General features: G+C 39.5%; 3 protein-coding genes and 2 pseudogenes across 4 annotated transcripts; 4 read left to right on the top strand and 1 right to left on the bottom strand.

Annotated features, from left to right (window-relative positions):
- Positions 1–17,722: 17,722 nt before the first annotated feature.
- On the bottom strand, positions 17,723–18,792 carry LOC148854955 (adenylate isopentenyltransferase 5, chloroplastic-like; annotated as a pseudogene).
- Positions 18,793–26,551: 7,759 nt separating this feature from the next.
- Positions 26,552–86,449, top strand: LOC148854954 (2-oxoglutarate and iron-dependent oxygenase domain-containing protein CP2-like). The gene is made up of 10 exons (XM_088982290.1): positions 26,552–26,709; positions 26,831–27,323; positions 33,242–33,289; positions 41,331–41,507; positions 41,607–41,757; positions 41,883–41,969; positions 46,717–46,841; positions 72,272–72,390; positions 85,820–85,931; positions 86,016–86,449. The coding sequence occupies exons 2-10, from the start codon at positions 27,021–27,023 to the stop codon at positions 86,049–86,051; spliced, it is 1,158 nt and encodes a 385-aa protein (XP_088838416.1). The 5' UTR covers positions 26,552–26,709; positions 26,831–27,020; the 3' UTR covers positions 86,052–86,449.
- Positions 86,450–97,306: 10,857 nt separating this feature from the next.
- LOC148854953 (E3 ubiquitin-protein ligase RHA2A pseudogene) lies at positions 97,307–99,464 on the top strand (annotated as a pseudogene). Its single transcript, XR_016112288.1, has one exon. The product of XR_016112288.1 is annotated as an E3 ubiquitin-protein ligase RHA2A pseudogene (transcript).
- An 18,546-nt stretch (positions 99,465–118,010) lies between these two features.
- Positions 118,011–119,528, top strand: LOC148854952 (uncharacterized). The gene is made up of 2 exons (XM_088982726.1): positions 118,011–118,273; positions 118,844–119,528. Exons 1-2 carry the CDS (start codon positions 118,112–118,114, stop codon positions 119,396–119,398), a joined length of 717 nt encoding a protein of 238 aa, XP_088838852.1. The 5' UTR covers positions 118,011–118,111; the 3' UTR covers positions 119,399–119,528.
- Positions 119,529–126,486: 6,958 nt separating this feature from the next.
- Positions 126,487–127,697, top strand: LOC148854951 (uncharacterized). Its single transcript, XM_088941494.1, has 2 exons — positions 126,487–126,899; positions 127,018–127,697. Exons 1-2 carry the CDS (start codon positions 126,738–126,740, stop codon positions 127,591–127,593), a joined length of 738 nt encoding a protein of 245 aa, XP_088797620.1. The 5' UTR covers positions 126,487–126,737; the 3' UTR covers positions 127,594–127,697.
- The last annotated feature ends 3,671 nt before the right edge of the window (positions 127,698–131,368 follow it).

Genomic DNA, 131,368 nt, shown 5'->3' with positions numbered 1-131,368 from the left:
TTACTTCAAGCTAAGACCACCTCGGTACCAGATTGCGACAAGCACAACATGATGCCAAGTCACCCCACTATTTAATCCAGCTCGAGACTTATAGATATCAGCTCGGGGATTTCAGCTCGGGAATATCGATCTGCCTTCACGAAATAATCCTGAGAATCACTCCAATGGTCCCCAAACTTCACGGGATCACGCCTTGTAACAGCTAGATTATCTCCCCGCCTGATTCGGTCGGAAGTGCAGTCCGAATTAGAAACTAATTATTCTGAGGACAAGAAGTATATATGTAGTTCCTATGATCTTTAGCAATCTTGACACCAACTTTTATATACCCGCATGCGTAGGAGATGCATATAAATTTCTGACTAATAAATTCAAAGTTAGAAATTGCTCTATAGAATTAATCTAATTATAATCTATAGATCTTAATATCCTATTATCCCTGATGAATTTGCTCTTCTTCAATTTATCTTTTGATGTCGATCTTCATTCATATTTTATGATCACAATTCTTTTCTCCCAATTATATCCACAATTCCCTCATGTATTTTGTTTTACTTGGATTATCGATGTATATCGCTTTTTTCGATGTAAAAATCCATCGAACTAAAGAAGGTGTAAACCAACGGCTCTTCGTCTCCTCTCATCGTCTCTCTCTCACCGTCGTTCGAAGTAAACAAGGGCACTACGCTTCATCTTCGTCTACTAGTCCTTCTCTAACCGTCGCTTCGTCTCCTCTCATCGTCTTCGTCTTCGTCTTTCAAAGTAAACAAGGGCACTTCGCAAGCCCTTGTTTTCTCACCGCCGTTCTGCTGGTCCTCTTCCACTCCCTCTCTTTCTCTCGCTCTTTCTCTTCTTTTCTCACTGTTTTCTTTCTATTTCTCACAGGTTCGAACGCCCTCATCTCAGAACACAGACACGTTCATCATCCCCACCAACTCGCAACGAACAGAAGGTACCAGATCTAGAGTTTGTCATTCAGATCTGAGTGAATGTTGTAATTCAGAAATTTACAATTAATTATAGTAAAGACAGTTATTATGATTAATAATTTTCTAATAATTATTTTCAACCTCTTAATTTCTGTTATTTAATAAAACTTTCCTTGACGAAATAGGTATTAGTTTGCCATTAATTAATAGCCATGAATAATTACTGTTTTTAATGTGTCCAAGCGAATCAAAGTGTCATTAATTAATCTTCTATTTGATACGTAATAATTAATTATTGGGAAATTGTTAAAACTTATCGTGAGTTTTTGCATTTCTCTTAAATTCACCATAACTTTTTAAAATTCTAAAACTCACCATATCAGTAAATTTTTATTTTTCAAAACTCATTTTCTGTTAGTGAACTGTTAATTAGGGGTGAGCAAAAAGAACCAAAACCGAATCGACCGAAACTAAACTGAAAAAATGGTTAACCGAATCAATCAGTTCGGTTTCGGTTTGTTATTATTAAAAAACCGATAGTTTCGGTTCAGTTTCAGTTAACCTTTTAAAAAAACCGGTAGTTAATCGAACTTACCAGTATATACTAATAATACATATATTATATATATAATACATTATATAATGTTTAATTTATATATATTATATTTTTAAAATTGAATAAAGGATTCGATTTTAACCTAATCGGCCTTTCCACTTTCCCTCTTTGAGCTCTCTCAGTTCTCTTCTCTCATCTCTTTTCTTCCCCAACGGATCGACGGCCTCCGCCCTTTGACCAAATCACCGATGTCCGACTACCTCCAGGCTCTGAGCCTTCGACCGACATGCCAATTGTCTTAGTGCCTCTCATTCTCAGTTCTCTCTCTTAGACTCTCATATCTTCTTCTTCCCCAACGGGCCAGACCGACCAACGGGTAGATCCATGGAGGGAAAAGGAATTACTTGCACTCTACTAAGTTTTACCCATTCAAAATGAAGAGCAAGAAGAAGAGAGGAGATTATTCGAAGTATAGAGCTCCCAGGACTCAAATCCAGTTCCGAACTAGTAGATCCATGGAGGGAAGAGGAAATACTTGCACTCTTGAGAGCCAGGTGTAAAATGGAAATTGGGTTTTCTGACTTCATTTGGGAATAAACATGTTTCCAAGTATGTAACTTATTATTCCCATGATTCCTTCTTGTTTAAGTTGTTATGACTTCATTTCGGAACTGTTATGACTTCATTTAGGTTTTTTATTTTTTATTTTTCTGTTTTTCTTTTCTCTTCAGAGCTGAATGATGAAAAATTTAGGAAATGCTTGAAAAACCAAGGTTTTTAGGAAATGCTTAACATTTGGGAACTCTTAACAGAAATGCTTAACACTTGCTTAATGAAAAATTTGGGAAATGCTTCAAGGTTTTTCCCCTTTTTTTTAATTTCGAGTGCATAAAAAAACTGAAAAACCAAATTGCAATTAACCGATCCACCGGTTAACCGGTTGCATTGGTTTGGATAGTTAAAAAACCGAACAGATTGGTTCGGTTCAAAAAAAACCACATGGTTCGCCGTGAGAACCCCTACTGTTAATGCCTCTTAATAGAGGTGTCCATGTCAGCATAAATAACAATTTTCATGACCAAATTACCCTTGAATGGCGAGTTAGAGGAAAAAGGGTATTTTTCGGTTTTTATTTTTTATTTTTTTTACATTTTTAGTGTTTTGTTATAATTTCCAATATTTTTTTATATTTTCTATTTTCTACAATCTATAAATTTTCATGTATTTTTTTTATTTGCAATTTCTATGTTTTTCTGAAAATTTTGGTGTTTTTTCTATAATTTTTATTTTCTGATTTTGTATTTCAATTTCTATAGTTTCTATAATTTGAAAATATTTTTTACTTGTTTTCAATTTCTATTATTTTTTATATTTTTTGTAATTTTTGTGTTTTTATGTATTTTATATTTGAAAATATTTTTTGAACTTTTTTCCTTTCTTCATGTTTAAATATTAATATATATGTATATTTTTCTATGAAGATTAAAATGATAATATATTAACACAGTTAATCTGTTTAACGTGAAGTTAATGACATGGTGAGTTTTAAACACTTTCCTTTAATTATTTATTTTATTGTTAATAATTATTAAACAATACTTAATTAGTAAAGCGAACAGCTTAAATCACTTCATCCATATAATTAGTGAAGTGATCGGACTAATGAAATTTATAAAAGCGGAAAAGTGACCCGACCCACAATTAGTGAAGCGGACAGGTGTAAATCACTTTAGCCAAATATCTTCTTCTTGACCCAATACATCGCTATTCGCTACAGTGATCGCTCGCAAGGAGTCCCGATAATCTTTTTCCGATGTGAGCCGATCAAATGAAAGAAAAAACGACCAAAATTTTAATTTGGACGTCTGGTTTGTGATAAGAAACAAACAAATTTTTTATGTGTTTGGTTTATGTGAAAAAATCCGTTTGACGATAGTTTTAAAAAATAACTTTCACAAACAGTTGAATAAACGGATTCACAAACAGTTGAATTCATTTGACGATAGTTGCATAGCATGCGGAAGTCATGTTTATTTTGCGCCATAGATATCAGGCCAAAATCCCTGATTTAGGTGGCATTCGTTGCGTTTGAAAACACACTACAGTTCATTTGCATCGTTCGGTTCAGTATGGTGTGGACCGAATCACAATATCTCGTGAAACAATTTTCACACTATATCACAAAATCTCGACAACGGGTGAAAATCGTGGGTTGCTCCATGCAACGGTGAAAAACTCTAAGAGCCATTGATTCCGTGCTTCCCATTATTATTCCATTTTAAGAAATATTATTGTTGTAGCTCTTTTTTTGAGGAAACCATTTTAGCTAGCCCTTGCTCTCCCATTCTGTTTTGCCGCTAGAAGAAGGTGGCCAACACCAGTCAAAGTTACCCCAGTTCATTATTCATCAACTATTTGAATAGATGTTCATTTGGATTTTTTTTTTTTATCACAAATGTTTATTTGAGATTGAACCACTGTTATCTTGTGTCAATACATCCAACGGTCGGCCCGTTCTGATAGAAAAAATAAAAAAATAAAAAGCGGTCAAAACCATTGAATATTTCAAATCGTTCAACTACATGGTTCATCAGTTTGCTGACCAAATCAACAATTTTTTGCCAAAATTCGATTTTGGCAAAAAACGGATGATCGGTTCTCGGTTTTTTCTATCCGACCATTCGAACCGAACGGTTGACTCATTTTGACAAAAAAATAAAAATAATAAAATAATAAAAAATGGTCAAAACCGTTGAACGGTTCGAGCAAGGTTCAACGTTTTTTAATTGGATAAATGTATATTTTATTATTTATTATTTTACATAAATAAATAGTAGTAATGTCAAATTATCAATAACTTCATAAAACAATATTAGTAATATTATTAATAATATTTTTATTAATTAATAAGTTTTGAATGTTATTATTATTAATATTATTAATCATTGTTAATTATTAGTAATTAGTAACAAAATTAATAATTATTATCAAATATTATAAATATTATTATTATTATTTTTAATTATTGTTAACATTATGTTATTAATCATGAATTTTTAATATTATTTTTATCAATATTAATAATTATTTTTTAATTATTATTACCAATTTTAGTTAATATTAATATCATTATTTGTTATTAAATATTATTAATATTATTTTTATTAATTATTAAATTTTTTATAATTTATTAATTTTTTTCTATTATATAATTTACTAAAAAATAAAATATTGTGTTTTAATGATTAATGACATAGATAATCTCACATGTTGTAGTTGAGATGCATAGAATCAAAGACAAGATGTGGACAAAAATGTGCCACTTTGTAGAACACCCATTAAGGTTTGGTATGGGTGCAAAACAACTATCCTATCGAGGTGTAATATGTTTTCATCCACACTACACCTGTGGTGTTGATGAAAATACACCGCCCAATTTTTCATTTACATTACAGAATACTCCCTTAACTTTTATTTGTTTTGGTGACTTTATGAGACATGCTATCCCCATCTTATATAGCATTTTTTATTTCTATAAAAAAAAAAAAACAAAAAGATATCAGGCCAAAACCGAACCTTGTGATGCAAATAACCTAAAAAGCAAATGATAATAGAATGATACACAAGAACTGTTTAAACCTTAAATGGAGTATGCATGGGCCTTTCGATCACTTTATTTTAAGATCATATTGTGGCTTTGTGGTATGATTGATGCCTTAGAGTGCATGAACCCGAGAATTATATATATATATATATATTTGTTGTATGTAGTATATTATTGACATGGAACTTCTTTAATTAATGACTTCATTTTTGTCTTTGTTTCTTTCCTGCTTGCTGACATGACAATTGGTTGGACATTTGGCACGTTGGCCAGGTCATTCCAGCCCCACATCATGTATTTAAAAGTATGTAATGTTGTTTTAGGCATCAAGGAGAACAGTCAACCCCAGATCAACTCCGCCAGCAGCTAGCATGCATCCGCCCACAGGTTGCTTAAGGTGGTTTCTCAGCCAGCAGCTCGCTCATTGGGTAGTGAACTAGTGATAGCCATTGCCCAAAGCAAGATATGCAATTTTAACTTATTCTCCATCACCCATTAATTAATTAGTTCCTTTTATATATATAACCCTTTGTCTAAATCTTGTCAAACCATGGGCATTGCTAATAAGGTATATTAGTGTCATCTGGTACTAATATGGTATAATTAATTCTTTAAGAACTTTATTAATTCAAAGAAATCGGCATCATGCATCTCTTGAATGGGTAACTTGACAATGGCGGATATATAGGTAGGCTGCATCATTTTTGAATGGTCAGAAAGCTTCGGCACCACCAGCCAGAAAAGGTACTATTCGTTTGATGGCATGGCTAGACGCTCTCTAATCAAGCTGGATATTTCTCAGATAGCCTAGCTATATACTTCTATAAATTGAAAGATATATAGTATCACATCACAGCTGCAGCTTTTTAGTTGATTTAATTTGTTAGAAGACTAATCAGATATAACTGCAAGGAATTAAATGGAGGTAGCAGAAGTAATAGGGGAATTAGGAGAATAGTTATTCTTCATTTTTCTCAAGTTAGCTGGGAGGATTAAACCAAGTCAAATTAAGAACACTTCAGCAACCCGCTCGCAAGTCACAACCAATGAAATAATCCCATAATGCAGACTTAATAGTCCGAAAAGGCAACTTGAACTGTGTGATTTGGAATGTAGAAAGAAGATTCATCACTCCTCACATAAGTGTCCAAGGAAGGAGATCGATCGAGTCTGCTGGTAGGTTGTTTGTCCAAACTTATATGGTGCAAACGACAGGCATGAGAGGATGATGTGGGCCATTAACTTCAGAGATTCTGCTAAAAGGATCCGAGGCTTCTCATGCATGTATAAATCCAAGTCCAGAAATTTACTTATTTTTTACTGCGAAGTGTCACAAAATGCCGCCATTAATGTTAGTTCAATGCTATGAACGTTTGTATCAAAGCTGCCGTCTCGATCTTTGTTTTATTTTCTTTGGAATATATTTTACGTAAGGCTATGTTTGATTTGAAGGAAAAAGGTAGGGAAAGGCAAGGAAACTTATACAAGATTTTTAAAAGTTTTCTTACATTTTCCTTCCTTTCCCTACTTTTTCTTTCAAACCAAACACAGCCTAAAGGTGAAACAGCGGTCTGAACCCTAAGACTAAAATCCTCTTGGATTGGCCAATTCTTACCTCGCTGTACGTATCATCTCCATGCCCAGTTAATTTGTTGGACTCTTCTTCCTAATGACATTACTTATTGAAATTTCAATTTTTTTTTTTGTTAAATAATACGTTAGCTTACAGTCTATACTGTATAGCTGCATTTGGCTACGTGTAAAAACGAAGCAAAAAGAATGATTTCCAGAGAAATACTGCACAATGGTGTTTGGTTAAGGTAGAACGGCCATCGACATGATCATGTGTGTAGTTATTGATGAGCTAAATGAAAATTCCTTATCAGTATCCTGAACTTTAAGGGTTGTTTCAAGTCAGTTTCTAACTTTCAGAATAACTTTCAGAATGTATCAGATGATGCACGATCTTGGTTAAGGTAGAATGGCCATCGACATGATCACGTGTGTAGTTATTGATGGGCTACAATCATAAGCTTTCATAAGCCATTTTCCAAACAAAAGGTTAGTGCTTTCGTTCAAATCTCGCTATATCCATACATTGAAAATTTATTTTAAGGAAAATTCCTTATCAGTATCCTGAACTTTAGGGGTTGTCCCAAGTCAGTTTCTAACTTTCAGAATGTATCTGATGATGCACGATCTGGTCTGTCCTACCTGTCAGTTACCTCGCTTCTGACAAGATCGGAGGTGCCTGAAACAAGGAAGAAAATGGAGATTTCTGGGGAGGAACCCGGTTGGGACACTCCGACGCTCAAGTTAGTGTTCTTTAGAAGGCAAGGGAAATGAGGAATTCTAAGACTAGAAAACGCAAGAATCACATACCCTCTTCATTGTGAGATGGGGGCCCTTTATAATCACCATGTACACTCACATCCATGCCTTTGCCAGTTCGGGCATCATTACCTCTACTAGACCGAGTCACTTCCTCTGCCAGTTCAGGTGTCATCTCTTCTGCCAATTGTCAACTCGGGTGTCATAGCCTCCACTGCCAGTTGTCAGTTCGGGTGTCATAACCTCCACTGCTAGTTGCCAGGGCTGCCTCTGTCCATCTGGGATGACGGTGGCAGGTGGTCGTTGGATGGCAGTTGTCATGTGTTAGTCCCCTAATCAGTCAGGTGCGCCATCTCCGTGTATGGTCTTCTGGGCGTCAAGTATGGTTGTTCCGTCAGGCGGCTTGGAGCCGAAGTGGTGTGCGAGGCAAAATTTTGAGTTCGGACATGGCCTGAACTGCCCCTGGGTGGGCAGTTTGGGTCTTTTGCCTTTTGTGCTCCTGGCAAGGCTCAGGATCTCGAAGGGAGAGCTCGGGTTCCTCCTTGGGGAGCTCAGGACTCTTTACCTCAGAGCTCGGGTCGTAGGTTCCTCGAGGGAGCTCGACTCTTTAGTACGGAGCTTGGGTCGTAGGTTCCTCGAGGGAGCTCGGTTCTTTAGTTTGGAGCTTAGGTCGTAGGTTCCTCGAGGGAGCTCGGGACTTTTTAGTTCGAGGCTCGGGTTTGTGGGCCTGCTGCCGTGCCGAGCTGGCACTTCTTCTAGGTCACTCTCGGTTGCTTCCACGTGTCGTGTGGCCAAGGGGTCGGATCAAATCTTCCTCCATCAATTGCCCCCCACTCCCTATGCTCGGGGTCTTGGCCCGATGTAGGGAGCTCATGAAATGACAAGTGGATTTGCCTCGAGACACTTTGCCCTTGATTAGGAACTTTTCTGGTCCGGTCTGCTTGTGTTCTCGGCTCAACCGAGGTTGGCTTGGCTCGACCAGGGGTCAGTCCCGGGCTGCACGTGGCTCTCGCGCGCAAACGATTTTCAAATTTTCAAATGTGCATGCTGAACAATTTCAAACTTTCGAACGTGCACACCAAACAATTTCAAATTTTCGAACATACGCGCAAAAGTTTCATTTCTTTGGGGAGTGTGCGGCTAACTTTGTAGGGAGCCGTTGGATGGTTTTGATCTTGGTCGTCGATGCGCAGGTACAGTGGCTTTAAATAGTGGGGGGACCCTCAGTCGCTTTCCTCTGTTATCCTTCAGTGTTTGTTCCTTGAGCTCGCATCACTCGTTCGTCGTTCGGTAGCTTTTCGTGGTGAGTCCTCAGCCCTCTTAGTTTCAATGTCTAGCTCGGGTAGTTTAGGTAGTCTCCTAGGGGGGTCTGATGCTGGTTCTACGAACCGAGCTGCTACCCCCGACAGTCTTAGTGAGTGCGAGGCGGGGCCCAAGGTAGAGCTCGAGTTCGAGCCCGTAGGCTGAATCACCTTGAGTAGCTTGGCATCCACCTCCCGCCGAGGTTAGGTGCCAGACAAGTTCGGACCCTCTACTATGACATCTGAAAGTCTTTGGTCCCTTATCATCCAGTACAACCTGCTCGGGGAGTATACTTACTTTTTACCCTCGGGCGACTTTCCTTGGGAGCACGGTCCAGATGAGATCGTGATATTATGGGAGCAACTTATTGCTGGGATGAGCCTTCCCTTCCATCCCCTAATCATCGAGGTTATGAACCACTTCGGCATCACTATAGGTCAGCTTCACCCGAACTCTATCCGCAACCTTGTCGGGACCATCTCCCTTTGCTGTGAGCACTACCTTCCTTTGGATTTGGAGATTTTTTTCCGTTATTCTCATGCTTATGAAACAGGCGGTCCCCTGCTCGGGCGTAGGAGGGCATACTACTTGTCACCTAGCCCGAGCTTCAAGCTCTTACACGATCTCCCAAACAAGGTCCCGATGTGGAAGCGGGACTACTTCGTGGTTCAAAGTGCTACGGGGTGGCCGTTTCCCACTGAGTGGGGTTTGGCCGCTCCTAACCCCGGTGTTGTTTTAGATGAAGATACATTGAAGGGCCTCCTAGACTAGGCCCGGCTTGGGCTAAAATGCAAAGCCTATCTGACGGAGGAAAAACTCATTCAGGTCAGTCTGAGTTCGGGTAGGTTTCTTGCTCAGATAAAGGTACTTTTGTTTCTGTTTTAATTCTTGTTTTCTGACGCCGAGCTTCTTTTCGCAGGTGTTATGGAGGCAGACAAGACTCGAGGTGCGAACTTGTTTGCTAGCATGAAGCGGAAGAAGCGAGCTGCTAAGCAAGTTCACGCTGATCCTTCCCGGGTGGTGAAGCCCGAGGTACCGAGGACGGAGCCTCCTGGGGAGCCAGAGGTGCCCCCTTTAGTTTAGGAGGCGATAGGGGCTCCCTATGCTAACTTTGCCTATACCCGGGCTGCGCCTTTGGGCTCGGGGAGCCAAGGTGGGATTGGGAGCGTGCTGACACCAGGCTATGCTCTCCGAAAAGCAAGGCCGCCACTTTTCCTGAGGAGGTCGCGCAGTGGGCCGATCTCCCTACCAATCACATAGGTGCTCGAGTTGCAACTCACACCATGCTGGTGAGTCGGAGTGGTTTTTTTTTTTTTTTGCCGAGCTGATTTGTCCTCACTCTGGTAGGTGAACTCCTCTATCCACGCCTTGGCACTCTAGGTGGAGAGACGCTTGAGACGGGCAGAAGCTGCCGAGGTGGCTTCTCGTGCTGCGCAGGTTGAGCTATCAAGGTCTCAGAGGGACAAAGAGGCCTTAGGAATGGTGGTGAGACATATGGCCGACCTGAAGTTGGACCTGGAGCACCAGGTCGAGTACCTTTAGAAAGACATTAGGGAGAAGACGCAGATCTTTTCTCAGGCCATTGAGGAGGCGAAGGCGAAAGCCGTTGAGGATTATGTCGCCTCGCCACACTTTGACGACATGATGGTGGGCTCGTACAGACAGGGTTTCAAGTTGAGCCGATGGATGATAAGGAACACGTACCCCGACCTTGATATCAATGCCATAACCACCTCGCGCATCACTGAGGAGATGCCTGTCGCAGCTGATGACGATGCGAATTCCGAAGATGAAGCGGGTCCTTTGGGTGTTTTCGAAGTCTCTTCTGACGGCGAGGAAGATTGACCTCTGGGCTTGTGAGCTTGTTTGTGTTTTTTGTTTGTTTTTTGGTTTTCTTTTCTAAACACTGTAAAGCAAACATTTAGCAATGAAGTAATTTTTTTGTTCAAATGGGTTGTGCAAATATTCTCCATTTGCCGAAGTGACTATACCCGTGCTGCTAGACTTGTGCCCCGAGGTGAGTTAACATAGTAAGGCTATGTGCCCGATCTGTTCTCCGCCTCCGGATCCATACTTGTGCAGATTGCTTTTGTCAATGGGGTGCCGAGGTCATCTTTAGCTTGGTATTCTGCCCCTTTTGGTGTTGAGGTCCTTGTTAGCTCGGTATTCTGGGCCTTAGGGTGCTGAGGTTTTTGCTAGCTCGATAGTGGCTCATGGCCTGCTTAGTTTGATAACTTATAAGTAAAACCGTCTTAAGTTGATGATGTTCTATGCCTGGGGTATCTACTTACCTTCCAGGGTCTCGAGCTCGTACGCTCCCCCGAGTACTCTCTTCATTCGGTAGGGTCCTTCCCAGTTCGGCCCGAGTTTGCCAACGCCGGGCTCAGGTACCATGATTTTGCGGAGGACTAGGTCATCGACGCGAAAGTCTCGTTTCTTAACTCTGGCGTTGTAGTACCGAGCTACCCTTTGCTGGTATGCTACGGTTCTAATATATGCGAGGTCCCTCGCCTCGTCAAGTAGGTCGAGGTTGATACGTAGCTCATCGTTATTAGTATTGTCGTTGTATGCTTCCAAGCGAAGTGAGGGGATCTCGATTTCGGCTGGGATGACTACCTCCGTGCCGTAGGTGAGGTTGAAGGGAGTTTCTCCGGTGGCGGTCCTCTCTGTAGTTCGGTAGGCCCATAGGACACTGGGTAGCTCATCTGCCCATAGTCCTTTAGCTCGGTCTAGCCTGGCTTTTAGTCCACGGAGAATAGCTCTGTTCGTGACTTCTGCCTGACAGTTTGCTTGTGGGTGCGCAACCGACGTGAAGTTTTGTCGGATCCCCATGCCTTGGCACCACTCTTAGAATTTGATGTCTTCAAACTGCTTACCATTGTCGAAGATCAGCACCCGAGGTAGCTCAAAGCGACACACTATGTTCTTCCAGAAGAAGTTTTGGACAATTCGAGTTGTGATGGTCACGAGAGTTTCAGCTTCAACCCACTTGGTGAAGTAGTCTACTGCCACTACTAGGAACTTCCTCCCTCCTGTTGCTGGCAGGAATGGCCCGAGCAGGTCGATACCCCATTGCACGAAGAGCCATGGGCTAGTGAGGTACTTGAGGTCGGCGGTGGGCTGAAGGTGAATATTGGCATGCTTTTGGCACTTCTCGTATTTCTTGATTAGCTCGATGGCGTCTGCTTTCATTGTTGGCCAATAGTACCCCTGTCGTAGTGCCTTCTGAGCGACGGCCCTGCCCCTTAAGTGTCCGCCACATAGGCCTTCGTGAATGTCGCGGAGTACGAGCTCAGCTTTGGGAGGTTGCAAGCAGCGCAGGTAAGGGAAAGTGTAGGATCTTCAGTACAGCCGTCCGTCTATCATGACATACTTGGTTGCCTAACGCTCTACCCTCCTGGCGGCATTGTGTTCTTCAGGGAGAGTTCCATGTAGCAGGAAGCTCGCGAGTGGATCAATCCAACTCGGTTCTGCTTGGGCAACAGGAGTGACCTCCTCTGCTCCCCGGAGAATGCTGGGCCGAGGTAACTCCTCTATGTACACAATTCTCATGGTGTTGTCACTAGTGCTGGCTAGCCGGGACAGGGCATTGGCCTCAGTGTTCTCTGACATCGAGACTTTCTTGATGAAGTGTGGCCAGTGCCTCTCTTACCTTTGCTAGGTAGGCGATCATAGCTGGCTCGCGGGCTTCGTATTCCCCTGTAACTTGGTTGAACACGAGCTGGGAATCGCTACAGATAACTATGTGTTTTGCCTTTACTTCTTGCGCCAGGGCTAGTCCGGCTATCAACGCCTTGTATTCTGTCTCATTGTTGGATGCCACGAACTCAAAGCGTAGTGCGTACTCCAGTTTTGTGCCACTCAGACCGCGGAGAACTACACCGGCTCTGTTGCCTTACTGGTTTGAGGAGCCATTTACGTGAAGGATCTAGGGCTCTTCATCCCAGTTTGCGCTTGGCCTAACCAGGAAAGATACAGAACTGGGTGCGACCTCACGGAGCTCAGACTCAGTTGGCCTGGGAGCATCGAGCTCACCCAAACTAGGAGCCCTGTGCTCAACCGGGCCAAGGTCCTCGGAGCTGAACGTGCATTCTGCAACGAAATCCGCTAAGGCTTTAGCTTTGATAGCGGTTCGGGGCTTGTATTGGAGATCGTACTCACTAAGTTCGTTGGCCCACTTCGTCAACCGTCCAGAGACATCGGACCTGAGTAATACTTGCCTCAAGGGTTTGTCGGTGAGGATGATGATGGTATGAGCTTGGAAATACGGGCAAAGTTTGCGGGCTACGATGACCAGCGCATAGGCTAGCTTTTCTATCTTCGGGTATCTTGTTTCTACTCCCTGCAATATTTTACTAACATAGTAGATGGGTCATTGGACCCGATCTGCTTCTTTTACCAGTACCGAACTGACCACTTCGTCGCTTGTCGAGAGGTACAGTTCTAAAACATCGCCCTCTTTGGGCTGGGTCAACACTGAGATGCTGGCGAGGTATTTCTTGAGCTCGTCAAATGCGAGCTGCCAGTTCAGGTTCCACTCGAACCCTTTGTCTTTTATGCCTTGAAGAAGGGCAGGCAGCGGTTTGCTGATTTAGACATGAAACGACTTAGAGCGGTTGTCCTGTCGTTTAGCCTTTGAACATATTTTACTTTTCAGGGTGGTCTCATATGTAGGATGGCCTTTATTTTGTTCGGGTTGGCCTCAATACCGCGCCGGTTGACGATGTGCCCTAGGAACTTACCCGAGGTGACACCGAAGACACACTTGTTTGGGTTTAGTTTCATGCTAAATTGACGTAGAATTTGGAAGACAGAATGTAAGTCTTGTATTAATTCATGCAAAAGTTGTGTCTTGACGAGAAATGGGAATAGTTTCCTCTATTGGTGCAGCTCGCTCCTCCTTCTGTTCTGTAAGTCGCTCCAATTCGAGGTTGCTGGTTATCTTGGTCTTTCTCTTGAGGGCGGCAATGCAGCACTTGCGAAACTCGAGCTGGTCGCCCCGCACTACCCCGATGCCGAAGTCCGTTGGGAACTTCATGGCCAAATAGTAAGTGGACACCACAGCTTTTAAAGCGTGGGTGATCGGCCAACCTACTATGGCATTGTAGGGGGAGGGGGTCGCAACCACCAAGAAATCGTGACTGAGTCTTACCGTGCTAGGCCACGTGCCGACTTCCATAGGTACTGTGACCTTTCCCAGGGGTCTGACCTCTTCTCCTCTGAAGCCGACCAGCGGGGTGTTCGCGGGCTTCAAGTCACTCACTCGGAACTGGAGCTTGTCAAAGGCCGCTTTAAAGAGGATGTCTGCCAAACTGCCATAGTCAATGAGTACTCGTCAGACTTCGAAGTCGTTGATCTTCATCTTTATGACAATTGCATCATCGTTGGGGTAGTAGACCCCGCATGCATCGTCTTCAGTGAAGAATATAAGGTCTTCCATCCTAGGCCACTTCGGGGGATTTCGTTCTTCTCTGGCAGCTTCCCGGGTTGACGCGCGAGCTATTGCCGAGGTGCACCTTACCATGATCGATCCTCCAACGATCACGTGGATTGTACCCCGAATTGGTCTTTCCTCCAGGGGCTGCTTCTATGGTTCCGTTGGCTGGCTACTGGACTCGGGAACGTCTTTGCTGTGCTCTCCCTGCTGACCTGGCTTATTACTATTATTCTTATTATTGTGTTGTACAAAATTTCGTAGATATCCACAATGGATAAGTTTCTCTATTTCGTCGTAGATATTATTACAATGTTCAGTGCTATGACCGTGATCCCTATGGAAACTGCAGTACAAGTTTTTATTCCTCTCGTTCAGGTTTCCCTTCAGACGAGGTGGCCACTTCACACATGGGGCGTCTTTGATCGTCATTAAGATCTCGGCCCGCTTCGCATTTAAGGGTGTGTAGTCCGTCCGAGCTGCTAAGAGAGCTTGGAACGGCTAGCTTGGCTTCGTCTCCCGAGCTGGGTCTTTCCTTCTTCTATCATCTGGGTTGGAGGGCTCGCCTTCCCTCTTCCTTTTCTTGATCCCACTTTCAGTCCTTTGGTTGATCTCCTCCTCTGTTCTCATGAATTTGTCTGCGAGCTTGAGGAATTTAGGCACAGCCGTGGGCTGGTTAACTATTATGTGCCACTTGAACTCCTTGTGTGTCACTCCTCTCTTGGCTGCCGCGAGCTGCACCATGGGGTCCAGTCGCAGTATCTGCAAGCATGCATCATTGAACCGCTTGGTGTAGCCCCGGATGGACTCTCCTTCTCTCTGGACTACTTCAAAGATGCTCTCCTCGGTTCTGGGGCACCGTTTGCTGGTAACGAAATGTGCGGTGAAGACCTGCACAAACTGGGTCTAGCTTCTTATTGACCCGGGGGCCAGGTTCCTATACCTGGTGTGGGCCACCCCCTGAAGGTGGTAGTGAAGACCACGCACATACAGGATTCACTGGCCCTTGCCAGGTGCATTTGGGACTAGAAAGCATCGACGTGGTCGTTGGGGTCGAAGGACCCATCATACTTGTTTAGAGATGGGAGTTTGAAATCTCTGGGCCTGGGGACTGCAAGGAGTTCTGATGAGAGGGGGAAGGGGCTGAGAGAATAGGGGCAGCTTTTACCTCGTCTAAGCTTTTCCCTTCTTTACCTTGGAGCTCGGGCAGGATGCGGGTGAAAGTTTGGCGACTTCACCGGCGTCTCGTTGCTGCTTAGAGGGCCTAGTATTGACGCTGCTAGCTTCGGCAGTGTTGAGCTCGATGGGCCCGGACTGTTGTTAGTCTGCCGACTTGAGCGGTAGCTCAAGCTTGGTGTGCCGAGGTGCTGACTTGGCTGATAAGGAGGTTCCCGATCCGCCGGTGAGCTGCGAGGCGGGGGTGATTGGTCTTTCCCTCCTGCCCGAGGATGAGGCTTGGCTCTTGGAGGGGTTCTGAAGTTGGGAGGCTTCTCCTCGGTAGAGGCATCCACCCTGAGGGGAGGGATTGACTGGCTTCGGAGCGGGGTGCCGGGGTGGAATCTGTGATTAGTTTAGGCAGTTGGGGGAACTGCTGTTGATGGTGATACTGAGAGATGTAGTGCAGTGCTTGATGCTGATGGAGCTGATGCTGCTGGAACTGCTGCATTTGGGCTTGCATTGCCCGCATGCACTGCATCAAGCTATCAAACTGGTTTTGGCTAGTCGCCAGGGGGACAGTAGTTGGTTCGGCAAAGGTTGTCTCGATAGGGAGAGGAAGGGGAACATTCATAGGTGCCACCATGTTTAGTACGTTGGGGCTGAGGATTCCGTCCGTCGATAGGGGAACGGTGAACTGTCCTATGCACACAGTGGCGGGCTAGGGGTGTTCCCCTACAGCATTCGAGTCAACGTTGTGCCTGTTGTTGCGGGGAGAAGCCATGGAAGCTAAGGTTTCTTTGAGAGATAGAGAGAGAGAGTTAAAGGTTAGGGGAGGCCTTTTGAAGTCTTTCCCACAGACGACGCCAAATGATGATGCGCGACCTGGTTTGTCCTAACTGCCGGTTACCTCGCTTCTAACGAGATTGGAGGTGTCTGAAACAAGGAAGAAAATGGAGATTTCCGGGGAAGCACCCGGTTGGGACACTCCGAAGCTCAAGTTAGTGTTCTTTAGAAGGCAAGGGAAATTAGGAATTCTAAGACTAGAAAACGCAAGAATCACATACCCTCTTCTTTGTGAGATGGGGGCCCTTTATAATCACCCTGTACACTCACTTCCACACCTTTGCCAGTTCGAGCATCATTACCTCTGCCAGATCAAGTCACTTCCTCTGCCAGTTCAGGTGTCATCTCTTCTTCCAATTGTCAGCTCGGGTGTCATAGCCTCCACTGCCAGTTGTCAGTTCGGGTGTCATAACCTCCACTGCTAGTTTCCAGGGCTGCCTTTGTCCGTCTAGGATGACGGTGGCAGGTGGCCGTTGGATGGCGGCTGTCATGTGTCATTCCCCTAATTAGTCAGGTGTACCATCTCCGTGTACGGTCTCCTGGGCGTCAGGTACGGTTGTTCAGCCAGGCGGCTTGGAGCCGAAGTGGTGTGCGAGGCGAAGTCTTGAGTTTGGACAGAAGTATGGCCTGAACTGCCCCTGGGTGGGCAGTTTGGGTCTTTTTCCTTTTGTGCTCCTTGCAAGGCTCAGGACCTCAAAGGGAGAGCTCGGGTTCCTCCTTGGGGAGCTCGGGACTCTTTACCTTGGAGCTCGGGTCGTAGGTTCCTCAAGGGAGCTCAGCTCTTTAGTTCGGAGCTTGGGTCATAGGTTCCTCAAGGGAGCTCGGCACTTTAGTTCGGAGCTCGGGTCGTAGGTTCCTTGAGGGATCTCGGGACTTTTTAGTTCGGGGCTCGGGTATGTGGGCATGCTACGTGTCGAGCTGGCGCTTCTTCCAAGTCACTCTCGGTTGCTTCCACGTGTCGCGTAGCCAAGGGGTCGGGTCAAATCTTCCTCCATCAGTACTAATAGGTTCCTGCAGTTAACAGTCCCTCGGTTGCTTAGATCACACGATAACATGTGCCACTTAAAAGTTTTAAAAATACCAAAATCATCCTTCAAAAGAAGATATTATTCATTGTCTTCTACCTTAAAAGAAGACATTGTTCATTATCTTCTACCTTGAAAGAAGACACTATTCATTGTCTTCTACCTTGAGACTAAAATGGTTGTTGATACGATGATGGTGATGATGTTGCACCACTGCACAAATCCAAACCAATGATGATGGCTGACATAATAGATGCACTAGATCCAAACCCGATGATCTTGAGGAGCACCAAGGCATAATAAATACATCGCGCTCTCTCTCTCTCTCTCTCCTTTTCTCTTCCTCCTTTGAGAATAGAGAGGCGACGACAGTAGTGGTTAACCGTCGGTGATAGTAGTGGTTGTCGGGGCAAGAACCGATCTGCCGGGGCAAGGTTAACCACTGACGAGAACAGAGAACAGAGAGGCGGCGACAGCAATGGTTATCTATTCATCATCTTCCTCCAACGAGAACAGAGAGGCGGTGACAGCAGTGGTTATCTATTCATCATCTTCCTCCAACGAGAACAGAGAGGCGGTAACGAGAACAGCAGTGGTTGCCTTCCCCATGACCGCCGCTTTGATGGTTGCCACAGCGGCGGAGGCGGTGGGAGCGTGGTCTTCGGATTTGTAGAAGAAATGCCTGGCGATGTTGGTGCCTGGCCCTACCACCAACTTCTCCCAAGCCTCCTCCACTTCCTTATCGTGCTTCAAGAACACTTCAGTGACGTCAAGGCAATGCATTTTCCCTCACAGTAGCTCCTTCAACCGATAAATTTTCTTCAACTAGCAACGGGCTAACGTGCAAGTGTTCACCTTGATCTCCTCGATGAGTATCGCCAGGGTTTCTTCGTCTGCCGATGCTGCAGCTTCTGCTCAGAGGAACCTGTCCATCTCCGGCACCCCGATGGCCCGCCTGATTCCCCGAGAATAGTCGGCTTCCGGTTCAAAGAACCTCCGCACCTCGTCCACCAACCTGGCCTCAACCATGCGGTCGACTCGCTTGGACAAAGACGAGTGGAGCACAGGCAAGCACACGTCCACCCAGAGGAAGCAGCAGTCCTACCTCGACCGGAACTCAAGATTGTCCACTGGTGCGATTGCAAGCTCCCATTATATTCTTGGATGGAACTTCAACAGAAGCGGCTAAACGCAAGAACTGGGTTTGATACATCGCTCACCGCCACTCGTGGTGCTATATTTCATGGCCAACTGGCAAGGACTGCAATATCTCGGTTGCAATGGACTTTCACCTCATTGATTTACCAAACAAGAAGAGTGTTAAATGGGACAAACATCCGGTTCCCATTTTACACTCTCATGAACCCATCGATGTAATAATCCTCGGTGTAAATTTAGATTTACACCGCGACCAAACGTAGCCTAAAGTTTCTCCATGGGTGTTTAACTCCTTTTGATGCTTCGCTAGCAGCTACCAAATTGGCAAACTCCTCATTCACATCATCTGTGCCACAAATGAGGCGGAGTTTCATTTTGGCCTCCTCTAGCTTATTCCTATCGATAAGTTGGAAACCGATATTCAGTAAACCGCAATACTTATAAGGAGCCATCTCATATAGATAAAGCAAAGGTTCACCTCTAGCTTACCATGGTTTAGGGGGTAGATGGCCTTAAACTGACCCTTCTGAATTAAATTGAAAAAAAAAAATTAAAAGAAAAAGAAGAATGAGCCAGGCGGATACGCCCCTATCGTTGTATTGATATTTTGAACCTTTAGATAAAGCGACATAGACTGCAACAAGTAACCAAATCAAACAATTTAATTAATTTATGAATCCAAACCAACGGTTTCAAACATGTTATCAAAAAGAAAACTTAAAGATGGGTTGAATTAATGGAGGAAAAATAAAATCAGATTATAAAAGGAGAGGATTGTTGTTGAATAGAGGAGTTAACCTGATTTACCAAACCCACACTAATACCAAGCAAAAGACAACTGATGATAATTAAGCAAGGCAACATTTTTGAGGTGCTGCGTTGTAATCCTTGAGGAAAGAATCCATCGATGTCAGTCCACCTACTGTAACTAATGAATGAAAACTCGATAAACCATCCAAAGTTCCAAAGACAATGATGAGAAACCGTGAGCTTGTTGAATAGCACAATTTCAATATTCTGGTGCCTATATATAGAGCGTGGACCTGTTTAAGTGTTTTTAGGTCTTTACATGAATGTAAAACAGAAGAGAAGACAGTTTTACTGAGGTTACGATGATGGTGATGATCGTCTGTCAGGTTATGGCTGCCGCAGAAGAAAAAATCTAACGTTGGAAGAAAGAGGAAAGAAACAAATTAATTATCGGAGGAAGGCAGGAAAAACAATGATGTGAATATCTATAACATTTCCCGTCCTCGGTCGAAGACAACGAAATTAGTTTTATATATAAAACAAATTAAGGTTGGCTCACTTCAACCACTATCCAAGTTACTTCCCTTTTCCCTTTTGGGAGTAGTTAATTTAATTTCCTATTCTATTTCTATTTTTATCTCCATTAATAAAATTAGTTTTATATATAATTTCTTTTAACCATGATTAATTTTCCAGTGTAGTGCATTTCAACCAAAAGCATATAACATTGAAATAAACATGCATTGCATAAATAATAATTTCGAACTAAATTGGAAAAAACCATGCACTATATTCAATTATGATCTATTTATCTATCTATCTATATATATAAATATAGAAAAACGGTCCACACCACCTGTCTCTCCTTGCTCCATTACCCCAACCTTGCATTCTCCTTAAATCTCGCTCATCTTCTCGTTCCACCACTCCCATTAAGCCATATCACTATTTCCAACCCAACTACCTAAAAATATTCACGCAATCTCTCTCGTGAGATATCTCCTCTAAGCCATTTGTAAATACCATGTTACCACACTCCCCAATCAATTCCTAAAATCTCTCCCCCTAATCTATATCCACTATCTCCCATTTAAAATATTCATATTATTAATAAATATTTAAATACGGTCAATATTTAATCCAACCCATATTCAATGAATTTTAATACTGTTATTACCAAAAGTTAATAAGTGCGGTTAGTAAATTACCAGCAATTAAATATTCTTATTAGTATGGTAAATTACCAAAAATTAAAAATATTGTTATTAATTAACTCATCCTGACATTTTAAAGTATTTTGGGTAAACATTGTTATATTCATGTTAATTAACAACATTTTATAGAAATTGAAAACTCTTAAACTAATTTCTATAAATTTGAAAAGTGAGAATTATATTTAACAATTACACAAATGTAATAAATTTTTCAAAAATAATCATAAAACTACATTTTCCTAAAATAACATTTTGGAAACGAAAAGATATAATATTGTACTTTTGGAAAACTTTTGAAAGTTTATTTAAAATGTATTAAATAATTATTAAAATTTATTGGAATATTTTGGAAATTTTAGGAAAATTTATTACATTTGATAGATTCTGGAAAACTATTGAAAAGTTATGTAATTCATTATAAAGTATTGAAAATTATTAAAGATAAATGAGTATGGGAAAGGGAAAATTGTAATTTGAACCAATAACTACACAAGTTATTAAGATAAATTAGTATAATATTGGAAAAAGGAAATTATTGATTAGTTTATATTAGAAAATATAAGATAATTTAATGTAATTTTGTAAGTAAACCATTTAAAAAATAAATTATTTAATAATAATTTAAAAATAAATTTGAATAAATTTTCAAAATTACACAAATGTAATAAGTTTTCCAAAGTTTTTCATAAAATTACATTTTTGAACATTAAAGACAATTTAGTATACTTTTAGAAATTTACCATATGGCTAATACTCAGTATATCCTTTCGGTCATTTTCGTCACCAAATTGAATATTAGGTTGACGGGGAGTGGGTGCCTTGCCCTAAACTCACCCAACATTGAGAACAAGGTGGGGAAATTCGAGGGTTCCCCGTCCCTAACGGGGAGTGGGTGCCTTGTTGCCCTGAACCCGCCTGACACTAGGGACGAGGACCCCATCCCTACCCCTGCCCCATTGCCATTCCTATATAATTGTTAATCATTAATGAAATTAATAAAAATGTTAGGTTTTGTAATTATTTTTATTTATTTAAAGTCAATCAAAATTTCATTTAAAAATAATGAAAATAATAACACTTATTAAAATTACTACAAATGATTAAAAATTTAAATTTATTAAAAATTATTTGTTCATATTAAATTAACAATAATTATTTTCTTTAAATCAACATTAAATAAAAATACAATTATTACAATTTTAAATATTAATAATAAAGTTGAATATTTTTAGTTAATTAACACCAAATTTTGATTATTAACTTATCAATCAATTAATAGTAAATAAAATTATTCAACCTTTTAGATTTTTCTCGTGCATTTCCCGTGCATCATACGGGTCCTCACTAGTAATTACTATATTGTAAATAAACTTTATTAATTAAACTAACTAAACTATATTGTAAATTAAATTAACAAAACTACTAGGTAGGTTTATGTTTATACCAAAAGAAACTATTAATATTATCTAAGTTGACATAATTAGTATTATTTATTCATTAAATTAATATAATATCTAAATTAGTGTACTTATACTAATTTCTAGGTCTGGGTTGGGCCTTATTATTTGATTAGATTGGGTTTTTATGAACCATTTGAAGTCTTATTTTTCACCTGTATGTTCCAAACTGGTGAAAGTTGTATATAGTATGTTCTAAAGCCATTTTAGACTGTGTATACATATCGTTTAGGAAATCCAAATTTCAATATCACTTGCCAGTCACTCATACTACGCTAGCAATTAAACAAACTTAAAAAATAAAGTTGGAGTTATTGATGACAATTTTGAGAAGGTGGATCAATGAATGCCTATGCAATGAGAAGAATGACCAACGAGGTGGAATGCTAGTGATTCATATAACCTCTATTATTGAAAATTCAAAAGGGAGGTATTGCATGTTTAGAAAAGTGCAAAGTTAATGGATGAAAATCTTCCAATAACATGACAGAAGTAGCATGAAACTTGAGAGAGAGAGAGAGAGAGAGAGAGAGAGAGAGAGAGAGAGATTGGCTCTATATGTCCACTCTCCAAAATTTTGAAAAAAACAGGTTCTACATGTCCAGAGACATGTGTTCTATTTTCTCTTACAATTAAATAATTAAAAGAAATTAAAATTTAGGAGAGATATTTTAGGAGTGGGAGATATTTTAGAAAAATTTAAAAAATGAATGATTTTAGAGAGAGGATTGAATTTTAGGAAGAGAGAGGCTCCATAACAGTTGTGCTTCCTAAAAATAAGGACTTGTGCGTTACCAAAGAGAAAGACTCCAATTGATCAGAATAAAAACAAAGAACAAAAATAGGAAGTTAGTAACAAGATTTTAGAAAAAGGATTGGGATTTAGAGAGAGAGAGAGAGTCCAAGTCCACAACTAGACCTGGCAAAAAGTTGACCCAACCCATGAACTTAACCCAATCCAACCTGAAAAAACAGGATTAGGGTCTCATATTTAACTACCTGAATGGGAGAATGACCTGGCCCAACCCAACCTGGAAAAAGTTGGGTTGGGTCATAGGTCAACTTACTGACCCCATTGCCAAGTCTAATTGGGACTATTTATGCATTGATACAAGTTTCCACTCTTTATTTTTTTCCATTTAGTCTTTAGTTTTTATTGTTTATTCTTTGAATTGTTAAATGTTCAAGTTTTTTTTATTTTATATTTGGAATTTTAAGATTAATTCCTTTAATTTTGGCATTTTTCATGTATTTTTTCTTTATGTTTTTAAATTTCAATTATTTTTTGGGATGACTTGAATTGATCCATTGGTCAACCCTAACCCAAACATTTAAGGTTAGGGTCTAGCATTTGGCAACCCAACCCGAAATCAACCCAAAGTGTCTTGACTCAACCTGAACCCGACCCACCCAGCCCAATTGTCAGGTCCATCCATAACGATTATGTCACCTAGAAATGAGGAATTATGGATCACTAAAGAGAGAGACTCCAATCATAGGATAGATAGGGAATGGGTTGCTGATGTGGCTTAATGACAAAAGGGAAAAAGAAGAAAGGAGAGAGAGTTTAAGGAGGAAATAGGGAAGGGGGTTTGAAGAAAGGAGAGGCATGTTTTGCTAAATGTTATTGTATGTAGTATATTATTGACATAAAACTTGTTGAATGAATGATTTCGTCTTTGCCTTGTTTTTTTTTTTTTTTCTCTCTGTTCCGATTAGGTTGCCGACTTGACAAGTGGTTGGGGGAATTGGGCATGTTGGCTAGGTCATTCAGCCATATACCTTGGTTTTTGTTGATTGAGACTTTGGGAGAAATACCCGTCAAGGACAACAACAATTGCAAACTCCAGTTAAAGGATTCTTTAGCCTCTTCAAGTGGCTCAGATTCGTCCTACATACCAAGTACCAACAATCTCGTGCTCATTGGGTAGTTAACTAGTGATAGCCATTGCCCAAAGCAAGATACACAATTTTATGTATTAGTCTTCATCACCCATTAGTTCTCTCATCTACATCTTCTTTAGACTATGAGCATTGCTAAGTATTAGAATTCTAAGTTTAAGGAGGTCCAGAAGTCATCTCAATCAAAAGTTCGAAGATCATCAAGAATAAACAAAGGTTATCATCCTCATTATTTTGTGATTTTGATTTGTATTTTTTTTTGGTTTTTTCTCTCATTGGTTTATAGGACTATTGTTCCTTGTATAATTATTAGGGTTAGGTCTTATGCCTCTTGATGTTATCCAATCCGATGTGTTCTGAATTGAGGACACAATCAGATAGTCATGTCAATTGGATGAGGACGAAGTGGAAGAACAAAGCTGTGCATCGAGACCTGCAACCAAGAGAAAGGTTAGAGATCCGACGAATTGTTCCCCGAGTAGGTATTCCGACACTCAAGTCAGTAGGATCGAGAAGGATGTGGCCAAACTGGGCATGTTGAAATAGCTCTGGTCCAGGCCAAAAAAGATAGTGCAAAGAAATATTCAAAGAGTGCAATTAAAAAAAATGTCCCTTACCTCGAATGGGGAATACCTACTTATAGTTGGGTGTCTGTGTCCCAAATGGATAGGGCTTTGGGAGGTTTCCTCTTCCTTGATGGAGCCCACTTCCTTGTCCGTACACGACACTCTTTCTTAGTTGTGCTCTTCCATTATGCACAACAACGACATGGCCTAAAAAGGGAGGCGGTTGTGGAAATTGCCACACGTAGTCTCTATGAATCCTTGTGATTTAAGAAAGGAATTGTAAGAAAATGGAATTATTTGACCTCTTTACTAGCTAGGAGGAGATGAATAATAATCTAACATTAATCTATATATTGACATTAAGTTTGAAACAAGGAAGGATAGGTTGGCATGGCAAATTGCCATTTGTCATCTTGTGCAAAACGGTGCAGATTAAAGGATGTGAGTTCCTATGTCCTATTGTCATATATATCATTTGCTACAAAATTATTTATTAATTCAAATAAGTTAAATATCATGTCTTATAGAATTTTATTAATTCAAATAAGTCAATATCATTTGCTACCAGCTTATCAAATTACCGATAGGTTGGATAATTTTTTGTTGGATTTGTGTTTTGGAGGGAAGGTTCAAAATATATAAATATTTAATTATCCCCTTTTTTTGGAAAAAGTTTGGTTTTATTGTTTTGTTCTTCCCCTTGTTCTCGCCTCTTGAAGCATTGCCCCATATTGTTTGAGAAAAGAGGTTGAGTTTAGCTTATAAGATAATTTGCTATCCTTATGGATAAGGACCCATTAGAGGAAAAATACACTGTATATATTAGACCATAAAAATGGCCTCTTAAGATCAATTAATTAATCCACTTTAACACAAAAAAGACTAACTTGAAACACCTAAATAATTCAAATATGCATGAATTGTATTTGGATATATACAAAGATGATTCTTTGTATATGACACTAATTAAATAGAATGGAATGACAAAACGTAATGTATAATTTGGGTAAAACTAGATACTGATCCACCATCCAAGCAATTTCTTCTGGTATGAATTAAGACTTTGGACTTAGGAGTTAGCACAATAAAACAAAAGTTATAAGATGGGGGACTTAGATTTATTTCTTTTTTAGTCTAATATGAATTGATTCATTATCCTATCATAACCCTTGAAGCATTTATCTTAGATACATGCATCACAGTTGTGGTCCATTTATTATGTATAAGGAGTAAGAGTAATGATGTGATCAATTCCATGTCTCATGTCCAATGTTTCATGTGTATGGAGCCCTCATCATTTTTATTACAACTTTCCAACTTATCAAACAAGACAATTGCACTGCAGTCCCTCTCTCTCTCTCTCTCTCTTTGTATTAATCAACACCTCACCCCCCGGGCCATTAGTGTTTCTCTCTTTTTATTCTTGTAGGCTATATCCATTTAGGTTTTATTTGACATTCCTTATTTTAAGGATTTATCTCATTTTTGTAGTTAAAAATTTAATGTTTATAGGGCATTTCCCTAAAAAGGAAATAAATCCTTAAAACAAGAAATGCCAAATGTAACCTTAGTCTTATGGAATTAAGGGTTTGTTTGATTTACAATTAAAATTGAAATTGAAATTAGAATCAAAATCAACTAGACTGGATTTTTATTCCCAAGGAGGGGAAGAATGACCATTCCCTCCAATGAGAGAATGTCATTTGACCAATAATGGAAATAGAATTCTAATCCCCCCTAACAAAATGGTTGGACACTTGGACCATTCTAATTCCCATTACAAACCCAATTCCATGAAAGCAACAGGATATAAAAATCATTTTATTAATATCTAAAGCGCATGTCATTGATGGTAAGTAATAAAAAAGGAAGCAAGTAACTTTGTTCCAATTAGAAAGCTATAAACTTCAAACTCAAAGTGATTAGAGCACGTGGCTAAAATAAAAAGTAAAAATTTTAAACGATTATTTGGGACCACCCTCTATAATCCATCATTTAGGCTGCGTTTGGTTGATTTTACAGTGCAAAATTATGGTAATGCAAATAGTTTGCGGGTAAATTTTAATTTATTTTTATTTTAAATTTTATCTTATTTTGTTTGATTACAGTAAAAATAAAGTAAAATAAGATTTAAAACAAAATAAAATAAAACTCAAAACAAAAATAACAAAATTAAACCAGTATTTATATTCTTCTCATTTGCACCCTCACCGCAATCAAACACATCCTTGTAGATTATAATGAGGTAAGTTTTGACCATTTAAATGGAATCTTTTTTTCATTATCTAACTGATGATAAAGAGGTGATAATCTATTATCCCTAGAACTGGAGTACGAAATTAATAGGCTGAGATGCAGACAAACTGTTCCCAACTCCCCCATACTCGTGTCTCAGTCTCAAACCCTAAAAATCCTATTATCTGATTCTGAATCTATTCTATATCCATTTCGTTGTTTGTCATAAACAAAGCCTGATTCTGGTAATTTTGTTCAAAATTCATGGGCATTCCGTTAAGCCAGTCTCGTATCAGAGTTACGTAAGAATAATTTTTTTTTTTTTTTTTTTTATCTTTTATATTTTTCGTGTTTTTTCACGCACAGAGCTTCAAGGTTCGCGAAACCCTAACTGCAACGGATTCCTCTGACGTCCACTTTCACTGCCTCTTTCTCCGAGCTGAGCTGAATTCTTGAAACTTTTCTTCAGAATTCTCCATGAGATGCGCTCGGTATCCGCCATTGCTGTTGATTAGGTAATACTGGTTCTATCTCTCTGCAAATTCACTCTGTAAATATGTCCTGCGATGGTTCTGTGGGTCGGAGAGAAGAATCTCAGACTGGTAATGGCAATGGAAATGGCAACGGCGTCGTCGCTTCGAGCCGTCCGCTGTACGCAAGTCATAGGCTTCGGTTGAATCCCAACACTGATCACAAGCCAGAGAACTACGATGACTTGCAATTGGAGTTTAGCCCCTCGGTTTTCAGCTCGCTGGAGCGATACCTTCCTCCGAGTATGTTGAACGTCTCGAGAGACGCGAAGGTTCAGTACATGAAGGAGATTTTGTCGCGGTATTTGCCCGAAGGAGAACGGACCAGAGTAGGTCTCAGAGATCTCTTCTGCTTGAAATATCTGTAGCTTCTTTTGATTTTTTTTTTAAATATCTTTTTCCTTTCTCACTATTGAGCGAATTGCTGTAAGTTTTATCTTTATGGTTGTTCTTTAATTTTATTAATTGAGAAAGGGTGTTTATTGGAAAACTAAGTTCAACTGATGACAAAGCTGTTTATTTTCTTCTGCTAAATATCGTATTATGCGACATAAGTGTTTTTAATAAGTAACGGTGGGGAATATCTTAATAGATGTTAAAATATGCCAGAATTCAACCCCCTCCTCACTTATCGGGATGGTAACTATTACTTATATTGATGGTGAAAATTTGGCACAATTTTGATTTTTGATTGGGTAATAATTAATAAATTTGTGAAACCGTGAATTCTCCCCTACGGCACCATTTTTCCGGTAGATTAATTCCATAATTTTTAAAAATTTCCCCAAAATACTTGGCTTTTTATTAGTTTCTTTTTTCACTTACAACACATGTAAGTATGAAAATATACGGATATATAAATGCATGCATACGTTTTTACACACATACACATGCATATTTACTTATATTTTGTTTAAAATCTATTTAAATTTGGATTTTTTTTTTCTCATGAGATTGCGTTGCTTTGGTGCTATGGTTAAACCTTGGGCTGCCATGCCTGAGAACATGGATTTGAGTCTGAGATTGACCACTTTGTGCAAGAAAATACTGAAGGTTAGGTTCTTATAAGTGTTAATGCTAGATTACATATAGAAGTATCCATGCAGTATCTGGTTACTGGTATGCTAGGCATGTATAGGTATTTGGGTATCATGGCACCAGATAAACCTGGATTGCCCAAGATTTATGAGAAAAGTTGAAGTTACCAAGGTTTGGACTTTCTTCGTCTTTTTTGTGTGAATTTCTAGTTTGAATTGAATCAAAGGTTTAATTATAAAAAAAATCAAAGGTTAAATTTTTGGAGGTATTTTTACCAGTACATATGTTCAGTTAATTTATGCTTTTGTAAAAACTTTTACCAGATTTGGGTGTTTTTGGCATGAATTTTCAGCTTGTGTGAAGTAAAAAAGAAACTCAAAAATAAAAACTAATGGATAAATTGAAAAAAATTTACAAAAGGTTGATTTTTTTTTTTCAATATTACAATTCAAAAACTGGAACTGCTGATTTCTGTTGTGTGGACCTTCCATTATGAACATAATTTCTTTCTTTCTCCCTTATAAATATGTCAGCTGCATGTTAGTTTGCAGCTCCATGGAATATTCTGATCAATTTTATTTTTGATGGATTGTTGTTTACTTGTAATTGGAAAATGTAAAAGAGGTTATTGGCTTATTGCTTGGTGCAATGGTAAAATCTTGGGCTGACAAGCTTGCAGATGTGGCTTAGAGTCTGAGAATGGTTACCTTGTGCAAAAAATTGCCAAAGGTTAGGTATCGCAACCAAAAAGTTATAGAATATAAAAAAAAGAAAAATCTGACAACTGAGCACAAAGTTATGGGCCTTATGGCTTCTGGAAGTTTGCATATATAATATATATTTTTGTTTTGATGTTTAATTTTTTCAATAACAACACCTATATGCAGAAAATAGTACATTCATGAATACATAATTTTGTGGTTGTCCTGACGTACATAGATATAGATGCTATAAAAACAATTTGAACATAGATATTGATGCTTGACCTGCTCATTGGGTCAAGCAGGTTGTCTGTTCAACTTCCCAGCTCAGGGGGTTGCTGACCAAGTCAACAGTTTTTAAGTAACGTTGGGTTTAGGGTTAACCTGGACTGGACTCATGACCGGGTGGTGGGTTGAATGGTCCAACTGGAAGGGTCAATGATAGGTTGAAAACACTGGCTGGGATGGGTCAATCATGACCAGGTGATGGGTTGAATCCAACTGGATGGGTTGAAAACACTGGCTGGGTTCAACATTATGCAATGGTTCTGTAATTCGAAAATGAAACTTTGCTATGTGAAATGTTTAAAATGATACCTCTTTTTCCAAATTTCCTATCTTTGTGTCCTTTTGTACTTTAATGTATTTTAATGTTTATGGTCAATTTTTAGTGGGAAAGCTTCCTCAATTTTTACATGTTATCATTGTAAGAAATTTGAAGTTGTTTTACATATAGTCAGTTTCATATGTAACATCTTTTATTTTGTATAAATGTATTATGTAGCATTTTTAGCTTCTCTCCTCTCTTTCTCTCTTTTGAAATGTGTAAGTCTACTTGAAAATTCAGTTGAATTTTGGTGGTATCTTAAATGGGAATACAGTGGTCTTTTCTTCTCTCTTTTTGTTGTGCATTTACTAATTTAGTAATTAGTATATCTAAATAACTATGGAGTTTCAAATCAAATGTGGAGTATCCAGAATCTTAATTATTTAGACTTACAAATCTGATTCAGGTAATTGCCATCTTAACTATAAAATGGATTTTGTGTGGTTACTAAATTCTTTTTGAAAGGTTATTCCATTGCCCAGGTCTAGATGTCTTTAACAAGCCATGAATGTTTACTTCCTGACCTAGGAAAAGAAGGGTTATGAGCATGTGACATGGGGAAATCTGCAAGGCACAAAGAACGGACTGGTAGTGGGAGATTGGAGGTTGTAGTCCCTTTAAGGAGATAAATATTCATAATTCATGTTGGAACTCCCATGGTATTCTACACAAGATGCTGGAGTTTTATTAAGGATGATTTAGTGACATCTTTGAAGGAGTTCTACGAGGAATATGGCCTGTCTGATGGTGCTAGATCCACTTTTATCTCACTCGATCTCAAACTGCAAGGGGCGGCTGATCTCAAAGACTACCGACCTATTAGCCTAATTGGAAGTTTTAATAAAGTTGGATAAATTAGTCTTACCTTATCAGGAAGCTTTTGTGGACGGGCAGATTCTAGACAGTCCCTTGAATCCTTGATTTCTAATGAGTGCATTGACTCTAGGGTGTGGCAAGGAATTCCAAGGTGTCATGTGCAAGTTTGATCTGGAGAGAGTGTATGATCATGTTTCCTGGAGCTATGTGGACTATACTTTGAGGAAGATGGGCTTTGGTTTGTTATGGAGATGATGGATTCATAGTTGTATTTCAGCACCTATGTATTAGGTCATGGTGAACGGTGCTCCAGTTGATTATTTTCCAGGGGAGAGGGCTCTTAGACAGGGGGACTCTTTGTCCCCACTGCTATTCTCTCTTGTAGTTGACCCATTGAGCAGAATGATGAAAAAGGCTGAGGAAGATAGCTACTTAGAAGGTTTTTCTGTAAGTGATATTGGTCTAAGGGTGCCATTACTGCAATTTTCAGATGATACCCTCATTTTTGCAAGGGAAAAGCAGGATGATATGTTATTCCTTCGATGTTTGTTCATCTGTTTTGAATCGGTTTCTGCTTTGAAAGTCATTCTACAGAAGAGTCAGCTAATCCCAGTTGGGGATGTTCCTCACATCAATGATCTTGCTTCAACCCTTGGCTGTCAGGTGGCCTAACTTGCCTACAAAATATCTTGGGCTTCCATTGGGTGCCGATTATACCTCTACAATAATATGGGATCTTGTTATTGAGCATTTTTCTGGAAGCTCTTTGGTTGAAAAAGGAGATTGCTATTGAAATGGGAAAAAAATTGTTCTCATTCAAAGCATACTCTCTTAACCTCCCCACTCATTACATGTCTTTATTTACTATTCCAGCTACGGTTGTTTCTGTTCTGGAGAAGCTGCACAGAGATTTCTTGTGGGAGGACCTTGATTAGGTCCAAAAACTGCATCTGGTTGCTTGGGACAAGATCTATGAATCCAAAGAGAAAGGTGACATTGGTATTAAACAGCTGAATTTGATGAACAAAGCACTACTGTCAAAGTGGCTTTGGTTAGGGGAAGAGAAATCTCTCTTGTGGAGGCAGGTGATAGAAGGTAAATACAAGTCCTGTTCTTTTGGGCTGGGAGTCACTGGGACTTGTGATAGAGTCTTCTTTTAGACAGATGTTTGGTGCAGTGACCGGGCACCGTGTGATGTATTTCCTATTCTGTACCAAATAGCTGAAGATTGATACACCTCTGTCAAGGATTCTGTTGACTGCGCCAGCCCACAATTGGTGTGGGTGCCAAAGTTTAGGTGCAATTTGAATGATTAGGAGGTAGAGATGGTGGATAAGTTGCTGAGAAGTTGGAGGATGTCCAGTTAAATATCCATTTGAGGGAACACAAGAGTTTGGACCTGGGTGCAATCATGGTCCTTTTCCTACTAAGTCCTGTTATAAGGCATTAGTTGGTTATTTCACCAAGGTTGATTGTTGCTGGATCTTGCAAGCAAAGGTTCCTTCCAAAGTCATTTTCATGGTACGGTCTGCTGTGTGGGATTGAATTCAGACTATGGATTTGCTAAACAGAGAAGGGATGAATCTGGACAATACATGCTACCCTGTGTGGCCGGGCCTCTGAATCTGCAAGTCATCTTTTTATCCGTTGCCTGTTTACATTATTGATTTGGTACCATTTCGTAAAGCTGTTCCATAGGCAATGGGTGTTTCCCCAGTCATGGGTTGATCTGTTATCATCTTGGAGAGTTAATGGGTTTTCGGTTAATGGGAGAATCCTTTGGGACCAGCTGTCTTTTGCACTCTGCTGGAGGGTCTGGAAAGAGAGGAACTGCAGGGTTTTCCAAGGGAAAGCTTCCTGATGTGAAGATCAGAGATCTAATGAGTAGGATAGAGTGGGTGTTAGCCAGATGGGCTAGAGTGCTGCATCAATTCTCAGCTGTTTCAGTAGCAGATTTTACAAATGACTGGAACTCAATTATTTGTGATTACTCTTTGTATATCACTGTACATGATATAGTGATACTTTTTGAGAGGTTTCTGATTTCTGATATAGAGATACTTGTATAGAGGAGGGTACCTTGCCCTCCCATTTCAAATTTATGTCATAATACAACACTTTTTACCATTTATCGAAAAAAGAAATATTCATCAAAGAGGTCATTATGTTAATTTTTTTTTGTCCTATAAGCAAGGACCTGGTAAAAATATATCCTTTGGTTATGATTCCAGCTGTATCAGATTCAGCTGTGCGGTTGCAGGATTTTACTGTAGTTTGAATTTACAAGTATGAGAGAGAACATCTCTTTTTCCTGTTGATAAGTGGTAAACGTTGAGTTTATAAAACTAATGAGAAAGGAACTTATCAAAAAAAAAAAAAAAAACTAATGAGACAGGGTCTCTTTTGGTAATTGAAAATTCAATATGAAAAAAATTCAAAAGAGATAGTGTTGTTGATTAATAGTTCCATTGAGATGGGGCATATGAAGTATTAGTTTAAAATTTTTTCAGTAAGCATCAAGAAATAACCTGTTGTCCTTCTGAGAACCTGGCTGTTTGTATTGGAAATTATTAGACTTTACTTCCCTTGTTTATGCATTAGAGGCAATTAATTTGATTCTTTGAAGCTGTCTTAGCTTAATATTTGGAAATACTTGAAAATTTTTATATCCTAGCTTGTTTTATCTTGAAAGTTATTATTGCTGATATATTGTATACTCAATTCAACTCTCTCAACCTTAACCCCAACAATCAGGGTTTGGCTACATGAATCTTTTTCTTCCATTGGCTGACCCATTGCATATTTTAGTAATATTCTTACATTTTAATCCCAGTTGTTCTGATTTTAACTCAACCTAGCCTTAACTCCAACTATTAGGAGTTGGTTAATTGAATCTTCTCCTTCCATTTGCTGAGCTATTGCATATTTTAGTAATACTCTTACTTTGTAATGCTAGTTGTTCTCCAGATCTCCCCCCAAAAAAATGAAAAAAAGAGAAAAAAGCAGATCCATATTTCCTTTTGCAATGGACACAATTTTATCCTCACCAAATAAATTATGATATTCCTTTTTTTTCATGTTTCAGGTTCAGAGGCATAGAGAGTACAGGCAGAAGATAATATCAAATTATCAGGTACACTTCACTGTATACTTTTTGTTTGGTTATCTTGGGTGCTGTTTGGATAGGCATTTTTTGAAGTACTTTCATACTAAGCACGACTTTGCATTTGTTTCATGTGCTTTATACTTTCACTTTCATACTTTGGAAAAGTACAAAAAATTCCACAACCACGAAGTTGGCTGATATTTCAGGCTTTTGAACCCCTAAAATACTTTACATGTGGTATTAAAATCCCACCACATGGCTGCGTATATGGATGCCACATGGCACTTGAACGCTTCAATGACATGTCTGCCATGTGGTGGCATATATGGATGCCACATAGCATCAGTAACATGTGTGTGCCATATGACAACCTATATGGATGCCACATGGCATCAATGACACACATGTACCATGTGGTGGCATATATGGATGCCATGTGGCACCTAAATGTATTCAATGATACATGTTTGTCATACAACAACATATATGGATGCCACATGGCACTTCAAGGTATTCAGAGGCATTTATGTCTCAATTATCATGTGGTGGTATATATGGATGCCATGTGGCCCTTGAATGTATTCAATGGTATGTGTGTGTCACATGGCAGCATGAGTGGATTCCACATGACACTTAAATGTATTCAATGACATGTATGTGCCATGTGGCAGCATATAATGCCATGTGGCACTTGAATGTATTCAATGGCACATTTATGGCATGTGGTAGTAGGGGAGCTCACGGTTTAGTTAACCAAACCGTGGGCCTATTTTCCAAACCATACCGGTACTACTGTTTTTTGGAAAACTGGTAACCGAAACTGAACTGAAGCCAACTGGTTAACCGCCAGTTCAGTTGGTCAGTTTTTCGGTTTTTTGATATTTATAGTATATATTATAAATATATAATAAAATACTAGAAATACATAAAATATTATAAATAATAAATAATATATTATATATTATATATTTATATATAATGCATATATTCATTTATAACATATAGATAATCTATACTACTTATAAAAGTGCCAATGGGGTCTCTTTTCCTGGAATTTTTATTGGACATAAATTGCCCCTCATCTATAGATTTCAAAGGGTTAATTTTGTATTTTAACATTTTAATAAAGAAGTGGTAATTAAAACAATTGGAGTTGTATTAATCATCATATTACAAATCATGTAACTGACACTTACATTAAAATCATCAACCAATCTAAGCCATTAAAGACATACTCTCTCCACATACACCATTAAAAACCTACTTTCCTCTGACATTAACACTTCTATCTTGCAAGCTTTTTCTCCTATTACCTCTTTCCTATCAAAGGCAACCTCACTACCTCAGCTATGATCTAACCACACAACCCCTAATTGGTTGCATCCGGTATTCCCTCCCGCTTATCTCAATACCATTACTAAAATTATCATTTTTTTAAATTATTACTGAAATGATCACATGCAACGCACGTTCGCATTTACTAGTATAAAGTATATATGAAAATACCGGATGTGCACGTGCACATTTACTAGATAGATGTGCAACGCACATGCATATCTATCTATCTATCTATATATAGATAATACCAAACCGAAACCAAACTGATCAGTTCAGTTAGCCAGAATTTTTGGTTTTTGATGATCACCCCTATGTGGTGGCATATATGAATGCCACATCGCATTGGATACACTATGTGGCAGCATATATCAATGTTATGTTGAATTCACACGTGCAGCATTTTGTTGTATCCAAACACCATGTGTTACTTTTATTTTGAAAAAGTATGGTTTTGAAAAATTTTCATCAAAATGCATTTTACATTTAAAAGTATGGAAGAAGTATAATTTGTACTTAATACTTTCGTACTCGCAAGTTTATAAAGCACGAGTCTATCCAAACAACACTTTAATTTCTGACCTAGGAATAATTTCATTGCCTTGGAGAATGGGGGCAGGAAAAAGAAAACCGACTCTTAGATGCCATGATAAATATGGTAACCAGAGCATTGTGTGATCATTTTTTAAATGGTAATGCAATTTAATATAATGAGATGAATTACTTTTTTTAGCTTTCCAGAGCATATACCACAGTTATATTTCTATGTTTCTGATCAGTGGTCATATATATATAAGTTATTAAAAATACAAAACGGAATAGGTGTGGAAGGATGTGGAGGAAATCTTTGAGCCTCCCTACTCATAAAAAAAAAATCTTTGGGTCTCCCTAGGAGAAAGGTCACATGTTTTAGAAACAACAAAGTTTCTATTATGAACTCTTTGAAATGTGTTGGATGATTATTTAATTTCGACTTTGCCTGTCTGAGAATGCTTTAGGCAATGATCAAATGGCAATCGTTCTCTCATTTTCTCCTTCCACATCCTCCAACAGGAGGTAAACTCCATAGGATTCTACATCTCACTTGACTTAACTCCTTGGCAAGATCTACATACAGAAGATATGCACATATTGTCCTAGGTCAAGAAGAATTCCAGCACTTTACTTAAAGATTATATATCATTATAAATTGAAGTTCCTAGGTCGATTCATACACCATGGGGATTGTACAGAACATGGACCTATTGCTCCTTTTGTGGGCTCAATAAAATTGAATTTGGATGGATACTGCTTTGGAAACCATGGAACTCAGGTATAAAGGAAGTGATTAGAGTTTACAATGGAAATACAATTCTAGCTCTTCTGCCAGGATTTGGATTGTGCATGGAACTGCAGCCGAGAAGCTTGGAAGTGGAACGAACTACTACCTTGGTGATTGGGTGGATGATAGGAAGGGCAGAGAAGTCCTTGGGCTTAGAAGTTCACAGAGGGAGGCTAGATTTCTAGGCAATAATCTGAACATCTCATGTAGATGGGTTAGAAGATCAGCCAGTGCTGTAGCTGATTATGCTGATTGACTAGCTAGACAAGGGGTGAATTGGGGATCCTAGATCAAGAGGCAAATTTGTATCTGATTAACTAAGACAAGGGGTGAATCGGGGATCCTAGATCAAGAGGCAAATTTGTATCTGATTAACTAAGACAAGGGGTGAATCGGGGATCCTAGGTCAAGAGGCAAATTCTACAAATTTGCCTATTAATGGAAGTGCTTGATCTATTAATGATAAAAAAAAGTCCTAGGTCTAGTGGCAAATTCTCCTATTTTCTGCTCCAGGCTTTGTATACGAGAATATATACAAAGAAAAGAAGCCAACCACAGGGATTACAATGGTAGGTTTCTATTACTATACAAAGCTTCCTTGTATGTTCTGGATTTGGGTAGACTTTCTGCTAAGAATTCAACTCTCTAGGAATCTAGTTGAGCTTTACAACCAAGGAGTCCACTAGGTCTCTTGCCTCAGCCAGGTAGTGAGCCAACCTTCAAGGGCCTCCATCCTTCTCCCCAAGCCATTTTATTGTATTAACAGAATCACCTTTGACATTTAGAGAAGTCAAACGAAGCTCTCTTGCAATATGGAGCCCAGTTAGCAAAGCTAAGAGTTCAGCCTTGGTAGAATCAGCACCCTTATTTTCTCTACTGGAAGCCTGCCATCAACTTCCATTCCTCCTCTTGAAGACACTACCTTTCTTTGCTGTTCCAGGATTCCCAAAGCACTACCATCGAAATTTAGGGTCACCTCCTCTTCCCATGAAGGAAGGAATCTGGTAATTCTTAAAGGAGCAAGAGAGGATAATAAAAGCTCCACCACATTCCGCTGGACTGCTGGAGGTCATTCAAAGAAACTCCTTTGAACTCCTCCGAAGGTAGTTTATATGAGAGAGCAAGTCTCTAAGGGATCTAGCTTTGTTATCAAGAACTCAATTTTTTCTTTCTTCCCACACACTCCACATTGCTGCTTGAGCTACTGTACACCAGTATAATTTCCCCCTTTGCCTAGTCCTCCTTCATACCATTGCCAAAGAAAATCCTCAATTTGTTCAGGAAAGACCCAATTGTAACCAACCAGATTGAGGAAGTGGCACCAAATCTTTGTTTCTGGACAATGCAGCAAAAGATGTTCAACTGATTCACCATTACTGAAGCGAAGGGCGCACACGGGGGGGGGGGGGGGACACAATCTACCTTTGCTCTTTTTCGATCAAGTTACAGGTATTTATTCTCTTCAAAAAAGCCTCCCACCAAAAAAAGGACCCTTGGAGGGATATGGGAGCACCAAATCTTCTTGAAGGGGAACCTAGAAATGTTGCCTTCTGATACCAAGACCCTGAAGAAAGACTTCATTGTGACTGTACCAATAGGGTGAGGCTTCCAAACTCATTGGCCTGGATTTGAAGAGGAAATATAGATCTCTTTTGAGGAATGTATCAAATCTGCAACTTCAACAATCTTTACATCCCTAAAGGCAGTGTTTTCAAACCGCCATTGACCCGGACGGTCAGACTGTTCGGCCCAGGAACCATCAAGGCAACCAATACCATTTCACCCTTAACCCGGCCCTTGTTCAAAAACCGTTGATTTGGTCAGCAACCCACTGACCCGGGTAGTCGAACTGTTGACCTGTTCAAATTGTTCAACGGTTTTTAGCCATTTTTTTATTTTAATTATATTTTTAATTTTTTAGTTTTTTAACTTGGAATGGGCTGTTTGTTTGAATTGGATGGTCAAATGTCGACCTGGAAACCGGTGGCCAGAACGGTTCCGGTTCCGGGTCAGTTTTTAAAACCTTGCCTAAAGGTCTTCTCAAATTTAAGTTCTAGTTGGTTTCAAGGGGAGAAACAGGGAGACAAGAGGTGACAATGGCAGCTTGGTTTAGGGAAAGGTTGAACAAGCGGGGATAGGAAATAGCCAAGGTGTTTTCTCCCCACCAGATATCAGTCCAAAACTTGATTTTATCCCCATTTCCCACTTTGTATCTAATAAAAGAAATGAAGTTATTTGTGGGTAGAGGAGATACCTTTCCAAGGGTTGCTGGCTTTCACGTGATTTGAGTGAACCTGGCTATCCCAACTGTTGGCATTCTTCCCATATTTGTTGGTAATGACATAAGTCCAAGGAGCACCAGTTTCAATAGGATATCACCACAGCCATTTTCCATGAAGCATTCCTCTCCTTAATTCAACCTAAGCCGAGACCTCCAACTTCTTTAGGGTGCAGACTTTATTCCAACAGACTGAATGGTTCTTCTTCTCTTAACCCCTATCCCATAAAAATCCCGCTGGAGTTTCAAGTCTGGGCTTAAGAAAGAAAATAAGTTGGCAGATTAGCTGGAGAGGCCTTGATTAAGGTGAGCCTCCCCCTTTTGAGAGGTAACTTTTCTTCCATGTAGCCAACCTTTTTTCACACTTCACCACTGGGTCCCAAAAACCTTGACTTCTCAGATTCCCTCAAAGGGGCATCCCCAAGTAGGAAATGGGGAACTTCTCCACTTTGCAACCTAACACCTTCTTGAACTTCAACACAACGTTATCTCTTATGCTCACTCCCATAATGTTGCTCTTAGAGAAGTTTACCTAAAGACCTGATACCATCTTGAAATAGGTGATTACCCTTTTCAAGTTGTTGGTAATTTCTAGATCAGCCTCCAAGAATAAGATGATGTTGTTAGCAAATAATGAATGGGTCAGATGAGTGGTTTCCCTTCCAACTTCAAAGCCTTTCAACAGGTCCAGACCCTTTGCTTTCTCAATAAAATGGCTTAGGATATCAGCTACCGTAGTGAATAGGAAGGGGAGAGAGGGCAACCTTGCTTGAGATCCCTGCTAGCCTGAAAGAAGCCTTTAGGCTCTCCATTTAATAACACCAAGAACTAAGCAGATCTGATATAACCTTTTATCCATCGCACTGATTTGCTTCCAAAGTTTTTTTTTTTTTTTTTTTTTTTATTTCCAAAATATTTAGAATGCAATCCCAATCAACTTTTTCATACGCTTTTTCCAAGTCAAGTTTAACTACTACACCTGATTTACCTCTTTGTTTTCAATCTTCTAGGCATTTATTGGCCATTAGAGTACTATCAGTAATCTGCCTATCCTTCACAAACGCAAATTGGTTGCTAAAAATTAAGTCTATCATCACTTCTCTTAGCCTTCTTGCCAAAACCTTGGCCAATATTTTATAAATACTTCCAACCAAACTGATCGGCCTAAAGTCCTTAACTTCCAATAAGCCTTCCTTTTTTGGAATTAAGGTAATAAAAGTTGAGTTGCTTCCTTTATTTAAAATGGCTGAGTTAAAGAGCTCTTTGAACACTTCCAATAAGTTAGGCTATATTGTTTCCCAACAAACTTGGTAGAATAACATGGGCAAAACCATCCGGCCCAGGGGCCCTGTCTTCATCCATACTGAATACAGCTTCCTTGACTTCCTGCACATCAAAGTTTTCTCCGGCCAAGCCTTCTTTACCTCTGACAAAATAAGGCCATCCCAAGCGTTCTCTTTAAAGAAACTCCTACTGCTGTCCTTTGTATATACAGCTCCTTAAAAAACTTATAATGGTCTCTGCAATCTCCTCTTGAGCCTCCACTTCTCTTTGACCCACCTTCAGATTAGGGATGTAATTTTTTCTCTGCCTTCCTGAAGCGTAGCTGTGAAAAAATCTTGTATTATTATCTCTTTCCATCAACCATCTTACTATGGATCTCTGCCTCTAATACACTTCCTTCCCTCCTGATAATCTTTTCCCAACCTTCCTCAGGGCCTCCCTCTTTCTTCTACCTTATCCATCCAATATCCCATTCTGCTCCTTGAAATCTAGCTCTTCCAGCTCTCGAATTAAAGTGTTGTTTTTCTTCCACAAAGGGTTTAAATTCTTCCCTGCCCCAAGTCTTTAATTTCGCATTCAAATACTTCAGCTTCTGCAAGAAGCAAAAACTAGCTCATCCTTCTATCTTACACTCCCACCACTGAGCCACTTTTGACTGAAAGTCCTTGTGAAAGGTCCAAACCTTGTCCAACCTAAAAGGGGAAATCTCCCTTCTTATAATTGCTGTTTGCAAAGTGACTGGCCATTGGTCCAAAGTGCACCAAGGTCTAATCTCCTGAAACAAGTTAGGAAAATTCTCTTCCCAATTTGTCGTCATCAAAAATCTGTCAAGCATAGTTTTCAAGGTGTCAAGGCGGCGAGGCTGGGCGTTGGGGGGCGCTTTGTCGCCTAGGCGATGGACTTTTTTATTTAGAAAATATAGATCCTAGGGTAGTTCCCTAGGTACCATAGCCATATTTCCTTAATAATTATTCATAATTTTGATAAGAAAAGTATAGAGTTCATGTTAAAGTATAGAAAATCAACATATTCATGAGAAGAAAAAAAAAGAAGGAAAAGAAAATAAAAAAAATATAGGGTCTGGATCCTTATTTTTGTTATAGGAAAAGAAGAAAAGAAAAAGTAGTAATAGTAGTAGTAGTAGTAGTCTTCAGAATTTAGCAATGTTTGTATTGATTAAATCCTAACAAATAAGAAAATAATTAAAACAAATTAGTATGTAAACACACAAAATGAGTATTTTAGTTTAATAGTGCCTATTTTATAATGTAAAAAAAATAAAGAATAAAGAAGTATTTTACAATACATAGTACAAAACTGCTAGGCGATTAGGTGAGGTGAGCCTCAAAGGGCACCTTGTTGCCTAGGCGTCACCTTGACAACTATGCTGTCGAGCCTACAACTTACCACATATTCCTGCATATTTGACCAGGTAAATTTCCCTTTGCTGTATGCTGTTCTTTCCACTACAAATTTCATAGTTAATAGTAAAACTTTGCAAAATGTAATAATATCAGGTCTTTGTTCTTAAACTAGTACATCTTTCACTTTGATCCTTTTATCTATTTAAATTTATTCACTGTATATATATATATATATACATATATCATTCCATTGCCTTTGAAAAAGGGCATATTAGTGCTTTCAAATTCTTTGAGGATTATTGCAACTTTTTCTTTCTATGCTTGTTTGAGTGCCAATGTTTTGGCATGGAAAAAACATTTGTGCATCCCATGGAGGTTATATGATATTCTTGACTTCTTCATCTGCAGATGTAATGCATTAGGCATTAAATCCTTTAGTTTTCTTACTTTATTGTCTATTTGTCATTTTCTTGTCCTCCTTTGCAGCCTTTGCATAGAGAACTCTATACAATACACCCTACGACCTTCTTTGTTCCGTCATTTATCAAAGCAATCAGTGAGAACACAGAGGAGAGTTTAAGAAGTATAATATCAGAACCCTCTCCAGGTGTATATACATTTGAAATGCTCCAGCCACGTTTCTGTGAGCTGTTACTTTCTGAGGTGTGTATGTCCTTTTTGTTAGTTACTGAGATAGATTATAATTTACTTTTTATCATTTAGAATATTAGGTTCCTTATGGTAGGTTTTCTGATTCTCTAGGTGGAAAATTTTGAAAAGTGGGTTCGAGAAGCCAAGTTCAGAATCATGCGTCCAAATACAATGAATAAGTTTGGTGCTGTTCTTGATGATTTTGGCCTCGAAACAATGCTTGACAAGCTAATGGATGACTTCATACGCCCTATATCCAAAGGTGATATTTTTTCCTTAAAACAAAGTTGTGAAATTATTAATACTGTAATTCTAAAACAAAATGGGCTAGGAAATGCTTAGACTTTTTTTAATGTTTGTTAGTATAAATTTTTGTTTGTTGTGCAGTATTTTTTGCTGAAGTTGGTGGATCTACATTGGATTCTCATCACGGTTTTGTTGTTGAATATGGAAAAGATAGGGATGTTGACTTGGGTATGTGCTTGTCTTGATTTTCTGTTTTTCCTTGAATGCCTTACTACAATTATGTTCTTTATTTTTTTTACTGGCAAACAGGTTATTGGGGGAGGATGGAGATGGGTTTTAATCCCACATCACTGGAAACCATGTCAATTGACTTTGTTAGATGATCCAACTGACACCTTTTATTTATGTTATTTTCTTTTGATTGAAAACATAAAGTATTGCTTTTTGAGAAGAGTGAATACTATAAACTACAGAGCACCATGACTCAAGACAAGATGATAAATCTGAGACTGCGTAGTACTGCGGAGATGAGTTTCATTAGTAGATGTACAAAAAAGATAATCTCTGTAGTAAGAACTTTAAAAATAGTTAACTCCTCGATAAAAATTATGTTGTTCATGTTGTTCAACACTTAGTGAAGTGGTTGCATTTAGGGCTGTCATAGAGGTGTAAATTGGGCCGTGCTGCCTGCGACCAACCACGACGGCACACAGGCCGTGCTAGGCCCGGCACGATGGTTCGGGTTGTGCTGGGCTTGGGGTTCCAGGTCCACGGGCTGACACGACACAAGATGACTGTGTGCCATGCGGCCATGCCGCCTGCGGCCCGCGACACGACCCATCATGGAACAGCCTGTGGGCCGTTGCTATATAGGGTTTTTTTTATAGAAATACCCCCAACAGCTATAAACAGCTATATAGGGGGGTACTTATATATTTTGGTTTTGGGGGTGGAGAAACTATTTTGGGAGGGGGGAATTTTGGGTAAAGTGATAAATAACTTTACAGTGACCAAAATTTCACACCCAACAACTAAAACGAACTAGTTTTTAGGGTCTTTTGGGCAATTGAATTATTTTCAAGTCCTATAAATAGCCCTATCCTCCACCATTTTCAATTCCTACAATGATCAAAGTCAAGAATAATAGGAGAAAATGATGAAGTCAAATATTTTTTGTATACTCAATACTTGTATAGCATTTTTTCAAATTGTTGTAAATTTTGTTTTAATTTTATTTAATTTATTTGATATTTTTTAATAATGTAATTTTTTATTTTCAATTTGTAACTATATTGTATTTTTATATTTTATTAATTTATTACATTTTCCAATTTTCATATTTCATTCATTCAACCATTGTATGCTTTGTATCATTCAAAATTAAATGAAATAAAATTCCTATTTTTCTTCCAATTTGTTATTCACTTTGAGTCTTTGTCTCTTTGACTTCTTATTTGGTTAAGTATTTTTTTTTTCATTTCTTTGTTAGATTTCTTATTTTTTCAAATAGTTCCCCAAGGAAAGTTAATTATTTTAGTTTTACTTAGCAAAGAAATAAAAAAATAAAATTGTTTGAGCACGATTCTGTTTTGTGAAGGTGGTAATGTGAGCTTTATTAGGAATTTGAAGTCGGTGATACAACTGTTTGAGCAAATATCCAACTTGAAGGTTAACCTTGGGAAAAGCTGTGTTGTGGGGGTGAATTTGGAGGAGGGAGAGATCAGGGAGTGTGCTGAAGTGCTGGGGTGTGAAGTCTCAGGGTGGCCTTTGAACTACTTAGGGTTGCCTTTAGGTGATAATCCTACGAGAAAGAGCTTTTGGAACCCGATGGTGGAAAGGCTTGAAAAAAGACTGGTGTCACGGAAAAAGAACTACCTCTCTCTTGGTGGGAGAATTACTCTTATTAAGGCCACACTTGCTAATTTACCTATCTTTTTCCTATCGGTGTTTAAAATTCCGGTGAAGGTTGCTAATAGATTGGAGAAGTTAATGAGAGATTTCCTGTGGGAACTGGGAGAGGAAAAGAGGAATCATAGAGTTAGTTGGGAGATAGTTTGTAAGAGTAAGACATGTGGTGGTTTGGGGCTTGGGAATCTTAGGAGAAGGAATATGACTGTTGGGAAGTGGTTGTGGAGATTCCCCTTGGTGAAGGAGAAGTTATGGGCTAGAATAGTGGCAAGTATTCATGGGCTAGAGCATAATGGATGGGATGTTGGAATTAGAGCTAGGACCACAAGCAATTTTCCTTGGAAAGCCATTCATGACCTGCTACCGGTTTTCTCCCCTAATATCAGGTATGATTTGAATTCCAGTAACTATAAAAATCTGGGAGCAAACCTGGGTGGGGAGTGCCCCTCTAAAGGATCAGTTTCCTTCTTTGTATGCTCTTTCTGAACTGAAAAATGAGCCAATATCGTCTTTTACCATCCCGTCCTCTTCCACTTATGGGATTGGGTGGAACTTGGGTCTAAGAAGGGATTTGAGGGACTCAGACTTTGACAATATTTTGAGCCTTATTGCAATTCTTGATAACGTTGTCTTAGACCCCACTAGGGCGGATAATCAGAATTTGGACACCTTCTCCCAACGACATATTTTCTTGTGCTTCTTTCTTCAAAGTCTTAAGTTAGTCCACTAGTCCTACCTTACCTCCTTTTCCTGTTGATGAGGTTTGGTGCAGAGCAATACCTCTTAGGGTTGGTAGTTTTTGTTGGGAAGCCTATTTGGAAAGAATCAACACTGGTGATCTACTACAAAAGAAGAGACCCAATACTTGTTTGACGCCTCAGTGGTGTGTTATTTGTAAAGCGGATGGAGAGACTGGTTTTCACCTACTGGTGTCTTGCCATTTTGCGAGGTCAATTTGGGAATGGGCTTTGTCCCTATTTGGATGTAGTTGGAATACTCCATCAGACTTGTAAGGCCTTTTTTCCTCTTCTCATTTCAGGTGGCAGATAAAAAGGGGAAGGACAATGTGGAGAGGACTAAGGGCTGCAGTATGTTGGACACTTTGGGAAGAAAGAAACTCCAGGATATTCTCAGAAGCTCAGAGAGGAACAACAGATCTGAGGGCTATCATTCATATTAGGGCGGTATAGTGGCTGAAATCTTTGGAGCTTTTCACAGATTACACTGTGGATGACATGTTGAGGAAGTGGGGTGAAATTGCAAATTGCACATAGACTAAGTAATGAGTGTGGCTTGGACCCCTCCACCTAGTGGATTCGTGAAACTAAACTTTGATGGGTGTAGCAGGGGAAATCCGGGACAATCAGGGATTGGGGGTGTTTTTAGGGATGAAAATGGGGTCATTTCTGCCATGTTCTCAGGCCCAATTGGAGTGGGTGACTCCCTTAGAGCTGAGATCTTTGCAATTATGGAAGGAGTCCAAAAAGCTAAGAAGTTGAACATCAGGAAACTCTTAATTGAAGGGGATTCAGAGGTGGTGATAGGGTGGCTGATTAAAGACCACAATTGCTTATGGAAGTACAATAATGAGGGGAGGAAATTCAAGTGGTTGGTGCGGGAGATGGAAATTAAGATACGTTGGGTTAAAAGATCGGCTAATTCCCTAGCTGACGGTTTAGCTAAATAAGGGGCAGAAAGGGATTCACTTTTTTGGGCTAAACTGTAACTATAGTGTGTTTTCTTTCTTTTTTTCCTTTTCTTGAGGTTCTTTGTTGCTCTTGGAAGATAAGCATGTTTGTCTTGCTATTGTAAATCTTCTATTGATGAGTTAATGAAAGTGTTATTGATCAAAAAAAAAAAAAAGAAAAAAAAAAGTGTCAAAAAAAAAAAAAAAGAAACCAGTCTGGCCTGGTTCGGCCCACGCTCAAGGCCTGGCCTGTGGCCCAGCTTGAAACTGCCTGCAGCCCGCCCGGCCCAAGCCTGTGGCACAGCACGGCATGGGCCCGCATGGGCTTGGGCTAAGGGCCGTGCTGGGCTGACCCCCCAAATTATCCCTGGGGAGGGCAGCATGGCCCAGGACGGCCCGTTTTACTCCCCTAGGCTGTCAATGGATCAAGTGTGGGCCAAGTCATTGTAGTCCGGACTGATAAGAAAATACCCAGATCCAGACCTGACCTCAGAGCTGACCCTATTATCAATTGGGCTTATTGGGTTTTACCTGATAAGACCTGGTTGTGATTAACAGGCCTTTACCCTTGTAATTATTTTTATTTTTTTATTGGAAACAGTAACTTTCATTGATGAATTTAAATAAAGAATACAGATATCACCACCCAGAGGATGGTTGGAGAATCCCAAAATAAAAAAGCCTTACAAACAAATCCAAAACAAAGCCTTCCTGTTAACTCCTTGCTTAGCTACCCGAATGGCCTTTCAGGGGTAAGCCTTGGGCCTGCCTATCCCCTGAAAGGACGTTCGGGTAGCCACAGACCTCAAACCCCCCTATTTCTCATATCAGGGGCTTGCAGATAAAGTATGATAGTTACAAAATTGGGAGGTAGCTTTGTCATGTGCTAATACATATATGTATTTACATGATTGATTTAGATCTTAATTGGGCCTAAATGAGTAAACCCAATTCTGACCCTACTGTAACTGGGACTCAAATGCAGACCCAGAACTGATCCTATTAATAATCAGGACTCAAATACAGACCTAGGTCCTGTGTAATAAGGTTGGATTGGTTTAGGTCTGTCAGGTTGATCTGGACTGTTGACAACTCTAGTTGTGTTAAGATTGGTAGCAACAATTACATGTTCTGGAAACTTTGATTAATCAATATATCCAGTGATATCATCCATCAGTGGTTGTTTCTTGTTCTTTTTAATGCACATCATTTTTTTAAGTGTATCTAGACTCTAGAAGCAATATTTTTCCTCTTCTGTCCATTGACCCAAAAATATGATACGGAATTTATAACCTATTAATCATTTTTTTGAATCTGCCCAAATAGTTGGAGCAAAGTCTTAGGATGAATTCTAACAATTTTGTCCTTTTGCATTTGTAGGTTTTCATGTGGATGACTCAGAAGTCACTTTGAATGTGTGCTTGGGCAAACAGTTTTCTGGTGGTGAATTGTTCTTTCGAGGCATCCGATGTGATAAACATGTAAATACAGAAACTCAACCTGAGGTATGTATGAAGTCTGAACTTGATTGCTCTCTGAGTTTTTATTTTATTTTGTTTATTATAAACAATCACTCTATTAGCTTATTTGTTTAATATTTATCTTTTTCTTTTTGATAAATGATTGATAATTTATTCATAATAATTAGAATGAAATTACAAAACAGCCTGCCCAAGGAGAGGCACAAGCTGGTACCTCTCCTCAACAACAACAAAGTACTACATCAGACTAGGAGATGAGAGTTTACAGAGCTGCCCAGAATAAATGTTCCCTTGATACCCCTTGCTTAGCTAACCCATCCGCTATGGTATTAGCTGTTCTACCCACCCACTGATAATTAACAGTCATGTTCCTTGAAAACCAATTAGCTTTCCTCATTTTTTTTTTGGAAAAGGTAAAGTAATATATATTGAGAATGAAATACACACTGGAGGCTGAGATCAGTCCCAAAACAGGCTGACTGATCTAAACAGCGATTACACAAGCCATCAAGACAAGGAAAAAATACATCTGATACATTACAGTTTCTAAAATCTGCCGTCACAGGCAACCAAGAAATCAATTTGCCCACTAACTTCTGGGTTAGGTCCTCCAGACTTAGAAACTTGTTGCCGAACACCCTTCTATTCCTCTTGGTCCAGATACACCACATTACAGCACTTGGAATCATTTTCCATAAATTCTTCTTTTTCTTCCTCCTGCCCACAATATGCCAGCAGCATAACAGCTCTTTTACCGACCTCGGCACCACCCAACAAACCTTCAAGGACTTGAGGAGGTGGTTCCACAACTGAGCCGAGAACAGGCAGTGTAAACACAGATGATCAGTAGATTCAACACTGCACCCACATAAGCTGCAAGACTGGTCCAAAATCTGAATTCCCCTGCTTACAAGGTTCTCCTTGGAAAGGCATTTGTTAAGAGCCATAGTTCAAACAAGGAAACTGGCTTTAGTCGGACTGATAGGATTCCACACTTGCTGAACTGGGAAATCAGGAACACCCCTCCTACCAATCCTAGCCGCCAAAGATTTAGCAGAGAATATCACATCAGGATTCCACTTCCAATGCCATTTATCCTCCGTACTAAAGTCCATCTCTTGATGCTGTAGACAGGTCAAAAGATTCACTGCCTCATCCACCTCCCAATCAAAGAGATTTCTATGGAAAGAGGGAGTCCAAAGAACAGAATCACCAGATATACTATAGTACTCAGCAACTGAGGCCTCTTGGTCTGAAGCACACTAGAAGATGAGGGGGAAGGATTCAGCAAGAGGAACATTTGAGCACCAAGGGGGTCTTTCGAGAATTTGATCCTATTACCATTACCAGCCCTGACTGAGATCCCCCTGGCCAACTCTGGAAAATGCTTCATTATCCCCTTCCACAGAGAGTTACCCCAGTTAGGAGGGGGGTCTCTAGATCTCCAATTTCCCCAGCTCACACCATATTTTCTAGCTATGAGAGATCTCCACCAAGCATCAGATTCTACAGCAAATCTCCAAATCCATTTACATAGGAGAGCAGAGTTAAAATATTTCAGTTTCCTTATACCTAACCCCCCTTCAAATTTGGGAAGACAGACTTGTTCCCAACTCACCAAGTGCACTTTTTTCTCCTCCTCCCAGCCTCTCCAAAGGAAATTCCATTGAAGCTTTTCAATCTGATTTGCCACATTCTTAGGAATAGAGAAAAGAGATAGGAAGTAGGTAGGCAAATTGGAGAGAGTACTCTTAATCAGAGTCACCCTCCCCCCAAAGGAAAGGTATTTAGCCTTCCAATAAGCCAGTTTCCTTTCCAATCTCTCAATAACTGGGTTCCAAATAGCAGAGGAACCACCACTCACCCCAAGTGGGAGTCCCAAATATTTGACCAGGAGAGATTCAATTTGACAAACCAGAATACCAACACACTCAGCTAAATTGGAAACAAGTCCAACTGGGATAATTTGGCTCTTATTCCAATTAACTTTCAAGCCTGTAATCACTTCAAACCAAGAGAGAATCCCAAGAATTAGCTCCACCTGAGAGGGGGAAGCATCCACAAAACATACTGTATCATCTGCAAATTGAAGAATGTTCGCCTTCTCTCCCCCAGACACCATTGCAAAACCTTCCCAATCCCCTGACTTAGCAGCCTTCTTGCAAAAAAGAGTGAGGATCTCCATTACACAGAAATAACAGAGGAGATAGAGGTCTCCCTGCCTAAGACCCCTGGAACTATCAAAGAAACCTGCAGACTGTCTATTTACCAAGATTGAGAACTTTGGGGAAGTGATACATACTTTCATCCAATTCCTCCATTTCTGCCCAAAATTCATTTGAAGAAGCACAAGGTCTACACATCTCCAGTTAACATGATCGTAGGCCTTCTCAGTATCAAGTTTACAAATCAAACCCAGAGAGTTCTTTTTTCCTGGAATGAATGAGCTCATTGGCAATAAGAATTGAATCTAGCATCTGTCTACCTAGAATAAAAGCACTTTGGTTATTTGAGATAACCCTACCAAGAACTGCTTTCAATCTTTCTACAAGGACTTTAGATAGGATTTTGTAGAAGCTATGCAATAGACTAATTGGCCTAAAATCCTTAATATTCACAGCACCTTCAATCTTTGGAATGAGGGTTATAAAGGTAGAGTTCAAACTTCTTTGCAATAAACCCCTCTCAAAAAAGTCATGGAAAACATTCAATATATCCTGTCTCACCACGTCCCATCATTTAATGTAAAAAAGATTTGTAAGACCATCAGGCCCTAGAGACTTTTCATCAGCCAACAACTTGATAGCTTCTTTAATTTCCTCTCAGAAAAAGGTCTATCATTCAGCTGGTTAAAAGAAAGAGATCTTGGAAAAGGTCTGAATGCTCAAGATTCCTTGTACAACTTCTTGTAAAAGCTAGTTGCCACTAGCTTCATATCAGACTCAGTGATACCTACCCTGCCCTCTCCCTCCAGCTTGGTAATTACAGAAGCTCTAGCTTTGGCATTTGCCATTTTGTGAAAATAATGTGTATTCCTATTCCCCTCTTTTAGCCATGCCAATTTGGCTCTTTGTCTCCATTTAAATTCTTCTGCCACTGTGAACTTGCCAAACTTCATCTTAGCCTGAAATCTTTTTAATTTCAGCTCCTCAATAATAGGACCTAATTCTTCAGCTGTGTCAATCTCCTTTGTGGTGCTTAGTAGAGCCTTCTTCTCATTATCTAGATTCAAACTTTTCTCTACTTTCCAAATCTTTAGCTTTGCTTTAATGGCTCCCAATTTCTTTGCTAAAATTAATGAACTGGTACCTCCCACCTGCATATCCTCCCAAACAGACTTCAACAATGGAACTAGAGAGTCATCCTCAAACCAAGCATTCTCTAATTTGAACGGAACTTTTGTTCTCTCTCTAACACCACAAACCAGTCGAATGGGAATATGGTCTGACACTGGCCTTGGAAGGGCAATCTGCTTAAACTCTGGAAGGTCTTGATTGTTGGTCCAAGTATACCTATTCCATGAAGGGGTAAATCTTGAAGCTCAAATCTGTTGATAAAATCAGCAAATTGCACCATTTCCCTTGATCTTCTTCCCCTCGAGCTTCTGTCCTCCCCAGAAAGAGTGACATTAAAGTCCCCACCAATAACCCACGGGCAATCCAGACTTCCCCTAGCCACTGCCAGCTCCTCCCGAAACTCCTCCCTCTGACTTCGGTCATTAGGACCATACACATTAGTAATCTGACACACATTGCCATCTGCAAGTTTCAAAACAAGAGATTGAAAAAAGCCCAATCTGATGAGAGATCAAGCTGCAAACAGTCGGGTCCCACATACTCAGTAACCTCCCTGCACTACCAGCTGCCGACTTCGACTTCCACCTAACCTCCCCCTCCCCCCAGATACTCCTAACCACTCCGACCTCCACAGATTCCAATTTAGTTTCTTGAGTCAATACCACTTTTGAACCTGAACTTTTCAGAGAGTCACAAACTACCAGCCTCCTCCCCGGCCCCAGCCCCCTAAAATTCCAAGATAATATCTTAAGCTCCATAACAAACTAGGAACAACAGAACACTTGGCACTTAAGCCTTTCTCCCCCTCCCTTCACTCCTACCAACTTTATCATTAAGGTTCCAAGTCAAGCGTAGCAATTCTCTACTTTTCTTAGATTTATTGCCCCCCTTCTTTACTACAGCTTTCCCCCTGGCCATACTCATTCTTTTCTCTACCCCCTCCAAGTACTTAATTGTTTCCTCTTCCAAGCCTTCTAGCGAGATCCCCAGAAACTTTCCCAATCCCATCAACTTAGAAGAAACCCATGACGAATCAGAAACATTTTCAAACTGCTCCCCTACCTGGTTCGACTGATCCATTAACAGATTGTTATTCTTCTGAGACTGCCTAACTGTGACAGCAAACCTATCCGTAACACAGAGTTTGCTACCTCCGACCTGTGGCTCAGCACCCTCAAGAATACCTTCACCACCTGCAATTTGAGAATCTGCAGCCACCATCACTATCGGATCCACCTCCATCAACTCCTCTTCCTCTCTTAGCACCGCTAGTTGGTTGGACTTTAGCTGAGTCTCGCTTGCCAGAGCAGACGCTTGGGAAGGCCAAAATTTCTCAATCCCAGCGCCGGGATCTGAAACTCCCTCTCCGCCCTTCTTCTCCCTACCAGCAGCAGTCCCCCTTCGTTCCTGAGAATCCCGAGCCTCCCCAGAACCCACACCCTGAAGACCACCGCCAACCTGAGGACTGAAATCTGGCGTCAGTTCGAACAGAAGATGGACTAGACTCAATATAACCATTGAGCCCAGGCCCAGCTTCCAGAATAAAAGGTTGAAGAGTCAGTTGGGCTGAATAAAGAAATCCAGGCCCATTAATTTCGTCCGAAGTCCCATGGGCCCACTGAGACTCGAGTGGGGGAGGCTGACAGCCCTTCTGACAATTCTCTGGCGCACTAACTTCCCTAGGGGCCGGCTGGAGCTCTGCAAGGCATTCTCTGATTAAGGCTTTAATGGCCTCAGTACCCCAAGCTGATTAAGGCTTTAATTAGCTTTCCTCATAATATCCCTGTAGCACCAAATAACTGAAGCTGAATTTCTTAACCAACCCACAACGACTTTGGAGTCTCCTTCAATAGGCAAATTTGTTTAATGTTTATCTTGGCAAAACTTTTTTTGATCTATGGAATTTATAACCTATTTATCATTAGTTTAGTGTTTCTTTGTTTTCAATTATGTTGATGATTTGATACCATTGTGCCAAACGGTCATAATTAATTGAAAAGTTATCTGAGAAAACATTTTATTTTATCAACAACACAGAAAGAATCAGTACTACATTTGAGCCCAAAACATATGTGATCTATGTACTGCTTGCTTGACTAAGCTATCTGCCAAGCTATTAGCAGTCGTCCCCAATTTCACTTGGATTAACATGTCCTGTGACAGCCATTTGAATTTTTTGAATTCATTCCTCAAATGCCATGCTACCCCCTCCCCTTTAACCAGCCACTTAACCACAGTTTTAGAATCTCCCTCAATAATCAGCCTACTAATACCCAGTTCTTTTGCCTTCTGAACCCCAAAAATTCTGATCTTGCCACATCACCCTGCTCCACAGGGCCGGAGTATAAAGCAATTATGCTCCCCTCTTCATCCCTAATGACTCCCCCAATACCTGAGGGGCCTGGGTTACCCAAACAGCTTCCATCAAAATTCAGTTTCTTCCAACCATTTATTGGGGGAGACCAAACCTCAATAGATCTTTGTTTTGTAGTTGAGGATGCAGCAATGATACCCCAAGCTCTGAAATCTTCAATCTTGAAATCCGAAAACAGCTTCAAACTTTTTGCCCAAAATCTGAGAAAACAAATTTTGTGCCATAGAAATCATGCCCATAGTGCAGAATTATCCTTGATTGCACTTTTATGTTGTCATAATCTGTCAGTAGAATTTGAGCCTGACTTCCAAAACACTTCATATGAAATATATCCTATTTAATGCAAAGTGCTATAACACCTTGGGGAAAGACATAGGAGTTTCCGATTTGCAAATGGGACTTCATAAGTACCAAGAAAACAGTATGCGATGTATGTTTAGCAATAATAGTAATGAAAGACACAATTAAGATTGAGATGAGGAGATATTTCAGTGTAACCTATTCTGGTACATTGTTTCAATAATTCAGAGCGAGGGAAAGATCAAGGATGTATCACACAGTGTTAAGGCCGGGTAGAGAAGATGTATCCAATGTGTTAGGTGGACAGAGAATGCCAATTAGACTAAAAGGGTCATTTTATAAAATGACTATAAGGCGTATAATTTATATGGATCAAAGACATATTGGTCAAAAACCAATATTTATATAACCAGACCAGACCAACCGGTTGGGCTGGTTAAACCATGACCCGGGGCCCTGGCTGGTTTGGTCACACCCCAAGAACTGGAATTCCTACAAAACCAGTCAAAATTGGATGACGGGCCAGTTTAGCCAAACCAGTGAACTGGTCCTGGTTTCATGAAACCGCCCAGGTCTCTAAATAATTGAAATTTCAAAATCCTTGTGACAAGACTTGAACCCATGACCTCTTATTTACATGTATCACTTAATTACCATTAATCCATTTCTTATTTATGTTAATTTATGATTCTTTATTGTATATATTACTTTATTACACATGTATTTTAAAGAAAATGTGAATCAAAAAGCTTGAGCCCTGGTTATTTGCTTTAAAAGTTAAGAAACTTGCCATCCATCTACCATATTTAAGTATGATAAAAGTTGTAAAATATATTATATATATTATTTTTATGACCCACAGTATATGCATATATGCCATGTCATCAGTCATCACAGTTCCACCTTCAGTTTAACCCTGGTTTAACCTCTAACCTGTTAACCTCTCCCTTTGCCAGTTCTATGCCTAGTTCGGTTCTCTGAATATTGGTCTAAACATTGAAAGAAAAATATCTCCCTTATTGAGAATATACGAATGCAAGGGTAGCTTGTAGAGGAGCTGATAAAAAAAGGGTAACTGGTAGAGGATCATGGGGAAGGCTTTTTAGTGGGTTTAGTGGGTATAGTAATCTTAAAAAGGAAATTTTTGGGCTGTTAATAATGATCAGAATGTATACACATTTGCAATGAATGACCCCTAGATTCTTGCTGTTTAAGGTTTTAGAATCATAGGCCTGCAACTTAGATCCTTTGGCCTATTTAAAATTGTGGACCTTATGGTTAGAGACATGAGACAATGGAGGAGGGACATTATTGCAAATGTTTTATTCCTGAAGTTGAAAATGTAATTTTGAAGGTAAAGGGTTTAAAAAGGTTTGGGCAGCATCTGCTACCCAGGCCAATTCATACTTATTACAATCCTAGAGATTCAAGTCCCAAGTAGTGATCCACTAAAAAAGTTGATTTCTATTGACCCTTTGTTTGGCTAGAGCATCCGCCATGCTATCAGCTGACCTTGGTCTCCATACTACTTGAGTCTTCACTTCTGTTATTAAATGCTTTGTCTCCCTTATTACATATCTGAATGACCATCTGGGTCAACAGGTCAACCTGTGATGTCATCATTATAAAAAAAATAAAGGAATGAAATATAATACAGAAAGCCAGTAGCCCATTGAATGGGTCAGATGGGTCAATTGTTCTACTGCCTGAGTCAATGGGTTGTTGATTGAGTCATGGTTTTTTGTAGTATTGATTGTTAGAGTGAGAAGTGTATTGAACCTATGGTTTAAAACTTTCCTGTTTGATCTGTTAATGGTTTGGTTAACACTGGTTCAATTCTAGGGCAAAATAAAAGAGAGAAAAAAAAAGAGGAAGGAAAAGAAGATGAAGAGAAATGGCTAAAGAGAATTCAAGCTGTCTCTCAACCAATCAGTTCTGTATTTATAGGTTTTGTGATCAAAGTACAAAGGCACTTATTTCCCTAATTAAGTATGGGACACATAACTTAAAGCTGGGACAAAACACACAAAGAAACTATTAATAAAATAGAATGAGTAGTATTCCTAGGGTTCTTGCTGGATAGGTCTTGTCTTAATCTCATTGGACCACCTATTGATCCAAAAAGGAGCTATTTCTTAAGGAGAGGATATTGTTATTCCTTAGCGAGTTAGTGGTTAATGCAAATTAATATAATGAAGGGTCAAACTCTGAACAAATCCTATTTGCTTGTTATGTAATGAAGAACTAGAGACAATTTTGGTGGCACTATGCAAGTGTTCTAGTTGTTGTTGTTGTTGTTATTGTTATTTTTGATAAGTCACCATGCAAGTGCTATTTGGCAAGATGTGTTTAGTTAGTAAGCTCTTTGGGAATATAATTTCAAGATTAAGAATATGTTGGGTTTGATGTATGGGTTAAATGGTGGTTAGAGAAGAATTATCAAAAGAAAGATGAGAAATTGTTTAAAACTCTCTCTAATGGTGCAATTGGTGTGGCACATTTAGAAGCTAGCAATGGTTGCATTTTTAATAATGTAATTCCTAACCTATGTAAGATTATTGGTTAAGCATAGAGGTGGCTGCAGACTGATAATAGTATAAAGATAAATGTCAATGGGGGCTGCAGAGGGCAAAAGAAGGTTGCTTTTAGTGTGATGGCTTGACCAAGTGCAGGCCAATTTCTAGCTGCAACATTGAGATGTTGCATAACATCATTTCTTCAATTTGCTGAAGTATTTATGTCCAAGTAAGGTGCATTTGTAACAAATAACTTGAACAGTAAGTTTATTTTGAAAATGATTCTAGTAAACCCACATTCAGACTGGACAAGAGAGTTGAGTTAATTGACACTAGTATTTTGAATTTATTTTGGTTCTCAAAGGCACTTTCACATCTCTTCAACATATTTGGTGTATTCAATGGATGGGATGCTGTTATTCACTTTGGTACTTATGGTTGTGGGGTGTGGAAAGGAATTTGTAAGGCTTACAGGCAGTTCAGCAGATGCAACAAATTTAAAGTGGGAGATGGAATTAAAACCAGGTTCTGGTTAGACCAGTGGGCTGGTGACAGCACTCTAAAAGAGTTGTTCCCGGCCTTGTACAATGTGGCTGTAGATAAAGGAGGCCTTAGTGGCTGATTCTCTGTTGATCCAGGAAGGCAGGCTATGCTGGGTTCCTCCCTTTAGGAGAAGTTTTAATGACTGGGAGATTCAGCAGATGGCAGACTTTCCTAATCTGTTACAAGACCAGCAACTAAATTTCAGATGCAAGATTCAACAGTTTGGAAGTGGTCAAAATCTGGAGATTTCACAGTCAAATCCTTCTACAATTTTCTTGTGGGAAGGTCTGAAGTCCCTTTTCCCAGTCAGGCCATTTGGGGGAATTTGGCTTCTCCAAAAGTCAAGTTTTTTTGTATGGGTGGCAGCTCTAGAGTGGTTTTTGTCCAAAGAAATGCTGCTGAAAAAAGGACTTAATCTGTCAGATTGGAGGTGCTGTTTTTGCAATATGCAATTAGAATCATCTGGGCATCTCTTCCTTAATTGCAAGTTTAGTTCTGCAGTTTGGTCACACTTCTTCAAATCCCTGATTCTAGGCTGGTGCATGCCAGCCTCAGTTAGAGCTCTGTTAGAGGAGTGGCATATCCAGGGGCTGTCTAAGAAAGGAACAGATGCAAGATTCAACAGTTTGGAAGTGGTCAAAATCAGGAGATTTCACAGTTAAATCCTTCTACAATTTTCTTGTGGGAAGGTCTGAAGTCCCTTTTCCCAGTCAGGCCATTTGGGGGAATTTGGCTTCTTCAAAAGTCAAGTTTTTTTGTATGGGTGGCAGCTCTAGAGTGGTTTTTGTCCAAAGAAATGCTGCTGAAAAAAGTTCTTAATCTGTCAGATTGGAGGTGCTGTTTTTGCAATATGCAAGTAGAATCATCTGGGCATATCTTCCTTAATTGCAAGTTTAGTTCTGCAGTTTGGTCACACTTCTTCAAATCCCTGATTCTAGGCTGGTGCATGCCAGCCTCAGTTAGAGCTCTGTTAGAGGAGTGGCATATCCAGGGGCTGTCTAAGAAAGGAAAATTATGCTGGACTTCCATACCTCCGGCAGTTCTGTGGGCTGTGTGGTCAGAAAGGAAGAATAGGATTTTTGAGAAAAAATCTGCTACTGAAGCCAAGGTCATTAACTTGGCAATAGAGGTTTTGAGAAGCTGGATGTCTATGCGTACTGTTTTTAGAGATGGTATTTCTGATTATACTTTTTTGAGGATGGCCTTCTTTTGAGGTCCTTCATTTTGTACAGCTTCTCATTGTACACAGGACCTTTTATTAATACAATCATACTTTACCCTTTTTCAAAAAAAAAAAAAGAAATTATTGGTGTTTTCATTTTGTTTCTGTAGCCAGTTTTGACAGTGAGGCAGCATATTTAGTGGCTATAATGAGATTTGATCTTCAAGACGAATGGTTTCATTATACACATGGATGGTTAAGGGAGTTTTGAGTTGAGATGCTAAATGTGGAGTCAAGGATGCAGCTGGTTTGAGTAGTGGTAATCTGGATGGTATTCTTTGGTTAGGTGTGTAGGTTGTTGTTTGTTGGTTTTGGTTTCCGTGGTTTATTTTGCATTGGGTGCTTGTTCTTGATTGAAGATTTTAATTATCAAGTACCATAAGAAGAAGAATTTAGCATATTCATGGTAATCTAGGAGTAGTTTCAGTAGTGATAAAATATGGGAAAGTATGCTAAGATGATTGAGCATATGGATAGAAGGCCACCCAATTCACCTGTAACAAGAAATATTGTGTTGCAAGTGAAGTGGTCTAGATGAGCTAGAGGTAGGGTAAAAAAACTTGGTTGGTGGTAGTAAGAAATGTTTTGAGTTCTCATAGTTTAATGTTGAGTTGTGCCTTGAAATCTTGTTTATGGCCTGCTCCATAACCCAACCTGCATTTGTGGAGAAAAGCCCAAAGTCAAAAGTCTACTCCACAGTACTTAACCCATTTTCAGCTTTAATGGTTCCAACGCGAGAGGCTGTAGAACCATGTAAATTTGTGTGCTCTGTTTTCTCTCTTTTCTTGCTTCTCATATCTCTGTTTTACTTTTCTAAGTTTTGCACAACATTTAGCAATGGTATATCCCTTGATAGAGTTGGATGATGTAACATGATTAATATAACCGACTCCATAAAGTTGGGATGAGTGTTTTTTCCCCGGAAAATTTGATGAGCGTTTTTTGAGACATTTGAGGCATCTGGGAGCAATGCATCCATGTAATGTTCCAAGGTGCATGAGTGAAGTGTGGTTTTCCTCTAAATGCATATGCTTCATGGGTTGAAGTGTAGATGCATCATACATATGCTTCATACATTTCAATTTGAAGAGTACACATCACATCTTGCAAAAAAGTTCATTTTGTCCTTGGAGAGAGAGAGAGAGAGTATATGAAGTATAAAAAAATAACATATATTTTATTTAGAACAAAGTTTTTGAATATTACTTTATGAACTTAAATACAGATGCAATTATAGAAATTGCATTCGTAGCAAAAATAAATTATAGAAATTATATAAAAGGAAGGTATAAAAGGGGGCATTAGTCTTTTTATGAATTATACAACAAATGAACTAAGGCTATTTTTATTTTTTGTTTAATGCATTGTTTATTAAAATAGAAATGCTTGTTCAGAGGCTTATGCCTCCTGCCTTGGGCAAGTGGAATGCCTTGCATTATGCCTCAGTGTCTGTAAACACTGGTTAGAATAAGGCTTTGTTGACTTGAGGTGAGCTTATTCTTTCAAATTCCCATGTCGAAAATTTTGAAATGACTGGTCTTTCACCATTATGGTTCGCTCAGTTGCAAATATTTAAATGACCAAAACTCGCTCAATTTTTCTCATTAAATTCCTAACTTCTTTGGTAGTGAGTTCCTATCCTTCTATGACTACTCCCTCTTAACTTCCTTTTTCTGCTTTGCTTTTTTGGTTCATTTAGACTTTATGATTTACAACAGTTTGAAGGAAAGAGTACACCCAATTCTCTAACAGAATTTGGGCTAAAAGGGAAAGAAAAGTATTGGCAAAGGGGCTGGCAAGCAGAAATTTAGACTTTTTATATATATAATACTTTATGATAGGTGTGTGAGGTCTGCTATTTGCTGGACTCTATGGTAGGAAAGGAACTCCAGAACTTTTTCTGAAAAAGAAAGAAGTAAAGAAAGTATTATTGAAGTAATAACAGTTAGGGTAGTGCACTGGGTAAAATCCTTGGACCTGTTTGACGGTGTTTCTACGGATATGTTGCTAAATAGCTTGCTGGAGGTGGCTAATTCTGCTCCTGCTCATTCTTCCGTTTGTCCTGTGTGGTCACCACTAGGCTGTGGCGTTATAAATTTAAATTTTGGTGGTAGTAGTGAAGGCAATTCAGGTCCTTCAAGTGTAGGAGGTGTCTTCAGAGATGAGGATGGGAAGGTGTTTGCAATGTATTTAGGTCCCATTGGGGTTGGGGGCTCTCTTAAAGCTGAGGTCTATGCTGTACTGGAGGGTATAAGAAAGACTTAAGGAACTGAATATACAAAAGTTAGTCATTGAAGGGGACTCAATGCTGGTGTTAATCTGGTTACAGAAGGAAGGTGGACTTTGGAAATTTGCTAATGAGAGGTGTTATGCAGGAGAGAAGAATGGAAGAAGAGAGAAAAGAGAGAGAGAAGAAGAGAGAAGAGAGAACTGAGAGCAAAAGATGCTGCTGGCGGCGCAGCTTTTTTAATATATATATTAGGGCTACAACAACTAAAATAAAAAAGAGTAAAAGTACAATAGTACCCCTGTGGTACTATACATAGGAAAAATAACAACTGTTAACACTCCCCCTCAAGTTGGGACATAGATGTCAATCATGCCCAATTTGGTCACATAAATCATGATTTCGTGAGTGGTGTAGTCCTTTTGTAAAGATGTCTGCAAGTTGATCCTTAGAGCTGACATAGGGAGTACACACTTCCCCTGTGATAACCTTCTCTTTGATAAAATGCTTGTCGACTTCGATGTGTTTAGTTCTATCATGTAGCACAGGGTTAGCAACAATGTTTATGGCTGCTTTGTTATCACAGAATAGGGTCATAGGTCTGTCCACTGGAAAACCCAACTCACTCAACAGATTCTTTATCCACATAATTTCAGCTACTCCATGACCCATTGCTCGATATTCAGCTTCAGCACTGGATCTAGCTACCACACTTTGCTTTTTGCTTCTCCAGGTAACTAGATTTCCTCTGAAGGTACAGTAGCCACTAGTTGACTTTCTTCCATTTAGGGATTTTGTCCAATCTGCATCAGTATACACTTCAACTTTCAAATGTTCGTGCCTTTAAAACAACAAGCCAGCACGTAGAAACCTTTTAAGGTATCAGAGGATTCTTTCTGCTGCTTTAAGATGAGTGGTCATAGGGGCATGCATGAACTGGCTAAGGACACCAACTGCATGAGCAATGCCTGGGTGGGTCATAGAAAGATATAACAATCTCCCTGTAAGTCTCTGAAACTGCTTCACATCCTTGATAGGTTCACCTTGGCTGTCACCTAATTTATGGTTAGGATCAATAGGGGAATCAACTGGCTTCACTCCCATTTTTCCTGTATCCTAGAGTAAATCTAAGACATACCTCATTTGGGAAATGAAGATACCCTTTTTTGAGCGGGCAACTTCAATTCCTAGCAAGTATCTTAGAGGACCTAGATCCTTTACTTCAAACTGTGTGGCAAGAAAACTCTTCAACTTTTGGATTTTATCCTTCCAATCGCCAGTGATAATTATATCATCAACATATACTATTAAAGCAGCAATTTTGCCTTCTCCTCTTTTCACAAACAATGTGTGATTAGATTCACACTGCTTGTGTCCTTTCTGCTGAACCGCTGCATGGAATTTGCTAAACCAGGCTCTCGGTGATTGTTTCAGCCCGTATAAAGATTTCTTCAACCTGCACACCTTTTCTTCATTGCCTTGAGCCTGAAAACCAGAGAGTTGTATCATGTAAACTTCCTCTTCAAGGTCACCATTCAAGAATGCATTCTTGATATCAAGCTGATGTAGATTCTAGTCAAGATTAGTAGCAAGAGAGAATAGAACTCTAATGGAGTTCATCTTGGCAACGGGTGCAAAAGTCTCTGCATAATTAACTCTGTACACTTGTGTAAACCCCTTTGCCACTAAACGAGCTTTATACCTCTCCATCGTGCCATCAACCTTATGTTTGACTGTGAACACCCATTTACATCCAAGTGGCAAGTTCCCACGTGCCATTTTTATGAAGGGCATTAATTTCTTCCTTCATAGCATCTGTCCATTCAGGTACTGAAAGAGATTTTGCCACATTCTTAGGGATAGGGACACTGTCAATGGATGTGAGAAAGGCTCGAAAAGAGGGTGAAATGTTTTCATAGGAAACAAAGTTGGAAATGGGGTATTTAGTGGTGCACGATCTAACACCTTTCCTGTGAGCAATAGGAAGGTGAAGGTCATTAGCAACAGAGGTATCAATTGCAATGGGGTCAGGGACATCAATGGGAACTGAGATACTTGAGTGAGTATGATCCACCCCTGAAGAGTTTAATGGCATTGGAGTTACAACTTCTGGATTCTCCACAGCTCTTGAATTTGGTTGGCCTTTGTGACGATGGAAGAAGACACGAAAAGGAGGAGGATCAGGAAGAGGAGGGAGCTGAACCAATTTCTCCTCATTCCTACTCACCCCTTGAGGAGAAATAGGGAAAAAAGGCTCACTCTCAAAGAAAGAGACATCCATGGAAACATAGAATTTTCGAGAAACAGGATCAAAACAACGATATCCCTTTTGAGTGAAGGAGTACCCCAGGAATATGCAAGGAATAGCACGAGGATCCAATTTTTCACGAGTGGGTGATAGATTTTGGACAAAGCAATGACAACCAAACACACGAGGAGGAATGAGAAGAAGGGGGGCCTTAGGAAAGAGAAGTTGATGTGGGGCTTTGCACTCTAACCAATGAGAGGGCATACAGTTGATGAGGTAGGTAGCACAAAGGACAACCTCAAGCCAAAAGCGTTTTGGGACATTCATATGGAGTAGTAAACCCTGGGCCACTTCAAGGAGGTGTCGGTTCTTTCTTTCAGCAACACCATTTTGTTGTGGTGTTCGGGCACAAGAGCTACGGTGAAGTGAACCACGTTAAGCAAAAAATTTCGTGAGATCACTATGAAAATACTTTTTGGCATTATATGACTGAAAAATTTGGATTTCAATTTGAAATTGAGTGAAGACCATCCACTGAAAATCTTAGATAATTTTTGGTACTTCATCCCTGGTCCGCATGGGATATACCCATGTATATGTAGAATAATCATCGATAATGGTAATAAAATACTTGTAGCCACTCTCAGATGGTAACGTAACAGGGCCCCACACATCAGAATGAATAATGTGAAAAGGAAATTCAGATTTATTATTTTTTGAAAGAAAATGAGTTCTACACTACTTACTCAATTGACAGGTTTGACAAGAGAAATCTAAAACGGAGATTGACTTAAACAATTCTGGAAACACCACTTTCAAAGACTCAAAAGATAAATGACCAAGATGACAATGCCATAATTAAACTTGACTCTTACAGGACTGACTCTTAGACTATGTGACTTGAAGACAGCTTGTAAAGTCCATCAACCATACATCCTCTACCAATCGTCCTCCCTGAGGCCAGGTCCTGGATCACACAGTAAGAAGAGAAAAAGGTCACTGAGCAGTTTAAGGAATTAGTAATACTACTAACAGAGAACAAATTAATGGGAAATTTCGGAACATGTAAAACATTAGAGAGGGTAAGGCCGAGAGGGAGAGAAATAGTTCCTTGACCAGCTATGGTAGTGTATGATCCATCAGCTACTCTCATCTTGTCTCTTCCAGAAAAAAGGTGATAGGTTTGAAGGTAAGAGGACGTACCAGTCATGTGTTTTGACACTCCAGAATCAATGATCCAGGGAGTGTTAGGGTTATGAGAAGCAACATGGAAAGCTGTGGCAGAGTTACCTGATGTAGACGCAAATGAAGTTGAGGGAGGAGCATCCATCTGACGAATTGCTCTACCATAGATCTCTAAATGGTCATGGAAGGAATTTATAATATCCTCCCTTGGGTTAGATCCAGATGAATGTGTCTGAGTCACAGTATGAATGGGGGGCTGATTCTCCTAAGTAGCCATGTTTGCCATAGTGTGCTTTCTTGTACCTTGCTGTTTTGACTTTTTATTCATATCTGAACCTTGCTTCTTATTCAGATCTTGAGTCCATTTCGGCTTCCCATGAAGATCCCAGCATGTGTCTCGGGTGTGTCAGGGTTTCTGGCAATGAGTACACCACAATTTGTCCTTGTCATCCATCTTTTTCTGAAGATCCCCCTTCTTAGAAGTACTTCCCCCACCGGTAGTAACACTCCCTTTCGCTGCCAACACAACTACATCTCCACCAGAACTGTTCATCAAATTCCTTCTGCTTTCTTCTGATTGTACAAGAGCATAAACTTCCTGAACCGGTGGAAGATCCTTGCTACCTAGGATCTGGACTCTGATAGATTCATATGTAGGGTTCAAACCATGTAAGAAAGCAAACACTCTCTGTTGGGAGACAAGTTTTTTGTACAACTTTGCATCTTCATCACACTTTCAGCCCACACTCTGATAATGATCTAACTCATTCCAAACAGAGATCAAGTCTGAGTAGTACACAGATAGACACCTCTCCCCCTGTTTACAAGTAGACAATTCTGCCTGTAGTTGGTAGATTTTTGCATAATGTCGCAATTCAGAATATGTTGATTTTGCTTGTTCCTAGATCTCATTTGCCGTTTCAACCCACATGTCAAAAACTTCTCTAAATTATTTTTTTTTTCATCTGTTGCCATTGTCTGAGATGGTGAGAGGGTAAGGAACTGAGTTTCATTTTCATCTGTTGCCTTTGTCTGAGATGGTGAGAGGGTGAGGAACTGAGATGGGAGAATTTGTGGAGGTAGGCCGTTGGAAAAAAGCTTTGAAGATTGAATCTAAGGAGCTCCTATTTGAGGAACTGAGATTAAATGGTTAGCTGAGCTTGAAAATCAGGGAAGCAAAGAGAGGGATGGTGTTGTCAGAAGGTTTGGGGGTAATTGAAGGGCTCAAGGAGTTTGTGGAAGATGCAAGTAACAAAGGCAAGCAAAATAGTTGGAAATAGCTTCTCTCAGAAACTGGAAGAAGGTTTGTAGTAGAGTGTAAGAGAAACCTTAAAGGTTATTTTATATCTTTGACAGAATTCTTTGGCAAAGGAAGAAAGCAGATGGTCTGCCTACCGGAAGGAAGGAAGAGTCAGGGTTGGAAGGCAGTCCATGGGGTCTTATGTGAACTGCTACAACACTTGGGTGCTAAAAGAGAAGAAACAGTAAAAAGGAAGATGAGCACTTCGACTAGTCTGGTGAGAAATAATAAGCAAGAGACTCTATTAGTGACAGCTGGGGCAGGCAAATACAGAATGGGAGTAAACATACAGAGAGGAGATTGGGAGAGTAAGCTGATAGTTAAAGCTTCAGCTCATATACTAGACTGGAGGAAAGTTGTAGATCTATTAATAGCAAGTTTAAAGCTGAAGAGTGCATTTATTTTAACACTTTTTGAGAAGGATAAGGCTGTGCTGGATCTGCTGGAGAATAGAGTAGAGATTGAGGCATTAAATATCCAAGCTGCTCTTGGAAGCTTCACAGTATCAAGATGGTGTCCGGGATCAAACTCCAAAGATTTCTTTGTTGAAGATGGAGTGATGGTACGTCTCTTAGGTCTTCCCTTTAACTTGTGGAAGCAGGAAGTTGTTGAAGCCATTGCTTTGATGTGTGGAGGATCTTTAGGAGGTGCCTTTTGGGGAGACCCTTGTTCAGCCTCCATTCTATTGAATGGTGTAAAACTTGAGGAGATTCCTCGAGAGATTGAGGTGCTAGTTGAAGGGCTTTGCTATTCAGTGTGGCTGGCTTCATCCCATGAATCGGTGCTCTAGAAGGAGGCTCGTAGGGAGGGAGATGAGAAGGTTGAAGAAGAAGCACTGCGTGGCAAGAAGGGATTGGTTTATTCAAACAAGAATGGAAAAACCAAGACTGGAGAAACAAAAGGGTAGCACTCAGGGGGTGGGTTTTATGTGTGTGGGAGCAGTGAACAGCTTGGAGGGTGGCAGGTCTTTTGCACAGGTTGTAACCGGCACCAACTTGACCTGTTTGAACAAGGAAAAGGAGCCGGTCCAAGGAAGAACTGGATCTAAACAGGATAAAGCCAAACCGAGTGCGTGCGACTCTTTTAAAAGTCACGTGAGGCCGCAGTGGCTTAAAAATGGGCCAGAGCCAAAGCCCATTCGAAAAGTCTTGGGTGCGATTAAAGGCCCATTTGGGTCAGTGGGCCCGATCCAGTGGTTTAAGAAGGCGCATGAGCCTTTAGTAACTCACGTGACTGGGGACACGACTAAGATAGACAAAGCTAATGGTCTATCATCGTCCCCAATCGCGAGACAAAGGGGGGGACGCACGCAGCGCCGAAAAACAGAGAAGTTGCTCGACTTGCGGTGGGTTTCCCGACGAAGGCTGAAGGAGTTTAGCCCCTTGCGACGCTCCTCAGAGAAGCTGAAGCCAAGTTATGTTAAAGGAAGACTTGAAGAGAAGAACGACAAGGATGAAGGCTGGGCGTAGTGCAGTGAAGGTGACGAAGACTCAGAGGACTGTTCGGTTGATGGTACTAGCTTGGGCAGTGTAAACGACGAAGGCAGTTGCGTTGGAGGTGACGCGGATGAGTGGTATATTGTAAGATTATTTCAGGGTGATGAAGGCAAGCGGTACAATCCGTTCCCAAGACCTCAGAGTGTGCAAGGAGGATCAGAAGGGGTAGACCGGGATAACTGGAAGCAGAGCAGGAACACACCATCAAGGGTGAACCAGGGGTAGAGTGGAAAGATCACCAGGGTGACCAAAGAACAGAAGTACTTCCCGACCAACTCAGGGAGATAAATTTTTACCAACCTCTGGAACAAGAGAGTGAGGCAGGGAGCAGTCCTTTTCCAGCTTGTCCATTAGTCCCAGGTAACCAAGTGATTTCGGTTTGTGCTACTAATGTGTCTCCAGTGTCTTTGGTTCCAGATTCCGTTCCTGCTCCATGTCCTGTAGCCCATGATTATGTAGCCGAGCCAGCAGATGGGCTCTCCGAGGAGGGAGAGACCGGAGGAAGGAAGGTGGGAAGGTGCCAAAAGGAAGGTTTAGGAGTGAAAAAGTCAGGGGAATTATCGAAAGAGTGCTTAAGGAAGTGGAAGGAGAGCTGATCTGGAGAGGGGAAGGGGAGGTAGGAAGAGGGGAGGGGTTAGTGGAGAGGAGGGTAGAGATGGAGAGGACTATGAGGAGAGAGCAGGGTTGGAGGAAGGTAATAGGAAAGGGAGGGTGGATGAAGAAGAAAGAGTATAGGTGGGACCAGAGGAGAGGAAGAAGGGGCAGGTAGATAGAGATGGAGGGGATCCTGTAGGAAGGGTAGGGCTGGTGGACTCAGTGAGAGAAGACATGTTAGCAGAATTTGTAGGGAAGCTAGGTTGCAGATTGAAGGATCTGAATGTGCTGAAAGAAAACTTACAGAAGAGGAAGGAGAAGATCAGAATAAAGAAGAGGAGGTTGAGTGAAGTAGAGAGATTGAAGAGAGATGTAGAAGGTGATAAGAGGCTCGGGGTAAAGGGAGACATGAGGAAAGGGGAAAGTAGTGGTAAGTGGCAAGGGGTTCACCAAGAAGCGGAATGAAGACTCTTAGTTGGAATGTGAGGGGAATTGGGAGTGCAAAGAAGAGGGCGACAATAAAAGAGGTAATCAGACGGTGTGACCCAAACATTGTGCTGCTACAAGAGTCGAAGAGAATGCAGTTTAATGATAAATGGGCAAGGAGTGTATGGAAAGCCAGGGGAATTAGCTGGGTGGCTGCTCCCTCGTGGGGTGCTTCCGGGGGGATTGTAACAATGTGGAAGAAGGATGTGGTGGAAGGTCTGGAGGAGTTGATTGGAAAGTACTCGGTGTCTTTGAAGTTTAAGTAGCAAGAGGATGACTATACATGGGTGCTCACAAATGTTTACGGACCGAATGACTATAGAGAGAGAGAGGAGTTGTGGGAGGAACTGGCGGATGTTAGAGGGTTGTGGGATGGGCCGTGGTGCATGGGTGGGGATTTCAATGTGATCAGATTCTCGGAGGAGTCCAATAAGGTTAACCAGAGGGTGACAAAAAGCATGATTAAGTTTAATAGTTTTGTGGAGGCCTTTGAGCTTAAAGAGATTCCCCTAGCCCATAAGACGTTTACATGGTCAAACCTCCAATCTAGACCCATTTGCTCTAAACTGGATAGATTCTTGTTCTCTTTGGATTGGGAAGAACATTGGGGAACCTTGGCTTCTAAAGCTCTCCCAAGGGTGACCTCAGATCACTAGCCCATAGTATTATGTAAGGAGGAAAGAAGGTGTGGAGGTCCTACCCCCTTTAGATTTGAAAATATGTGGTTACATCATCCAGGGTTTACTAACAAAGTGAGGGAATGGTGGCATGAATGTAACCCACTGGTGGATTGGGAGGGGATGAAATTTCATAAGAAACTACAATTCTTGAAAGCAAGAATCAAGGAGTGGAACTTGTTGGAGTTTGGGAGGATAGAAGAAAGAAATTGAGATTTGATGGATAAGATTGAAAGCCTTGACTCTAAAGAAGAAAGGGGAGAATTTCGAGAGGAAGACAATGATCTCAGGAGAGATTTGAGAAGACAGCTAGAGGATTGTCTGCACAAGGAGGAAATTAGTTGGAGGCAAAAATCTCGATGTAAGTGGTTGCAAGAGGGAGACAGAAACACTAGGTATTTCCATTCTCTAGCAGATGGTAGGAGAAGGAAGAATTTTATCTCCAAATTGGTAGTAGATGGAGTCGAGTTAGTACAACAAGAGGAGATTGCCAGGGCCTGTGTGGAGCACTTCAAATCTATTCTAAGAAGGCCTGTAAGTAGAAGGGTGTGGGTAGAAGGTCTGGACTGGCCAGATGTAGGGGTGGAGAACAGGAGAAGGCTGGAAAGAAGCCTTACTCTAGAAGAGATCAAGGAGCCTGTGTTTTCTAGATAGAACAAAAGCTCCAGGGCCGGATGGGTTCACAATGGCTTTTTATTAGGATTGTTGGGATATCGTGAAAGATGATCTCTTGCGGGTGTTTGAGGAGTTTTTCAGGAGAGGAATTATCAATATCGGTGTGAACTCTACATTTATAGCTTTAATTCCAAAAAAGAAAGATGCATCCCACCCGAAGGATTTTAGGCCAATTAGCTTGGTTAATAGCTTGTATAAGATCATTGCAAAAGTGTTGTCTATGAGGTTGAAGAAGGTATTGCCCGATATCATTGCACACTATCAAGGAGCATTTGTGAGTGGGAGACAAATTATTGATTAGATTTTAATTGCTAATGAGAGTGTGGAGAACTTTAAGAGGGATAAGAAGAAGGGAGTGGTTTGTAAGTTGGACTTGGAAAAGGCTTATGACTTGGTGGACTAGGATTTCTTTAGGAGAGTTTTGACTAAATTTGGGTTTGGGGTTAGATGGTGCAAGTGGATCATGGGTTGTGTCAGGAGTTGTCTATATTCAGTACTAGTGAATGGGACAGTGGTAGATTTCTTTCCAGCCAATTGGGGTATAAGACAAGGAGACCCATGTCTCTTTTCTTGTTCATTCTAATTGTGGAGGTTCTGGGGAAACTGATCCACATAGCAGATGATAGGGGGCTCATTAGAGGCTAGAGAGTTGGGAGGGTGGAAACCCCCCTCACTCACCTACAGTTTGCTGATGACACGATTCTATTTTGTGAAGGCGGTAATGTGAGCTTGATCAGGAACTTGAAGTTGGTGATACAATTGTTTGAGCAAATGTCTAACTTGAAGGTTAACCTTGGGAAAAGTTGTATAGTGTGGGTGAACCTGGAGGAGGGAGAGCTAAGGGAGAGTGCTGAACTGTTGGGGTGTGAAGTTTCGGGGTGGCCGTTGAACTACTTAGGGTTGCCATTAGGTGATAATCCCATGCGAGAGAACTTTTGGAACCCGGTGGTGGAAAGGTTTGAAAAAAGACTGGTATCTTGGAAAAAGAATTACCTCTCTCTCGGTGGAAGAATTACACTAATTAAGGCCACGCTTTCTAACTTACCCATCTTTTTCCTATCGGTGTTTAAAATCCCAGTGAAGGTCGCTAACAGATTAGAGAAGTTTATGAGAGATTTCTTGTGGGAGCCAGGAGAGGAGAAGAGGGATCACAGAGTTAGCTGGGAGATAGTGTGTAGGAGCAAGTCTTGTGGTGGTGTGGGGCTTGGGAGTATCAGGAGAAGGAATATGACTCTGTTGGGGAAGTGGTTGTGGAGGTTCCCTATGGAGAAGGAAAAGCTATGGGCTAAAATAGTGGCAAGTATACATGGGCTGGAGGACAATGGATGGGACGCTGGAATCAGAGCTAGGACCACAAGTAACTCTCCTTGGAAAGCCATTCATGACCTGAATTCCAGTAATTCCATAAAATTACTTGGGAACAAACCTGGGTGGGGAGCACCCCTTTAAAGGATCAATTTCCTTCTTTGTATGCTCTATCTGATTTGAAAAATGAGCCAATCTCGTCTTTCATCACCCCGTCCTCTTCCACTTCTGGGATTGGGTGGAACTTGGGTTTAAGAAGGGATTTGAGGGACTCAGACCTTGACAATATTTCGAGCCTTATTACACTTCTTGATAATGTTGTCTTAGACCCCACTAGGGAGGATTCTAGAATTTGGACACCTACCCCCAATGGCATCTTCTCTTGTGCCTCGTTCTTCAAAGTCTTAAGTCAGTCCACCAGTCCTACCTTCCCCCCTTTCCCTGTTGGTGAGGTTTGGTGCAGAGTAATACCTCCTAGGGTTGGTAGTTTTTGTTGGGAAGCCTATCTGGAAAGAATTAACACTGGTGATCTACTCCAAAAGAAGATACCCAATACTTGTTTGTCACCTCAGTGGTGTGTTCTATGTAAAGCGGATGGGGAGATTGGTTTTCACCTATTGGTGTCTTGCCACTTTGCGAGGTCAATTTGGGATTGGGCTTCCTCATTTGGATGCAGTTGGAATCCGCCATCAGACTTGCTGGGCCTTTTCTCCCCCACCTTTTTCAGGTGGCGGATAAAAAGGGGAAGGATAATGTGGAGAGGACTAAGTGCTGTAGTATGTTGGACATTGTGGGAGGAAAGAAACTCCAGGATATTTTTAGAAATCCAAAGAGGAGCAGCAGATCTGAAGGCTATCATACATATTAGGGCGGTACAGTGGCTGAAATATTTGAAACTATTCACAGATTACACTGTGGATGACATGTTGAGGAAGTGGGATGAAATTGCAAATTGCACACAGACCAAGTCAGTAATGAAAGTGGTTTGGACTCCCCCACCTAGAGGATTCTTGAAATTAAACGTTGATGGATGCAGTAGGGGAAATCCGGGGCAATCGGGGATTGGAGGTGTTTTTAGCGACGAAAATGGGGTCATCTCTGCCATGTTCTTAAGCCCAATTGGAGTGGGTGACTCCCTTAGAGTTGAGATCCTTGCAGTTATGGAAGGAGTCCGTAAAGCTAAGGAGTTGAACATCAAGAAACTCATAATTGAAGGGGATTCAGAGGTGGTGATAGGATGGCTGTCTAAAGATCAAAATGGGTTATGGAAGTATAAAAATGAGAGGAGGAAATTCATGTGGCTGGTGCGGGAGATGGAAGTTAAGACATGTTGGGTTAAAAGATTGGCTAATTCCCTAGCTGACGGTTTAGCTAAACAAGGGGCAGAAAGGGATTCACTGTTTTGGGCTAAGATGTAACTTTAGTGTATTATTTTCTCATTTTCTTCTTTTTTCTTTCTTTTATGAGGCTCTTAGTGACTCTCGGAAGATAAGTTCCTCCTGTAAATTTTCTACTGATGATTAATGAAAATGTTATTGATCAAAAAAAAAATTTCCTTCTTTTTTAAGGTTGCATAGAAACTAAAAGCCAAGACATGACCATGCTGTTTTCCTGGTTCCATCTGTCATATTCAGCACTCCTAGAATGTGGTTTTTTGATTCTCCCATTAATATAACCTATCTTTCCCCTTGCAGTGATGTACAGCTTAGTCCCTCTTGACCACTCTAAATAATTTAAACTATCAAGAGGAATAACAGCCATGGGAAAGGATAGGTCCACACCCCCACTCATTCCATTCAGCATTGAGGAAACACCGGATGTAGCAGAATCTTCACCACTCATGATTTCAGATTCAAAAGCAACTCTTAAATGGGGTACACAGCCTTAAAGAAATTCAACACTGAGGGGGAACAAAAAAAAAAGTTTTCTTCAGAAACACACCTCCTTTTGTAAAAACACAGGTGCTGTTACAGCACTGACAGGTCATCCCTTGACTTACAAGCTCAACACAAGTGTTGCCACAGTGCATACAGGTCACCTCTTGACCTACGCATCAACAAGACTGCTGTCACTGCAAGTACTGGTCACTTTCTGACCTTCAGTTCACCATAAAAGCTGCTATTGTAGCACACAAGAGGTACTGGTCACTTTCTGACCCTCAGTTCACCATAAAAGCTGCTGTTGCAGCACACAGAAGGTCCTCACAACCTATAGTTTTACAGGGATCAGTCGACCCCATAGAAAAGGAAAGAAAGAGGTGCTGATCACCTCACATCCAATCGGCAGACCTAGTACAGGTTCTGCCCTGGCACACGACCAGAAAAAAAAGGAAAGAGAGAGAGAGAAAAGTTACTTCAGTGTGTGAGATCTTCAATCAGCCGAACAGCAAATGAGGGCGGCAGATCTGGAAATCTGGTGCGAAGAAGAAAAAAAACTGTTAACTTGACTTCTCCTTTCAGATCTGATAGTCCCGCTCTGATACCATGTTATGCAGGAGAGAAGAATGGAAGAAGAGAGAAAAGAGAGAGAAGAAGAAGAGAGAAGAGAGAACTGAGACTAAAAGATGCTGCTGGTGGCGCAGCTTTTTTAATATATATACACTAGGGTTACAGCAACTAAAATAAAAAAAGAGTAAAAGTACAATAGTACTCCTGCGGTACTATACATAGGAAAAATAACAGCTGTTAAGAAGAGGGAAATTAAATGGCTAGCTAGGGGGCTGGAAATCCAATTTCAGTGGGTGAAGAGAACAGCAAATACATTTGCACAGATGCTTTGGCAAAGCAGGGGGTGAGAAGGGACCAAATCTTTTGGGCTGTATTCTAAGTTTTTTTGTTGTGATCTCAGAGAGTTGAGCCTTTTTATCTCTCTCTGTTGTGCTGTAACTGATTTTTTTATTAATCTAATGAATTCCTGTTTATATATATATATCCAGTATTATTGTTGCTTCTTGCAGATTTCTACTAAGTTGTTATTCACTCTTTAATGAAGGTTTTTGCTACATTAATAGGAAATCTTAGACTATTCACATGTCCCTGGACAAGCTGTGCTTCATCGTGGTCGTCACCGGCATGGTGCTAGAGCCACAACATCTGGGCATAGGATCAACTTACTTCTATGGTGCAGAAGGTATTTTATCCTTAACATCTTTATTGCCTTCTATATCCTTGAGTTGAAACATTCTCTCAGCTTCGGTAGCATATATTTTTCAACAAATTATAATTTCATCCTAATCAAGCTATTTGAATTTGTTATTCGTCTGTGATTTTTATATAATTCGGTGTTCTATTTCTTTTAATTTGTACCATAATACAGCGCATCCCAAAAGGGAAGAGTTCTCTGCTCTTTACATCATTACTGCAGGTGCTTAAAACAACAGTTTGCACAAAAACCAGGGGGGTGGGGGGTGGGGGGTGGGGAGGGGGATGAAAAATGAAGAATGGATAAAAAGTATGTATTCCTGCTAGCTTAAATTACTTGAAGGTAGAAGGTGGAGTTATCTTGTAGAGACATTCTTAATTTTACAAAAGCTTCTTTCTCTAGCCTTTTCATCCTATTTTTGTCTCTCTTGCATCAAAGCAGCAGAGAGGAACAGAAAAACAATGGGAAGGAATGGTCTAATATAATAGATGGCTATGTGCAATAGGACTCTTATTTACAGATCAGATTTTGGCTCTTCCACACATGAAGACCTTGATAGATTTTCTTTGGGAGGGTTTCTGGAATATCTTACATCTTAATGATATATAGATAGTTAACTTATTGTATAGACACTGCTTTTATTCTACTTTTGTTTTTCTGGTGTTCTGTATGTTCTATATTCTCCTTTTTTTAATAAGATTTTGACTTTTCTTAACACCTGATGGTGCCACCCAAGGCACAAATGTGCACACACAAGAGAAAGATGAAATAATTTGAGTGCTTAAAGAATGAAACTCTAGCTGTAATAATCATGTGATCAATCAACCAGAACTCATTCTTGGACTAGTAGCATTTGAAGCATTATCTCCTTCAACAAGTGAGATTGTGATTTGACAAACTGGAATATAACGGTTGAAGAGAGTTAAACTTGAGAAAACTCTTCCTAAGGTCAGTGATTTAAAAGACACACCACTTTCAAAAGACATGGCCTGGTGTACCTTGCACCTCAGCCCATGCGTGCACCTTTTTCATTTTTTGTGCTTTTTGGTGTTTTTTAATCATTGTGGTTGGGTCGGGGGCTTTGCCCCTGGACCTCGACCAAGCCCCTTGAGGCAAGCCCAGACAAAGCCATGTTAGGGTCTTAAAATTCTTAATCCCTAAAGATTGATTTTATAGTTTTAGTTATCTTTTAAAAATGTCAGTTGGGAGTGCAGGGGGGCTGCTAAGCATGTGGGATCCGTCGGTTTGTAGCTTGATCTCCTCTCACATTGGAAACTTTTTGGTTTCTCTAGTTCTGAAATTTGCAGATGGGAATATTTGTCAAGCCACAAATGTTTATGGTCCTACTGATCGAAATCTGCGGGAGGAGTTTTGGGAGGAACTGGCTGTGGTGAGGGGAAATGTGTCTTATCCATGGGTTATTGGTGGTGATTTTAATGTCACTTTGTCTGCTGAAGAGAAAAATTCCAGAGGGAGAAGATCCAGGGATATGGCTCAGTTTGCTAACTTCATCAACATATTTGAATTGATTGATTTACCTCTCCATGGTAGTCAGTTTACTTGGACCAATAATCAAGATATCCCTACTCTTGTGAGATTGGATAGGTTTTTGGTTACTTCTAATTGGGATGATCTCTTTCCTAACTTTAAGTAGATTGCCCTTCCTAGGCCAGTTTCAAATCACATTCCAATTCAGCTAGCCTGTGGTGCCAAAGATAGAGTAAAAGCTCCTTTCAAAATGGAGAATGCTTGGTTTGAAGATGCTAATCTTATTCCTTTGTTGAGGACATTGTGGGAAGATCTATAGGTAATGGGATCCAACTCTTTCATTCTGGCAAAAAAATTGGGTGCCATTAAAGCAAGGTTAAAGATCTGGAAATTGGAGAAAGGCATGAACTTAGAAACGGAAAAGAAAGCTCTTTTGAGTACCATAAAGGAAATTGGTTCAACGGAAGAGTTGGGTCCTTTATCAGAGGATGTAGATTGAAAAGATCTCAGGCGAAGTTGAAGTATGATAAATTGGCCGTGACGGATGAAATCAAATGGAGACAAAGATCTAAAGTGATCTGCCTAAAAGAGGGGGATAGAAATGCGTACTTCTTCCATAAAATGGCAAATGCAAGAGCCAGAGCTTTCGTAATTACTAGGTTGGAAGGGTAGGGTAGGGTAGGGTGGGGGGATCTGAGGCAAACATGAAGACAGTGGCAACCAGCTTCTATAAAAAACTTTATAAAGAATCCTGGTTCTTCAGACCATTTCCTAGGTCCCTTCCCTTTAAATAGTTGAGTGATGTTTAGTTCACCTTCATTGAAAGACCTTTCATGGAGGAGGAAATAAAAGCAACAATTAAGATGTTGGCAGATGAAAAGTCCCTGGGGTCAGATGGACTTACAAGTCTTTTCTATATTAATGTTGGGACTTTGTGAAACAGGATATTCTGAATGTCTTTCGTGGCTTTTATGAGAGAGGTTCTTTGCAGAGGAGTTTAAACACTACCTTTATTACCCTTGTTCCGAAGATTGAAGGTGCAGTGAACATAAAAGATTTCAGGCTGATTAGTCTTCTGCATAGCTTCTATAAAATCTTAGCCAAAGTCTTTACTGATAGAATGAAAGGGGTTCTAGGTAGTGCTATCTCTAACAATCAAAGTGCCTTTGTTTCGGGTAGACAAATGCTTGATTCGGTTCTACTTGCCAATGAGCTAATTCATTCAAGAAGAAGAGAAGGTTCCCCAGGGCTGATCTATAAACTTGATATTGAAAAGGCTTATGATCATGTCAACTGGAGATGTGTTGATCTTGTGTTGCAGCAGATGAATTTTGGGTAGAAATGGAGGAACTGGATAAAAGTATGTATCACCTCTCCAAAATTTTTAGTCTTGATTAATGGACAATTTGTAGGCTTTTTTGATAGTTCCAGGGGTCTTAGACAGGGTGATCCCCTGTCTCCATTACTATTTATATGTGTAATGGAGATCCTCACTTTGGTGAGTGGGAAGGTTTTGCAATTACTTTGGAGGGGGAGAAGGTTAACATTCTCCAATTTGTAGTTGATACTTTATGTTTTGTGGAACACACTATCAATACAGAAGTATTTCTTCTACTCTCCCTCTTCATTTCTTCTTCTCTTCCTCTTTATTTTTCCACATGGTATCGGAGCTTTAGGGTCCGATCATGAATTTTAAGGCCGCCATGGTTGGCTCTGGTTCAACCTCTTCGGATGCTACCAGTGGTGTGACATCTTTGGAGGGAGGTATTTAGTCAGCGGCCATCTCTCTTTCTGAGAATTCTTTTCAAATTACCATTCACAAATTGAATGGAAAGAATTATCTTGAGTGGTCTCAGTCCGTGTGGTTGGTGATTGACGGCAAAGGGAAACTTGGCTATTTGAATGGCGAAGTAAAACCGCCATCCACTGATGATCCAAAGTACAGGCAGTGGCGTTCTGAAAATTCTATGGTTACTGCCTGGCTGATCAACTCTATGGATCCTGTGGTTGGAAAACCATTCACATTTCTGCCGACTACTCCTGATGTGTGGAAAGCTGTTAGGGAAACCTATTCAGATCTGGACAATCATTCACAACTGTTCGAACTAAATACCCGAATGTGGAAGAAAAAATCAAACAGTGACCACAAGTCAGGGGGAGATGTCTGCGCGCTTCAAGTAAGCAATTCGGATCCAGGGCAACAATCATCCTCAGAGACTCTTCCTTTCACAAAGGAACAAATAGAGCACTTATATAAAATGTTTCATACTCAATTGTTAAGAAACTCTAACCCATCCTGCTCTCTGAGACTTTTCCTTTCACAAAGGAACAAATAGAGCACTTATATAAAATGTTTCAATCTCAATCTTTAAGAAACTCTAACCCATCCTGCTCTCTAGCCCAGTCAGGTAATTTTTTCATTGCAGCCATTGCTTGTACCAAATCTAATGGCTCCTGGATATTAGATTTAGGTGCCATTGATCATATGACCGGCACTTCACAATTCTTCTCTTCATATACACCCTGTGCAGGGAATCAAAAGGTTAAAATTGCAGATGGTTCCTTTGCTACTGTTGTTGGGAAAGGAACTGTGTCTATTTCTCCTTCTCTAAACCTTAAAGATGTTCTACATGTTCCTAACCTATCATACAATCTCTTATCTGTCAGCAAAACTAACCCTTGATCATAATTGTAGGGTTAATTTTTGGTCGTCTTGTTGTGAATTTCAGGATTTAACCTCGGGGAAGATGATTGGGGGTGCTAAACTGGATGGTGGCCTCTACCTCTTTAATAAAGGATCAACCTTTGGAAGGCAAGACCGACAGACTTGTTTAAGCTCTATCTCTGTTTCTAGTGACAGTGAAGTTTTGTTATGGCATTATCGGTTAGGACATCCTAGCTTTCAATGTTTAAAGCATCTATTTCCCAAGTTATTCATGAATAAAAATCATTCGTGTTTTAAGTGTGAATCTTGTGAATTAGCAAAACACCATCGTGTTGTTTTTCTGTCCCAACCATATTAAAAATCAAAACCATTTACCATGATTCACAGTGATGTTTGGGGTCCTTCTAGAGTAACAACTCTTTCTAGAAAGCGTTGGTTCATTACTTTTATTGATGATCATACTAGGGTTACTTGGGTTTTCCTTTTAAAAGAGAAATCAGATGCTGAAACTGTGTTTAAAACTTTCTATATCATGGTTCAAACACAATTTCAGACTCAGATTAAAATTTTTCGAAGTGATAATGGAAAGGAATCTTTTAACAATGTGTTAGGGAATTTTTTTGCTGAGAAAGGAATTGTACCCCAAAGTTCGTGTAATAATACACCTCAACAAAATGGGGTGGCTGAAAGGAAAAACAAACATCTCCTTGAAGTTGCTAGAGCCGTTTTAACAACCACTTATTTGATTAACAGACTGCCTACACGAATTTTGGATTTTAAAACACCCATTACAGGTTTTCATTGACTGTTTTCCAAACTCTCGGCTAGTGACAAACATCCCCTTAAAAATTTTTGGAAGTGTGGCATTTGTTCATAACCATGATCCTAAATGTTCAAAACTTGATCCAAAAGCACATAAATGTATTTTTGTAGGCTATCCCACTAATCAAAGAGGTTATAAATGCTTTGGTCCAATTTTGAAAAGGATGTTTGTGACTATGGATGTCACATTCTTTGAAGGAACCTAATACTACAGACACTCTCATCTTTAGGGGGAGAGCAACACTAGTGAAGATGGTCTTTTAGATGGTTCTGATTTAATGTTTGAATTTGTCCATAATGATGTTCCTCACAACCAGTCACCGAAAGAAAGCGAGGCAGAAAATACAAAATCAGTGGAAACAAATGAATTAAATATTGAAAATGAACAACCTTCAGTGATGCCATCTCAAAATAAAAAAGCTGAAACAACAGAGATGCGTGTGAAACAGTATAAAGGCCTTGTATATTCAAGGGAACATCTAACACTGAAAAGGAGAGGCACTATTTCGCAGCATCAACAAGAATCTGATCTGAGGGTGGATCATGAAATTCATGATAATTCTCCAAAGATACCTGAAAATATTCCTCTAGGTAATTCTGATTCTTCCAGTCAGCTTGATCTTCCCATTGCTCTTAGGAAAGGTGTTAGGTCTTGTACAAAACATCCTCTGTCAAATTTTGTATCTTACAAAAATATTTCACCTTCATATTGTGCCTTTATTTCACAAGTGTCTAGTGTATCCATTCCTAACAGTATCCAGGAGGCTTTAAATGTTCCTGAGTGGAAAGAAGTTGTTTTTGAGGAGATGAGAGCTTTGGAAAAGAATGCTACTTGGGAGAAAGTGAATTTGTCGGATGGAAAGACAGTTGTTGGATGTAAATGGGTGTTCACTCTGAAGTACAATTCAGATGGATCCTTGGAGAGATATAAGGCTCGGCTAGTAGCTAAAGGTTTTACTCAGACGTATGGAGTGGACTACTTTGAGACCTTTTCTCCAATGGCGAAACTAAATACAGTTCGAGTACTCTTATCTGTTGCAGCTAACCTTGACTGGCCACTGAATCAGTTGGATGTGAAGAATGCCTTTTTGAATGGAGACTTGGAAGAAGAAGTGTATATGGAGCCTCCACCTGGTTTCACTTAGAAGTTTGGAACTAAGGTATGCAAGCTAAAAAAGTCTCTATATGGACTTAAACAATCTCCCAGAGCCTGGTTTGAAAGATTCACAAGGTTCGTTAAAAAACAAGGATATAGTCAAGGACAATCTGATCATACTCTTTTCACAAAAAGATCCACCAAAGGCAAGGTATCGGTTTTGATTGTCTATGTTGATGACATAATCTTGACTAGAGATGATATTGAAGAGATGAGCAAACTAAAGCAAAGCTTAGCCAAGGAATTTGAGATTAAAGACTTAGGCCAGCTAAGGTACTTTCTTGGAATGGAAGTGGCTAGATCAAAGAAGGGCATTGTGGTTTCGCAACGAAAATATATTCTAGACCTCTTGAAAGAAACTAGAATGAGTGGATGCAAACCTTCAGACACTTCGATAGAAGTTAAGGCTAAACTCGGAGAAGTTAAAGATGGTGTTCCAGTAGATGCAGGTAGATACCAAAGGCTGGTAGGAAGATTGATTTACTTGTCACATACATGTCCTGACATTGCCTTCGCTGTGAGCATTTTGAGTCAATTTATGCACTCCTCATACGAAGAACATCTTGAAGTTGTGTATCGAATTCTCAAGTATCTAAAAGGCACACCAGGAAAATGACTCTTCTTCAAGAAAAATGAGAAGAGAGGGGTTGAAGTGTATACAGATGCAGATTGGGTAGGCTCAATCACTGATAGAAGGTCAACTTCGGGGTACTGCACATTTCTTTGGGGCAATTTAGTTACTTGGAGAAGCAAGAAGCAAAGTGTAGTTGCTAGAAGTAGTGCTGAGGCTAAATTCAGATCAATGGCTCAAGGAGTGTGTGAGGTTCTTTGGCTAAAGAGGGTGCTAGCAGATCTTAAGAGACCAGTGAATTTTCCTATGAAACTGTATTGTGATAACAAGGCAGCTATCAGCATTGCTCATAATCTGGTTCTACATGATAGGACTAAACATGTTGAGATTGACGGACACTTTATAAAGGAGAAACTCGAAGAAGGAATAATTTGCACTCTGTTTGTACCAACCACGCAGCAAGTTGCAGATGTTTTGACTAAGGGCTTGTTGAGATAGCCATTTGAACTTCAAGTTAGCAAGTTGGGCATGATAGATATCTTTGCACCAACTTGAGGGGGAGTGTCGGCAATGTCAGATTGAGTCCCTTCCGGTTAAATATTTGGGTCTTCCTCTAGGGGACGAGTTGTGGGCTATCTTCAATTTGGGACCCGGTTATTGAAAGAATGGAGAGAAAATTGGCATCTTGGAATGCAAAATACCTTTCTTTTGGGGGTAGGGTGACTTTGATTAAGAGCATACTATTCAATTTACCTACCTATCTCCTCTCCCTTTTCCCTATTCCTAACAAAGTTGCAAGAAAGCTTGAAAAACTTCAAAGGAATTTTCTTTGAAGGGGTTGGGAAGAGGAGAAAAAAATTCATCTTGTTAGTTGGGATCAAGTTTGCCTCCTCAAGGATGAAGGTTGTTTAGGCATAAGGAAGTTGAAAACTTTTAATTCTGCCCTTCTCTATAAGTGGATTTGGAGATTTGTGGCTGAAAATGATGCTTGGTGGAGATCTCTCATTGCTGGTAAGTATGGGGTGGAGTGGGGCGGCTGAGAACTAGGGACCCTCCTCCCAGTTGGGGAAATTCTCTCTGGAAAGGGATAATGAAGAACTTCTCTGTTCTTGCTGATGGGATCTCAATTAAGGTCGGCAATGGTAGTAGAACCAAGTTTTGGAAGGATTCTTGGTGCTTGGATGGCCCCCTTGCTGAATCTTTTCCTCTCCTCTTTCAGTGTGTATCTAACCAAGAGGCTTCTGTTGCTGAGTGTTGCAGCTTATCTGGAGATTCAGTTTTTTTTTCCCCTACCTTTAGAAGGAACCTTTTCGACTAGGAGCTGGATGAGATAATGAACATGTTAACTATTCTTCAGACTCAAGAGGTTGATTTCTGCTCAGAAGATAAGTGGTATTGGAAGTGGAATCCAGATGGTGTTCTCTGTCAAGTCTTTGGATTCCAAACTTTGTAGAATGGGTGCTACTGATTTTCCTTGTCATAAGGTGTGGAATCCCATCAGCCCATCTAAATCCAATTTTCTAGTATGGACTATGGTTCTGAATAAATGTCTGGCTAGAGCTAATCTTGTGAGAAGGGGCATTCAGCTTTTGGACCTTTCATGCAGTTTGTGTGGGAACCATTCTGAATCTACTGATCATTTGTGCATTCACTGCCCATTTTCTTCTCAACTGTGGAATCACTTCTTCGAATCTATGAACTTAAGATGGGTTAAAGGAGCTTTTGTGTTGCTGGAATTTTAATGGGCTTAACAAGAAAAGAAAGATAGTGTGGAAGACTATTCCTAGTGCTGTCTTATGGTCCATTTGGTCTGAGAGGAATAGTAGGCTTCTGTAATAAGGCTTTAAGTCTTGAAGAGGTCATCCAGAAAGCTGTGGGCAAATTAATCTCTTGGGTGTCAGTCTCTTAGGAGTTCAGAAATTGTAATTTGTCTGTTGTTTTTCATTCCAGTTCTTGGTGGAATATGCAACTGCTGAATTGTTCAGTCGGCCTTTCTGGGACTGATCTCAGCCTGTTTGTGTAGCTTTTGATTCAAAAAAAAGACATTAGCAAATAGGGGAATCTACTCCTCTTTGGTTTGCTTGCTCACCGAAGCTCCGATGACCCTCTATTCAATTTTTTTTGATAAATACCAAGAAAAATTGATTAATTAGAAGGGAAAAGATTGGGCAGCCTCGGATACCCCATTACACAGATAAGCAACAAGAAAACACAACAATAAGAATGACTAAATCATTACAAATGAGCCCAAAAGCACTGCATCCTGTAACCCCTTGTTTTGCTAGTTGATCTGCAATATTATTAGCTGACCTTGGGACCCACTGAAATTTCACCTGCCTATTACTTAACAATCTTTTGAGTTCTGATCTTTTTTATCTCATTCTGTAAGTACCATTGGAGCTTTTGCAGGCTGTTTCATCCAGCTGACGATTACCTTTTAATCTCCTTTTATTATCAATTTATTGACTCCTATTTCAACAGATTTTTGTATCCTAAATGCCATAGTATTCCATTCTGCTGTTATGGAGTCTCCTGGGCTAAGAGGGCAGGAATATAGTCCCAAAATTGCTCCACTGTCATCTCTCATCACCCCTCCTATTCCAGAGGGCCCTGGATTGCCCAAACCCAAACTGCTTCCCTCAAAATTTAGTTTAAGGAAGCCATTCACCGGTGGATCCCAATTTCCTCTTTGAACGAGAAGAAGTTGCTATTATCTTCCAGTTCTTGGTTAAATCATCATGACTAAAGTCTGTCTTAACCCCATGTACCACCCTTACCATAGGCCATAACCCCTTCTATCACAACTTCCTTGCTTCTTTTCTTTTCCTCAAAGATTCTCAGGTTTCTTTCCTCCCAAATGGTCCATATGATTGCTTCCCTTGTACATCTCCACATTACCACCCCCTCTCTCTTTTTTGGCCACCTGATAGTAGAAGGGTCAAAAACCTCTCCAGACTACCTGGAGTGTTCCACCTGCACTGAAAGGACAAGAGATAAGAACATGATAAGCAGTTTCACCATGACATTCGCATAGGTGGCACCAGTTTGGGGAGAGGCACCATCTTGGTCTCTTTCTCTGTAATGTCACAAGTATTGATTGCCCCATGGAAGACCTCCCAACAAAAAGCACCTATCTTGGGGGGAATATGTCGACACCAAATTTCTTTACATGGGAAAGACAAAGGAGGTGGAGTGGAGGAAGTCAAAAACTCAAAGTCTAGAACCGGAAGTAAAAAAACTCAAAAGTCCAGAAATGATCATCTCCTTTTCTAGTGTCAAAGAAAACCTCATCAAGAATTTGCGAAAGATTTGATACAAGGTCCAACTCTGAATCTCTCTCATATCTCCGCAGACTCAAATTCCAACCAAAACCGGAGGGAGAGGGTGAGAGAATCAAAAAATCTGAAACTAGTTTGCCTTTGAATGAAGATGGTGCATAAATAGAAGAAAAAGATTCCTTTAGGGGAGCTTCACCCACCCATAGGTCTTCCCAAAATTTAATTTTATTGCTTGAGTTGAGATCAAACCTGATTTGAGCTAGGAAGAAGGGAAAAACTTTGTGAATGGCTTTCCATGGAGAGGCACTGGACGCCCTACTAGAAACTCCAACATCCCAACCATTCTCTGAGAGCCCATGAATGCTAGTTACCACCTTATGCCATAGTTTTTATGTTCCCGTGTAAATCTCCAAAGCCATTTTCCTAGGAGTGCCGAGTTTTTCTCTTTCGATCTCCTTAAACCTAAACCTCCCGACTCCTTCCTTTTGCACACTATCTCCCATCTAATTAAATGATCTTTCTTTGCCTCCCCTGGTTCCCACAAAAAATCCCTCATTAGTTTTTCTAACCTTTTAATAATGGTTTGGGGCATGCGAAACACAGATAAGTAGTACACAGGGAGATTTGTTAAGGTGGACTTAATTGAGTGTTATTATTCTACCCCCCAGAGAATAACACAACCAACTTCTTTTCAAACTTCACCACTGGGTTCCAAAAACTTAAAGATCTCGGGTTTGCTCCAAGAGGAAGACCCAAATACTTCAGTGGCCACTCATTAGACAGAAACCCTAATTCCCCCGCCCATAGATCTAAATCCTCCTACTCCAAATTGACCCCAGCCACCACAACTCTTATTTAAATTGACCTTTAAATTCGTTGCTTTCTCAAAAAGACTCACCAACATCCTAACATTCCTGGCTCCTAACCCATCTTCATATTCACAAAAGATGATAATGTTGTCTACAAACTGTAGGTGAGTTATCACTACCCTATCCCTTCCTATCTTCCACCCCTTTAATAGTTCCACTTCATCGGCTTTTGAAATTAACCTGCTGAACACTTCTGCTATGAGAGTGAATAAGAAGGGGGAAAGAGGATCCCCTTGCCTCAAACCCCTAATGGCACCAAAAAAAATCTTTCACCACCCCATTCACCAATACTGAGAAGTGGCAAGATTGCAAACATCATTTTATCCATTTGCACCATTTAGCACCAAAACCACAATTCACCAAAGCTTCAAGTAGGAACTCCCAATCTACAAAATCTTAAGCTTTATCCAAATCCAATTTGCACACATTCATTGGCAATGAGTATTTGGTATGAGATATGCCTATCCTGAATTAAAGCCCCTTGGAACTGAGAGATAATTGAAGGGAGAACCTTTTTTAACCGCAAAAATAGGACTTTGGCTAAGATCTTATATAGGCTGGTTACCAAACTGATTGGTCTAAAGTCCTTGGGATGACATGCTCCTGATTTCTTAGGGATTAAGGCAATGAATGTAGCATTAACACCTCTACTGATAATCCCTCTGATAAAATTCCTCAAAGACTTTCATCAAATCCCCGCTTAACCACTCCCAACAGTCTTTGATAGAAAGCCATATAGAATCCATCAAACTCAAGCCTTAGTCCTATTCATAGAAAAAATAGCTTCCTTCACCTCTTCCCTATCAAATCTTCTCTCCAGTTCCCTTAGTGAAAATTCCACAGTTGGCCACTCCAAGCCTTCTAATTTCCATCTTCCTTGTGCTGATTTTCTATAGATAGATTTAAAATGGTCCGCAAATTCCTTTGCAATTTCCTCCTAACGTGTAATTGTGCCATTCTCAGAGCAAAGAAATGAAGTTCTTCCTTCCATTCGCAATCTGATGTGTAACTGGCCCCTTATTTGATTTGCCAATGTTACTCAATCATTCATCCTAATAAAAGATAATAAAAAATTCAAAATTATAAAATTATTTTTTAGGGATTAAGAATTTTAAGAGCTTGGTCCATAGACAACTTGTAGAATTAAGAATGAAAGATGTAACATCTCATTAACTATTTGAAATAATGCGATTGACAAACAAATAAAGAAGTTAAAAGTTTGACATGCTTGAATATGTTTTATATGCTATTTATTTATTTTGTTTTTGCATTTTCACTTTGAATATGTTTTATATGTTATGTTTATTTATTTAAAATTGAGTTAATACTTAATAGGCTTTTTTGAAACATTTAGTTTAAAATTAAAGTTTGATTTTTTTAATTAATACTATTTTTAATATTTTCTTAATTTTTTTTGAACTTTTTACTTTTTGTAATTTATTTTTTATATATATATATATTTTTAATTTTGTGCCTTGAGTGCAAAATGGCTTTTGCACCTTTTTTGCGCCTTGTGCTAAGCACTGCTTAAGGCTCTGTTTGCAGTGCAAATCTGAACTGGATACAAATTGCACACCTGGTTCAGTTTCCAACCTGATACAAATTTGTACTTTTTGTCTCACTTGTGCTCACTGGCAGTACAAACTTTGCATCCTAAAGCTGATGCAAATTTGCACTACCTTACACCAATACTCTCTCGTATAAAGTTGGGATCAGATCAGCTTGCTTCTCACCCCATTCAAACAAATAATCCTCCCATTTCCATTCTCCATATAAGGTGGGGATCACATCATTTACTTCTCAACAAACAAATAAGACAGTCAAATCTGAAGCAAAAGTAGACCAGAATTTACACTCACCCTATTTGCAGTCCCATGCATTTACATTAGTGCAAATGAAATTCGCACTGCAAACAAACTGAGCCTAAAGCACAAATCACCTGCTAGATTGCTCGATGGAGAGCTGAGAAACAAGTATTCTGGATTCCTGTACAGATTTGGAAGGATACCTTGGAGTTGAGAGTAGTCCAAAAGTCATATGTCAATATTTAGTTGACACTGACAACCAGAGCAACTTGTGCTGCTTTGGTGTTTTATATTGTTAACTGAGGTATAAAAGTACTGTTAAACAGGATATGTTGGATCTTTGTTTTTAGTAATAGTCATGCAACGATTGACACTTGACAGAAGTATCATACCATCTTCCTGGTCAGTAAATTTTGATATCTCATACAATACTTCACCTTTTTCAAAAAAGAAAGAAGAAACTACCTGTCTAAATATGGAATAGGACATTGTGATGTCTGTTTATGCTGCATTTGCATTCCTTATTTTAAGGACTTAATTCTTTTTTGTAGTTAAAAACTGTGTTCATAGGGGCATTTTAACTGCAAAAGGGAGATGAGTCCTTAAAATAAGGAATGCCAAATGCAGCCTTAATGTTCTATTTATTTCTTAGGTTTTATTTATTTTCATGTGGTCCAAGGGTCCTTACATTTTTAAGCTGTTCCTAAGAATTTCACCATTCAGTTTGTTAGTAAACTTAAATTGCATTCACATCTTTTTGCAGTTCAGTTTTCCGAGAGCTGAAGAAGTATCAGAAGGATTTCTCTAGCTGGTGTGGAGAGTGCCAGCGTGAGAAGAAGGAAAGGCAGCGTCAGTCAGTTGCTGCTAGCAAGCTGGTAAAGAACATTCTATATATCTTGATGAAGGTCACCAAATATTGTTGTTAAGGTTGAAATATTTATGCATTGGTTTTTGTGCAGGAACTTTTTAGGAGAGAAGGAGAATCAATGATCTAAGCTATAGCTTTTGTAATATATGCTGGGCGATTGTAAAATACAGAGGTCTCATCCCAGATGAAGAAACCAGAGCACTCTTGTTGGTAATGCATGTGGGAGATTTGTTTGTTTTCTTTTCCTTCAGTGCTTCATCTAGGTTGGAGATGACCGTAGGTTCGAATTTGTCAAGTGAATGGCATGTTGTCCTATCTATTAGATGGCCCAGAATTTGCAATTTGATCATGTTTTGTTCCCTCTGTAGAAAGCAAACCGTTGAAGTTGGGTGATTGTAAGGATGGCACACCTTTCAGTTCTTCCAAAGGCCCAAGGAGGGTTAGCCATTGCATTTCTACCTTGATTTTGTCAACATTTATAAATCCTTTGGTTGAAGCTGAATTTCCGTTACTATGTCTAAGAAACCCGGGTCTAAACGTTTCATGTGCACAAGCACTCTTCTCTGAATATCAAATCCTAAATTATTGTCAAACGATGTTGATATGTCAACCAAGAATTTGATCTCGTTTGAATGGAAATTGTTAGTTGGCATGATCATCGAAAAGCTAAAATCTGTGGACGAAATGGCTCACTATGGATGACTAGTCTTTAATCTATTAGAGAAATCAAGGAGAGGAAAAAAAAAGAAACGAAGAAAAACTTATTAGATGGTGGCACGAGCCTTTTTCATGTGCAAAATAGGATAAATTGCACTCATCCTTCTTGCCGACCTTGTGACTTTCTCGTTGGCCACCCTTTCGGTCAAGATTCAATATCGATACAGGCCTGTATCGGTGTTTTTTTTTTTTTTTTATTTCGAATTTGGTTCAGAGGGGTCGGTTTAAGACCGGTTACCCTCTGAATCATGCTCTGACCCAAAACACCCCCTGTAGGGGTGTATTGCGAAGGCCATGGTATGTAATGTATTGGCCAATATGGACCGATACGTAATGATATTTTGAGCCTTATAGCCAACATCAAACTAATTCACTCCTTGTGCACGCATTTTGCTAGAAACATACAAGGGATTTTGTTTTCTTATTTTGCTCCTCTTATGGGATTTTTGTTTTATTTCTTTAAGGGGCACTTTTTCTGTCTCAAGTAGAAGATCCTAGCTCCTTAAAAGATAAGACACATCAACAAGAACTGCATCAAGTTAAATGACGAGTTTTCTCTTCCTTCCCCTCTTTTTTCTCTGTGTTGCTGATGTTTGGGGACGTGCTACCATGTCTTGTATAGCCCCTTTTGGTTCAATAAAAAAACAAAAAAACAAAAAAACAAAAAAGAAAGAGTTCCTTAAAGAAATGGTTACAGGTAGGGGTGGATTTAAGCCAAATAATTCCAGGCTTGAGCTTGGCTTGAGACTATTCTACAATGCTTGAGTTCAGTTCAAGCCAGAACCTTGAGCTCGAGTTTGACTCGAGTCAAAAATTCATAAGCTTGAGCTTGTCTCGGCTCGGTTTGAACTCGATTTTGAGAAAAAATATTTTATAAAAATAAAAATTATATATAATTTTTTATTTTAAATTAAAAAATAAAATTAATAATAATATAATATATAATTTATTATATATATTATTTTTTATAATTTTATTTTATATATATATTCGAGCCGACTTGCAAGCATCATGAGCCGAGCTCTAATAGGTTCGAGCTTGGCTCGTTTAATAATCGAGCCACTGAATTAAGCTCGAGAAACTCGTGAAAAGCTTGACTCGTTGCCACCCCTAGTTAACTATCTTAAATTTTTGTTGAAGTCAGAAACATAAACACATTACACACGCATGGTTAGTCTAGCAATTAGGTTGGTTTGTTTTTCTTGTTTATTTCTTTTTGTTGCATTGGTTTCGTTAGTCTACAACATTGACCATATGGATATGCATGATATACCGTGACATGAAGAAATCAAACTCTGCATACATGTGTATCAGTGTGTAATTTTGACTTAAGAAAGTGTAAGATAGGTCAAGGTCAGTACCTAACCAGTGCAAAGCAATGACTCCAAAGCAATTAAATTGTTTTTTTTTCTTGTTTATCTCTTTTTGCTGTAATGACTTCTATTAATCTATGACATGAACTATGGGTATACATGATTTACAGTGACTTGAGAGATCAGGATTCTGCTTCTGAACCAGTGTTATGTTGCTCCTTTCTGAGATTCCACTAAAAAGATATCATGCGATTCCACAGCTAATTATAGGGTTTGTTGGGGGACTGTGAAAAGCCTTGTGCTATTGTTGTAAATGGGGCAACCATCAAAATCTTTATTAAATACGTGATGCATAAAGCCAGAAACTAGCGTTGCTAGATTTAGACTGGATGTAAAACCCGAAAGCTCACTGGGTCAAAATTTACTGGTTTAATCGACAATCTGATTGTTCCACAGTTCCACTATCCAATTACTGGATTTATTGGCTCACCGATTCTCCAGTTCACAGCTGGTTCAACTGTCCGGTCCATTGACAACTCAAGAGAGAAATACCACTTGTAGCTTGTAGCAAATAAAACACACTGAAGCTCTGCTGAAATTTGGACCAAATGCTTTTGTAGGAACAGCTGATTGACTGTTTATGCACACACTAGTGGGACAGGGACCTGCTGTTAGTGAAAGGCTTCTGAGATGTCAGGTGATGTCGACTGCAAGTCGCTATAGATGTACAAGTTAGAACAGTATCTTAAGAAAGTTACCTTTTTATCGACAAAAAAAAAGAAAGAATATTACAATAAAACATATTTCTGTATCACCCAAATTCTCGATGCATTGTTAAACGATCCTACAGTTAGGGATTTAAACATTTTTCTCTTTTAATTCTCTTTCCAACTCCTAATCCTCTATAGGAACCTGAGGATACTGGGTCATGGTGTATGTATCTCGAATTTCCCTCAGTATTACGAATACAACTGTAAATGATTTCAACCATAGTTTTCAAAACCGGATCCGACTGGATGGTCGGATTAGAAAAACCGGGAACTGGTCAGGTCTGTTTTTTCCAAAAATCAGATTTTTTCTTAAAATCGTTGATTTTAATCGGCAAACCACTGAACCGGGAGATTAATCATTTGAATGGTTTTGACCATTTTTTATTTTTAAAAATTTTTTAAATCTTTTGTCAGAACGGGCTGAACATTCAGTTCAAACGGTTGAACCGTTTGACCCGGTAACTAGACTCTGACCGATTCGGTCTTCGAATCAGTTCTAAAAACCATGATTTCAACTCTTCTGCTCTTTGTTTGTTGCAAGAAAAAATTGCATCCTTTGCACCTTGCCCACATTACAGCTTTTAAAATTAATGGGTCAACCTACCTCACATCACATGCTCATTTCTACATCTACATGCATTGATTAAATAAGACACCGGTCCCAGTAGCAACAAGAACATTATCCATAGTAGCTTTTCATTATGATACAAGAAACACTTCTCTATATCTTACCAAATTAACAATTTCATTAAGAAATTTTAATTCAATACTATCGTCTGCTTACATGTCTCCAGTGCTATATTCAGTTTACTCCCGAGGCCTTTGCAAAGTGATATGTACTGAGACCTTCCCATCAATATTGTGAATGAAAAATATCAGTTATTCAATGAGATCTTTATGGTGAATTATGTACTGCATTATAAACGGAGGCTTCATAAACACAAAACATATTCTTTATTTATTTTTGGTATGGCATTAGCTTTAGTTTTGGAAACCTTTCTACTATAGGGGGCCCCAAACACTAGTGCTTTTATTTTATAGGGTAAATTGGTGAGAACTCCCTTGAAATTTTGGAGCATTGCTAAAACTTCTTCTAAAGTTTGCTAATTGCAATCATTTTCCTTAAAATTTATGATAATTCCTTTTGTTAGAATCCTCTAAAAAATGCATGAAAATGTTTGAAATATCCATGCAGTTATTATTGAGGTTAGTTTTTATAGAAAAAAATAATATAAGTTTTATGAAAATCAAAAGAAACATTTTGGAAAACAAATCAATTTCAGAAAAGAGATGAAAAGGGTTTGGGGTAATGATTGTTATGTAGAGAAAACTTGAAAATAAACATTTTGGTTAACGCAATTGTATGAATGTTTTAATGCCTCTTTTTAGAAGATTCTAACAAAGAGGGGTCTACTTGCACCAAATTCAGACTTTACATCTTCGCCCCACAGTACATCCCCTCAGTGTATTAGAAACATCTCCCCATGATAGTACCAATCATCATCGGGAGATATTTCCAATAGATGGTGGGGATGTGCTGTGGGGCCTTACGGGAGCGGAGGTGTGATGTCGAAAATCCATGGGAGGTAATTGCCATTAATAAATTCTAATGGGGTTTCAGCAATTTATCCTATTTTATGTTGACTCAACTGCCTCACGTATTCCTTTCTATCTTGGTATGTGGGTCTTCAGTGGCTTTCCAAAAGGATGTTTATCAGACTCGGTTATATCAGACTCGAAACCCAAGTCATAGACTTGGGCTTCTATATCAATCTCACTAGAATTCCTCCCCAAATCTACTATTATATAATTAATAAATGGGCATGGATTATTTGGCACATAAAAAATCTAATTAATGATACCTTCATTGATTGATATGTTGAGTTTGAAATTCATGTGGTGAAGGTTTATCTTTGTGTATCCAAGGAATTCAATCTGATAAAAAAGAAAAATTCAAACATGTTCTTTGAAAAATAATGATCCATGTTGTTGATGGTCAGCGATATTAAACTTGAACTGTTTTTTAATTTCCCCGTCTGATGAATATGCTGCATGGAATCTACTGATGTGTAAAATTCAGTTAGTAAGATTTTCAACTAAGTTATCAAAGATAAAACGGTACTAGCTATCATACTAACACTAAACTAGGACAAGGGTTACTACTGAATATTTCTCGTCTTGATAAGATTCCATAGATTAGATGATTAGCTGCTAGCTATTGGTATCACAAAACCCAATTGCACATACAATGAACAGTTAGCCCTACTGTCCTTTAGGATCTAAGGATCGAATATGGGATTTGGAGGTAGCTTTTGTCGTCTGAGCAATAGACCATATTCACTATACGAGGATTAAATTAAAGCTTAAAAGTGAAGCGGTGGTCAATTGATAGAAGTCCATCTATTAATTTCATCAACATTCAATCTGACCAAAAGCTCTAAAACCAGGTGTGAAGCCAAGAACTAGCAGCCGAGCAGAGACACATTGTATGCTATGGATGGCTTCTCCAGGCCGCCACCCACCCTCACCTAGCCCAGCCTGCTTTCTAAGAAAAGGCAAACTCTCTAGTCTCCACGGAGGCCCCAGCCAGGTCGGGGCCAACTTCATTCAACCATGAATCAAGATATTTCTCTAGGCTTTCCTGAATCTAGTCTCTATTTAGGAGTTGGAAGTACTGGGGTTAGTGAAACAGCCTATCACGTCAACACCTTGTCGTGGCATCCATTTTGACCTGCACCCACCAAAGACTCTAGGCTCTAGTTTGCAAATATATGCAAGTTCAACAAGTGGTGGCAGAGAAAAGAGTTCCTGTTTGTCACATCATTTTCTCTTCTCATGTGGCATGTTTTGAGCTTTTTGGGCTGATAAGGATGGGCGCAAGTGGGCATATGGGTTATGCCTGGTGTGACTTCAGTCACTCAGGGAAGATCAAGGGGTTTCTAGATGCCCAGAATATATTGTTCGTTGTATTTGATTTGGCACTTTCCTTTATCTAATTAATTTCCTCTCAGATTTTTTTTTTTTTTTTTTTTTTTTATCAAGCCTCTGGAGTCTGGACATCTTCTTGTCGTTGATAAAGATTCTGGGACGACTCTATAGTTTGAATGCAATCGCTTAGACTCGATGGTCGTTTGGTTTTTGTGTCCAATTAAGGTCACTGTGTCTGTCAAAGGCTCAATTATTGCTTTTATATATCCACACTTCATTTCACCTTAAGCCAAGCCACTGCTTTCTTTCTTTTCATTTACATGATCTTCAATTCGTTACCGTGCACCTTAATTTCTATTAATGAGTCCCACCAAAGAGATTTCTATCCTAGAAATATGATCAAGTATACGGGTGAAATGTTTCCCTATAATATCACAATTTTCTTTGGCCAAATCACTCCCCCCATTTATCTGAACAGTGTACCCCTCTGGAGTGAGAGCTGCTTGAATGGTTGTGAGCTTATAATAGTATTGATTGATTGAGATCATCGCAATCAAATTAATATTCTTTTCCTTTTAAGTTAATTTCTACTTAAGAAAGAGCCATGAATTCAATAAAAGCGTTTGGATCAAGATGCAATATTTTGATATGATGATAATGATGATGTATTTCATCAGATAGATGGAAGGAGTGGAAAGAGGTTGAAATTTCCGCGTCAGTCGACGCGAGAAGAGGAGCCGGCCAGAGTGAAAGCAAGGTGGCAGAAATTAAGAAACAGAAACGTCTGCAACCGCAAGTGAGGAAAGATTAAATAAGTTGGGTTCCTCCAAGCAATTAATACTAGATTATAGCGTGGTCGGTGGATACACGCCACGGATCTTTAGTCTTTAGTAAGACGGCATCCCAATTAAACCACTGTAATTTCAATCTCCCATTTCCCTTTGTCAAGAGTTAGGCCGCGTTTGACAAATCTTTTTGTACGGCTTTCGAGCTGTTTACAATCTTGAAAATCTGATTTAATAGAAAGATCTATCGCGAAAATGCTCCAATCAATAAAAGATGCCAATAGCTCGAATTCGGTCTCAAACATGTGACACATGCATACGCTTGTGAGAAAAATGTATTGTTTTTTCATAAAAAAAAAAAAAAAAAACTATTTTAATGTGCAAATGGGACCTACCAATGGTATGTGGGGTCCATCTTGAAAAATGTATGTTGAACCTACATTGGGTATTGTGTGTGACTACCTTAGAAAATGTATGTGAGCCCCACATACATATCCACACATGGACCCCACATGCATGTCCATCAATGCTATGTTGGGCTCACATCGTAAATTGTATGTGGGCCTCGCATGCATGTCCACCAATGGTACGTGGGACTTACCTTGTAAAATGTATGTGGGGTTCATCTTGAAAAATGTATGTGGGCCTCACATACATGTCCACTAATGGTATGTGGGGTTTATCTTAGAAAATATATACGGGTCCCACTTGTTAAATGAAAGGTTCGTTGGCCTATACCCGACATTCATATATACATAATACATATTTTCATCACATTACCAACCGATCTTCTAACTTTTTATAGTATTTCATGAGATCTATGAAAAACATTTCAACCAAACAGTTTTTTATCTTCCAAGATCTATTTGCAAAAGCTTACCTTGTTTTTTAATTATTAGATCTTATAATGGATCTTCTGGAAAAGACTTGCCAAATAAGCACTTAATTATCAAAGGCTTCCTTCCATCTATAACGTAAATACCAAGCAAGCCCTAAGCTTTAATAACCTACATCGACCAAAAAATGGTTTGTCCACGTGGCAATTTACATAATTCCAAAGTAGGTCTACATATTCTGCCACATCACCCCTTTTTTCACCAGTCATGGGGCTAAAATAGTTGTTCCTTACCTCGCTATTTGAAAGGTGTAGTTCATTTGTTCATGGACTCATTGAGCTGCTTTCCAAGCTACTAAAACAGCACAACATATTCTTGGCTTTTCTGGTCTTTCAAATAACATATACAGTCCGTGTGGGGTCCACCTCGCAAAGCAAGAAGAATTAGTTGGAGAACATCCCACCAATCAACTGAGTGGTGACTCGATTTGTTAGTTGGATAGGCCCAACTGAGATATGGATTCGAATCCTACTATTACCGCATATGTTAAAAAGTTATCCTGTGTTGTGTTAAGTGAAAGAATGAATAATAAATATAAATATGGAGATATTTTCCATAATTCCATACGCCGGCAGGGGCTGAATGTGAGGTTGATGTGAGGTGCAGATCTGGACTCGAGCAAGAAGACAATGTGTGATAAGTGACAACCCTCCCAAACAGACACACAGTAAAGGCATAGAACTGAGGTGGACAAGATCCGGTGGATAATCAGAAGGTTCAGATGTCTTGATGGATGGTCTAGTTCTGCCACTTCCGCTGCCCATATGACAAGAAAGTCTGGCAACTTTAGGCTTCAGATGCTGGACACAACAATCAAGGCCAAGACTTTGTTTTATTGTGAAACCGAGAAAGATCATGATAAATCCCTGTTTGGATTAGTTTAATTAGCAAGTGAAGATTTATCACATTTTTCTATTCTATCTTATAACTTTAATATTGAATTTTAAAGCATGATTAATTGTTTATTAGTGTGGATTATCTTAGGAGTCATTTGGTCGTTTTCACCGCCACCCACTAATGTAGCAACCCACAAGACATCTCGGTCAATCTCACTCTCCTCTTGCAGCGAACTTAATTGGAATTTCTTTGTGTTGATAGAAGTATGGGAGACAATGACGTAAATATTAATATAATATTCTCTCTTCTTGCCTTTTCTTTTTTAAAAGAATTTTTTCCTAAATGGAAAGAGATGATGTGATTGATCCAAACAATCCATTGCATAATGGACCATAGATCATCCATGTGTTCAATCCAACCGTCCACGTCATAATCTCCACTTGTATAGAAATTCTTTTATTTCTTTAGACTTGTAAAAATGTAAATTAAAAGCTGCCTAAATATAAGGGCTTCCTTTATACAAGTTGCTAGATAGCTAAAATCTTAATTTGGGCTGAAGTTTCTCTGTTAAAGCAGGAGTAAAGTGACCAAACACCTAGGGCCCTTCTGAAATTAATTAACACTATATATATTCCTTTATCTTAAAGGACTGACTTACCAAACTAGTTACTTAGGTTTATTCCAGAGTAAGGTTCTTATTAAAAAACTCAAGATTGCTTAATTTATTTATTTATTTTTTTTGGTAAAAGAAGGTTTTTTTTAGTTAGAAGCCAAAAGGGCCTTTGTTTAAAAACAATCATTTTTTCCTGAAATTGTCCATTACTTACCCAATTTGTAGAGCTTAAAGAAAATCTAATTACTTCAGTGCACCGTGCACCAAATTACATCTGTGAAACTTATTCTGTCCACTTTTCAGACGCTTTATATCCTCATGTTCTTTCTTTTTTTTATGTTATGTTTTATGCGACAAATTACTAAGGACCATTTGGTAAGCCTTTTTTTAAAGATTTTTTGGAAGTTTTGATGGTCAAAAGATAATGTGAGTTTTTTCATTAAGAATTTAGCAGTTTGAAGAGTGTTTGGTTAAAACGTGTCTGTTTGTGCATTTTTTCACACGAAAACGAGATGAAGAAAAGCCAAAAAACTCTATTTAAAGCTTTTTAAAATAGCTTGAAATGGGTTTCATGCGTTTTCTTTCCTTTCGGGGGTTATGACTTTTAGTGGTTAAATATTTTTTCAACCAAATAAGAAAAGACCAAAATATAAATTTCCAAACTTTTAAAACATCCACAATCACACCAAAAGACACGTTGAATGGGCCTTAAGTTAAAAAAGCAATACTTTTAAATCATAATTAATTTACTTTTAAAAGAGTAAAAAATCAATATGGTTTAATTTAAGCAAGCTTGCCTAGTCTAGTCTGAACTGAATAGATGAGACCCGATATTCTTTATATCAATAATTTATGAGAATATGAAGATGTTGCAAGTAGGGGTGTAGGGCAGGTAAGAGCCACGGAGCGACCCCATCTGCAATATATTACTTACTACTATCTTTCTTTCAAAGCATATGAAATTGGGTCTTCTCTAGATGGGTTTTGGAAGAGTATGAGATGAAAGGCATGGAATGGTTAATCACTTAATCCATCTTTTCCGTCAACTCAAGTAAATAGCTAGGCACCCTTTTGAACAGACCATGAGTCCGTCGTTTTTCTTGAAATTTGGGTTAATGTCCCATCATCACCACAGCTTATACAATACCAGCGCTAATTAATGCATGAATGGTGTTGAGAGTTGAGACATGCACAGAGCCCATCTCACACATGGCATCTCTGCATCAATTAACCACTTTCAGGATTAAGCAATATATAGATCCAAGCCCATGAACAAGTTGAGTGTTTTTATATTTGGACGACTAAGCTATATGAACATTGCCTCAAGGGTTGCTTATTTGGTGGGCTCTCTCAAGTGTCAACTCATCATCATCTTCATCCTTATTACATAATTTAGGGTTGATTTGATTTGATTGACAAACCAAAATATGGGTTGTTGGATGAAAGGAGGATTACATTCATGGGAAACATATCAAATGGAAATCTTATTAGTAGAAGCTCTACTGTTTTAGACAACTGAGTGGAGACATGTGGTTCATAATTGCCCACTATCTTTCTTCTCTTCAAAATATTTGAAAAACCCTTATCAACTCTGCTTTTCAGTTTTGACTAACGCTGTTCTATGGCAACAACCCATTAAAAAACAGACATTATCAATGTTGACCCCAATTATCTCGGGTCTTGGGAGGGTGCATTGAATATGGACCTCACGCTTTTATTTATTTATTTATTTTTTTTTCTAGACAAAATGGTTGCTGTTTGACATGAAAAAAAAAAAGTTTTCTTGTCCTTGTCAGCGTTAATTTTTATTGTTGCAGCAAATTAATAATGGCCCAAAACAATGGTTTAGTCTTATATTAATTGTAGGAAATAGAAGAAAATTGAAATGGCTGTAGCAAGTTAACTAGCAACCTGAGACTATTTAATAATGGATTAAAACACATTTTACATTTTGAAAGCACTTTCCTAATTCTCTACTCTTACAGTTTGTGAACTCCACTCTGCTAACATCCCCCTTAATTCAACTCATGTCATTTGAGGTTTGAGGTGGTTTACATCCTGTGTTAACTTATTTATTTTAAGGAGCATGTAATGTAAGTATATAATGGCACGTGAATAACGCGTTGTCTGTCTTTAATGCAAAGTTGGAGATCCAGCAATAGATAACCAGCTGGTTCAACATGCTACTGGAAGAGACTTGCCATGTTAGTATATGTCTCTCTGATTACTTTTTTTTTGCTTACCAAACTCATTTTTCTTTTTACAAGAAAAACCCAAAACCCAGAACGTGAAGCAAGAAGAAGAAGATATTGACAAATTGAGGAAACAATTTCTGAATTGCACTAGCTAGCCACTAATTAATTAATGATCCATCAATTCAGATATATAGCTCTCAGCTCAAACAAGTTGCTCCCCTCAACATTAATTTCGAGCTATCTATCTGTTCTCTCTTATTTGGATTTGGAAGCAAACTTAGATGAACGATCATCCATCCATCAAGTGGAAATTGGAGCCAGATTTTTTAACAAGCTGAGCCAAGAATTCAATATCTTAAGTTTAATGATCCATCACTTGGACGCAATTTTCTACAAGTTGGAGCAATGATTTGTCAATTTGAAGCTTTTATTATTTTTACTTTTCGTTTACAACTCCATCGGAAGAGATGGCGGCAACAGTCCATAACACACTTTGTCTCTACCTGGCGAGACAAAACGTTGTAATAAGACAAATCTAGGAATGCCCAAATCATTTTAAACAAACAATTTTGATGCATCAATTTCTACAGTACCTATAAAAAAAAATAATCTGTTACAACTTACAAGATGAATAATATAAAATAATAAAAACATGATTTAAGAATTAAACGGACGATTTGTATAACCAATCCCATGTAATTGAGTATTAGAGAATAAGACACGAATGACCATCATTCCTTTTGGAATTTCTCAGATTTGTCTCTATAACGATTTCATTTACTCCCCAGTTTGCACTACAATTTGTTCATCATGACTTTTGTTTACTTGACTGGAAGCATCCAGATCCAGGGCAAAAGAGGGTGTCACAGCAAAATCACTCAACTAGTGGTAACGAATAAATCAATTTGTAGTTTGTACTAACCCTTGATAATTGATACGTGTTTGGTGTTTATTAGTAAAACCGCGTGCGTTTGGTTGTTGCTCACTGTTACCCGTAAAACAAGAAATCAATAAATTCCAATTTGCAAGGTAGTTGCTGTTGTCGCGTGATGATTTATACTAATAAACAAACTTCTTTAATACTTAAATCCAATTTGTGGTTACCGGGTCCCACACAAACACATGGTTCTTTGGTTTTGATTTCGATTTCGATTTCGATGTACTCACCACCAGCTACCGAAAAAAACTCCAACTCCTTCGCTCCACAATTTCTCTTCCTCCCTTTAACATTTGTTTGGATAGAGAATCAGAGAGGAGAGAGACGAGCGAGAGACGAGAGAGAGGAAAACGGAAAACCCTAGAAAGAGCCTCCTCAATCCTCATCACTCATCAGAGACGCACAAAATACACATAAAAGTTAAAAAGTGGCGACATACAAGCGTGGCCTCCTGTCTCTCCTACCTCTCCCCACGTAACGTAAGCCTCGATAACGACGCGTTCAGTGACTCGAACCTCTGTCCTTCCCCTTTCCTTCTTCTTCACCCTTCCTCCACTCTCTCTCACCTCTCTCCTCTTTAAAGCTGCGCTCTCCTTCCACCCTCTCCTCCCCTCCTCAAGGCTCAAAGCCTCAAACCCCTTCTCATCCCTCTCTGTTTCTTTTCCTTTTTCTCTCTCTAGATTTTCACTCTTTTGTTCTCCTTATTTAGACGAAAATAGATCAAAAGGCAAAATGGGTTTATATAGTCACCTGAGCGACGTCTCGTCAGATTCGATCCCGTTACTTCTGGTGGCAATCGTAGCCAATTGCGTAAACTATCTGCGCTCCCTGCTTTTCGAGTTCCTCCAATCGATGGGGTTCTCCAGGTTCTTGCATGTGGAAGAGGTCGGCGATGGGCTATTGGGCGCCGTTGGCTCAGGCTTAGCCGGGCTTATCGTCTTGGCCGACCAGCTTAACGTGAATGGAGGAGTTTCTTCCTATTGCGGCAGCGACGACGGCGAGGGGACTGAGCTGGACTGTGTCGTGTGCTTGTGTAGGTTAAAGGACGGCGACCAGGTGCGCAGGTTAGAGTGCCGTCATGTGTTCCATAAGGACTGTTTGGACGGCTGGTTGAATCACCTCAACTGGAACTGCCCCCTCTGTCGGTCGCCGCTGGTGTCGGAAGAGCGACTCGCCGCCACCGAGAGGCGTGTCGCTGCCGATCTTGTCACGTGGTTCTCTATGCGCTGATCCTTTGATGATGACGAATTGACGACGATGATGATGTATGGGAATGGGATGTAGGGTGATGATTATGATGATGGTCATGACTCATGAGGGTAACCTTTTTTTTTTATGTTTTTTTTGGGGGGGCTAGCGGCGGTTCTGTCCGCTTTCCTGGTTCATCTTTTTTAAATTTTCCGTGTTTTTTGAAGAATTCTATTGTTCAGGGTTCTTTTTCACTGCTGTAATTTTGGACTTAAAAATGTAAAATAAGATGACGAATGGCGAGACACAGACACTGTGCTTAATTTCATTTTTAGTAAATGTATTTTTGCTGCTTTATTAATGTGTCTGTGTGGTTTTATTTATTTATTTATTTATCTGTTTATGTACGACTGAATACATGGATGGCATGCAGATGCATGTATGTTTGTATAACGACTAATGTGTGTGAGGTGGGCCGCTGCAGTCTATTCGAGTGGAGCCAAGAAGGCGAGTGTTGGTTTTATTTCTCTTTCTAATGGGTAATGGCGACTCGTGAATGGGCTTAACTTTTGGGCTGCCCATGTGGTGTGGGGCCCACAATGTTTGTTTGTATTTTTTAATTTAATTTTTGCCTTGAGTTGAGGCCCTTGAAGAGTCTTGGCTTTGCCAGACATGGATCCAACGGTTGGATTTGTTTTAGGCAGATGCAACATGCAAGTACTGGTGTGTTGGAACACTTGTCGTACACTCAAAAGTGCTGGTGACGTCCCTCAGAAATCCAGCGGACTGTGGATGTTGAATTCATTCAAAAGTGGGCCATGGGCCCGTGACATCAGTGTCCAGTAGACAGGTGGTTTAACACTTGACGATTAGCATGTAATCGTCATTTGTCATGAGCATGTGGCTGGCAAATGACTTCATCTAAACCATTGAACTAGTGGGGTCCCATCCACGTGTACTAACACTGAGCCTCCAAAGATCAATTTTTGCTTGCTTGGAGATCAATAATTGAGTCAGAACGCAGAGCTGGGCCGGTGGACAATGGATGTTACTGTACCGGGGGAGTATTGGAAGGAATATATGCTAAAAGGATGCTGACAGAGACGCGAGCATGGCAAGCTTTCGAGTTTTTGGACTGGTTTGATTTTTGAAGGTCCACGACCGACCACCCTCTTTGCTCACATTGGGTTTGGGTTTGGGTTGGGCTTTGCTTCCAATGTTCAACTGGGAATGGGTGGGTCAATGCATGCCAGTGGGACTGGGTGCCTGCCTCCCCTCAAAATGGTAACTATTGAATGTTACTGTGATTACCACTTCTGAGTGTTTGAGCAGAAAAAACAGATCAAATCGGTGGTGAGAAAGGAATCCTTTCTTCAAAGAAGATGATTTCTTTTGTTAATGGTGATCCTTTTGGTAAGTGCACTTCCCCACACGGAATACCAGATCCACACTAATGAGGTCCATTTATAGTTTTATACCTTGACACTAATTATAATTATAATGGAGGGGAGGAGGATTGAACACTATACCGTTTAATAAAATAAGCTCCGATATGATCTCTCTCATATGGCTCTGAATTCTGATACCAGGCCATTTAATGCAACCGTTCAACATAAAAGCCCTATCTGTCAGGTGAGGATGAGGTCTCTGAATTGTTCTCTTGTGGAAAATGTTAGATTTGTTAGTTAAAATATGTGTATAAAATGTGATCAAATCATGTTTGAGCTCCATGAACATTAATGTTGAAGAAGGTATATATCATTTCAATGTCGTTGTATGTCATTTTTTTTCTCCAGAAAGTGAAATGCAAAGTCAGTCACTAAAGTTTGTGCAGTCTCTTCAAATGTAATGATTGGAGGAAGACCCATAGCTGCTTTTCTTCAGAAGAGATCTCTTCTGGTGCAAACCAGCTCAGATCCTGAAAATAAGTAGGACAAACCCTTTTTCTCTTTTTTTAATCTCTTCCTACTTTTGGCCTGGGTGGGTAAGGTTGGTTGGTGGCCAGAGATCGCGGTCTCGTCATTATTTACACCAAGTAGTGAGTAGAGAGAGTAGTAGTCAAAACCAAGAAAAAATTTCCAACTGCTTTCTTCATCTCTGCTTTGCTGGTGCGAGCCAGCCCGTACCATTGAATTTCAGTGACAAACACATTTCTCTTCTCATTGATAGATTGCAGTTTGTTTTGTTTTTATCCAATGCGAGTGACCTGGGAAAAGGAAAACTCAGAATGAAAGGAAATGTCATTCAGCAGCCTTCCTTATTTATGGCAGTGCAATTTCAGAATGGATTGGCTCAGTGCCCCCAAAAATGTTTGAAAAAATTGGCAGATTAGCACATCAAGTGCCCCAATTTTTTGGCCGAATGAGTGATGGATATAGTAGTTCGCCATAGTTTTCCAACCACCAGAATCTCACACTTCATATTGACCGACCTTCATGCTTGGGGATGGTTGAAACCTTAACGCAGAGTGACACATACAATCAACTTCAATACAAGGATGTTTCAGAGGTGGATCAGAATACCCTTTAGATATGCATCAATATAGACGAAAAGTTTTTTTTTTGGTAAATAACTGCATCCATCCAACAAAAACCAACTACAAACGCACGAAAAACAGAAAGAAACTACAAGGAAACCGAAACTAAAACAAACTAAAAAAATAAGTCTTAACCGACATAACAATTCAGAGAAGATAACCAATCCGGCAGAGCACCCTCAAACCACAGAACAGAATCAAAACCCAGTTTTGCAAGATCATGAGCTGCACCATTGGCAGAACGGCGACACCACACAGGTTAACAAGATCCTCCTTTAAAAAAAAAAAAAAAAAAACAGATCCGAAGGACTGAAATTAGCTGAACTGTTGAGGTAGAAATCAAGTTTTGACAGTCTGATTCGACAAAAACCCGTGATAAACCAGATCTTCTCAAGCTTTGACTGCTGCTTCTACCAGAGCCAGAGCCTCTGCCATTAAAGGAGATTCAGCCAGGAGAGGAACACAAGAAGCCCAATGGAAAAAACCTGCTGAATCTCGAGCTATAAGAAGATTTATTAGGGGCTCTGAAACCTCCATCCACGTTAATCTTCACAAAGCCTTCTTGGGAAGGGGTCCAACAAAAAGATGGAGGGTCAAAAGACCCTTTAGCTGAATAGTTTCCCCATTTCGACGGCAAGAGCAGAGATGTCTCTGCTGTCGACCTGTTAATGACATTAATCACCTTTAAAGTATTGGAAGAGTTAAATTTCCCACAAACTAATAGACAATCTGATGATAGGATCAAGGTGTTCATAGTAAGGGGACTTGAGAGATGATGCAAACCAATAGGCAAAGGAATAGGATCTGTCCAAGAGGTCTACTATGAGACCCAGACCCGACCCAAACCAAATGCACCTACTTTTTTTACAATAAAAGAGAGAATCCTTAACCGATTCATTCTCTCACACATCTTCAGCATAAACGAGATAAAATTATTTTTCTTTTGTATAAATTTTCATTTACAACGGCCATTTTTACAATATCTCTAGAGAAAATTTTTAATCTTTGATTTAATAGGGAGATGCTAGAACCTCTTCCAGATATGCTTCTCCTCCCAAGAGCACTTTTACACCCGCTAGATTTTTCCTATTATTTTATATTCTGTGTTGCAAAGGCTTATAGGTCTAAAATCTGATGTAGATTTTGGATTTTTAACCTTAGGAATTAATACTATAAATGTGTGATTCAAAGTTTCCCTTGAGATCTCATTCTGAAAGAAATCTGTTACCTTTCTACAAAGGTCTTCCTTGATCACTTTCCAAAATTTTTGGAAGAAAAAGTTTGGGAATCCATCTAGACCTCCTTAGTTATCACTAGAACTATTCCTCTAAGAGCATTATCAAATTGAGAAGGATCTAAGGAAGAGAAAATATCGTTAAAATACTTGATAAAGACCTGCTCAATCCTCTCATTACCTTCAATCCAAGTACTAACTTCATTTCTAATTTTTTGTATTCTATTTCTTGCTCTTTTTCTTATGGTTGTTGTATGATAGAATCTAGTATTTTTGTCCCCCTCCTTCAGTCAATTAATCCTAATTTTCTAAGCCCACATGATTTCCTCTCTTTTGAATTAGATCCAACTCTTTCTCAAGCTTCTTAATTTTCTCATTGTTAAAGTTGGAGCCTTTTTTCCTAGTTCAATACTCAGAGCTTCCTTTAATTTGAGTTTCATGGACTTTACCAAAAACCTCTTTGTTCCATTTCTTGAGAGTAACACTTAGAGAGGAACATTTACTGGAGAGAGAATTTTTGTTTGGCCTACTATCCCCCAAGGACTCCTTGGTTACCTTTTCGTACACTTCATGTGTTAACAACATCTCTTCAAATCTGAAGGGTCTTCTTCTCCTTTTATCCTTTGGATTTATGTCCAGGCAAATGGGAATATGGTCCGAGCCATGCACTTCTAAGGAGCAAACTTTGGCATTTTGGAAAGCTTCCATAGCTGTTAAGGCGACTAGGCGAGGCTAGGCGACCATGGGGCGCTCAAGCGCCTAGGTGATGGAACCTATAAATATAAAATCTATAGATTTCTATATACTTCCTAAAGGACTTAAACTATTTTATAAGTTATATCTGCTTTTACTAGCTACACATTACACTAAGCATAATCATATTAATTCAGCATAGCATACAATCAAGTTTCAGAATTCAGATTTTCAAAATAAAGCATAATACAAATCAGCAAATTCAAAATTGCAATATTCATATATTTCCTAAATCCTAAGTAAGCAAGCAACCATAATGCAAATCAGCAAATGCAATATTGCAATATACTTATATACAAATAGAAATAAAAAAAAATCACCCATACAATCAAAAGCAAAACTGATAAAAAAATAGAAGAGCACTAGAGTAGTTCAGCCATGTAAAAAAAATATTAATGAAACAAAATAAAAATTCAAACATTTCAAATCTCAGATTTTGAGTTCAGCATAGCATATAATCAAGTTTCAGTTCAGATTTTCAAAATAAAGCATTTCAAACATTTCAAATCTCAATTTTTCAAAAAAAAAAAAACAAAAGAATGGACTCAACTCAAGGAGGCAAGGGGCGGACGACTGTTGGACTCATGACTTCATGGGGCCGAGTGGAAGAAGAAGAGAAGAAGAAGAAGATGATGATTATGATGATGAGTGGAGAGAGGATTGATTATTGAGAGGAATATAGGGGCTCTGCCCTTGTTTTTTAGAAAGAAAAAAAAAGGAGGTTTGGTGGAGCCCCTATTTTTTCAACTGAAATTTGAAGAAGAAGAAGAAGAAGAAGAAGAAGAAGAACTTACCTGCTGTTGCTGGAGTTGAGGTGCGATGGAGTTGGGCTGGGGCTCGAGCTAGAAGTGTTGTCTGGTTCTCCTCCCTCTCCAATCGAACAAAGAAAACCCTTTAATAGAAAAGGGTATTCTTTTAACTTGTCTTAATATTAAAATGATACCATGTAGTAGATGCATTTTAAAGGAATACAACAACTAATAAAAATCAAACCAATAAATTAAAAAAATAATAATAATAATTTTGTATATGTATAAGGTGTTGCCTTGACGACTATGAAAGCTTCTTGCCATTCCAAATTGCAAAGTCCCCTATCCAATTTGACTTTAATGTTTTCCATTCCATCCCTCTTGTTATTCCATGTGAACCTAGGACCATAGAAAAGGATTATCACTAACCCCCAATTTTTAAGCATATTCCTTGTCTGTTTGATGTAATTCCATTTATACCTCTTCCCCCCTTCTTTTTCATCAAAATTGAAAGCCATATTGAAATCTCCCACATAGCACCATGGGCCATTTACATAATTTACAAGATTTGAAAGCTTCTCATAAAAGATGGGCCTTTTTCTTTTCTGAGCCTTTCCATAAACAAAGGAGCACCACCAAACTAAACCATCATTCCCAACTATTCTTGTATGGATCACATTCTTATTTGCATGCTCTATTTTAAGATGAATATCTTTTTCCCCAAAAAAGAACTAAACCACCTGATAGACCAACCAAGTCCACACCCCAACAATCCCACTAAGCTACTCTTCCGACAATTAACCAAGGATAACTTTGTTTCACTAAAAAACACAATGTTTGGTCTTTCCAACCTCAGGGATTCTTTCATTGCTCGAATTGTCGAGGAGGATCGCATACCCTAAGAATTCCAACACCAAAGCTTCATCTCACAAGATGGATTTGTCTCGGGTCAACTCTTAGAAGCCCTTGTTTGCAACCACCATCAATCAGATTGGTTCGTATTATCCTTGGAACCCTAGGTCTCTTTGTATTCCTTTTCTGTCTATCCTGATTGGTCTTTTTTGTGATTTGGAAAGAGACTTCGATTTTTTCACGAAGAGGCCTCAAAGGGATTCTGTCATTTAGAAAGGATCTTCTTTGTTAACACAATAAAATAAAAGCTTCTAATCTTCTTAGTCATTCGAATCAGGCCTTCTTGATGCAACCCAAAATTTCTTCCTTCTGTGTAGAAGGAATAATCTTGTCGATTACTTGTTTTTTTTAAACCTTTTTGGCTTGAGAACCCTGGCCACCGCTTTAGGGATTTGGGCTTTGGGGGATCTCCAATCCTCCTACAATGATTCTTAGACAAAGTCTGGAGTTTGTTTAAGGAACAGAGGGCCTTTTTCCTTATTTGGCTTAAGGAACAGAGGGCCGAGCACAACACTGCTAAACTCGGGGATTTCTTCATGCGCAAGCCTTAGTTATTTAATATTTTAGTGAAGAAACTCTATTTGTACTTGGTCAAGCCTGTTCCCTTTTATTGGAAAGGTAATGTTTGTTTCAGTCAGGCTTACCCATGATAGTTTGGTGTTAAGACCGCTAATAAATCTTCCAGTGCTTTTGTCCTCCTTTGTTCTACTGCAGTTTCCTTTGATTATCACATGGCTTCTCTTCTCCTCTAGTGTGTTCCCCCTCCTATCTTCGCTCCTTTTACCTCAGAATGCTTTGCCACCACCAACTGAGATTTTTCGATATTTGGCTCCATACATAGTCCTTCCCAGGTAGGTTCCTCTCCCACTAGTTTGGCATCAGCCCTCTTCTTATTTAGGAAACAACCCTCAGCCTTTAACCTGGGGCCATAGCTAGTGGGTCCTCTATAGTCTTTCATTAGATTCATACCTAGTTGTTGTGATATTTCATCTGCTTCTTTCTACAACTCTTCTTTATATTCGCAGTATTTTTCACTGTGTCCAAGTCATCCACAACTAAAGCAAAAAATGGGGAGTTTTTCATATTTGAATGCAAACCATTCCTCATTTCATCATCCAACAAGCCCCAAGCCCCCTTCGCTTGAGGTTCAATAACATCCACTCACACCCGGACATGGAGACTTTGCTTCCCTTCCTGTCAGTTTCTTCCTCTTCTCCTTAACGCCATCTCATCTGCCACTTCTTCAGCTTCCTTAGCCAAATTTTTGTTATCTCTTTCATCATAAACTCTACTAGAACTTAAACCCCTTTGATATTGAGTGATTTATTAGACAAAATTTTCCCGTATAGACTGCAAGTAGCTAGATTTTCCAACAATTCAGATTTCCTCAAGATGTTCACCTTCCTAGTCCTTCCTTCCTCCATCTACGAAGAATATAGATCTCTGGTCTTGGATGATAACACTGTCATCTCTCCTCTCACACACCCACTCTCTAACCAGAGCACTCCCACTTCCTAACTAGAACACACCTCTTAGATGAAAAGTGAAGGCTTCGATTAGGGAAGAGTGCAAATAGAATGCAAATGCAAATATGTGCCAAGTTGGTTTCGTTTTGCAATGGTAAATTTACTTTCTTGCCAAACGAGTTTCAGTTGTAATGGATGCAAACATGAATCCCAAGGTAGAAATATGCCTTTTTAACATTTGATCAACTTTGAGTGCAAATGTAGGTTAAATTCCCTATCATTTTGGATGCAAACATGCATTGAAAACTGTGTTTTCTATCATTGTCAATACACATATATTCTTTCCAAACACTAGCAAAACTGAATTGGAGTGTATATATGCACTGAACCGGCACTTGCACTCTTCCCAAATGGAGTCTAAAGGTTTTCCTACCTTTCTCTTCCTTTCCCTACTTCAAACCAAACATAGCCTTAAGGAGCGTATATTAGTTAGATCATTTAGGTGGTGTTTAGTTCATCAATAGGTTTAAAGCAAATTATTGGTCAAAAAGTGTTATTTATCAATAGGGAATGTAATTATTGTTGGTCATAAGTAGATTTTACTTAGACTAATTTTCCTTAAGCTTACTTATTGAAGTTATTTTATATATATAAAGCCAAAGTTATTCTTTTTTTTAGTATTCTATTGATTTTCTACTGATAATTGGTATCAGAAGAAAAGTTACTATAAGCAACGGACCAAATAGCCCCTTAGTGAGCTTACCTAAATTTTGCAATTTAGTTGGATGCCCCAAACAGTCTCACATGTTCATCTACCTATTCCCTGTTTCATGGTGGCAAATTTCAACCACAAAGCAGTAATTGTGTGTAAATAAAAACAAATTTTATGGATAAATTTAACATTAAAAATTCAAACTCTTAACAGTAAATTTTTGTTGGAGAAATCGCCAATACAAAGTGGGGAGCAAGGATAATGGTACATAAAATGGTCCAACCATTTTGGGATGTTTGGTACAGTGGTGTGGTGTTGGGTTATGTTGCATTTTGAATCGATTAATACCAATTTGTGTAAAACATAATTTTATACATGTAAAATTTTAAATTGATCAATACAAATTGCTAATTCTACCTAAAATGCCAAATTGATGTTTTCTCATGTGCATACAATTAATCCAAAATGCAACAGCAGTGCAATGAATTAGGATTAGGTGAATGCGATGCATGGCTGTTCAGCGGACTGTGGAATTCATGGACCCACTGTGAAAGGTGTGGGTCTCATACATTTTATTACTGGTTCGAAATCTTATCATGAGTTCTACAGCCCGCCAAACAGTCATCACGGTTCCAGTGCAATGCTACTATAACAAATAAACACTCAAAACCAAATCGAATGGATTGGAGGGATGAATAAGACAAATTGAATCGGACCATTGTAGACTGAATTGTCCAAAATATTTATTGGATTGGATTGAACCTAGTCCATCTGTATTAGATTGGGTCTGATTGAATTAATATATTGTCAATTGAAAGAAAATAAGAGTGCAGGTGTCAATATACCAAGTATGAATTAGAATCAAGCTAAATTAAAACCAATTTAAATAGATATAAACGGTCTAGACATTGAATTGGACCGATCTAAAATGGTCCAAAGTATTCGCCGGTTTAGCTGATCCATCTGTAATTGTTTCACATTGGATAGGATCGGATTGGACCAAATCCGGTCCAATTGACACCCTCGTACACAATTCAAACCTTCCGTTTCAGTAGAATCCTCGCAATGGTAACTTCCTATCTCGCCAACCTGACCATGGAGATGGATTTTCTTTGTGCATCCATGGTTGGCCATGATTCAGCTGTTTTCCATATCTGATAAGCCCATTTCTTATTCTCACGCTGCGTTTATCCTCCAGATGCCGTACGTAGTCTATGATTAGGATAAGATTAAGAAATAGAAAGAATACTTCACACACCCAGGGGAGAGGGCATCTCTCTCACATTAATTCTTTTAGGCAATTTCCCCTATCAAAAAGCTTACCTAAAGAAGAGGGATTTAATTCCCTTGATTTTCTTTTAATTAAGAACTCCATTATTTGCAATGGGATTATTCAAATTTAAATTTAAATTGTCAAATCCCCACACTCTGAAGTTGTTTTAAGACGAAGGTGTTTAAATCGGATTAGGATCAAACAACAATCTGAATCGTGATCACTAATTCAATATCCTTTGGTAAGTTAGCTTCAAATAGCGTGAACTTTGGTTTGTATCCATCTTTTAAATAAAACGATCACAAATATATAAGGCCAATTCCCATCCTTCAGAACCAAAATGCAATTGATACAATCTACCCTGAAAATCTGGCCCAACTTCGCATTTTCCTGAAACATTCCATTTTGCATTTGTATCAAACAAATTTGTATTTGCTCTTTCACCAAACGAAGCCTGAATATCAAATATAAGCGTTGAGGTAAATTCATATTCAGTGAATTAGAATCCATTTGCAGCCCTAGCGTCCTTTTTGCTTGTGATGATGACTGATGAATGGGAGAAAAAAAAAAAAAAAAAAAGTGCCCTTCGATTTCTACTGTTTACCTCTGCTGGAACAAAGGCGCACCTGAAAAAAATTAATTAGCCTTTTGGACCTCTGTAGTTATCCGTGTTTTCTATTTTTTATCTTAAAAAGTTAAAAGAAAACAAAATTCACAAATTAATTCCCGCACTGAATTCAATCATGTTCAAAGCAAAGGAAAAGAAGAATCGAACCCAAATAGTTCTACAAATTGGTAATAGACAACCAACATAATATTAGTTTCATTTCATATACATATAAGCAATATTAAACGCATCAAGACCTCATACGAGTATATTCAACAACTCTCGTTACAGTATTACACAAAACGTAGGAAAAACATAATTAAATAACAAATAGCTCAGTTAATACGAACCAGATATTGATGGATATATGCTAATAAGGTGGTGGATAGTATGGACCCGGCGGTGGGGGAGGACCAGGTGGACCCGGTGGTGGTGGTGGAGGGCCGAAGGGATCGAAAAAAGGGGGAGGAGGAGGTGGTCCCGGTGGTGGAGGTGGCCCTGGTGGCGGTGGTGAACCGTAGCCGTAGGGTCTTGGTGGCGGTGGCCCTGGCGGCCCTGGTGGCGGTGGCCCTGGATGTGGCGGAGCAAAAGGACCGGGCGGGGGAGGGTGTCTATGATGGGTCATGGTAAATAAGCTTCTCCAAAGATTATTTGTATCAGGGGCCAGTGAATCTAATCTTGAGGCGTTACAGACCTCTTTATAAGAACCAAAGGACTCAAGGAGAGTTCAAGAGAGAGTAGAAGAATGTAGAACGAAAGATTCGTAGGTGAAAACTAGGAATGGCAGCCCAACGTTTAACACGCGTTGAGTCGTCCACGGTTTTGTTGTTGGCATCAATGACAATTGACCTCTGCTGCTGTGTAATTTTCTACGTAACCAACCAATCACGAGCTTATACGTTCAGACACGCACAAATGAAATTTCATATTTGTGGCGTAAGATGATGAAGAAACCCTTCGTGAGTCCCGTGGATTCACTGGACGCGTGAACCCACTCACCAGAGGCAACCACGTTGGCATTTCGAATAAATACCAACTTTAACGATTGTTTAGCTAGTGGTGTAAGCTTGTGGTCCGGTACGATTTTGAATCGGCCCGGCCTGATGGTTTATTTGCGTATGGGCCATACCGGGTTTGGGGTTTTACGTCGATGGGCCAGGTCAGTTTGGCCTGCACTGTTGTGTCGTATTACTCGTGGCCCATAGGTTGGTACGGTCTGACTTGTTCAAAGAGCTAGAAGTTGGAGACCCTCCCAAGAGCTATAAAAGTTATATATATATGGGGTATTTATGTATTTTGGCTTTGGGAAGATAAAATGACAATAATGCCCCCCATTATACAATAACTAATTTAGGGGGCTATTTAGATAAAGTGATAAGTGACTTTATAATGACCAAAATACCTCTCCTAATAACTAAAAAACAGCTAGTTTTTAGGGTATTTTAATGAATTAAATTATTTATAGCCTTATCCTCCACTATTCTCATCACATCAATTCTCATAGTCTCTTATACTTTCTCAAATCTCAATATCTTCTCATACATCATACTCTCACATAGTCACATATACTTTCATACTCTCTCTACTCTCCAATTCTCAACTTGGTGCAAGTTTCGACAAGAAAAAGACTTTGCTCGAATATCTCAAATTAGAAATTTGGGAGACTTGGAGGCTTCAACCATTGAAATTTTGAACCAGCAATTCAGGTAAGTGCAATTAAATTAATTTTTATTTTTTTTATAGTTAAAAAAATGGTCAGCTCCTCCTCTCACTCGACACCAATTCTCCAATGTAGTCAATGTTGACGATGTTGATGTTCAACCGCAATATGATAGTGTTAGTGCCAATATGGATGTTGTTGATATTGTTGATGTTCCCGATGAATCAATTTTTGGTGATGTATCAATTTTTTGTGCCAAGTGCCTCGCCATTTGGTCTGCTTCTGAGTCGCTGATGACTCAGAAGCCGAAGTGAACTTTTGCTGGATGATGACCTAGATGCCGAGCTGACTAGGCCGAGCTGGGGGCAGATTAGGTGCCGAGTTAACTGGGCCGAGCTGGGCAGGTTAGGTGCCGAACTGACTAGGCCAAGCTAGGCAGGTTAGGTGACGAGTTGGCTAGGTCGAGCTAGGCAGGTTAGGTGACAAGCTGACCAGAGTGCCGAGCTGCCTAATAGTTGCCGAGATGACCAAAGGGCCGAGCTGCTTGGTGGCGAGCTAGATTGATTGTTGAGCTTCGTAGTTCTTTAGAGACCTGCAAGGAATCAATGTTAGAGGACCTAGGGTGGTAACCCGACGAGGTCGCTCTGATGCTTAAGTCAATACTCTCATAGTAGACTGCGAGCTAAAAACCACAAAGTATGAGAGCTAGAATATGCTTACTTGCTCCCCATGTCATTGGGGTTGGTGCCTTTATATAGGCATTGTTTGGCATGGGCTTCACGCACCATATCCGAGATTTCTGAGAAGTCGTCTAAGTGGTTTGAGATTCCTTGAGGTAACCGCCATGCACGTTGACCACCCTCCGGATCATTTGGCACGTGGGCCAACTTCCAAGGATTGTGGGAGTGTTTGGATATGCATGTCGAATTCGTCGGCGAGCACGTCTTGCAAGTCGCCAGGTTGGCGCCTGTAACAGGCTGCCAGGTCGCGCCTGGGCCAAGCCGTCAGGTCAGCACCTGTGCTAGGCTACCAGCTCGTGCCAGGGCCAGGCTGTCGGGTCACGCCAGTGCCAGGCTGCCAGCTCGCGCCAGGGCCAGGCTACCAGGTCGCGCTAGTGCCAGGCTGCAAGCTCGCACCAGGGCCAAGCCGTCGGGTGGGACACCATCAACTTGGCTAAAGCAAGTTGTTGCCTAAGTGATTTCGGGTGTCACCTAGTTGTTCTGAGGTGCCACATGTGACAATAACATTAGAGGGCCAAATCCGCCCTCATCAATTGCCCCCCACTCCTGAGCTGAAAGTAACTCGACGAAGGGAGTATATTGCTCCTTTTGGCCTGAAACGGCTAATTCGATGAGCTCGTAAGTGTCGATTCAATTCCTTAGGCTCTAGGAGCGACTTGCAGTCCACTCTCCTTACCCTTGATTTTGCCCATGCCAAAGAAGCGGCTGGGTCTTACATGCCCATGCTGAGGAGGCGACTGAAACTTACGTGGTGCCAAAGTCTTTTATCAACTCGGTACCTTAGCCCTTGGGCTCTAGGTGCAACTCGTACTCCACTCTCCTTGATCTTTGATTTTTCCTATGTCGAAGAGGCGACTGGGTCTTATGTGGTGCCGAAGTCTTTGCCAGTTTGGTAATTTAAACCTTAAGCTCTGGGAGCGACTCGTAGTCCACTCTCCTTGATCTTTGATTTTGCCCATGTCGAAGAGGCGTTTGAGTCTTTTGTGGAGCCGAAGTCTTTTATCATCTCGCCAGTTCGCGCCTGGGCCAGGCCGCCAGGTCGATGCCAGGGCCAGGCCGCCAGGTCGCACCTTAGAGCTATGGTTGCGTTGCATTAGCCTTGTTAGTGACGTTGGTTATCCACTCCTACAAAGCTACTAGGAACTCGACCTACGGGAGCAGCACTACTGACTTTAGGTCACCAGCTTGCACGGGAGCCTTGGAAGGCTCGACCGGCAGAGGCGTCCATGCAGTCTGCTGGCCGCCTACTCCCGTGGAAGCCACGAAGAGCTCATCTTTGTAGAGGGTACCTCGCAAAGAGGACTAATGAGGCTTTATCCATGTTGAAATAAAGTTGGTAGAGCTGCTTAATCTGTTGGCCATCAACTTCCTATATAGTCTCTGAGTTCATAAAAATGGAAACTAGAGACTGAGAGCATTTAGTTTCTAAAAGGTGAGAACTTAGCTTTCTGAAAGAAGAGGACTTAACCTTTCCGGGGATGAGAACTTAGCTTTTTGTAGCGTTTCCCACAGACAATGCCAATTAACGAATCAATTTTTGGTGATGTATCAATTTTTTGTGCCAAGTACCTCGTCATTTGGTCTACTTACAAGTGGTCAATGACTCAGAAGCCGAAGTGAACTTTTGCTGGATGAGGACCTAGATGCCGAGCTGACTAGGCCGAGCTAGGGGCAGATTAGGTGCTGTGTTAACTGGGCCGAGTTGGACAGGTTAGGTGCCGAACTAACTGGGCCGAGCTAGGCAGGTTAGGTGACGAACTGAATAGAGATTGCGAGCTAAAAATCACTCCGATGCTTAAGTCAATACTCTTATAGTAGATTGCGAGCTAAAAATCACAAAGTATGAGAGCTAGAATATGCTTATTTGCTCCCCCCCCCCCCGCTCCCATGGCATTGAGGTTGGTGCCTTTATAAAGGCATTGTTTTGCATGGGCTTCACGCACCATATCCTAAATTTCTGAGAAGTCATCTAAGTGGTCCAAGATTCCCTGAGGTAACCGCCATGCACGTTGACCACCCTCTGGTTTGTTTGGCACGTGGGCCAACTTCCAAGGATCGCGGGAGTGTTTGGATATGCATGTCGTATTCGTCGACGAGCACGTCTTGCAAGTCGCTAGATCGGCACATGTGCCAGGTTGCAAGGTCGGCGCTTGTAACAGGCTGCCAGGTCGCGTCTGGGCCAGGTCGTTAGGTCACACCTGTGCCAAGTGCCCAGCTCGCGCCAGGGCCAGGCCGCCAGGTCGCGCTAGTGCCAGGCTTCCAGCTTGCGCCTGTGTCGCGTTGCCAGCTCGCATTAGGGCCTGGTCACGCCAGGGTCAGGCGGACAGGTCATGTGCTAGGCCGCCAGGTGGGACACCATCAACTTGGCTAAGGCAAATTGTTGCCTAAGTGGTTCCAGGTGTCACCTATTTGTTCTGAGGTGCCACGTGTCACAATATCATTGGAGGGCCAAATCCGCCCTAATTAGTTCCCACCCCTAGTACTACTACTAGAGGTAAGGGAAATAAAGGGGAGAACAGTAGGCATATTAGCCCAGTTTGAATAATATTTAAAATAGTGGAGGTTGAGGGAAAGGGAAAGAGAACTGTTTGTCAAAAATGTATGAATGACTTTAGTTATAGTAATTGTAGTGGTACTAGTCACTTTGGTAGACATTTGAAACGCCATTTGATGAAAGAAGAAGAAGAAGAAGAAAAAGAATAAGAAGGGAAAGAAAAATCACAAGCACAAATAGGAAGTGAGATTTTTGGTACTTTTAAATATTTCTAAGAAAGAATGAGACAAGAATTACAAAATATATTGTGCAGGCTAAACATCCATTTTTATTAGCTGAAGATATTAAACTTGAAAATTTTTTACGTAGATTTATAAATCACTATTTAAAAAAGTTTCTAGAAATATTATTAAAACAGATGCTTTATAATTTTTTTTTGTTCATATAACAAAATTTAATTTCTGTGTTATCAAATCTTAATTCTAAAATTGCAATTACTTCTGATATTTGGACATCTAGATTTAACATAAGTTACATTTGTGTTTCTTGTCATTTTATTGATGAAAAATAACCTTTAATAAAAGAATTTTAAGTTTTGGTAGGCTTGAAAGGCCACATACTAGCCCAACTATTGCCGCAATATTCATGGAATTGAAATAATTTTTTTTCTATTAATTTTGATAATGCTAATAATAATGATTTAGCAATAAATATTTTAAAATCTCAATTAAAATCATATTTAGATGGTAAATTATTTCATATTAGATGTGCATGTCACATTTTCAATTTATGTATTCAAAATGCTTTAAATATTAATTCTCATCATATTTTTAAAATTAAAAATTGTATAATATATATTAGGGTAAATCTCTTAAACTATCCCTAAAGTTAACGAAATTGACATGCGGTACCCTTACTGTTTAAATATTGTATTGCCTACCCTTAAGTTTTCTAACAAATGTTAACTGTCAAATTTGCCCTCCATTATTCATCAAATTCCATCCCTATTCTTATTCTCTTTCTCCTTCTTCCTCTTTTTCTCCTTCATCCATCTTCATCTCTTTAATCGTCTTCTCACGGTGAACAGAGAACTACCACTGGCATCATCGTAGCCTAAAATGACTGCGGCCGTAATGGACGAGATGCCGGTGGTCGGAGGAGTGGGGTTTCAGACCAGCTGGCATTGAATATCGGCTGAAAATCCAACTTCCGAAGTTGTTGGTATTTGCAGACAAGCAGCCAACGCTCTTTGCTTTGTGGTTTTTCTGATGCAGTTTGTCGGCGGGATGAAGACAAGAAAACACGCTTTCTCATCTCTTCATTGAAGGTTTTGGGGGAAACTACTATGTCAAAGAAGATGAACAGTTACTCAGCATGGACCATTTCTACAATCGCCGTCGATGAAGGGCTCGTCGTGTCTGCTTCATAATTTCCACCCCCACCTGTGCAAACGGAGCATCCGGAGCCCATACGAATCTTCATATAGGGGCTCTCGTTAGCATGGGCCTTCACGATTCGAATGAAGCCATTGCTCGATCTATTTGTTGGACCCTTCAGTTTTGGGTTCCTCTGTTTTGTAAGTTGTCTTCCTGATCTACTAACCCCATTAGTGTCTACAAGTCTATTAGAGTCTTGTTTTAATACATGTACTAGGATGTTGGACAACAAGAAAAGCTATATAAATGACCAAAGTTTGAAAATATGTATTTGCCTTAAAGATTAGTTGTATGGTGATGATAGATTACAAGACAAAGTAGCGCATGACATTACACCTAATGTTTCTCCCAAAACAAATGATGACAATCAAGGAGATGATTAGATAAATTGATAAAATCAATATTTTTTATATTTTTGTATACTCAAAATTTCATTATTTCAATTATTGTACTTTTTAATTTTTTTAAGTTATTGTAATTTTTTCAATTTCCTAAAAAAAAAAAACTGTTTGGCCTAGTTCGACCCAGGCCCAAGGCCCAACCCATAGCCCAACTTGACACAGGCCAGGCCCATGGCACGGCTCACAGCCTGCATAGCCCAGGCCCATGGAATGGCCCGGCCCGGCACAGACTCAGGTCGTGGGCCATGTTGGGCCAACCCCCCAAATTAACCCACGGGAGGTAAGCACTACCCAACTTGCCTTGCACTTTGCATGGGCCACATGCGGGCCGTGCCATGCCAGCCCAGCATTAAGATGAGTGCAGCTTTTTTATTAAACATATCTTCTACAACACAAACAAGAAGATCAAGAGCCACTTGAATGTTCTGCTTATTCTAGATTTTTTTTTTTTAATTTTTGTGTTCCATCATCCATTTGAAGTAGTCATTTGATCAAACTATAAGCTGATTGGTTTGATTCATTTGTTTTAATTTCTCTCTGATCAGGGTTGGGAGTTTCATTGAACACCAAGATGCTTGTAATGTTGGGCGTCTCAAAACTGAGTTGCAGACACTACAAATGGCAGCTTGCCTGTCTCAAATAACTTCAAGCCTGAGCCCATTGAGTGACATAAATTTTAATGCAACTCCTTGGCTTGGATTGAGAATGGCAATGGGACAGGGTGGGGATTCCTGTTCCTGCTAGCGGGGGCATGGTTATCTCCATCCCGGGGAACCTCATTCCCCGTGATTTTTTATAATGTTAATCATTTTGTTTTTATTTGTTATTTTATTTAAAAAATTAAAAATAAAATAGTTAAAATTTACAACCCCATTAAAAAATTTCAAATATATTTAAACATATTCAATCATATTTTTAAAAATGTTAATATACATATATACATACATTCGTACATATATACAATATATTAATGGGGATCCCACGGAATAGAGCTAAAAATGCTCTCTCCATCGCTGTCAATAGGGTGAAATTTTCTCATTTCCATCCCCATAGAGATTGGAAAAATGAGAAAAATTGCCATTCCTAAATTTAACCAAAAATGAGAAAAATTAGGATTTAATATTTGAACTCTGTTATACTGGGCTTGCAAATTTAAAGCATAAATGGATCACCACCAACTTTGACATATCTCTGTCTTTGAAAAAACAAAAAGTACCCCTGCTCATAAAAATTAATAAAAGGCTTCTGAATTCTGTTAATGTGGTTTTTGACAAAGGTGAGCTCTCTTTCTCAGAATTTAGATTTAGAAATTGACAAGTGATCCCATGAGCTGAGCCTCCTAAAATCTTCGGTCAGCCGCTGATTAACTTGGGTTGGTCAGGAGCTGAACTGAGCCCACGACCGAGTCCAAACGCATGGGCCATATTACGTATAAGCCCCAACTGAGTTGCACAAGATTCAGCCCAGCTAAATTTACTAGTCAACAACGCTAATATCACGCTGGGTTGTCTAGAGGGACTGAACATTTCTTCTTCCCTCTTTCTTTCTTGGACGATAAGTTTCTATGGTTCCGGAAAGGTATAGTACCAGATAAATCTTAACCAAACATAAACCCACATGACGTGAATCGTGATGAATGGCAGTTGATTGGTTACCACTTGGAAGGTACGATACGATACCTTTCATACCTCTTTGGTAGCATATACAGTGAGCTGTATCAATGTTAACAAAACCAGAAAAATGAGAGTTGTATTTGTTTCTTCACAAATATAAATCAAGATTATGTCAGTATTGAATGAGTTAACAAGCGACCAAAATAAAAGAGAGAGAGAAAGAGAAAGTCGTTATATATATGTTATTTAATTGTTTTTATTGCTCTTTAGACGCTACCGCAAGTGTGCCGCCAAAATAGCCACCTCAATTATATAGTCGTTTGGGTGGGATAAACATTACGATATGTGAGCTTGCAAGAAGTTGCGTCTGTCTTTCTCCGAGAGAGAGAGAGAGAGAGAGTGGATGCAGGTAGAAGGCAAGAATGGAGGAGAGGCACCTGGATCTTGTTCTGGTTCCGTTGGGTGTGTTGGTGATGACGATCTATAACCTATGGCTTTTCATCACCATTCTGCGCACCCCAAAACGAACTGTTATAGGCCTCAACGCTATTAGCCGGAGACAATGGGTCATCTCTATGATGGCAGTAAGTTTCTCTCTCTCTCTCTCGTTCATTTATCTGAATGGTGGTCAGTGGCAGGTTATGGAATTCGCTCTTTATTAAATTTAATTAGCAGAAAGGCTTCATCTTTTGCCATGTGGAAACTGGAAAGAAGATGATGTGGCAAATCCAAACCATCTATTAAACAAGTGATTTCACTCCCCCTATCAAATATTAATCCTTATCATCGGCTCCATATCCCACCATATATTGCAATTTCTTTCTTGTGCTAATTAATATAATACCTACAAGAACCAATAAAAATTTGGTTTTGAAGTTGATGATGAATCCCACTTCTCTTCTTAACCTGATGGATTGATGGGTACCATGAATATAAAATTGTCTCCAATTTTCCAAGGATCAGGGAGGGCTGATCAAGCTGCAACTGGTGTATTATATAATATCTTCGATGTTAATAAGCTTAATTATTAGTGTTGGTGTTCATCAGTGATAGAAGATCCTAATCATGTCAATAAGCGTTAGCTTGATCGAGATGCAAACACAGCAAGTAATAGTATAAGTATAACAATATCTGCAATTAATTTTGTTAATTAGGATCCACAAAGCAACGGCATGTTGGGGGTTCAAACGCTACGAAACAGCATAATGGCATCTACATTACTGGCAACGGCAGCCATAACTCTGTGCTCGATCATCGGCGTCTTCGCCAACAGCACAACAAGCACATCCAACTCGGCATCGGACCTGATTTACGGCAACAAGACACCCCTCGTCACTTCCATCAAGTACTTCACCATCTTAATCTGCTTCCTTGTGGCTTTCCTCTGCAACGTGCAGTCTATTAGATACTACGCTCATGTTAGCACATTGATTACAATGCCCACGTTGAAAGGCAGAAGAGAATCGATTGCCTACGTTGTCAGAAACTTGAATCGCGCAAACTATTTCTGGTCCCTTGGATTGAGGGCTTTCTATGTGTCCTTCCCTCTCTTTCTTTGGATTTTTGGGCCCATACCCATGTTTGCTTGTTGCTGCATAATCACCTCGACGCTTTATTTCTTGGATACAGCCACCACTGCTACCACCAAGTTTCACACTTCTACTTTTACGGATATGATGAGATTTGATGACATTGAATCCGCCTTTTAAGGATGTGCATTAATTTTAAATGCATGGTGGTCATGGTGTGGGTTGCTTCTTTTGTAATTTCTATTAATTTTCTTGTAATTAAGGAAGTGCTATACCTATATGATTCAACTTTTTTTTTTTCTTTTCTGAAGAAGAGGAAGATTTTCAAATCGTCGTTGATCCAGGCGTTGGACCATTTAGCCGGAAACTGGTTAAGGTACCTGCTCCATTTCACCCCGAATCGCTATTTCGCTATTTTTTCAAAAGCCAACAATCCACTGATCCAGTGGGTGAACCATTAACCCATTCAATCCGGACAACGGGTTTTAGGCCAAATTTTTATTTTAGCTTTTTATTTTTTTTGAAAAACATCAAGGATTTATTCATTTGAACTGGATAATCATACTGTTGACCTGAAAGCGATGGTCAAAATAGTTCCGTTTTTGAATTGGTTTTTATAATATTGATATTATCATTCAATAAGGAGGTATTTGGTACAGTGGTATTACCTGCTATTGCATTTTGGGTTGATCAATACAAATTTGTGTAGGAGATATTTTTTTACTAAAAATGTTTTGAATTGATCAATCCAAATTATCATTTTTGATCTAAAATGTCAAATTTGACATTTATTGCAACACATTTCTTACAAATTTGAATTGATCAACCATCACAACGCAATGCCACTGTACCAATTAATTCTCACTAAATATGTGACAAAAAATGAGTTTAGCTTGGCTGGTATTAGGTGATTATGTCGATTCCGTCAAGTCTGTCAATTGTTAGTTTAGCTTAGGCAGAGACCGGAGTGATATCATGCATGTGTTGCGCCCAAGTAGAGGTGTCAATTGGACTGGATTTGGTCCAATCTGATCCATACCAATATGAATCCATTACAAATAGACCATTAAGATCAGGTCCAATCCAATCCAATTCAATAAATATTTTAGACCACTTTGAATCGGTCCAATAATGTTTGGACCATCTAATCTGTTCAAATTTGTTTTTAAATTAATTCTAACTCAAACCTCATCCATTGGTTGCCTATGTTTTTTATCTTCCATCAATGGATCAGATATTAGCTCAATCAAACCCAATCCAGTATAAATTTATCATGGATGGATCAGGTCAAATCCAATGCAAGAAATACTTTGAATTATTAAATCTAGATTGGTCTAATTCAATATATATCTTGCCGGTCTGTTCAATCCGTCTAAATTTTGGTTCGGAGGGATTCAATCCAAAACCGGTCCATTAACACCCCAACGCCAATATCATCCGTAATAGTGCTCTCCAAGGTAAGGTAAAATACCCATTTTGTCCCCAGTTTGGTCCATGTGGCATGCGGCATGTGGCATTTCCTAAGTGAATGTCAATTTTGGTTATATCATTTATACTTTTATTGAAAAAAATATTAATTGTAATTACTCTTTTATCCACACCCCATCCTAATTTATCATGCAGATGAAACTTCAAAACAGACAAGAGACGTATTCCCAATGCAAGCATTAACTGTCCTCTGACCCCACATTACATGATAGCTCATACAAACCCGAATTTTCTACACTTGGTTTGGTGTGTGTCAAGGTGCATTACTAAACGTTACACTTTGCATGCTGCCCAGTTCACATGTGCGGGTCATAATAAGTTTCCTTGGTTATTCTTTAATATTTCATTTTTTGAAAATTAAAAAAAAAGAAAAAGAAAAAGTGAAATAAGGGACTTTTGACTTCGAGATGGAGAAGAGAGACAATAAAACAAAGAAAATAATTTAAATAATGTTTTCAAACTGTCGTTGATCTAAATGGTCAGACTGTTCACCCGAATCATTGAAGCAATTGGTTCCATTTTACTCCAAATTTGGTCCCTGCCAAAAAACCATTGAATTGGTTAGTCGCTAACCCAGGCGGTCGTACCATCAATCCATTTGACCCATTCAATGGTTTTGGCTGTTTTTTATTTTAATCAATTTTTTTTTTTTGTTGGAATGGACCATCTATTTGAACTGGATGATTGAACTATCAAAACCCGAAAAATAGTGGTCAGAACGGTTCCAGTTCTAGATCGGTTTTTAAAACCTTAATTTTAAAGGTCAAATTCTAGACAAATGGACACCATTACCAATGATGATTGTAAACCTATATTTTTTCAAGTACCGGTTCGCATTTCGATAAGTTACTTACCTAGGTAAATGCATACCTAGGTAGTATTTCCCATTAAAGACTTATTTGGATAGGTGCATTTATCCTTGTTCTTTTATTTCTCATGTAAATAAGGCAATGACCATTTTAACCATAAAAAATCAATTATTCAAAATTAAAAGGGGCATTTTTGTTTCATTCAAGTGTTGGCAACTTCTCCCCTGATGGGAAAATTATTTACCCACCTAGGAGGTGGGTCGAGTGAGTGATGCCCAAGAAAATAAACTTTCTCTGAACCCACATAAATTTGAAAAAAAAAACATGGATTTCTTGATCAATGAGATTTTGATTCCCTTTGACCAACTTTCCTCCTCTCAAAATCCAAAAAAAAACATGCCCCCCAAATCTCAACGAGAGTCAAAAAGACATTTGTAAGAAATAGATTTACACTCTTCAACTTTTCATCAAGGGCACAGTGTACCAAGACGCCTCCATTCTTCAAATCTGGATTTTCTGCATTCTTCTTCAACCTTTGACTCTCAGGCCTCCATTCTTCAAATCAGTCAGGCAAAGTCCATGGTCCTTAATCTCATGAAGATGGAAAATCCTAATAGAAAGGCGACTAAAAAATAAAGCCTGATAAATACTTGTATTATTGCTAAAAAACAGTATGTATAATTGCTACTAAAAATTGATGAATATCTGATCCTTTTTTTTTCCTTTTTTCTTTTTGTTTGGGGTTCACATTCCAAACAACTAAAGGAAAAAAAAAGGAATGATAGACCCCTTAAAAGGATGGCTTCTATTGATCAAGAATCCCATGTTCTTTTTTTCAGATTTATGTGGGGACCAAGTAAAGTTTATTTTTCTAGTTAAGTGATACACATCTCCTAAGTGGGCAAATAACTTTCCCACTTAGAGGAAAAGTTGCCAACACTTCAATGGGACAAAAGTGTCATTTTTTAATAATGGATTTTTATTGCTAAAATAGTCATTGCCTTATTTACATAAGAAATAAAAGAATATGGGTAAATGCACTCACTGACAAACACTTACCCGAGTAAGTGCATTTACCTAGATAAATAACTTACCAAAATGCGAACAAGGCCTTAATGCTATATAGGTTTTGGTTTACATTGTCTTGTTTCCTTTACCTTCTCTTTTCTAGAACTGGTGCTTTTTTTTATTTTCTTCTTTTCTTTTTTAAGTTCAAGAAAATAGGATAAGAGGATGGAGAAAACTTTTTGATTAATAAGACCAGCACATGTGAACCAGGGCAGCATGCAAAGTTGTGGCATGCCTAAACATGATTTCATACAGAATCGTTGTTAAATATACCCACAACGCATATTTAAGGTGATGTTTGAAAAGTCTTTTTACATAAAGATCTTAGCAACCCACTGACTATTTGGTTGGAGGTGCGTCTTTCTACGTGAAGACGAGACAATAAAAAGTGAAAAAGCTCTATTTGGAGATTCCTGAAAATAGTCCAAAACGGACTTCCCATGTCTTTTCAGGATAGTCTTTTGGCGACTAGACCTTCTCACAATCGAATGGGAAAAGACGAAAACACAAGCTCATGGGCTTCTAAACAGCCAACAGCCCATAAGGAAAGACGTCCCAAACACGCTAAATGGGAAAAGATGAAAACTCAATCTTGTAAAAGACTGTCATAGTGTAGTTGAAGACATGGGAATGTAAGCGAAATTCTCTCATGAATTTGGAGAAGCCAACCCAGCCGCTCTGACTGATTGGTTGTTAATGAGACTAGAAAATGGGCCCTTAGAATTTGGAGAAGCCAACCTATCATGAGTGAACACACCAACATTATGTAGAAATAAGGACTATAAAGGACCCACGTTTTATGTGTACACAATGTTAGCATATTCACTAGTGATAAATTGTTCAACCTATTGTACATGACTATTAATGCTTGTGCCGATTGTTAGGGTTCTACCTGGCCCAAGGTTCAAAGTATCGGAAATGTAAGGTGTATCATAAAGATAATTTTAAGAGACGTATCGGGATACGCTTTGGATATATATGGATACGGACGAAAAATCAAGATATGCATAAATATGCTAAAAAGCTTAAATAAATTCTAAAAACTATATTAATAACAATAGTTATAGGTTTTAGATGAATGTAAATAAGTTATTTAAAAGTAAAAAACTGTAATTTAATGGTCTATATAAAATTCGAGATATCAAGACACACTTAGTAACTATTGACAAATGATGGAATAACTAAAACGTGAAAAAACAAGAAAAAACTAAAATGTATATTGATATACATTAGTTTTAAAATAATCAATATAATTTATCTTAATATTTATTAATACATAAATTTTAATAATTAATCCTAACATTTATTGATAAGCATACACTAAGAAAAAGAGAAAAATTACTTAAAAATAAAAATGCATAACCAAATAGCAAGCAAATGGGCGTGGCTTAGTGGTGAATCTCTAGTTCTTAAAGCCTAATGTGTAGTGTTTGAATCTTGAATTTAAATTTAAAATTATGCATTAATTATAGGAGTAATTAACTAATTAATGAGAGAGAAATACATTTAAATATAAGAGTAAATATATAATTAATGAGAGTTAATTCAGCCTTAAATATAATTTAATGGAATTAATGAGAGAGAAGGGGACTTGTATCAGGCTATCGGTCCGATACAGACTGATACATACAAAAAGAAACGTTACAGATAATTTCTATATCGGCCGATATGATCGAATACGTTACAACTTGTAATGTTGTTCTTTTTCAGTTTTTCTTACCGAAAAGAAGACATGAGAAGATAGAAGCCATCTGTTACTCTTTTTTCAAATCCGAGGATTAGAACTTACATCTGATTAATAATTGGGTTGGATAATTATAGTTATATAAATTATATTTATTTAGCATATATAAATTAAAAATAAATAATTTTTTATCATTATAAATACAATAAGTAAGATGCAGTAAGTATCTATTTGGGAGGGCTTTGGGACGTGGATTTTGATGTCCTGAGCTGCGCCCCGCATGAAACTCATGCTATGCTTTTGATAAAAAATTGAAAATCCAATATTGATGTTCCAAAGTCCAAACACGAAAAACACGACTGTAATCAAAGTTCAAATTCAAATTCCCAAACGAGCTCTACATCCAAATCAAACATATCGGATTTCATATCCTTGTCATAAAAGCAATCAATCAAACATTATACAGTGCGAAATGGTGATGAAAATCCATAGGTTATAGCTCTACAGTTGAGGTAGATCGTTGTCAAACATTCTAATCTTATCCTCTTAACCTGGTAGACTTTGACAAACAAAGTATATCGTTGTCAAAATTTTTTTTTAGGTGGATCCATTGACAACTTACGTGCATTCCACTATTGTAATACAGATCAAAGTGTAAATGAACCTTGTCGCAATTTAGGGTTGATAATTCAAAAGCTACTATTATTGATTAAGGTCAATAATAATAATAATAAAATATTCAAAGATATGGTATTCTAGTTAACTTTAGCCATAAAGGGGCCCTCAACCTCCTTAAAACCTTATTGACTGAATTTATAAAATGATAAAATTTTCAGTTCGATTAATTGGCTATTATCGAAAGGCTTCTTATTTCTTCTCACCAATATAAATAAATAACCCCTTAATTCATCCATGTGATAACAACAAACAAGGCTCCTAATTTCTTCTCACCAAAATGAATGAATGAATGAATAAGTAAATAAATAAATAACCCCTTAATTCAACCATCTGACAATGTTGGGTTGGTACTTGAGATGGAGATTAACTTGTTGACTTAAAACATAATTTATATTAATATTTTTTTTTACTTTTTCTTGGAGAGGTGTTTGTTGTTGAGAACACATGGCTCAACAAATTAAAGTGCTCAGTCCCCAATATTAGTTTCCAAAGCCAAACTCCATCAACTGTAATTTATTGCATTGTAATGCACAACAAATTGGGTGAATCAAGCAGAACTGCAAATGACACATTTGATTTACTTAATTTTACATAATTTAATTAGGAGCACTATATGACTAATGAAGTGAATAAAGTTGATTATGAAGAAACGAGATTGGTGAAGCATGTCTTGTTAATGTCATGTGATTTATATAAACAACAGTCTTTTTATTGCTTTGGCTGCATTTGGGTTTATACCTTAACATGAAAAATAAAAGTAAATAGCTAAGACCACTTTTGTATCAAAAAGTCTTACAAAAAAATAAAAATTAAAAGAATTGTCATTTTTCTATAATTAATTATCGCTTTTTGAGAAGTATTTGTTTAATTTCTCAAGCCATTTCGTGTGGAACCAAATAATACTTGTAAAGGAAAGTAGCATTTTTTTTTCCTTAAATGATTCATTTTCCTTCATTTCACATTCAACCAAACAGACCCTTTATGCAAAAATAGCTTGAAGGCACACCGGAATCTTCCCAGAACATTAGCAAAAACGTGTTATTGGCAACATGATTTCTTTGCAATACAAAATACAAAACTGATGTTAACAAGAGTACACTTAATTAGCCAGTTGGCATCCTAGCTAAGATTTGATAAACCTGGGATTTCAATTGTAATATATCTGATATGAGGGAATAAACGAAATTAGCTTCATGTGCTGCTTCTCTATCCGTACGGCCAGCTTTGATTCTTAAATCAAGAAGAAACTCTGACATAAACCCAAGATTCCTGGATCCTGCCCATGAACCAGATTATAAAGAAAAGAAAGATGAAAAATCAGCAATCCCCACATAAAGGGTTTCTTGGCTAATACCCTATTTGAAACAAAAAAAAAAGAATCATAGAAGAACAATATGTGGGGTCCTGAGATATGATAGTTCCCTGTTGATTTTGATATAGAAACCTAGCTTGTGACCCTGAAGCCGTATTGGCTTAGTATTTTTTCCCAGAATAAACTCAGAGAGATTTAATGTATCGATCTCTATCTCCGCATGAACAGTAGCTGCTGCATCATCATTTTTAATTTAATTACGCATTTGCAGGCTGACTTTGCTGTTGAATGAGCCAGCTTGTTAATATCAACATTTAATGATAATCTTGTGCAAATTGAGAGATGAAATGTTATGGACTTAGATATAAGAAGGAAAATGTGTAGATGTATCCTGAAGGATAATTTTTAGCTTGTTTTGGTGAATGAGTTCACAGTAAGTAAGACGTATTTAGAGCTTGAGAGAGATCTAGAGAGAGAGAGATGAAAGAGGAAAAGCTGGATGTGATTCTGGTTCCTTTGGGTCTGTTGGTGATGGCAATGTATAACGGGTGGCTGTTAATAACCATCCTTCGCACCCCAACGCGGACTGCCATAGGTCTCAACGCAGTGAGTAGGCAACAATGGGTCATTTCCATGATGGCTGTGAGTCTCTCTTTAGTCCCCTCTCATTTATTTTGATTGATTGTGAAACTATGCATATACATATATATATAATACATACAGATAAGCTAATCGATGGAGATGGACATTCATATTTCAGGATCCTGCACATAATGGCATGTTGGCAATTCAAACAATTCGTAACAGCATAATGGCATCCGCATTACTAGCATCAACAGCCATAACTCTATTTTCGATCATCGGCGTCATCGTCAACAACTTATTGGTTCATGGCAGCAGTAAGACTTATTCCCTCTTCTACACAGTCAAGTATTTGGCCATCTTGCTCTGTTTCTTTGTTGCTTTCATTTGCAATGTGCAATCTATTCGGCATTATGCCCATGTTAGCTACTTGGTCACAATTCCGGCATTGAAAGATAGAATAGATTCAATTGCTTACATGGCGACCAGCCTCAACTGGGGATGCTACTTCTGGTTCCTTGAATTGCGTGCTTTCTACATTTCCTTCCCTCTCTTCCTTTGGAATTTTGGGGCCATACCCATGTTCGCTTGTTGCTGCTTGATGCCCTGTATACAGTATTTCTTGGATACGACCACCAGCCTTACACGGAGCCTTCATGGTTCTTGTTTTGGAGAGGGGATGATGAGAATGGATGATGTTGAATCATCTACTCACCCGCCTTTGTTGTCCCGCACTTGTAATATTGTTTATTAGTTAATTAATTAGTTGTTACCCTGCTTAGAGCACATGGAGATCGAACTAGCTAGATTTTGTTTGTTTCATTAATTAATTATATATTGATTTCTATGTAAATTTCATTTCAAATGCTCCTTGTGCTTTTCCTACTTGGAGAGGAAGAAGAAGAAGAATCCAATACTCGTACTCCTCGGCTGCGGCGATCTATTTATCGTATTCTATGACACTCCATTACAGCGTTGTTATGGTGAATGTCAATGGAAGCCAGAAATTGATATGGTCACAGACGTCGTAGTAACCTCCTACTAAGTGCACCTATAATCATGATCTCCGATATAATTTCATTAAAAACACTCACAATGAGACAGAGAGAACTATAGAGGAGAAAGATGAAGAATTTGGATTTTCATGTCCTTGTTCTAAGCCCATCAATGAGGCCGGAATGGTCTTGCTAGCAGGCAACCCACCAATCGCATCTGTGGTAATCGTCCCCGACGTTGAGACTCAAAGTAAAGCAAGTGCATCTCTGTAATCGAAGGCTCAAGCGGTGGCAAATGTCACGGACACCATAAAAGTTTGGAACTGCTGAGAATTCAAATTTCTTTTTTTGTTCCTCCATTGTCCCTTCTCTTCAAAGAACTTCTAAGTGCCCGTTTGGTTCATGGGAATAAATGTCTGGAATCGGAATTAGAAATCCCATTCCCATTTCTGGTGGGATGGCATTTTCCCATTTAAGGAAATGGCCATTCCCTCCCCTCTCATTCTGATTCCTGTATGAACAAAATGGACTATGGGAATAGATCATTCTGGTTTCAATTCCAAATTCGATTCTGGCTTCAACTGTAGATCAAATGGATTAAATGCAACTGTTTGATTCACAGTTGGAATCGGAATGGGAATGGGAATGATCTATTCCCATAATCTCTTTGGTTCTGGCAGTAATAATATATATATTAAAATTGGAGGTGCTATGTCAGCACGTTTCTCCTTCCTCCCCCACTCCTTTCCTAATTTTTCAAAATTTTGAATTTTATTTTATTTAGTTTTTTAAATCCACGTGATATATCAATGCAAAAATGTTATTTACTTTTACTAATCGAACCCCATGCCATTGATTTACTGTTCAGCGCATCTCCCATCTACCAAGTAAGAGACTGATGGAGTGCAATCCGGCCGGTCTTAGCTGTCAACGATTTTGCCTCTGACTGGAGCAACGGGGAGCCTGAAATGGAGAAGATGAGAGAACTCCGGGGGGAACCCGGTGAGATAACTCCGAAGCTCAAGTTAGTATTCTCTCAAGGGAAAAGTAAAGATCAGATGGCGCAAAGTTCACATACTTTGTTATTGGAAGTAGGGGGCCTTTTATAACCACTTCACGCACTCGCTCCGAGACCTCTGTCAGGTCGGGTATGATTATCTATGTTTCTGCCAGTTTGGGTGTCATCCTTTCTGCTGGGACAGAACCGCCACTGCTCCTTGTCGGGGCTGTCTCTGTAACTAGAGATGGCGGTGTCAGGTGGCCGTGTCAGGTGGCCGTTTGAAGTGCGGCCGTCAAGCGTCAGATCCCAAGTTAGTTAGGTGTGCCGCTCTTGGATACGAACTTCCTCGGTGTCAGGCATGGTACGGTTTGTTCAGTTTGGTGTCTTGGAGGCGAAGTGCTGGAGTGGTGAGCGGGGTGAAGTCTTGAGTTTGGAGGTATGTCCTGTATTGCTAGTGCAGGCCAGTTCGGTGAGGTGAGTCCCGAACTGATATAAGGCAGGCCAGTTCGATGAGGAGAGTCCTGAACTACTATAAGGCAGGCCAGTTCAGTGAGGTGTGTCTTGAACTGCTATAAGGCAGGCCAGCTTGGGGAGGTGAATCCCGAACTGCTATAAGGTAGGCCAGTTCGGCGGGGTGTGTTCCGAACTGCCATAGGGCAGGCCAGTTCGGGTTTGACTTGGGGCCCAAGGGAGAGTTCGGGTTCCCAGTAGTGAGTTCGGGCTACTGGTAGGGAGTTCGGACCGCTGGTTCCTCCCTTAGGTGCTCGCGCCTTAGGCGTGTTGTTGTGCCAAGCTGTTGCCTTTGCCACGTGTTGCGTAATTACGAGGTCAGGCCAAATCTTCCTTTATCAATTGCCCCCCACTCCTCGTGCCAAGGGTCCTGCCCTGGCATGGGGAGTTTCGCGAGGTGGTAGGTGGATTTGTCCCGTACTTTGGATCTTGATAGCGCGAGGTGCTTCATCAGGGTTCTTCGGTTTTCTCGAGTGTCCCAAAAGGCGGGAGACGCGCCTACCTGCTTACAAATGCTAATAGATGTGGCGGCGCGCGCTTATTTCAAATTTCAGAAAAGCGCGCTGCTGGGAGACATGACAGCGGGTCTTTTGATTTTGAAAAAAGCATGCCACTACCGTTTGGAAGGCGAGGAGAAGTGCGCTGGCAGTTGTCAGTTACAGAAAGATGTGTGCGGTGCATCGTCAGTTTCAGAAAGACGTGCATTAATGTTTCATCAATTTTAGAAAGACGTGCGCCAATCACGTCTCAGTCTAAGGGGACGTGCGGTCAGCGCGAATGCGGGCCGTCAGATTGGCTTTGATCTGTACTTTTGGTTCTCAGTTACTGTGGCTATAAATAGTGGGGGACCCCAGTCGATTTGTCACTTCTGCAATTTGCTTCTTGAGCTCGCGTCCAGGCCTTTCAGTTCGCATCTAGGCTTGTTATTTCTCCTCCAAGGTTTTCTTGCTTGTTTCAGTTTCCGGAGCCTTCAAAACTTTTTTTCGGGTGAGTACTTTCCTGAATCCACCTTTTCTCTTTGATGTCTAGCTTGGATAGCTCAGCCGATTCTTCAAGTAGGTCTGATGTAGGTTCTACGAACCGAGCCACATCCCCCGATGGCCTTAGTGATCCTTAGGTGGAACTTGAGGACGACTTCGAACCCATAGGCCGAGCCGCTTCGGGTAATTTGGCGTCTACCTCTCGTCGAGGTCGAATGCTAGATAGTTTTGGTCCTTCGACCATGACGCTCGAGAGGCTCCAATCTCTTATTATCTCTTGCAATTTGCTTAGGGGGTACGCCTATTTCATTCCTTCAGGTAGCTTTCCTTGGGAACACGGTCCTGATGAGATCGTGATATTTCCGGAGCAGCTCGCTGCGGGGCTACGATTGCCTTTCCACCCCCTTCTCGTCGAGGTCATAAACCACTTCGGCGTTATCGTTGGCCAGCTTCATCCGAACTCTATTCGGAATTTGGTGGGGACAACCTCCCTTTTTTGCGAACAGGGCTTCCCCTTAGACTTGGAGATATTCTCCTCCATTTTAATGCTCAAGAAACAAGCGGGTTCTCTTCCTGGGGGTAGGCGGGCGTATTACCTGTCTCCTCGCCCGGGTTTTAAGCTTCTACACGAACTTCCCAACAAAGTCCCGGCGTGGAAGTGGGACTACTTCGGGGTGCGAAGTGCACAAGGGTGGCCTTTTCAGACCGGGTGGGGGGAGGCCGCCCCTGATTCTAGTGTCACTCTCGATAAAGAGACGGTGAAGGGCCTCCAGCAATGGGCACGACAAGGGTTAAAATGCCATCAGTACCTAACGGAGGCCAAGCTTATTGCGGTCGGCTTGAGTTTGGGTAGGTTCCTTGCTCAAAGGTTTCTTGTTCACTTTGTTCCTTCTTTTTTTCTGATGCCGAACTCTTTTTTACAGGTGTGATGGACTCAGAGAGGACTCGTGGGGGGTGCCTGTTCCAAGGCATGAAGAGGAGGAAGTGGGTTGCCAAGCGAATTCGTACCGAGCTGCCCCAGGATGAGGAGCCTCAAGTTCCAGA

Source organism: Nelumbo lutea, chromosome 4 (assembly GCF_056320005.1).
Source record: "Nelumbo lutea isolate HS-2025 chromosome 4, American lotus-T2T, whole genome shotgun sequence".
Classification (NCBI taxonomy): Eukaryota; Viridiplantae; Streptophyta; class Magnoliopsida; order Proteales; family Nelumbonaceae; genus Nelumbo; species Nelumbo lutea.
The sequence above is the reverse complement of the archived record's forward strand: the minus strand, read 5'-3'. Positions and strand labels throughout refer to the sequence as shown.

Bases quoted from the DNA above. Each gene is read 5' to 3' on its own strand.
- LOC148854951 (XM_088941494.1), top strand. From the start codon at position 126,738: ATGAAAGAGGAAAAGCTGGATGTGATTCTGGTTCCTTTGGGTCTGTTG. The intron at 126,900-127,017 runs GTGAGTCTCTCT...TTCATATTTCAG, and splicing joins GGGTCATTTCCATGATGGCT to GATCCTGCACATAATGGCAT.
- LOC148854954 (XM_088982290.1), top strand. From the start codon at position 27,021: ATGTCCTGCGATGGTTCTGTGGGTCGGAGAGAAGAATCTCAGACTGGT. The intron at 33,290-41,330 runs GTACACTTCACT...CCTCCTTTGCAG, and splicing joins AGATAATATCAAATTATCAG to CCTTTGCATAGAGAACTCTA. The intron at 85,932-86,015 runs GTAAAGAACATT...GTTTTTGTGCAG, and splicing joins CAGTTGCTGCTAGCAAGCTG to GAACTTTTTAGGAGAGAAGG.
- LOC148854952 (XM_088982726.1), top strand. From the start codon at position 118,112: ATGGAGGAGAGGCACCTGGATCTTGTTCTGGTTCCGTTGGGTGTGTTG. The intron at 118,274-118,843 runs GTAAGTTTCTCT...TTTGTTAATTAG, and splicing joins GGGTCATCTCTATGATGGCA to GATCCACAAAGCAACGGCAT.